Here is a 144179-nt window from a genome sequence, read left to right on the forward strand (position 1 = left end):
GCACCAACTAGCTGGCTGTTGATGGGAGCATCCTGCCCTCTGCTGGCTTTGGCAGGAAAAACAAATTTGCATTGCCTGTTAAAGAATTAATGAAGGTTGAGAGTTCAGGGTTTTATCTGAAACTAAATATTTGCTTGCGTGTTGATGAGGACTAATTAACCAAGGAATGCATCCCCTGAATGACATGTGGCTTCTTAGAAGACTTCCAATCATCAGGGAAAAAAAAAAAAAACCTTTGTGTAGCATATGCATACTTCTTGCTCAGTAAATAGGGGTACAATATTAGCATTTTTAAAGAAATGTGAAGAATCAACGCTGCATCTTTAATAATTTTTGAAGTATTCACATGGTTTATGATGGAAGAACCTTGGGAGTACTGTCACACTGCCTGGGTTTATGTATAAATTCTGCAAGTTAACTCAATCTATCTGAGATGAAGTCTCTTCATCTGTAAGGTACATACCCACCTAAAATGTTGCTGTGAGGATCAGATGAACTAATAAGGAATGAGAAAGCACTTCACTGTGTCCATTGAAAGTGTGACATCTTAAATACATATGCTATTCACAGATTCACACCAGAATATGCACACACAGAATACGCACACACAGAATACACCCACACACACACACACACACACACACACACAAAGTGATGTGGAGGAGGCCAACCTCAGTGATATTTCAGGTTCGGATACAAATCACTGCAGTAATGCAAGTATCACAATAAGCTGAGTCAAATAAACTTTTGGTTTTCCAGTGCATATAAAAATTATGTTTACACTATAGTCTATGAAATGTGCAATAGCATTATGTCTTTAAAAAACAACGTATATCCCTAAATTATAAATTATGCTAAAAAACTGCTAATCATGTCTCAGCCTTCAGCAAGGCTGGTGGAGGTTCTTGCCTTGAGGATGATGGCTGTTGACTGATCAGGGTGGTGGTTGCTGAGGCTTGAATGGCTGTGGCATCTTCTTAAAATAGGATAGCAGTTAGCTTACTTCCTTGGTTGACTCTTCCTTTCATGAATGATTTCTCTGCAGTCTGCAATGCTGTTTAATAACATTTTATCCAAAGTAGAACTTATTTCAAAATTAGAATCAATCCTCTGAAACCTTGTTGCTGCTTTATCAACTAACTTTACATAAGACAGACCATACAAGAGTTCACACTAATGTACAAATCCACATTGTTCAGTTATTGAATTCCTGAAATTTATTTGCACAAAACTAGAAAACAGATCATCAATATTTAAAATCCAGAGAATGAAAAGAAAGGATATCCTGTAAATAATTTTTATAAGAACCCCTAGAGACAAAACGGCTTGTTTACTAAGCAGTATTTATCTTCAACTGACTGTCACTATGTTCTTTCTGTACAACCTATAAGAACATCTATTTTTCTCACTTTAATAAAGAGAAAAATGGCAAAAGTGAATCTGAAGGATAATTTTTGACAGCAATACAGCCTCCATTTTCTTCTTTCCTCTTTTTTTCTGGGCCCTTCCTATCCCTCGCTTCTTTTCTCCAGTTTCATTTGAAACCGGAAATAAATAGCTTCAGCTAGTATTGTCACTGCTTCAGTGGTTAGCTTTCTCGTCCTCTGTAGCAATTCCGTAAGCATACCATTTTCTCTTCAGTGTAATTATTATAATAGGAATAGAATATGGTCTTGGCTCATTTAAAGGGTAAAAAGCTGAATGGCAATGATGTTGATATTATTGCAGTAGGTTTTTAACAAAAATAGTATATTTTTAACATAATAATTTATTTAACTTATATTATTCTCTTTATTAGCAGCTCTGCATAATAAAGGGTTTTTAGACATCCCATTTGTGCTTTTACCTGCAGAGTAAACCCATGTTTAATTCGTCACCTTGCCAGCTTCAGGAAGTGTTATATTGATGTTTTGTAGGAAATTCAGCTTCTACAAAGTTGTAGTACTAGTTATTGAACATACAAAGGAATCTCTCTCTATAGGAAGTTTGCAAGCTTAACTACATACTTATATAAATAGATACGTAACAAGCTAATGGTGTGAAAATTGGGGAAGAAGTAACTAGAAGTATCCGATCTTAAAAAATGAACAATTTTCCAGGTGGGCAGAGTTCATTACACATGTATTGGAGGGAGTGGGGAGCAGTCTTCAAGGCCGTGCTCCAGGTAAGTATGATATAGTGAAAATTATGAATGTCTATGCTGCAGTGAGAATAATAGGGAGATGAGCCTGAGGCCGGACTAGTAGTTTGGGGCCCAGTGTAGAGGCTATTTAGTTAATAAGATAAGGAGTTTGAATTTCATGGGGTATGTGTATTAAATAATACACTTGGTAACAGATCAATATTATTTCTCTGTTACATTCTTTTTTAAAATATTTATGTATCTGTTTGGCTGTGCTGGGTGTTAGTTGTGGCTTGTGGACTCAGTCACAGCAAGTAAACTCTTGGTTGTGGCATGTGGGATCTTGTTCCCCAACCAGAGATTGAACCTGGGCCCCCTGCACTGGCAGTGTAGAGTCTTAGCTACTGAACCACCAGGGAAGTCCATCCTCTGTTGTATTCCGTTTAGTCAGAGAAATGTTTATGGGGGAGGGAAGTTGAGTTTTAAGTGGTATTATAATTCCCTCTGACTTTCAACATATGTATAAGTTGCTGAATAAGGACTGCAGTGGTTTCTAAGTTCCATCCAAACTGGGTTAGAGACTTCCAGAACAGACAAGAATTGTTATCTTGCATTTTAAAAACACAACAGCTTAAATCCCTTTTGATTCATCAGAAAGTCACACATTTTTAAAAAACAGCCTCTTCGGTCCAGTTAGTCATAGATAACCATATAACTTAAAATATCTAGTCTGCTAAGAAGAAATACTTAGAAATGGTATAAGTCACTTTCTATATCTGACCTGCTGTTTTGTCACATAAAACAAAAAAGAGGTCAGAAAAAGACTCATGGATAAAGCCTCTCCACTTTACCAAATATGCTTGCTCGGCTGATTAATCATTTTTTAAAGTCAAATTACTAATATAAACTGCTTGGAATAATATTACTGATCTTAACTCTTTTTGTCTGCCTATAGTAATTCCATAAACATTGCAAGAGACAGGACTACTCACAATAAAGCTTTGCTTATGGCTTCTTAAAATAAAGCACTTTGAACTGATACTCCCCAACTCTGATCATCGTAATGAGATTTACAGGTAATCTTTCTTTTCTGTGTTTCCTCAGCACTTAGCACATTATAGGCATTCTGAAGGATGGAGCACATCCCATTAAACAATTTGGGCAAAAATAAAGTGTAAATAAGTGTAATAAGAGTGTAGCCAGGTGCTTTGTACCCTGACTGGGCAAACAAAGGCTGGGGACTAGCATTAGAGCCTGGAGGAGCACAGATCTTGGCCGTCTTGCTTGTTTCTGTACCTTCAGGGCCTCACACATAGTAGGTACTCAATAAATATCTGAGGTCCTAGTGAAACAACGAATAGACTCCCTTTGCTCATGACTTTGCTTGCGGTGGTTACTTTAAGGGCATAATAGATTAATAATTTCTGCGTGACTACTTGGGCTCCTGAGTTAATGTTTGCAAAGCTCTTTGAACTTCTTGGGAAAAAGAATGGTGTTTTTTTTGGCACCCTTTCACATTTGCAGTGGCACACGAATTCCTCCTCCTCTCCTTCCTCCGGCTTTGCCTTCCCCGGCTCTGTGCCCGGCCAGGATCTCCCAGAAGGCAGCCACACTGCTCTCGCTGCCTTTTCCCTGCCACCTCCAGCCCTGCAGCACAGGTAGGGGCAGAGCACATGCCAGAAAGATTTAAGACTTCGCAAGAGACTCTGGTAAAATGGAATTTGGGTTGATCCTAATAACACTTAGAGCAACTGGTGTATAGAAGGGTGCAGATTCTTCATCAGCCATGGAAGAAACTATTGGGACAGGCAGGTTGATCTGTGAGGATACCTTGATTTAGATCCTGAAGGGAGATAGAGGGTGTCGTAGAGGCAATTGGGAGCACACGCCGAAGCAGCTGGTTTCTAAAGTGTGTATGATTTTAGACACACAATACAAAACCTTGATAGTAACTGGTAGAAAATACTATAGTTTTATAAGAAGGAACTCAATAAGAGAAGATGTGTTTCTTTTACATGGGTAGAAACTTCAACTTTTATGATTACTTTCCCTACAAGTTTTTTTTTATATTTGATGATGAAAAAGAGAGATTCTATCTCACAATAGATAATCATAGGCTGCAATGTTTTCCAAGGTGTTTATTGCTATAAATATTGTCTTGATATTTAGAAAGTCAGTAATTAAACAGTTCAAATGTGATTTGGGAAACAAAACTGTTTTCTATTAAGAATAGCTGTCCTTTATGAACAAATTCAAGAAAAAGAATTTTTTTTTCTTTTTGAGGTTACAATATATGAGCTTGCAATTGATCACACACCATGATTATCTCAAGGTAATTCAGGGAAAGCTGGTTACAGGCACAGAATAACTAAAATGACTGTCAGCGGCAGATCTTGCCTTAAAGAAAGGAACAGATCCTATTTTCCACAACTTTTAAAATGACTTGTTTTCCAAACCAAATCATGATGTTTTCTCTGTGTGTGGAAAATTTTTCATGATGCATATTTATATGCTACTTGCTGTATGTGTGGCAAATTTGCTCTCTCTAGAAATTGTTTCTAGGGACTGGAAATGAATATTATGTGGATAAAAAACTAACATGGTTTTCTGTTGAAAGGACAGACCACATGGATGGTGTCTGCTTTGCTTTAAAGGGAAAACTCAGGTAAGTCTGACTTTAGTTGAACAGCATGAAGTAAACCAAAGGTCTTAAATTTTGTTTAGAACAAATTTGGAAGGGCCTTCCAATTAAACTGAACACATTAATCTGAAAACAAAAGAAAGGGGAATAAAATTTGGGGTTAGTTTATAGTAAGTAGCATTTGAAACTCTGAAAACTAAAGTGTCCCCAGAAAATCCACATGTGAAACATTTAGATAGGAGTGACTTCTGATAAGAAATGGTTTTTTTCTCCACTTAATTCAGTATAGAATGAAGAGCCTTGATTTTCCGTTTGTACAGGGCTCAAGGATCAGTAGGCATTACTGAATTTTTGTTGTTTGTTTTTGTGAGGTATTTGATACTAAACAGTTTTCCCATGTCCTGAAATAAATAGATGGGAACCCCCTTCAGGAAGAAGGAGAAGGGCAGCACGAATTAGGGTGAGATTGAATTTCCTTTTCGGAATGTCAGTGTCTTGTTGCATTGCAGGGGGCTGTAAATTCATTTAGAGCAGACCAGATTATACCTTACAGCTCTGGTGTGGGAACCAGGAGGGATCTCTGGCTGAGGTTTACCAGCTAAACTTCTATGGTAAGTTCGACTTTGAAATCTGTGCTTGATTCTCATTATGTTCTTGTCTTTGATGTGGGGGAGGGGAGGAAATGAACAAATTCTAATGAAGTGTTTTATAATAAGATAAATAAAATATGGACAGAATTATTGTTGAGAATTCTTTATTCAAAGTGTTTAATGAGCTGCTTGGTTCTTTCTGGTTTAGTTCCTAAATATTTTCAGCTTCTACTTGTTTACTGGGTCTCTTTTTGGTTGATATGCTTGCTACTATGTCTCTTCTACTTTCTCTGATAGCATATGGTCAGTAGATTTGATCACAGGGATGTCTTCTTTCAGGCAAATGTTGAATTTGTGACATTCAGACAATTTTGGGCAACAGTTATAAAGGTCCAGTAAAAATAGGAGTATGATGTTACTGCAAGAAAGGAAAAATACCAATAAAATAGGCTGATTTAGAAAGTTGAAGGTTCTTGTTAAGAGAAAAGGCAAGAGGAAATTGGTGAGAAGCCAAATTTAAATGGACTGAGCACTAGAGTTCAAATATGATATGCTAATGACGAAGACAGGATAAGGCAGCTAATGGAAATTTACCGTGTCTGTGTGTGTGTGTGTAAGAAAAAAGGTAGAGAAGACTTATTATTTTCTTATCTATATCCACATTAGCCTTTCTGAGGACAGGGACTGTGTTCTTAGCTCTGTACAATCTGCAAAGAATAGACAATCAAAAAAACTTACTGATCAAAAAAATTTCTTTTTGTAGCTGCTATGAAAAAAGATCACCAAACTAGGTGCTTTATGTACTTTCTGTGAGACCAGCCTGAATAAGGTAATCAGAGCTCAGGCAGAGGCAGCTGGAACTTACTCAAAAAGTTGCAGCCAGAAGGTGAGCTGTGAGCAGATTACAGTGTTCCCTCAAATGCTCATCAAGGCGGTCACACTTTTGGTTCAACCACCAGAGGTCAGGACATTTTCTCCAAGAAAACTTTATTAAAGGACAGTTTTGGTGTCAAAGAGAAAAGACAGAGCAGTGGATCTCAAACTTTTAGGATGGAAAAATGTTCTAGGACTAGTTCTGGAACTTCTGGAGATTGTTGTTACTTCTAGTGATTCTGATTCAGGAAGTCAGCAGTTGGGGTTGGGAATATGTATCCCTGGGAGTCTTTACTTTGTAAAAGAGGTAGGTGTGGGAGGACATTACTCTTGAGAAAGAATGTATAGAGTTTCTCTAGCTTGTTGATCTCATCAGAGGACTGTTGGTTCAGAAGCCACCAGCCACCTGGTGCTGAGAGGGACTGAGCAGCCCAGATGAAGAAGCAGTGCCTGTGGCACCCAGACCTGGGTTCAAATACCCTTGTGGCTTTTTCGGAAAGTGCTTTTCTTTCTGAAATTCATGTTCTTTTTTGAAAGAGGAGAACCTTGTTGTCTACCTCATGAATTTAAAGAAACAATACAAATCACCTAGCAGAGTGACTGGCATATAATAAAGTAATTAGTAAACATTTACTCTTGTGGTGGGGAGAGAAGGAAATGTCAATGATAATTCCTCTGAAGCCAGGAAGATAGTTTGCAGCAGATACAAAGCAGGATCAACCAGGAGGCTAGCTCCTGGATCCTGAGGGTCCAGGTGCAGCGTCTGAAGATAGATCCTAGACCAGAAGATGAATAAACACGAGCTTGGGAGACACAGTTTCTCACCATCGTGAATGTTTCCCGAGAATAGTAATGAACAACACAGATGGCATAGTTAATTGGAATTATAATTGATCCCCAAATAGTATTTAAATCAATACTTGAATGGATTTTCCTTGGGAAAACCATTATAAGAACGTCTAAAATGGAACAAAGTGAAATGCATCAAATTCAGTGATTTGTTCATCTCTGCCACCCACCCTACATCAAAGGAATAATGAATGAAGAGAGAAACAGTCAAAGGGAGGAAGGAAACAGGACCCACAAATCAAATAGACTGTCATTAAATGAAATCGTTTTCTGGTAATTCAGTGTGATGTCAGGTTGTACTGAACTGGCTGGCTGGCTTGCGGATGGCTGCTGCCAGTTTCTCTCCCAAGATGATGAGAAGAGGAAATGGGACTGATTCCCTAGTTAGGTGCCTTTAAAAAAAAAAAAAAAAACAACTTATTTCTTTGGCTACACCAGGTCTTAGTTGCAGCATGAGAACTCTTAGTTGCAGTATGTGGGATCCAGTTCCCTGACCAGGGATCGAACCCAGGACCCCTGAATTAGGAGCATGGAGTCTCAGCCACTGGACCACCAGGGAAGTCCCAGTTTGGTGCCTTTCTTAAAAGACAAAGATGACATTTATCAGCACTTGAATGTAAGCTATGGCTGAACCAGCCAACAAGTTAATAGATGAGGGATATGAACAGGAAAGGGTTCAGTTCAGTTCAGTTCAGTCGCTCAGTCGTGTCTGACTCTTTACGACCCCATGAATCCCAGCACATCAGGCCTCCCTGTCCATCACCAACTCCTGGAGTTCACTCAGACTCATGTCCATTGAGTTGGTGATGCCATCCAGCCATTTCATCCTCTGTCGTCCCCTTTTCCTCCTGCCCCCAATCCCTCCCAGCATCAGAGTCTTTTCCAATGAGTCAACTCTTCACATGAGGTGGCCAAAGTATTGGAGTTTCAGCTTCCACATCAGTCCTTCCAGTGAACACCCAGGACCGATCTCCTTTAGAATGGACTGGTTGGATGTCCTTGCAGTCCAAGGGTTGTTGCTGCTGCTGCTAAGTCGCTTCGGTCGTGTCCGACTTTGTGCGACCCCACAGACGGCGGCCCAGGAGGCTCCGCCATCCCTGGGATTCTCCAGGCAAGAACACTGGAGTGGGTTGCCATTTCCTTCTCCAATGCATGAAAATGAAAAGTGAAAGTGAAGTCGCTCAGTCATGTCCAACTCGTCGTGACCCTATGGACTGCAGCCTAACAGGCTCCTCCATCCATGGGATTTTCCAGGCAAGAGTACTGGAGTCCAAGGGTTAGGTAGGCTCAAAGTATCTGCAGGCAAGTAATTTAGCTTCTTTGGGCCTTACTCTCCTCTCTAAACTTCCCTGGTGGCTCAGTGAAGCATCTGCCTGTAATGTGGGAGACCCGGGTTTGATCCCTGGGTTGGGAAGATCCCCTGGAGAGAGAAATGGCAACCCACTCACTACTCTTGCCTCGAAAATTCCATGGACTGAGGAGCCTGGTAGGCTACAGTCCATGGGGTCGCAAAGAGTCGGACACGACTGAGCGACTTCACTTTCACTTTCTCCTCTCTAAATGTCCTTCTAGGCCTGATACATGGTGATAAGGCGTAGATGGTGGGCCAAATCCCAACACTTTAAACATTTCATTTTATATTTCTCTCATCTGGAAAGTAGTCCCTAACTATAGTACCTAAGTTGTCACCAGATGAGAGCTATTTTCAGGAATTTTGTTTACCCTGAACTATGAAATTTTTTGGCAACCCACTCCAGTGTTCTTGCCTAATGAATCCTGTGGACGGAGCAGCCTGGTGGGCTGCTGTCCATAGGGTTGCGCAGAGTCGGACACGACTGCAGCGACTTAGCATGCATGCATGCATTGGAGAAGGAAATGGCAACCGACTCCAGTATTCTTGCCTGGAGAATCCCAGGGACAGAGGAGCCTGGTGGGCTACTGTCTATGGGGTCGCACAGAGTCAGACACGACTGAAGCGACTTAGCATCAGCAGCAGCAGCATGAAATTTTTAGTGTTTTCCCCGCACAAATTCAAATTTCAACTTAAATATGTTTTTAACCAAAGCTGTTAGTTCTCTGGATAAACAACTGTGAAATTGACAGTAATGATAAATAGTGAAGGAAACAGTGATAACAGAAGCCATTATTTTTTTTGAATACCTATCAGCTGACAGGTATTATGGGCTTCCCTTGTGGCTTAGCTGGTAAAGAATCCACCTGCAATGTGAGAGACCTGGACTTCATCCCTGGGTTAGGAAGATCCCCTGGAGAAGGGAAAGGCTACCCACTCCAATCATCACATTTCATCTTTCATCCTTATACTAACCTTGTTAAGGTTAACGAGGTTAACCTTGTGACCATTTTCCAGGAGGATTATGAGAGGTCACAGAGACAGCAAACAGCACAGTCAGGATTTGAACCTAGGTCTTCCTAATTCCAAAACCCATGTTTATACTCCTTTTGGGTCATTATGCCAAGTCCCTTCAGCCATGTCCGACTCTTTTGCAATCTCAGAGACTGTAGCCCACCAGGTTCCCCTGTCCATGGTATTCTCCAGGCAAGAATACTGGAGTGGATTGCTTTGCCTTTCTCCAGGGGATCTTCCCAACCTAGGGATCGAACCTGAATCTCTTAAATCTTTTGCATTGGCAGGCAGGTTCTTTACCACTAGCACCACCTGGGAAGCCCTTCTACTCTAATATACCTTACATCTGCTGTACAACTGCATTCATAATAATCCTGTATTGTTTCTCTTTGTTTCCTAATTTTTATTCATAAATATAATGCAAAGTATATTAGTGTCCTGTTTGTTCATTTTCCACTTATGATCATTTTAATGGAGCACTTCTATTCTTAATGGTAATATTATATTATTTTTTTTACTTTGAGTAATGAGTTTACTGAGAAGTCTGAACTGGCCTAGGGCATATGCGTGAAAGTCACAATTTTTTTCTTCTCTAATTACTGAAGCTTTGTCAAATCTCCCTTTTCTTTGAGCAGATACCATGATGGCTTGGTCAGTTTTCTTTTTCTGTAAAACAAAAACAAAACCAATTCTGTGCTGTAAAAACTCAATCTCACCCAATTGAAAATGGTGCCCTCCAATATCACAGGACAGAAGTAAGGTTTGGAGATCAGAAGGACACAGCTGTGTTATATCTCTGAGATACCATACCCTCTCACATTTCTAGGCTACTAGAGTTTCATGATATTTGGGGCAGGGAGGAAGGAGAAGAAAAGAGGACAAGTCTTTCACATTTAATAGTGTACCTGTAGTTCTTCTGTGTAAGTTTTTGGCTCTTTTTCTGCTTTATGTGCACTGGCCAGCTCTCTGGATGGTAAGCATCCATAGAAGGGTTATCAGTGGACAGTCAGTGATATAGGAAACCCTGCCACAGGAAGGCCTGCGAGCCACTCAGCCTCCTGCTGCTGAGGTCTGCTCCTTCAGCAGCCAGCCCTCATGCATGGAACGTGGTGAGAGAGCACAAACCTGGCTATTTCCCCTGAGTTCACTTGGCACATGGACACATGCTCCAGGATTGTGCCTTGTCTCTTCTCTACATCTCAATTTTTCCTTCTGTTCAAACAGGTACAGGGTGGGGGGTGGGGTGGGTGGATTAACAAGGCCACCACCTATACAGATGTCAAAGCTAGACATGAAATGGCAGCACTCCCTTACTGTAGGCACTGCTCTCTGGTTTTAAGAATGGCTCTCTTGGCAGCTGCTACACTTGTTCAGTGGTGAGAGGTGTAGATGAAGAACTTCAAACATCACTCCCTTCCCACCCTTACTAAGGCTGCCTCACAGCTTTGACGATTTTCTGCTTCTCTTTTCCATTTCAGTTTTCCTTTTAGACTCAACCGGGGAAGGAGAGGGCACAGTATGAATGACAGTGGAGAGCATCAGAGTTTTTCACCTGTGCCTTAGTGCAGGAGACACCAGTTTGATTCCTGGGATGGGAGGATCCGTTGGAGAAGGGATAGGCTACCCACTCCAGTATTCTTGAGCTTCCCTGGTGGCTCAGCTGGTAAAGAATCTCCCTGCAATGCGGGGGACCTGGGTTCGATCCCTGGGTTGGGAAGATCCCCTGGAGAAGGGAATGGCTACCCACTCCAGTATTCCAACCTGGAGAATTCCATGGACTGTATAGTCCATGGGGTCAGAAAGAGTTGGGCATGACTAAGCGATTTTCACTTTCACTTTAGTGAGCCTTGAAGGAGATGGTGGCTTTAGTCGCTAGTTATCCATCTTCTTTATCTCACTACTGAGGCTCTGCAGGTCACATCTGGGATAGAAGGAAAACTTGCCCTCCATAGCCTGTTACATTGTGCACCCTTGGGGGGCAAAAATTAATTGATATAAGTTATATAACTTACCTGTGAAAGATACTGTCAAGAAAATGAAATGGCCAGACATACTGGGAGAAGATACTTATAAAAGACATACCTGATAAAAGACAGCTATCCAAAATATACAAAGAAACTTGAAACTAAACGATAAAAAACCAAGCTGATTAATAAATGTACAAAAGATCCAAAATGGACACTTCTTCAAAGAAGATATACAAATAGCAGATAAACATTTATAAAGATGCCCAGCATCATCTCATTACAGAATTGCAAACTGAAATGACAGTAAGATACCAGTACACACCTATTTGAATGGTGAAAATATAGAACACGGACAACACTAAATGCTAGTCAAGATGGGGAGCAACAGAAACGCTTATTAATTGCTAGTGGGAATTAGAAATGATACAGTCACTCTGGAAGACAGTTTGATAGTTTCTTATAAAACTGAGCATGTACTTACCACAGAATCTAGCAACTGCAATCCTTAGTTATTTACCCAAATGAGCTGAAAAATTACATCTACATTATTGCCTGCGCCTGAATGCCCAAACTAGAAAGCAACCAAAATGTTCTTTAGTAGGTAAATAAACTGTGTATGCCCAGACCATGGAATATTATTCAGTACTAAAAAATGAGCTAGCTATCAAGCCATGAAAGAACATGGAAGAATCTTAAATACATAGTACTAAGTGAAAGAAGACTACCTGAAAAGGCTACAAAATGTTTGATTCCAAATTTCAGCTATGTGATATCCAGGAAAAGGCAAAACTTGCAGACAGTGAAAACATCACTGATTGCTAGGGAGTGGGGGTACAGAGAGATGAGCCAGTGGAGAACAAAGGATTTTAGAGCAGTGAGATTTGTCTGTATGATACCACAATGGTGGATACATGTCCTTAGATACTTACCCAAACCCACAGAATGTACAACACACGAAGTGAACCCTAATATGAACTCTGGACTATGCGTGATAATAATACATTAGTGTAGGTTCATTAGTGGTAACAAATCCCCTGGAGTGGAATGTTGATGGTGGGCGTGGCTGTGTGTGTATGAGGACAAGGGGCATATGAGAACTCTGTACTTTCTATTCCATTTTGCTGTGATCCTAAAACTACTCTAAAAGATAGTCTACTTAAAGTTAATTTATATTGAAATATTATTATATTATTATAAACAGTCAAAATAGAGAAATCTGTTTTCTAAATAGATAATAGATTTTCCACTTTTGTATGGGACTGAATGATGTTTTATGACTCCCCTTTGACAGTGAATGTCTACCAAATGATAGTTGCACTGTCTTCTGCCTCCTCTGTATTTTATAATCACTGATACTGATCCTGAGATGACTAGGCAGCAGCACAGGTGTATAAGTAGAGACACCTCTTCCTGGAAGCCTTCTCTTTGATAGTACAGTCAGCTCAAGGCCACAGAAAACTCTACACCACAGTTACTGTTCTGAATGATGTAAGTCTACTGTGACTCATTATTACCTGAAAAAACCAAGCACTCCCCAAAAGCTGGGATCTGTTTTCCTAGAACATTCTTTTGTGTTCACAATTTTTGTTGGTCTTTAAACCAGGTTAAAAGAAGCAGAGAAAGACAAAATTGAAGCTGGTAAATTCAATGTAGGATGGTTCTGAGAAATGTAGCCCCTTGGGCAAAGCTTGCATTTGCTTATTATGTTACTCTTTCACATTTAGCTGTAGATGCCCATTCTTTGTGTGCCTTGGACTCTCAACCTTCTATCAGAATAAGAGGTTGTACCCAATGAATAAAGAGTCAATATTTGAAAATTTCCTAGCTAAGTATTAAGAACATGTATTTTGGGTGGTGGGTGTTAAGTGATTTAAAGTTATATTTATACATTTTCTGAAAAATGTTCTTATAGTGGACATATATTTTTTATTATCAGAAAATTAAAAGAAATCTATTTTCATTTGAAAATAAAGGTTATTAAAAAAAGACAGATAAAGGAGGTATGAAAAATTTGAAAGATCAGGGTTGCAAAAAAGATTTGCCTTGCTAACACAGAATGGCAACAGTAATAGCCAACACTGTGGTGCTTTCTATGTGCCAAACATTGTTCTAAGTTCTTTATTTTATTAATCAATGTTCTCTTCATGACAGTGTCATGATGGGAATAATACTGATATGCCTATTTTACAGGTAAGGAAACTGAGTCACAGAGGCCATAATTAGTCTACTGCTAGATAACTAGTAAGGGGTAGAGTTGAAATCTGAGAACAAGAACCAGTACTAGCTAAAGATCACAGCTATTAATTTAATGAAAATAAATAGGATAGAATAACAGAAAAGCTTAATAGGATAAATTAAGTACCATAAATCAGTGAGACAGGGGATGGGTAATTTAAAATGCTATTTTGGGGAAATAGAGTATTTAGATTAAAAAAATTCAGTTTAGTGAATCCCCATAAAAATACCCATTTTATTCCAAATAGATTAAAAAGCTAAGTGTAAATACTTAAACCAAAATAATTTGGAAGAAATATATTTGAATATTTATATGATCTTTAGATGGAAAAATATTTTCTAAACTTAAAAGCAATTAAGGAAATGACAGAGGAAACGATTGATGAACAAAAAATTAAAAGAATTTTCTGTATGTTATAAGCCAAATGAAAAGATAAACAGCTATTAACACAAGGAAATTGTGATTTTTCATACATATCTATAAGCAAATCATAAAGGAGGAAACAGAATGATTAATAAAATATGAAAAATCCTAACCTTCTCTTGTATTAAAAGAAGGGCACATTTTCAAAAATTCAAATTAAAACAAAAATTTGGTAGCAGTTTTCACAGAGCACCTTTTAGCAAAGATTTTTGGTAGCAGTTTTCATTTTAGCAAAGATTTTTAACTGATAATAATCAAGTTTGTCAGGAATTCTGCAGGAGGGATGAATGATTTAATGTGCAAGTTTTCTGCCATTAATTTAGCAATATCCATCATGAGCCTGGGCTTCCCTCATAGCTCAGTTGGTAAAGAGTCTTCCTGCAATGCTGGAGACCTGGGTTCGATTCCTGGGTCGGGAAGATCCCCTGGAGAAGGAAGTGGCAATCCACTCCAGTATTCTTGCCTGGAGAATCCCATGGACAGAGGAGCCTGCCGGGCTAAAGTCCATGGGTCGCAAGAGTCGGACACGACTTAGCAACTAAACCACCACCATCAAGAGCCTTAAAACCAGCCATATTTTTCAAACCTATATTTTCTCATATAAGGATTTTGTTCTACAAAAATGACTGTGTGGACAAAGATTTATGTTCACATTTTCATAGCAATCATTATTTCTAATAGTGAATTATTAGAAATAACATTTAATAAAATTGAATTAATTAGTAATAAGTGGAAACTGTGGTATAGCTGGAGAAGGAAATGGCAACCCACTCCAGTATTCTTGCCTGGAAAATCCCAGGGACGGAGGAGCCTGGTGGGCTGCCATCTGAGGGGTCGCACAGAGTCAGACACGACTGAAACCACTTAGCAGCAGCAGCAGCAACAGTGCTATAGCTATAGGATGAACCATCACACCAAATTAAGATCATTTTGTGAGTAATTCTTAGTGAGGAAAGAAAACAGTTATTAGATAGTGCTCTAAGTGTAATAAAAGCAGATATATATATATAATTATTTATGTATAACTGTTTAATCTAGTTAAATTAATACCAATAAAAAGGACTAGAAAAGTCATGACAAATGTTCACAGTGATAATTGGTGGTGGAATGGATTTTTATATTTTACAAACTGCCTAAAACAGACATAATAATGGGGAAAATTATTTTAAATAAGAAAAAAGAAAGAAACACAGGGTGCAATACAGAGACAAAGAAAAAAAGGTAGTTCTTTGAAAATGGTGAAAGGCACATAAATATGATCTCAAATCTGAGACTGTGGCAGAGCTGGAATGGAGTGTAGAGCAAATAAAGATACTGGAACAATGAATGCTTTTGGCTAACACCTTCAGAGCATTGGGATCGATAGAGCAACTGCAAGGACTGACCTGGGCTTCTCACTCAGCCATTGGGAAGCCAACCTATCCCTTGGGATATGTTGATGAAAGTGTTTTCCTAAAACAAACCAGTTTGCTGCCCAAACTCATGTTTTTACAGATGCCACATAGATTTTCAGTTACCTTTAAAATGTCTAGTTAAGGTGTTTTTAAAGAAATGAATGTTGGAATTCAGTCTCTAGCATTTTCTCTATATTTGATTTAAGTCCATGAATATGCTTTCCAATTCATTGCTATATTATAAATTTTGAGAGTTTAGGAAGCAGCAGCAAATATAGACATAATTTGTCTATTAACTATTGCTTTAACTTCTCTATAGTTTAAAAATACAGAAGTTTCCAGTTTTTCCTATCTTTACTTCAGTTGGCCTCATCTGTCTTGGAGGTATATGAAGGCCTATTTTCTTCAAACACTTTTCTCCCCTGAAGTTGGATGTGCTAATCTCCTGGCTGTAGGCTTGGTTCCATAGCCAATAGAATTTATTTCCCTGAATTTTCAGTTCTCAACTGGACCTCTTAGCTATAATCAAACCCTTCCAGAGATAGGCCCTTATGTGCTTGCTCTCAGCATACTGGATCCCTGATCCACACACTCAAGTCTATAGGTTCAGCTTCTGTCTCACATTACTCTGGGGGTCTCATCCCATCTTCCCTTGCACTAGCCTGTCCACCATATTCCAACGGTGAGTGACCACTTAGGTGGGCATGACAGAAAAGAATGCTATTTTTTTAAATTCCTTTTCAGAAGATATCAGTGGTTTTTAGTTAAACTATGAACATAATTATTCATGTCTGAAGATCTTGAATAAAGTGTACTTAAAGCTGTATTTTTCCATTGAGTCATCGCTGAACTCTATTATGTAGAGAGGAGCATTTTCCTTATCCTCAGACTCAGTAAGATTCCACAGGGTTCTCCATCAGCCCAGGATGTGACTTTCTGGTTGCCGAATCTCCGAAGAGTGATGTCACTGAGTCCCATGGCATTAGTTATCGTAGCATATGCGTTGTTTTGATGCTTTGCTCTGCTGAGCCAAGGCGATGCCTGTGAATTCATACTCCTCAGCGCTCACTTTCTTTCATTTCCCATCTCCTCTTTCTCTCTGAAGGCAGTTTTGCCTGTCACCAAATACTGTACCCCAAATGCCACTTTTTTAAATGCAAGTGGTGTTGTGCCTATTTACAGGAACATTTCTTCACTTGAGCCAGTTCACCTTTCAGTGGGTACGCACCTACTGGTAGGACAGCTATTGATTTTGGCTGCTCCTTTGTAAATGTAAAAGTCACAACCAGAATTGTAAATTTTAAGTTGGAACGTCTATAGGTAGGCTCAAATGCATCTGCGGTCACCAAGTTTCTTTAGAAGTGTGCAGGTGTATCAGCCTGCAGTTCTACTCCATGTCACGTAAGTCCCTGTGTTCCTTCTTGGAATCCTCGTTGCTCTTAACCTCTGATGTGAACCCTTCTCCACCGTTGCTTCACAGTCAGTCATTCTTTTAGCAAATACAGAGAGAGCACCAACAATTGCCAGGCACTTAGCTGTGTGACAGAGATACAAGTGAAGAAAAGGAAAGTGACCTTGCCTCGAGAGAGCTTAAATCCTTCAGAAATTCTAGAAAACAGAGAGCTGGTTACAGGATGTTGTGTTAAGAAAGATCCCACGTACTGCGGCAGAACACGGTGCATAAGACAGACACTCACATGGGTCCTTGGAGAGGCTAATCATGGAAACTGTCCTGGAGAAGGAAGCTAAAACCTGAAGGAGCGAGGCTGTGTGGGTCTGATGCTTCCAAGTCCCTCCTCATGGGAGACACATGTGTGAAGCATGTGACACAAACTTACCCTGGGGCTCCAGAAGCACCAGAATGACAGAGTAGTAAATCATCCAAACCAAGCTTGGCCAGACTCTGACAAGAGATAGGGAAGTGGAAATCATTGTTTTTCGTGGTGCTATGGTTTGTTAAAACTTTGGGGTGTTTTCTCAGTATTACTTAATTCACGTCACAAAGAAATTACATAAGCAGTGATATTGTGAACAGAAATCCTGAATGTGCCTTTCTGGATTGAAGGGTTCTTCTGGTGTCCTACTGCAGATCCAACTTGCCTGGAGGTTTGTTCAAATCTCATCAAGTGACCTCCTAGAATGGACCCTTCTTGTGAATAGCCTCATTAGAGAAGATCTATGTAGCCAAAGCTGAAGTGATGCGGTCATTTTCCCAGGATGTTTTCTGTAGATTCTTCCTTGTTCTGCTTAGAAGCAGACTTCACTGACTCAAATTTCTTATGCCTGGCATGATGGCTCTTGAACATGCTTAGCCTACAATGTCATGGGTCGTTATCTCTCCCTTATCATTCTTTCAGTAGTATTCCAGTGTCTTTACTAATGTTATTACTACTACCTTACGACTACTACTACTTTACGACTACTACTACCTTACGACTACTACTACCTTACGACTATTGCAACAACCACTATGACTATTTCTATTACCACTTTTCCTTCTCCTCTTACCACTACTACTAAGACTTTGAGATTTTCGTTTTATACTGGAGTATAATTGATTCACAATGTTCTGTTAGTTTTAGCTGTACCGTGATTTAGTTATACATACTCATATATCTAATCTTCAGATTCTTTTCCCGTTATAGGTTATTACGGAGTATTGAGTAGAGTTCCCTGTGCTATCCAATAGGTCTTTGTTGATCATCTGTTTACATATAGTAGCGTGCATATGCCAATCCCAACCTCCCAATTCATCCCTTTCCTCACCTTTCCCCTTTGGCAACCACAAGCCTGTGTCCTCTGTCTGTGAGTCTGCTTCTGTTTTGTAAACAAAAAACCTGTTTCATTGTTTTAGATTCCACTTATGAGTGGTATTATATGACATTTGTCTTTCTCTGTGTGACTAACTTCATTTAGTATGATAATCTCTAGGTTTATGTTGCTGCAAATGGCATTATTTCGTTCTTTTTTATGGGTGAGTAATATTCCACTGTGTTGTATATACCACATCCTCTTTATCCATTTCTCTGTTGATGGACATTTATGTTGCTTCCATGTCTTAGCTGTCATAAATAGTGCTGCAATGAGCATTGACATGTATATATCTTTTTGAATTACTATCTTCTCCCGACTATGCCCAGAAGGTAGATTGCTGGATCAAATGGTAGCTCTGTTTTTGGGTTTTTTAAGAATCTCAATACTGTTCTCCATAGTATTAAGCCATTTTAAATTTTGAGTTACTATATTTCAAGCCCTGCCCTAGGCATTTTTTCATCTCTCAGTACAACCCTGCAAAAACAAATATATTATCTTCATTTTGCAGGTGAGGTTACTGAGGTTCAGAGAATTTGAGAAGCTTTGGTTTACTGAATATTATCCTCAGTTTATGGAATAGATTCAAATAATATACAATATTTAACAGTAAATGGTGCTTGAGCTCCATTCACAATTTACTTGATCCCCAAAGCCTGTGCATCCCAGCAGTGCTTCCTGCTAGGGGACACTCTGGCAACAACACGACCAAATAGCCAGGTAGACTTTGTGGACTGTACATTTATCACAGGTTTCAATGTGAGTTAATCTCAGGCTGCTATAAAAACACCATTGACTGGATGGTTTAAACAACAAATCTTTATTTCTCACACTTCTGGAGTTTGGGAAGTCTAAGATCACAGGGCTAGAATGGTCAGATTCTGCCAAGAGTCAACTTTCTTTTTGCTGTGTCCTCATGTGGTAGAGAGAGCATAGACAGAGGCAAGCTTTCTTGTCTTTTTCTGATAAGGGCACTAATCGTGTCATTAGAGCTCCACTCCTAAGACCTAATTACCTTCTGAAGGCCTCATCTCCAAATACCATCACATTGGGCATTAGGGTTTCAATATATGAATTTGGGGCATGCATGTGCATGCTAAGTTGCTTCAGTTGTGTCTGACTTTTTGTGACCCTGGACTGTAGCCCACCAGGCTCCTCTGTCCATGAGATTCTCCAGGAAAGAATACTGGAGTTGGTTGCCATGCCCTCCTTCAGGAGATCTTCCTGACCCAGCAATCAAACCTGCGTTGGCAGGTGAGTTCTTTACTGCTACCACTACCTGGGAAGCCCATGAATTTGGTGGGGGAGGGGTGGTGGTGAACATAAACATGCAGTGCAAAACACAAGACAGACAAAGGGTCTTCTCGAGGGCAGGTGGGCCCCAGTGATGGAGAAACACTGTCAGACTGAGTCAGCACTCAGTGGGGAGGCCTGAACACTCCATCCTGGGGCAGAGGTTTTATTCGGCACTAACGTTCTGTTTTGTTTTTTGTTTTTGTTCATACTATCTGCTTAGTGTTGGTTGTTATGGGCTTGGCCTTGTTAATTCTTGGTCATAAAAAATGATCTGAAGTATTTTAGTTGAAACCACTCCACGCGGGGACAGGAAGACACCAGGTGCTTGGATTATCAGATTAAAACTATTTATATCAGCAATTGTTATGTAATGTGAAAATATATTGATGCTTTGGCATGCTATAAAAACTTTTTCAGTAAAAAACATTATAAGAATATTTTTTACTTATTGTAAGAATACATAAAATAAGGGAGAATGCAAAAACAAATTTAAATTTTTACTCTCTGTTCTAGGCAAGGGGCTTATGAGCATGTATGTCCTTTAAATTTAGATGTATTTTTAAAAAGTATAGAAATACCTTATTTTGAAGGGATGAAGTTAGAGCAGGTGTCAAATTGATTTTAATCAGATCATTGAAGAGGCACTTCTAGTGATGGAGTAAGAGGTATGACCTGGAAGGCTAAGAATAGAAGGTGTATTTAGCTGTAGGTCATGGGTTAGTGGGGCTCTATTTCTTATTTAGAAGTACTGTCTACCTCAATAGACTTCTTTTTTTTTTTTTTACCTCCAGCTTTACTGAGATATAATGGACAAAACTGTAAGATATTTAATGTGTATGGCATGATGATCTAATGTATGTATACATATGAAAGGATCACCCAGACTGAGTTAGTTAACCTATCCATCATATCACAAGTTTACCTTTTTTTTTTTTTTTTTTTTTAGTGAGAACATTTAAATTCTATATTTGTACAAATTTCAATTATACAATACAGTGTTACCAACTATCATATCATGTTATACATTAGACTCTCAAACCTTATTTGTCTTATAATGAGTAGCCTTCCTATTGAAGCAACATGAATGCTAAAGGCTTGCGATAGAAGAGTACTTAAAAGAAAATCAATGCCCATTGTTATTTTAACATGACTTTACACTTTTTCAGAATATTGCCATAGGCAGAGACATGAAATGGAGGGGAAAATGGCCTGGAAAAGGGCTGACTGTTGTATCACATAAATCCTTTAAAACTTTTTTTTTTTTTGATGGTTGCTAGGACCAACTTTCAGAAGTCCCAGCTAAATGTTGTCACAATCTTTGTAGGTAAATTTTTCCCTTTAAAAAAACTTCACACAGAGCTAATCAGGGATACTTTGTACCTATATTCCATTCCACCTGATGTATCAACAAGTTTGGAATATGCAGTTTGTCTGGTCTATTCTCCATGTTCATTACAATTCACATACATACATTTGTCCTTATTCACTGCACAGTGGTGGAATCAGCCAAATTGTGTTAGTCAATCTCTTGGCTTGTTTGATCTCATCCCTGTTAATACTAAAAGGGATTTAAAGTGGCTAAATTTTATTAAAATGCAATCAGTTGGCTCTTGACAACCTTTAGCATCATTTCTCTTTTCTTTGGAGAGTTTTTACTCTTCTTTTTTTGGTTTAATTCATTGTGAGTATAGAGAGTTTTCTTACAGTTCAGAAGTTGGAATCATCTCTAAGTTAAAGAAACAAAAATGGAGATAAAAAATTTTCCTGAGATGCCAGAAATTTGCAAGAGGTAAAACACCTAGTTCATAATAAAAAAAAAAAATTAAGTCCAGCCATCTTTAAGGAGCTGAAATAATATTTTATCTGTTTCTAAGGTACTTGGGTAAGTTAAACCAAACAGGAAGAAATAGAGGTTCTTGAGTCAGAGAGGAACTGCTCATTACTCATTTGACTTAGCAAGCAGGGTGATGATGCCATTACCCTGAAATCTACAAAACTTTAGACAACTCATTGTCAATTATGAAATACTATGGTTGTGCTCTCACACCATGTAATCTCATGAACAACTTCATCTTCTCCATTTCCTTTAGATAACTCCAGCCCTTCAGAGCTAGGTTATATTTTCATAAACTTTTTAGAACATGGTATATATTGGGGAAGAAGAAAACTTACAACACTCCATCTTTTGGGTGACCTACTCCATCCTATATAATTTGAATGGGAAAATTATACATGAGAACAAGTGGAAGGATTGGTGTTGCTTTGACATAGCTGAGATAATACTAGATTTCTCTAAATACAAGGAGAAGCTAAATGTTAGATGCAAAATTATCGTAAACCACCTAATCTCCTTGATCTCCTACGGCTGGCAGTCATCTGTAACATGCAGACAGCTCATCATCCCCAGTGAAAACTCTGAAGGGGAAGCAGAATGGGGAAGTGGGTGGAAAAATTTTAATTTAGTGGTCTTTTAACATTCTGGAAAATGTAAGTCAATGTAGCGTTTGCAGAAGTTCTCAAATTGTTATCGAAGCCATCATATATTCTATCTTGTAATTACACCTAAAAATGCTGGTTCCTTTATATCCTTTAAGGAGGAAAGAGATTGTCTTTCCTCTTAAAGCAACTGTCTGATTCTGTGTCTACATGCTGTGCCAGTTCTCAGCCACTCAGGATAGCTTAGATATTTGTTTTGTTTTTTAATTGGAAGATAATTGCTTTACAATGTTGTGTTGGTTTTTGCTGTACAGCAATGTGAATCAGTCATAACTATATATATATCCTCTCCTTCTTGAGCCTTCCTTCCTCCTCCCATTTCACTACTCCAGGTCATCACAAAAGGCCCTAGGTTATATAGAAGCTTCCCACTAACTATCTATTTTAAACATGCATAGTGTATATATGTCAATGCTACTTTCTCAATTCATTCTACCATCTCCTTCCCTGCTGTATTCATAAGTCCATTCTCTATGTCTGTGTCTCCATTCCTTCCCTGCAAATAGGTTCATCAGTACTGTTTTTCTAGATTCCATATATGTGTTAATATTTGAGAATATCTTTAGTTCAGTTCAATTGCTCAGTCATGTTCGACTCTTTGAGACCCCATGGACTGCAGCACTTCAGGCTTACCTGTCCTTCACTAACCCCCAGAGCTTTCTCAGACTCATGGCCATCAAGTCGGTGATGCCATACAACCGCCTCATCCTCTATCGTCCCCTTCTCCTCCAGCCTTTGATCTTTCCCAGGGTCTTTTCTAATGAGTCAGTTCTTCACACCAGGTGGCCAAAGTATTGGAGTTTCAGCTTCTGCATCAGTACTTCCAGTGAATATTCAGGACTGATTTCCTTTAGGACTAACAGGTTTGAACTCCTTGCAGTCCAAGGAAATCTCAAGAGTCTTTTCCAATACCATAGTTCAAAAACATCAGTTCTTTGGGGCTCAGCTTTCTTTATAGTCCAACTCTCACATCCATACTTGACTACTGGAAAAACCATAGCTTTGACTGTATGGACCTTTGTCAGCAAAGTACACTTTTAATACACTTTCTAGGTTTGTCATAGCTTTTCTTCCAAGGAGAAAGTGTCTTTTAGTTTCAGGCTGCAGTCACCTTCTGCAGTGATTTTGGAGCCCAAGAAAATAAAGTCTCTCACTGTTTCCATTGTTTCCCCATTTTTTTTGCCATGAAATGATGGGACCAGATGCCATGATCTTTGTTTTTTGAATATTGGGTTTTAAGCCAGCTTTTTTACTCTCCTCTTTCACTTTCACCAAGAGACTCTTTAGTTCCTCTTTGCTTTCTGCCATAAGGGTGGTGTCATCTGTGTATCTGAGGTTATTGATGTTTCTCCTGGTAATCTTGATTCCTGCTTGTGCTTCATCCAGCCTGGCATTTCACATGATGTACTCTGCATTTAAATTAATTAAGCAGGGTGACAATATACAGCCTTGATGTACTCCTTTCTCACCTTGGAACCATTCCATTGTTCCATGTCTGGTTCTAACTGTTGCTTCCTGACCTGCATACAGATTTCTCAAGAGGCAGGTCAGGTGGTCTGGTATTCCCATCTTTTGAAGAATTTTCCACTTTTTGTTGTGATCCACACAGTCAAAGGCTTTAGTGTAGTCAGTGAAGCAGAAGTAGATGTTTTTCTGGAACTCTTGATTTTCAATGATCCAACAGATGTTGGCAATTTGATCTCTGGTTCCTCTGCCTTTGCTAAATCCAGCTTGAATATCTGGAAGTTCTTGGTTCACGTATTGTTGAAGCATGGCTTGGAGAATTTTGAGCATTACTTTAATAGTGTGTGAGATGAATGCAATTGTGCAGTAGTTTGAACATCATTTGGCATTGCCTTTCTTTGTGATTGGAATGAAAACTGACCTTTTCCAGTCCTGTGGCCACTGCTGAGATTTCCAAATTTTCTGTCATATTGAGTGCAGCACTTTCACAGCATCATCTTTTAGGATTTGAAATGATTCAACTGGAGTTCCGTCACCTCCACTAGCTTTGTTTATAGACGTGCTTCCTAATGCCCACTTGACTTTGTAGTCCAGGATGTCTGGCTCTAGGTGAATGATCACATCATCATGGTTATCTGGGTCATTAAGATTTTTTGGATAGTTCTGTGTATTCTTGCCAGCTCTTTTTAATATCTTCCGTTAGGTCCATACCATTTCTGTCTTTATTGTACCCATCTTTGCATGAAATGTTCCCTTGGTATCTCTAATTTTCTTGAAGAGATCTCTAGTCTTTCCCATTCTTTTGTTTTCTTCTATTTCTTTGTATTGATCACTTAGGAAGGCTTACGTATCTCTTCTTCCTATTCTTTGAAACTCTGTGTTCAAATGGGTATATCTTTCCTTTTCTCCTTTGCTTTTAGCTTCTCTTATTTTCTCAGCTATTTGTAAGGTCTCCTCATACAACCATTTTGCCTCTTTTTGCATTTTTTCTTCTTGGGGATGATTTTGATCACCACCTCCTATACAATGTTACAAACCTCTCTCCATAGTTCTTTAGGCATTCTGTCTATCAGATCTAGTCCCTTGAATCTATTTGTCACTTTCATTGTATAATCGTAAGGGATTTGTTTTAGGTCATACCTGAATGGTCTAGTGGTTTTCCTTACTTTCTTCATTTAAGTCTGAATTTGGCAATAAGGGGTTTATGATCTGAGCCACAGTCAGCTCCTGGTCTTGTTTTTGCTGATTGTGTAGAGCTTCTGTATAGATATTTTTATTATGTTTATTGAGTGCTTGGTATTGTGTCAGGAACTTCTACAGCACTTCAGTTCTCACAAATACTGTATGAGGTTGCTACTCTATTTGTATAGATGTCAAAACTGAGGCACACACGGAGAGAAAATTCAGTGATTCCCAGCTGCTTGGTTGCATCCTGTCCTCATGGGGTCTGTAGTACAGTCCTCATGGGGTACTCAGCATCACTTGTTTAGCTCTTTCCCACTTTATTTTGTTTTTATTTTAGGAATTAAACTATTTTTGAAGCTACAGAAGTAAGTGCATGTATAACATAAGGACTAAAACATACAAAGAGATGGGCAAACATAAAGACTTCCATTCCTTACCCCTAAGCAGTACTTTACAGTGGTAACATATTAATTTTTTTAATGTATTTCAGAATTGTCTATGCATAAATCAGGATATACACACATGTATAAATATTCATTTTAGTTTATGGATCTCTTAAGATACTTGTGTCATAAATTGATGTATTATAGGTATTTGTGAACATGCTTCCCCATTGGCTCAGCAGGTAAAGAATCCACCTGCAATGCAGGAGACACAGGTGATGGAGGTTCAATCCCTGGGTCAAGAAGATCCCCTGTAGGAGGATATGGCAACCTGCACCAGTATTCTTGCCTGGAAAATCCCACGGACAGAGAAGCCTGGCGGGCTACAGTCCATGGGGTTGCAAAGAGTCAGATATGCCTGAGAGACTGAACACACCACCTGTTGTGAGGTTGAACAGAGGTCTCAGGCGGGAGGGTGGCCACTACCTAGTGGACACGTTTATTTCCCTGAATTGACTATGAGGTCTCTGAGATTATGCTGTATGCGCTGTCCTGGTTATCTATTGTTAAGTAACAAATAATCCCAAGATTTAGTGGCTTTAAATAGGACAACATTTATTTTGCTCATAGATCTTCCATTTAGGCAGAGCTCAGGGGAAGAGCTCATCTTTGCTGTAAGATCAGCTGGGGTGGCTCAGAGCCCGGGGACTAGAATTACCTGGAGTTCCCGTTGTTCACATGTGCCGTGTTTGGCGCTGGCTCTCTATGGGACTTTGGATGAGATGGTGGCTGGGTCTCTTGTACATACTTTTCCATGTAGCCACTTGGCTTCCTCAGATTGTGGTGGCTGGATTTTAAGCCTACTGAGAGGACCATGCAGAAGCTGTATCTTCTTTTATAACTTACTCTTGGGTCACATAACATCAGTTCTGCAGGAGCAATAGACTTACCCAGACTCAAGGGGAAAGAATGTATATCTTGAGTAGTATTCCATTGTATATATGTACCATGTCTTCTTTATCCATTCATATGTCTTTGGGCATTTATTACTCAGCCATAAAATGGAATGATATTGGTTCCTTCATAGAGATGTGGATGGACTTAAGTCTGTCATACAGAGTGAAGTCAGAAAGAGAAAAACATATATTGTATATTAACGCATACATGTGGAATCTAGAAAAATGGTGCAGATGCATCTATTTTCAGGGCAGGAATACAGATGCAGATGGAGAGAATGGACATGTGAATCCAGGACCTGGGGGAAGGGGTGCGATGAGTTGGGAGACTGGGACTAACGTTTGTGCACTGCTGAGTGTAAAACAGATAGCTGATGGGAACCTGCTGTATAGCTCAGGGAGCTCAGTTCATTGCTTTGTGGTGACCTAGATTAGTGGGATGGGGAAGGGAGCACCAAGAAGGATGGGATATGTGTAAATATATATTTAATTCACTTTGTTGTACAGCAAAAACTAACACAACTTTGAAAGCAACTGTTTTTGTGTGTGCGTGTGCATGCTCAGTTAAGATCCCTCAATTAAAAAACAGAATGCAAATCTTCCCTCTCAATAATCACATTGCAAGTAGATTGCATGGGATAGGCTATATGGTTGAGGCCACCTTTGGAAAATTCAACTGTTGCAAGTATCTTTTTATTGTAGACATATCCCTCTATTGTCCAGACCTTTATTTTCTATACTTGTATACAGTAGGTGCTCAGTTACACTCCAGGAAATTGAATTGTGAACCCAGGTTGGGAGGAGGCAGCTCTTTACACTGCTCTGGGCCAACAAGGGAGGGGAGGTAGTGGTTCATGCTTGTGAAGATGCTGTCGTTATCTCAAACGACAAACGACAAATGTTATCTCAAACGATTTTACACCAGGCACAATTGCTAGGGGTTCCTAGAAAAGGTGTTTATGAAATGATTCCCTTGGGGGTAACTAGCAGATGCCTTTGAGCTATCTTCTTTGTCCAGGAGGCTTCTGAGAAGTGCCGTTGTGACTGTGAAGGGGAAACAGAGCCAGTGTGAGGCTGAGTTTCTTGTAAGCAGGTGCACTGAAACCTTGCATCCTCTAGGAACCATAGTCAGCATGTAAAGCCCTGCTCACCTGAATTGCTCAAAAATTTTGCATATTTGGTAGTGGTTAAATTAGTATGACGGAGAAGGCAATGGCACCCCACTCCAGTACTCTTGCCTGGAAAATCCCATGGGCGGAGGAGCCTGGTAGGCTGCAGTCCTTGGGGTCGCAAAGAGTCGAACACAACTGAGCAACTTCACTTTCACTTTTCGCTTTCATGCATTGGAGAAGGAAATGGCAACCCACTCCAGTGTTCTTGCCTGGAGAATCCCAGGGACGGGGAGCCTGGTGGGCTGCCGTCTATGGGGTCGCACAGAGTCGGACATGACTGAAGTGACTTAGCAGCAGCAGCAGCAGCAGCAAATTAGTATGAAGGTGAAACTCTGATCAGGAAAGATGAGGGCCAAATATGTCTTCTTTGCTCTTACATTTGGGGGGATGAATATTATAGGTGCCAATCAGAGCACTGACAGAAAGTATGTTGGCCTTCTGGTATTGAGACTAGTCTGTAACTCCAGCTGAGGTCTGGTTTTTGAAGAACATATCTCTTGGCCAAGCCAAGCAAAGTAAGCTGTGCAAAACAGAAACATGAACAGGATGGAAGGTCTTTTTCACAGAATTTGTTTCTGAACCCATTTCTGATATGTCTTATTTTGTCTTTTTTGTTTTTCTGTCTTCTTCTCTGTACTGCTGTCTCACACTTGGTTTCCTCAGTCCGCTCTCAACTCCTCTGCTCACAGGAAATTGACATATTTGTTCTCTCTTGATGTCAGTTGAACTGATAACCCTGAATCAGACCAGTCTGGCTACTAGGAATAATCTTTGGCCCTCCACCACAAGAACAGGTCCAACTTCAATGCACATAATCGTGGTCTTCCCTCAGAGGGGTCTTAAGTGGGGCAGTCAAGCTTCAAGGGCTCTGTTCTTCTTCCCATTTTGACTTTGATAGAGTTATAGCAAACAATCATTAAGATTCAGTGATGATGAACGGGCTTAGAACCAGAGACACAATGTGAAAAGAGTTTGTTGTACTCATAAGTGTATTTGGAAAACTTCTGTCAGAGTCAGTGTCTTTGGCTAAATATGTCTGGCTACATGTAGAAGCTTTCTGTTATGTTGCCTACTGAATTCTCCACCCAAGTGGATATCCTTAGTATTGTTTGACTCCATCCTCCCTTTTATTTAGTGCTAACAAGGAACATGAGGTAGTGGCTTATGCTTTATTATTATTTTTAATATTCAAGCTACTTGGAAACCATTACTTTTTAATAGATCATTGAAGGCCAACCTCTAAATGTCACTGTCCACGTTCTTCCCCTATTGATGAAATTCACTAGTAGAGTATAACTTCAGGGTAACCATTTGGGGGTGCTTGATATAGGAAGAAAAAGCAACTAAAATGTGAATCTCATGACAGCCTTTTGATACTCAAGTCATTGGACACTGGTCTAAAGGAATGGTCAGACATTCAATTATCTAGCCCAATTCAAGGTGCACATTTAGTATGACTGTCAGAATTATTGTTTTTGGAAAGCGACAGCATCTTTATACTTTTTAACCTGCCAATGAAAATGATTTCTGTAGAGTCAGATAAAGAGAGAATTAGATTTCCCAGTTCAGTTCAGTTGCTCACTCATGTCTGGCTCTTTGTGACCCCATGGGCTGCAGCACGCCAGGCCTCCCTGTCCATCACCAGCTCCTGGAGTTTACTCAAACTCATGTCCATTGAGTTGGTGATGCCAACCAACCATCTCATCCTCTATCATCCCCTTCTTCTCCTGTCTTCAATCTTTCCCAGCATCAGGGTCTTTTCTAATCAGTCAGTTCTTCGCATCAGGTGGCCAAAGTATTGGAGTTTCAGCTTCAACATCAGTCCTTCCAATGAACACTCAGGACAGATTTCCTTTAGGATGGATTGGTTGGATCTCCTTGCAGTCCAAGGGACTCTCAAGAGTCTTCTCCAACACCACAGTTCAAAAGGATCAATTCTTTGGCACTCCGCTTTCTTCTCTTTGGAGAAGGAAATGGCACCCCACTCCAGTACTCTTGCCTGCAAAATCCCATGGACATAGGAACGTGGTAGGCTACAGTCCATGGGGTTGCAAAGAGTTGGACACGACTGAGCGACTTCACTTTCTTTATAGTCCAACTCTCATATCCATACATGACTACTGGAAAAACCATGGCCTTGACTAGACAGACCTTTGTTGCCAAAGTAATGTCTGCTTTTTAATACGCTGTCCAGGTTCGTCATAAATTTTCTTCCAAGGAGCTAGTGTCTTTTAATTTCATGGCTGCAGTTACCATCTGCAGTGATTTTGGAGTCCCCCAAAATAAAGTCTGTCACTGTTTCCACTGTTTCCCCATCTATTTGCCATGAAGTGATGGCACCAGATGCCATGATCTTAGTTTTCTGAATGTTGAGTTTTAAGCCAATATTTTTACTCTCCTCTTTCACTTTCATCAAGAGGCTCTTTAGTTCTTCTTCACTTTCTGCCATAAGAGTGGTGTCATCTGCATACCTGAGGTTATTGATATTTCTCCTGGCAATCTTGATTCCAGCTTGTGCTCCATCCAGCCCAGCGTTTCTCATGATGTACTCTGCATAAAAGTTAAATAAGCAGGGTGACAATATACAGCCTTGACGTACTCCTTTCCCTATTTTGAGCCAGTCTGTTCCATGTCCAGTTCTAACTGTTGCTTCCTGACCTGCACATAGGTTTCTCAAGAGGCAAGTCAGGTGGTCTGGTATTCCCATCTCTTTCAGAATTTTCCACAGTTTATTGTGATCCACACAAAGGCTTTGGCGTAGTCAATAAAGCAGAAGTAGATATTTTTCTGAAACTCTCTTGCTTTTTTGATGATCCAATGGATGTTGGCAATTTGATCTCTGGTTCCTCTGCCTCTTTTGATCCAGCTTGACCATCTGGAATTTCACAGTTCATGTACCGTTGAAGCCTGGCTTGGAGAATTTTGAGCATTACTTTGGTAGCGTGTGAGATGAGTGCAATTGTGCAGTAGTTTGAGCATTCTTTGGCATTGCCTTTCTTTGGGAATGAAAACTGACGTTTTCCAATCTTGTGGCCACTGCTGACTTTTCCAAATTTTCTGGCCTATTGAGTGCAGCACTTTCACAGCATCATCTTTTAGGATTTGAAATGACTCGACTGGAGTTCCATCACCTCCACTCGCTTTGTTTGTAGTGATGATTTAGATTTCTCAATGTGATTTTAATTTATGGAACTCAGAGTTTGAGCCTTGTTTGTTGGATCTTTGGCACTCCAAAAAATTAATGTATTTGAACTGTGGTGTTGGAGAAGACTCTTGAGAGTCCCTTGGTCTGCAAGGAGATCAAACCAGTCATTCCTGAAGGAAATCAGTCCTGAATATTCACTGGAAGCACTGATGCTGAAGCTGAAACTCCAATACTTTGGCTACCTGATGCGAAGAACTGACTGACTGGAAAAGACCCTGATGCTGGGAAAGATTGAAGGCAGGAGGAAAAGGGGATGACAGAGGATGAGATGGCTGAATGGCATTACCGACTGGATGAACACGTTTGAGCAAGGTCTGGGCGTTGGTGATGGACAGGGAAGCCTGGCGTGCTGCAGCTCATGGGATTGTAAAGAGTTGGACACAACTGAGCGACTGAACTGAACTGTTGGATCTTGACTGGAGTGGTGGCAATGAAATTAGGGTCAAACAGTGGAGCAGTATCCTTGCTATCACTGTCCATCATCCTTCCTATTCCTCAGGATAGTTGAGTTATCTCCCTCATCCATTCTTCTTATATGGAGGAGGCACAAAGTCCCATTACTTATTTCTTTCCAGTGCTTCTGGCTTCTATTTTTTCCTTCTTTTCCTCCACTGATACTCATCTAGTTCAAACCTTTGTCACCTGTTTATAAGATTATGACATTAACTGAACTGGTCTTAAGCTTTTTCCCTTCAGTTCCTAATCTAATTCCAAGTCATTTTCCTAAAATTCCTAGTTAGTTAACTTATACCTCTCCTCAAAAAAGGGATGATTCCCTGGGGATTTCTCTGGAGGTCCAGTGGTTAGGACTCAGTACTTTCTTTGTTGTGGCCCCGGATTCAGTCCCTGGTTGGGGAACGAAGGTCCTGTAAGCCTTGTGGCACAGCCAAAAAAGAAAAAGAGTCATTCCCCTTTGATTGTTGAATGAAGTTCAAATTATTTGGCATAGTAGACATCCAGCCCTAATAAGATGCATGGTAATTACCCCTTGCTAAGCATTTTTTTATATTCCCTTTTTACTATTCTGGAACACCAGTCTCCTCACCAGTCTCTGATCAGTTCTCTCTCTGTGTTTTCCTTAATGATTCTCCTTCACATGGAATAGCTCATTCACATGGGAAATGTTAGTTCTTCCCTGGCCACCACCTCTAACTATCAGAATTATACTGATTCTCTAAATTTCTCTTCCTCCTTCAAAGGCAACTCCTACCCATCTCAAGAAAAATTAATCTCTCTGTTCAGTCTTCTTGAAGTGCCTTTTACCATTTTCTGTTTTGTATGCTATGGAAATGGGTAAGTTGATTTTTACCAGACTGTAGGCTCGTGCAGGACAGAGATGAGGTTTTAATAACTTCAACATTGTTTTAGACCTTTGATAAAAGTTGTTGCTAATTGAATTTTCACCGATTCTCTCTGGGTAAAGTTTCATCTAATTCAGACCATTAACTCCAGTTTTTCTGTATGTTAAGAGTGTGAAGCAAGTGGTGACAATGTATGATTGGTTTTGGTGTCTAATTACTATGATGATATTTTGAAAACCAAAAGTTTTTCATGTGATTTATTAAAGGATATCAAAGAGATATAATTGCCCAAGAACTGTTTCCTCAAAAATTGGTGTACGGTGATTATTCTTATGTGTTAAACCTTATCAACTCTGATAACTCTTGTAGACACTAAGTCCACATATTGCCAATGGTTGTTTACGCAATATGCTGATATGGGATGTCTTTAAGTATTTTGATATATATGCCTTATGCTTTTATTTTCTTGATTTCCTTTTAGAGGTGAGCTCTTTTGTGTGGTAGGTTTATGAAAAGAGAGAACCTCCAATGTGTCTTTCCATCTTCAACTATACTAACATGAGCTAACTGATGCATAGGCCAGGATGAGCTTTAGGGTCACATAAAATTGCAATTAAGGTTTGAAAACTGCTATTTTTAAAGAAAACTCTTTCTTGTGATTTGTTGTTTCAAATCTTTTTTCTCTTATATTAAACGTTACAGTGTTCAGAATTGGTTCTCTTTGTACCTCTTAAGAATATTTAGCTATCCTGTTTTCAATTTTGAAGTGTGTCATTTTTCCATCATACCTTTAGGTAATACATATATGTATATTTTGGTAATTTTATTCATAATGTATCTGATTTTTCAGCCCCCACCACACATTCACCTATTTCTTTTGGGCACAGAGCTTCCTTTGAGGCCAGTCAGAGCTTTGTTGATAGCTGAACTGCGTGGCAGGAAGGGGGATGTTTCCCACCTTTCTTTCTCTCTGACTCTTTCATCATATGTAACAATGTTTTCCATTCCTCTGTAGATAAGAATCTTTTGTGAATTTTCTATATTTAACACCAACACTAAATGCTGTTAAGCACATCAGCCATTCTCACCACATCCACTCAGATTAAAAGTGAGTCAAAGACAATTAGGTTACTCTGGTAGGAACTGTGACCCCACAAACTGATAATTTTTGATAGTATCTTTCAGTCTTTGTCGATGCAAACACCGTGGTGTTCTGTTGTGTAAATGCTAGGAGACGGACTAAGGCAATTTCCTTCTTACCTCCTTTTTTTTTGCTTTTGAGGATAGGATATATTTTCTTTTCCCCACATTATTGGTCTTCTGCTTGACTTGTTAGGGCTAGATAAGTACTTGATAACACTCAATTCTTACGTGCCCAGTTTTATTCATTTATTTATTTTGATCATGCCCCATGACATGCAGGATCTTAGTTCCCCAACCAGTGACTGAACTTGGACCATGGCAGTGAAAGCACCGAATACTAACCAGGGAAATCCCACATACTCAGTTCTTATATGCAGTCACTGGGTTTCATCCAACCTTCTTCCCCAGATGTCCTGCCTTTGTAGAACTTCAGAAAAGACACTTCACAAATCCCCTTGACAGTACATGCTAATGTTGAAGGTCTTCCTTTCTGGAAAGTACCACGTCAAGTAATCATCTGAAGAGGAATAACCAGATTGTTCTTATTTGGACAGCTGAGGATGTCAGTCATGTCCTCTGATAGATAATCAAAAGATTGATATCAAGTCATTTATGCTTTATCCAAACCCTATCATTAGAGTTTTAGTTTCTTCCTGTTTACTTCTCTGAATCATCTCCCATATATCCACAACCTATGAAATGCTAAAATTGGGGCTTTCTTTCCTCTGAAATTATTAATATTTTCCATATTTAAGTTTCTTCTATGTGAAATAAATTCAGTGAAGGAAGTCTACTTTTTACCAACTAGTTCAACTCCAATTCTTCTAGTTAAAAGCCTCAAAAACCAAGAAGATATACTCCTGTGAAAACTTTTAAGAAAAAGTTATTCTTAGTCCTCCAACTTAAGTGTCTTCATATGCATGGGATTGAACACTTGAGGACAAACAATGTATGTTTCCTAAATATTCAGTTATAGGTTTTTGATAAGCTGATCTAAAGGGCCATCTGACCACCTCCTGCCCAGAGTAATTTTGTTTGGAATCATTTTCTAAATTTTTTTCTTGAAACTTTATATTTTGTATTGGAGTATAGCCAATTTATAATGTTGTGATGGTTTCAGGTGGCCAGTAAGGGGACTCGGCTATACATATACACATATCCATTCTCTCCTGAATTCCCTTCCCACTCAGGCGGCCACGTAACACTGAATAGAGTTCCCTGTACTATACAGTAGGTCTTTGTTGGTCATCCATTTAAAATATATCAGTGTCTTCTAACTTATTTAAAACAATTTTCTATGTGTTCTTGGGCAAACTAAAGGCTGTGTTTCTAAGTTTCTTTGTCTGTAAATGAAGCACAGGAGAGGGATTATCTCAAGGATGTTTTATATTCCAATCATACTATTTGATTTTGAGATTCTAGATGAAGTTCAGTGTGGATAGAAAGGTAATGTGAAGGGAGAGTTGGACAGAAAGACATGAATTATGAAGTTAAAGAGGAGAAAACTTAAGAGTTAAATAGGACCATCTTTCTCCTGCTGAGTCTTCACCATAACTCAGGAAAACTCCACAACTTTCTCCTCCCGCTGCTGATTTTCTTCTTCTCCTTTTATCCCCTTATTTTCCTCCTCTTTCTCCCATGCCCTTCTTTCTACTTCTTTCTTTCTGTTTTATTCTTCTAGAGGAAAACACACACTTTTTTTAGGTGGCACACTTAGGATATTTTACAATGATTACTCCAAATTCTTATTTTTATATAGACTGATATTGAACAAAAAGTGTCAATATCCATGTGTGTGTGTGTTTTTTTTTTAAACTTTACAAAATTGTATTAGTTTTGCCAAATATCAAAATGAATCCGCCACAGGTATACATCTTAAATTAACTTTCATTTCCCTAGCTTTCCACCTGAGACGGCAAAGGCTCAGTGGAGAGAATATTTATTAGAGTGTGAGATTCCATACTCCATGATATTTTTCCTTTCTATATAAAAAGGTCATACTAATTCAATGTGCATATTTTGGTAAAATGGATTTTTTTTTGCTTTAATATATTAGTTTTATTTTCTAATGAAATTCCAGTTATTCTGATTGTATCTATATTTGATTTCTTTTCCTTTATACCTCAAATAATCAAGGGCAAAAATATCTTAGATTTACTTAATTTAAAATAACAAGTAAAAAGAAAAGCAGTTTCATTTAGAGTTGATTTATCTCGGACTTTTTCCAGGTGTTTTTTTGTTTTTGCTGTCTTATAATTATGTTTTAGTATTGAGGGTTTTTTTTTTTTTTTTTGTCAAAGTATATTTCTAGCAATTTGGTATAATGTTGTAAATCAGTCAGAGTCTTTAAAAAATTTGTCCTGCCAAGACTGTGAAATGCATTCCTACATATTCATTTTTGAATTGATGGACGGATGACAGGCAGTAGGCAGCAGGATTGAGTACTAAACGATTCTTGTGTCAGGCTTCAGAAATCTTAGCAATCTGATCTGTAGCACATGAAAAGGAGTAGAACAAAAAGCAAAACCAGAAATATGTATGAGAATTTGGTCTAAAGTCAGAAAATAGAAGCAAAGAATTATTTTTACTAGGAGGAAGAGAATGATAGTAAGGTTAGAGAGCTGGAACGTTTGATACCAATATGAAAAAAGGACCTGATTATTTTACATTTTATTGAAAGTTTATTGTTACCTAACTGCATGTTGAAATTTTACAGATTAGTTGAAAGGTTGTAAAAATGATTGAACATTTAAAAGGTTAGATTTATGAAGGTGAGAAAACAGCAAAGTGGGTTCTAATGATGATCCTCCAGTAAAAGGTAGGGCGATTTGGGCTTCCTTGATAACTCAGTTGGTAAAGAACCCACCTGCAATGCAGGAGACCCTGATTCAATTCCTGGGTCGGGAAGATCTGCTGGAAAAGGGATAGACTACTCACTCCAATATTCTTGGGCTTCCCTCTGTAGCTCAGCTGATAAAGAATCTGCCCTCAATGCAGGAGACATAGGTTCGATCCCTGGGTTGGGAAGATCCCCTGGAGAAGGGAAAGGCTACCCACTCTAGTATTCTGGCCTGGAGAATTCCATGGACTGTATGGTCGCAAAGAGTCAGACACAACTGAGCGACTTTCACTTTGGCAGGAAGAGCATGGCTCTGGGAACTAGAAGTCCTTTGCCTTTTTCTGTAGCTACTCCCAATGACCCAATCTCTCCAGACAAGTTGCTTTACCTCGTTGTATCAAATTGTCTGCATTGGATACTGAGGACATTGGTTGATTTTTAAGGTCTCCACAGCTCAGAATTTATAATGGCTTCTCATCTACCTGCAATATGGAATGAGAAGAAACGTGCAGTGTGTGGAGTTAACCATGGAAGAAAAAAAAATACAGCATTCTTAAAGCTAATGATGAAACATTCATAAAATTAGGAGAAATTTTATTTAATCTATGATGTGGAAATTTGGGTTCAATGCTTATCTTCCTTCCTTCCCTCTACAAAGCCCATTGTCCTGCTAATTCTTAGCAGTGTTCAAATACCAGCTGTAAAAATACCTGTGGCGGATTCATGTTAATATATGGCAAAACCAATACAATATTGTAAAGTTAAAAAATAAAATAAAATAAATTAAAAAAAATAAATAATGGAAAAAAAAGAATATAAATAAAATTAATGCCAAGTACAATTTCTTCTGTGAAGTCTACTGGTTTTACCCAGCCTGCCCTACTTTTTTTCAAACCTGGTTTGCATGCCAATTTTGTGTGTCTCTTTGCAAACCATGTTACAAAAAAAAAAAAAAAAAGGTTAAAAAAAGGAAATAAAAAGAAAGACAACCACAAAACTAAATATTATAAATATTATAAAACTAACAAACTTTCAGTACTTAAAAGCAAAATAACAGAATTTCATTTTTCTCTGTACCTAAAACTTTCACAAGCCCAAGGAACTGAGAAAATAATGAACTACTATTCCCTAGGAGAATGGCAAAAGGGCTTCAAGTTTTATTGAGCAAGGACTAGCCAATTTTTAAAGTCCCATGCAGTCCAAAGTGTCCCTGACATGATTCCTGCCTCTGAGGAAATCGAATTCCAAAAGTGAAGGAAAAGGGAAGTTACCCTAAGGAAGGTGGTGCCCTTGAAAATGATGAAGGCTATTTTACTTCCTAGGGTGTCCCTTCTGCCCCCTACCCCGTGCCCCATACTGTTTTTCCTGGAGAGTTCACCAGTTTAGGGGGTTTTAGTTTTCCAGTTGCTTAAAAGAGAGCCGTGTTTCAAAAGTCAAACCATTAAGAAAAGGATAGCAAACAGCAAACAAGGGATCCTGTGAAGAAGGACTAATTGGCAATGGATGCTCTTACGAGCTCTTTACTATTTAGGGGTATTATTACCCTTTGAAAAAAATAAAGTCATCAGTTAGCAGTAGTTGGAAAACAAGTCAGTTAAGTGTAGTGAACACCATTGCTCATGTTATCCCTGCGTTTTAGTTATTCTTTATTTTGAATCTCTTTATTTTACTTATTTTGGACATGCCCGTGTGGCATGTGGGATCTTAATTCCCTGACCAAGGACTGAATCAGTGCTCCCTGCATCTTAACCACTGGACTTCCAGGGAAGTACCTATCTTTGCATTTTAGAAAGAATGTTTCAAAAACATCTATTTTGAAAAACCTACATAAAAAGCCAGTTAGTAAACTGACTCTCAAAGCCAGGGAAAGAGGGGAGTCAGAAGCCTGGCAAAAAACACACCTTGCAACCCTTGGTTCTGGGAGTGAAATCTTGGGTCTGTTTTCTGGAGTCAAGAGGGAAAGAAACATTCCCTATTTGATTCTGTATTGGTGTGTAATACATACAGAATTTTTGCAGATGAGTGAGTGAGACAAAATATGTGACACAAACACACTTGGCCTTGCTGATAGCTATTATTTGGGAAGAGGAAATGCAGCAGTGTGTAAAAGATCTGGACTATTAATAATCTCCTTACCAATGGTAGAGCTGAATATCATATCACGGATAGGAGTGACAGATCGATACAATCTGGCTTTTCCTTCATTCAGATTTTTAGCTCGTGGCTGGAAGCCAGGGTTATATTTTCCTGTCTTTGTTCCTCCCTCCACACGTGCTCTGAGAAGCGGTTGTTATGCTTTCCTTCCGTTACTCAGCCATGTTCAGTGTGCTTCTTTGAGGCCCTAGTGAGAATTTTAATCAGTCCTGGCCGGTAATTACTGTCTCTCTCCAGATGAATCTCTTACACAGACTTCATTTTTATTCTTCACCAGTCTTAAGAAGAAGGGTGTTGCTGAAATTCTCTGTGTTTCAGAGCTGATCTGCTGAAGTTGTACCACTAGCAAGAAAGACATAAAGTGCTTCCTTTTCTCTTCTTGTAAAATGGCATTATTTTTCCTTGCTTCTCTCTTGCCTGTAAAATGGTGATGATACATTTTTCTTGACACTACTAATGCAAAATACTGGTGTTTTGTGGATTACCTATACCCTGGTTTTCCCCCTCCTTGACTCTGAGAATATGTATCACTTTATAATTTATACTTTGCACATATTCTGTTTGGTCTAAGAAAAACAAATCGGTTAGGGACAATGGCTATTTCACCTTCTAGTACATTCTTAACTTCCCCAGTGTTCCTCTGCCATGCTTCTGAATGTTGCACTGAATGAATGTCTGATATAGCTTGAAATAAAATTCTTAATTTCAGTAATTTTTATTTGGTCTGACTCTCTCCATGGCACCTCAGACACCTCCTTGTGACATCCAATCACCTAAATTATCTGTTCCAAAAACTTATTTATTTAATATATGTTCATCCAACTTTTACTAAACCAAAATGCTGAAGCCTATGAGGGTTGCAAATAAATATTAATGTAAATTGGGGTTCCTACACTAGTATGAGAATAGCTATGTAAATAAATAGCTATATTATATGATGATGTGCCAAGGGCTATGTGAATGGGGCAGATAGTAAATTTTATAGAAGTTCAGTACTGGTATTGAAACATTCTGGCTGCTGTCATCAGGGTATGCTTCACAGGGGAGGTGGCTTTTAAGCTCAGCTCTTAATAGTAGAGGGAATTTCAAATGAGTGGAAGGGAATTTTAGGAAGAGGGAATATTTTTAAAAAGATGCAGAGGTATAACAATGATAGGCCTCTACTCAGGAGGAAGGCTATTATATCTTGGAGCCTCTAAAATAATTTCTTTATTTACGGCTGCACCACATGTCATGGGGGATTTTAGTTACTCAACCAAAGATCAAGACCATGCCCCTTTCAGTGGAAGTGCAGAGTTTTAACTACTGGCCCACCAGGGAAGTCTCTAAACCAAATTATTTAGATTAAAAATTAATACTGGAAAATTAGCTAAGTGTTAGATTGTGGGTAACTTAATAAAAGGCTAAGAAATCTAAACCTAATTCAGTAGGCATAGGGTAGGACATGATTAGACAGGTTTGGGAGAGTCTATACTGGGAGACCCTTTGCCTGCTCTATTGTGTTAAGGACTGAATCCAAGACCCGAGCTTGGAAGAAGCACGTGGCCATGGAAGTGGGGAGACAGATGTTAGACATTTTAGAGGCAGAAGTCACAAAATGTGAGGTCCAAGCAAATAGAAGTAAAGAAACCTGAGACAAATGAGAAGTGAGGCTGCGTTCTGCCCTGCAGGACTGGCTGGGTGAATCTAGTTTAACAGGTATGCATCCTGGGGTCCGGTGGAGGCCGCAAGAGGGGTCTATGTTGGGAGAAAAGAGCCCCAACTGTACTTCTTCATTTCTGATGCACAACTTCTTCACATTTTACATTTCTGAAATTAGGATGCTTCTTACCATCTCTGGGTACATTAAATGTGGAAGTTTTCCTTGAAAAGAAGTTGGTAAATCGATGGTGAATATTGCAATTGATGGCACTTTATCATCATAGAAATAAAGTATAAAATATATATTATTACTGTATTAGATTTTCCTTTCAAACTATCAAATTATTTCACACTCATTGTTATTAAGCCAAACACCCAGTAAACATAAATTACATTTAAGTATTAAGCACACAGTAAATATTATTCATCAAACTCCTACATTGCCCAAAGGAAAGAATCACTGGGAGAATAAATCAACTGCCAGAGCTTTGAGGAGATTATGGATGTATCCATCAAATGTGTACCACACAGCTCTTATAAGAAAGTCACTCTTTTAAGGGCTGGAGGGATACAAAGATGAACGAGAAAGAAACTCCCTTGGGGTAGGACTGGGGGAGGTGAGCTTACAAGTTATTACAAAAGAAAGGCAGGTGCACAGAATTTTAATGGAACAAAGTATGATTTATCATAGAGAGATCCTTCAGACATGTTTCAAGTGCTCTGGGGAGGGGATGCTCATATCTGCTTGGGGATACCAGGCAAGGTTTCATGAAGGAGGTAGCATTTAATTTGGGCCAGGGAGAATGGGTAGGATTTCCACAGATAGAGGTGAAGAAGGTAAATGTGGGCTTCCCTGGTGGCTCAGTGGTAAAGAAGCTGCCTGTGATGCAGGAGATATGGGTTCAATCCCTGGATCAGAAAGATCCCTGGATAAGAAACTGGCAACCCACTCCAGTATTCTTGCCTGGGAAATCCCATGGACAGAGGAACCTGGCAGAAATAGTCCATGGGGCTGCAAGAGAGTCAGACATGACTCAGCAACTAAACCACCACCATACAATCACAAGTAAATCCAAGTGAACTACGTGTTGTGGACAAGATGACGTTTGAAAAACCATGCATATTCAGGGAACACAACAGCCCCAGATAGTTGCAGGGCAAACTACAAATCATAATAATAATAACAAGAAACATTTATTGAGCAAACACTATGTACTGGGTCCTACTGTATTTTACTGGGTAATACGTAGAATGATTGATCCCATTTTAAAGCTGAGGACAGTGAGCCCAGGTCAGTTAATTTACCCAGGGGCCTAAGAGCTCAAGCTGAACCAGTTGGCAGTATTCCTTTCAGAAGTCGTATGCACATAAGTGCACACAAAAAAATATTCAGTAGTGAAAGAACGCGGGACTCAGGTTAGGGAAGGTTCTACAAATTATGTGATGGAGTCTGACGTTGACCCTGTAGCTGATGTGAAGGCAGTCTCTGCATTTGAAACACTTGGCCACCTGCCTTTTGGTGTGTGTGTAATAGAATCCATGTGTGCAGTGGTCTTCATTTTATTTATTTATTCATTTGGCTGTGCTGGGTCTTTGTTGCTGTGAGGAGGCTTTCTCTAGCTGCGGCGAGCAGGTGCTCCTCTAGTTATGGTGTGCCGGCTTCTCATTGTGTGGCTCCTCCTGTGGCACAGCACGGGCTCCAGGGCACCTGGCCTTCAGTAGTTGTGACACAAAGGCTGAGTTTTGGCTCAAGGCATTAGAGTGCAGGCTCAGTAGTTGTGGTACACAGCTTAGTTGTCCCTTATCATGTGGGCTCTTCTTGGACCAGGGATTGAACCAGTGTTCCCTTGCAATTTGCATTGCAGGGCAGATTCTTAACCATTGGAACACCAGGGAGGCCCTATTAATAATTTTTAGGAATATGGCATCAGAGGAGTATAGGCTGTGTGCCAAATTCTAGCAGCCTCTAGGGAACTTTTAAAACTCTTACATTTTTATAGGACTTTACATTATCAAAAAACCTTTTCCTTTTCCTATGTCATTTATTTGAATTCTTAGATCAATGTGGCATGTCTCCCTGCATTGAGTATATGGGGAAATGTACCCCTCACTGGCACTAACTTCGCCTAAACAAGCCCCAGGGCTGACAGATGGTAGAGCTAGAGAAGGAAACAAGATCTTCTGGAGCTTAAATCATTGCTACTGCCTTTTTCTCAAGCCTTTTTTTCCTTTCACTGGTTTTACATCAACAATGCCCTCATTACATTCAAAGGTGTAAATGGGTCTACATACAGTAACTGATGGGTTTTCTCAACACCAGAAATCAGTTCTCCTAAGGAGAAAATATTATCTGTGCCCAACAAGAGAGAACAGATTAGTTTCTGGTTAACGGCAGCAGGCCAGACTGGTCAGGGGCTTGTTCAAGAGGCAGTAGCTTCTGTACTTTTCCATTGGTGAGGAGAGAGCCGTCCTTACTGCTCCCTCTTGAAACGGTGTCCGGACTTCATGGCAATTTCCCCAGACTTCTCTTTTGGGAACTGGGTCAGCTGTCCAACTATCTTACATTAAATCATTCATCTCACAACCTTTCTAATTTCCTCCTCCCCACCTGCAGCTTATTAGTGAAATAGAATGCTCACAGTGCTTGGCTGAAGTGTCCCTATTTCCAAATTCAGCACAATTCTTTGTCATATATTTGAATATTAAATTTCAACACTCGTTATTTCAAAGACCGTCCCCTGTGTTTTGAGTTAATATCCTGGCCAATGAGGTGCTGAACAATCACCTGTTCTTGAGATTGACAGCACATTGTGCTTTTAATAGTGTCATAATATCTCTAAATGTAAGGGAGAAGAATGTATGAGTTTTCTAGTTGCCATGACAAATTATCACAAATTTTAGTGCCTTCAAACAACAGAATTTTTCCCTCACAGTTGCAGAGGCTGCAAAAGCTGTCATAGGGCCAGGCGCCCTCTAGGACACTGGGTAGAGTCCTTCCTCGCCTCTTCACAGCTCCTGGTGCAGGCCGTTGGTACAGCTGCTGCTTGCTTTACAACCGCAAAGCTGACGATCCAAACTCTGCCTTTGTCATCACGCTGTGTTCTTCCTGAGTGTCTGTTTGGAACATGGCATTTTCCTCCTCTTACAAGGACTTATGCCGGTCATATTGAATTGTTGTTTAGTCCCTAAGTCCTGTCTGACTCTTTTGCGACCCCGTGGACTGTAGCCCACCAGGCTCCTCTGTCCATGGGATTTCCCAGGCAAGAATACTAGAGTGGGTTGCCATTTCCTACTCCAGGAGATCTTCCTGACCCAGAGATCGACCCTTTGTCTCCTGCTTTTTGATAGGGGGATTCTTTACCATTGAGCCACTTGGGAAGCACCATGTTTGATTGGGGATACCCTAAGACCTCATCTTAAATGTAAAGACCCTATTTCTAAAATGAATCATACAGATACCGAGAGTTAGAGGATTTCAACATATCTTTTGGAGAGATATAGTTTAACCCATAATGTAGTAACCAGTAATTGGTACTTTTCCTTTCATTATGGTTAATGATATACAGACATGGATTGTAAACTTCTCAAAGCTATGAGTTGAACTATAGTAGAGGAAATACTATTTTGTCCTTCTATGGTAAATTCATAGTGGTTGTTAGAACCACTATTTTAATTGCTTCACAATGAGACATTATTTTTTCTCTGTCTTTTCTACCAGATATGAACTCCATGAGGGTAAGGGTCATACCTCATTCATCTTTATATCCAGACAATGTTAGCATAATTTGGGAAGGCAGTATTGCACAGCGGTAACCCTGTCATTGGAAATGGATGCTGTGAATTCTAATCCTGGCTGTGCTAGGTATTAGCTGTGTAATATTAGGCAGTGTGTTAGCCTCAGAATCTTCACCTGGAAAAGAATGAGAACTATATTACTATTCTCATTGTTTTATGAGATTAAACTCTTTAGCCCATTGCCTAGCTGTTACTATGACTATATTCTCAGTAAATATTTGTAGAATTGAGTTGAAGGAGATCGAGTGATCCAGTAATTGTTCTACCATTAAATTACTCTGACACTGGCAAAACCTAAATTTTCTAGGCCTTATTTTTTTTAATCTGAAAATTAAGGGAGTTAGATGAGATGGCTCTAAGTTTCCTTCCAGTCTAATATTCTGTAACTTAAGCTGATATCTTCTGATGACTCGTAGTTCTATGTATAGTTGATTCTGTTCTCTTCTAACAAACATGGATTTACCAAAGAAGGATGTATTATTATTGGTTTATCTTCCATACTTACTATTTTGTGCTGCATTTGTTTGGTTTTATTATTTTAACTAAACAAAGTTAAGAAATATTTACAGATGTCCATTGTTAATCAGGTTCTGTGCTAGGTTATGGACACATACAGATGATTACTATACTGTTCTTCCTTGTACTATATTTGAATCTCAAAGAAATTGAGATTTCCTATCTTTTTTTGAAATTGTAATTAGACAGTGATAGAAAATAAAGGATTCTGGTGTTCTAAAGCCACCTTATTCCTCTTTTGTACTTCCTTCTGGTGCACACACATCCCTCCCCCAACCCACCTTTCTAGACTCAAAACAAAAACCGAGAAGGTGTGGAGCATTTCCTTAAGTTGCTTCCTGCTGGCCCTTCTCTGTTGATTCTTACTATTGTCAAAGGCAAGTCTCCTACAGGTAGCAGGGCCAATCCAGGCAGCTCTGGGTAGTGAGGGGATTGTAGGAGTGTCTGCTTAGAGACTCCAAAGTGATAGATCTTCTTGGAGCCATTCCATTTGGACGTGGCCTGTTTAACACCTTTCTCCATTCAGTTGGGAATATTTAGGGCTTCTCTGCTGCTGCTGCTAAGTCACTTCAGTCGTGTCCAACTCTGTGTGACCCCATAGACGGCAGCCCACTAGGCTCCTCTGTCCCTGGGATTCTCCAGGCAAGAATACTGGAGTGGGTTTTGCCATTTCCCTCTCCAATGCCTGAAAGTGAAAAGTGAAAGTAAAGTTGCTTAGTCGTGCCCAACTCTTAGCGACCCCATGGACTGCAGCCTACCAGGCTCCTCCATCCATGAGATCTTCCAGGCAAGAGTACTGGAGTGGGGTGCCATTGCCTTCTCTGTAGATAGTATTTGAGCTGAGATTTGAAGGTGTGTATACATGCACATATATATGGAGAGAGAGAGAGGAAACAAGACAAATGAAGGCTGGTGGGGGAACAGTGATTCGGGCAGAAGGAAGTGTGAGTGCGAAAGTCCTGAGGAGAAGCTGCATCTCTCAGAGGGTTAGAAGGAAGGCCAGTGTGACCAGAATATGGTTTGATATGACGTCATAGGATCTGCTGGAGCATATACAACCTCAAACTACGGGCTAAAACTTTTGGATTTTACTCAAAAGCCAGGGGGAAGATTCATTTTGATATACGGAAAAACCAATACAATATTGTAAAGTTAAATAAAATAAAATTAAGAGGAAAAAAAAAAAAAAGCCAGGGGGAAATTATCTGCATGTCAAGTAAGTATTTTATTGTTTCAAGTATTACACAAAATTCCAGTCTCAGACAGGTTTATTGTTTCTAAGAAGTTACTTTCTAAAGCCCTGAAGTCCTTCCTGGTTCTATGAGGTGACTCTGTCCACACCTATTGAGCAAGTGAAGTAAAACTTGAACCCGAAGGGTGACACATGGTGTTAGTTAAGGGAAGAGGAAGCAACATCGCCACTTGTTTACCTTGAATTTTGATAAAAGATTTGGATTTTGAAATGGAACTGTGTGCATTAGTGGGGGAGGTGGAGATACTAAATGACTAATGAGAACTGAATTAGGCAATTGGTAACTGTCAACTTGAGAACGGTGGCTTGTGATAGGACCCACCAATGCTCTTTGCTCGCATAAAATGTAGAGGCCCATGATTGCATTACTTTCCTTTATGATTCTAGTTTATGAAAATTTTATCAGTCCTTTTTGAGGAGGAATTTTACTTGGTTGGAAGAAAATGATTAAGAAATATGAAAGAATTACCTAAAAATCCCATTAAGCAAAATAAAACCTTAGCCTATAAACAAATACCAAACCTTCAGTTAATAAAACAATAATTCTCATCACTAGCATAAACAATATGAGGACCTAGAAAATCATAAGATATCACTATCATCAATATGTGCTTGGTTTTTAAAAAATTCTCTGTGAGTTATTAATATTTTAAAAGTTGACCAACTAAAATAAGAATGCATACTTGTTTTTTAAAAAAGGTGCAAACCATATATAGAATAAAAATTGAAAGTCTTCCTTCATAACCTTCCATATTCTTCCCTGGTGATTCATATGTTAAAGAATCTGCCTGAAATGCCGGAGACCTGGGTTTGATCTCTGGGTCAGGAAGATCCCCTGGAGAAGGGAATAGCAACCCACTCCAGTATTCTTGCCTGGAGGACTCCATGGAGAGAGGAGTCTTACAGTGCAGGGGGTTGCCAAGAGTTAGGTATGACTGAGTGGCTAACACTTTCACGTTAACTCTTCCCTCAACTCCTCCAGAGGTAACCACTGTTAACAGATTAGTATATGCAGATCTTCCTCTCCATGCAATGAGGTTATGTCCTAATAGACCTACTGTAAACTGAAAATATTGTTAGTTGATACATTTGATACATCTAATCTACCGAACAGCATAGCTGAGCCCAGCTGAATTTAAATGTTCTCAGAAAAATTTATTTACCTATAGTTGGGCAAAATCATTTAACATAAAGTCTATGTTATGTTGAATATTTCATGTAATTTGTTGAGTACTATACTGAAAGTGAGAAATAGAATGGTTGTAGATGTATTGATTGTTTATCCTCATGATGACATGGCTGACTGGGAGCCGTGGGTTGTTGCCTTGCCCAGCATCACAAGTATTATTTCCTATGTCACTAGCCTGAAAATCAAATTTCATAATTCAAAGTATCAGTCAGTTCAGCTGCTCAGTCATGTCGGACTATTTGTGACCCCATGGAATGCAGTACGTAAGGCCTCCCCGTCCATCACCAACTCCCAGAGATTACTCAAACTCATGTCCATTGAGTCAGTGATGCCATCCAACCATCTCATCCTCTGTCATCCACTTCTCTGCCCACCTTCAATCTTCCCCAGCATCAGGGTCTTTTCAAATGAGTCAGTTCTTCACATTCTTCACAAAATCAGATGACCAAAGTATTGGGGTTTCAGCTTCAGTATCAGTCTTTCCAAAGAATATTCAGGACTGATTTCCTTTAGGATTGACTGATTGGATCTCCTTGTGGTCCAAAGGGCTCTCAAGAGTCTTGGTTTCTTTTGAATGCCACTTTCACATCAATGTAAAGTTGAAAAATTCTAAGTCAGACCATTTTAAGTGGCGGACAATCCAGATTGTGTAATCTTTTTTATGTTTATACATGTCACTGTATGTGGCTCAGTGTTAAAAGAATCTGCCTGCAATGCAGGAGACACAGGAGAAAAGGGTGAGATCCCTGGGTTGGAAAGATCCCCTGGAGGAGGAAATGGCAACCTACTTCAGTATTCTTGCAAGGAGGATCCCATGGACAGAGGAGCCTGACAGGCTACAGTCCATGGGGTAGCAAAGAGTTGGACATGACTGAGTGACTGAGTACATATAGATACGTGATCTTTCTTTAAGAAAAAAGAATAAATGGGATCATATTGTGCCCATGGTTCTCCTTTCCCCCTACTTTATTTGTCTTAAAAATGTTTTTACACATAATTGTCTATACTTTTCAATGAGTGCCTAGTATTTCACTGAATTAAATTATCATAAGTTATTAGCTATTTCTCAATTGATATTCATTAAAACATCAATTTTTCACAATTACAAACAACGTCACAAGAAACATACTTGTTTTCTGCACATGTAAGAGTACTTTTGTAGAATAAATTCTTAAAAGTAGAATTGTTGGAACGCATTTAAAAATTTTGACACTGTTTAATTGTGTGCCTGCAGTTGAATTGTGTGCCTGCCTGCTAAGTCAACACAATGCTGTTGAATTGTGTGCTGGCGTGCTTCAGTCGTATTTGACTCTTTGAGACCCTGTGGACCGAAGGCCTCCAGGCTCCTCTGTCCATAGGATTATCCAGGCAAGATTACTGGAGAGGGTTGCCATGCCCTCCTCCATGGGATCTTACCAACCCAGGGATTGAACCTGGTCTCCTGCCTTGGCAGGCGGGTTCTTTGAAAACTAGTGTCGTTTGGGAAACCCACTGTCAAATTGCTCCACTAATAAAATTTTATTGATTTATATTCCTACAAAGTTCTAAGAGCCCATTTGATTGTAACTTCACCAGTACTAGATACCACCAGTTTTAATTTTTTGTTCAGTTTTTGGTGGGCAACAGTTAGTCTCTAACTGTTTTTTCAAGTTTTACTTTCCTGATTACTTGTATGTTTGAACATCCTTTAATAAGTATATTATTGATTTGAGCTTTCTCTGTAAGTTATCTCTTCAGAGTCTTTACTCATTTATAAATACTTTTCTTCAAAGAATAATTTAAATATTCCTTATGTATTATGGCCTTTAACCAATTATGTATAACAAATAATTTCTTGTTGTCATTTAGCATTAGCCTAGGTATATTATAGCTTCCACTGAATAGAAGTTTTTAACATTTATGTTACTAATGCTCTCTGAACTTTCTAATCTACTCTTACTGAAATACTCTATATTTTTCTGTTATTACTTTGAATATTTTAAGTTATTTTTAGGGACTTTCTTGGGTGTCCAGTGGTTAAGAGTTAGCCTTCCAATGCAGAGGGAGTCGATCCCTGATTGGGGAGCTAAGATCCCACATGCCTTATGGCCAAAAACATAAAGCAGAAGCAATATTGTAACAAATTCAGTAAAGACTTTATAAAATATCTACATCAAAAAATTATTTTTACATTTAGCTCCTTAAGTCATCTGGAATTATTTTTATAACTTAATAAAAGACTATAAATTAATTGTTTCCATACAGGTACCAATCCCATTTATTGGAAGGGCTATTCTTTTCCTAACGAATTCAAGTAGGTTAATGATATAATACATTTATGAATATGCATGGATATGTTTTGGGATTTTCTATTTATTGACAATATTTGATTTTTCAGTATTCTTTTCATTTACCTATCCTATCTGACCACACAATCCTCTTTTAACGTTTTCTATACCCAAAATATCAATAACCTCAGATATGCAGATGACACCACCCTTATGGAAGAAAGCGAAGAGGCACTAAAAAGCCTCTTGATGAAAGTGAAAGAGGAGAGTAAAAAAAGTTGGCTTAAAGCCCAACATTCAGAAAACTAAGATCATGGCATCTGGTCCCATCACTTCATGGCAAATCGATGGGGAAACAGTGGCTGACTTTATTTTTCTGGGCTCCAAAATCACTGCAGATGGTGACTGCAGCCATGACATTAAAAGACGCTTACTCCTTGGAAGGAAAGTTATGACCAACCTAGACAGCATGTTAAAAAGCAGAGACATTACTTTGTCAACAAAGTTCTGTCTAGTCAAGGCTATGGTTTTTCCAGTGGTCATGTATGGATGTGAGAGTTGGACTGTGAAGAAAGCTGAGCACAGAAGAATTGATGCTTTTGAACTGTGGTGTTGGAGAAGACTCTTGAGAGTCCCTTGGACTGCAAGGAGATCCAACCAGTCCATTCTAAAGGAGGTCAGTCCTGGGTGTTGATTGGAAGGGTTGATGCTGAAGCTGAAACTCCAATACTCTGGCCACCTCATGCGAAGAGTTGACTCATTGGAAAAGACTCTGATGCTGGGAGGAATTGGGGGCAGGAGGAGAAGGGGACGACAGAGGATGAGATGGTTGTATGGCATCACCGACTCGATGGACATGAGTTTGAGTGAACTCCGGGAGTTGGTGATGGACAGGGAAGCCTGGCATGCTGCGATTCATGGGGTCGCAAAGAGTCGGACGCAACCGTGCGACTGAACTGAACTGAACTGATACCCAAGTAGGGTACTTTTCTCAATGTTCACCTTACCTCTATCCCCTATCATTATTTTCAAATTCTTCTTAGTCTTGTGCACTTTCTCTTTCAGATGGGTGTAAGAATATGTGTCAAATTTTATAAACTAGCAAGCTAACAAAACCTATGTAGATTTTGAATTCAGTATATTGAATATTTTAGAAAATTTGAAGATAATAGACATCTTTACAAGAAGGACTTTCTCATACGGGAACATGGTATTTTTTTCCCTTACTCTTGACTTGATAATGTTTTTCATAAAATATTAAAAATGCTTGCTAAGTTCATTCCTGTTTTATGAAATTTTGGCTATTTTGTTAGTGTTCCTTTCCTCTGTTATTACAAGTTCATATCATCCCCTGCTGCTATATGAGAAATTTATTTCTCTTTATATACCCTTTGAATCTTACATTTAGGAAAATTATCTTACTAAGTCTGTTCTTCAGTGGATTGTCTTGGATATTCTAGTTATGCAGCCATGTCACAAGCAAATCTTATGGTTTAGTTTCTTTCTTTACAAATTCTATACCTCCTATTTGTGATATGAAGTACAGCAGTGATCATTGGTGAGGGTTATTGTCATCTCTTCTTTTCTTCTCACTGTATTAGAAATAATTTCAACACTTTGGTGGGTGTTCCTGACAGATACTTTTCATTATGTTAAGAAAGTTTTCCTTCTATTCCCAACTTACTTAGGATGTTTCAAAGCAAAGAAATCATACCAGTCTTGGTGTCTATTGCACTGAATTTTTTCTTTCATCCGGAGATTTAGTGATTTATGTTAATATTTTGTATCCTAATGTTGAAGTATCTTTATATTCCTGGGCTACATCCTACTGTGTTGAGAAGTATTATTTTTAATACAGTATTTGGCTCAATTTGATATTTTTATTAGGACATTTGTATCAGAATTAATAAGTGAGATTAGCTTAATTTTCTCTCTCCTTTCTTTTCCTCCTTCCTTCACTTATGCCTTCTATGTATAGTTTGTGTATGCATGCTAAGTCTCTTCAGTCGTGTCTGACTCTGTGATCCTATGAACTATAGCTGGCCAGTCTCCTCTGTCCATGGGATTCTCAGGCAGGATCAGATGAATTAGCTTTAGAGAATGCATCTTGTTTTATGCTCTTGGACAATTAATATAAGATTTGTATTTATCTTGAAAATTTAGTATAGCACTGGTAAAATAAACTGGATCTCATCTTAAGACTTTTGACTAGTTTGAATACTGTAAAAAATTCTGTCCACATCTTTCAGATCACTGTTTATAGAAAATTATAGAACTTTGGAATATGGGTTAATAGCACAAAATTTTCTGCCAGTTTAGTTTTTCGTCTTTGATGCTTTAGAACAATGTTGTTGAATTAATTTTGTTAAATATCTTCTCCTCTACCCTTTTATTTCTATTAACAAACATTTACTGAACACCTGGATATAGGTGTTCATATAGAACATGAAGTTAGAGGAAATTAGTGTAGAAACAGACTTGTGTACAATTAGCTTTATCAGTTCAGTTCAGTTCAGTCGCTCAGTTGTGTCTGACTCTGTGACCCCATGAACTGCAGCACACCAGGCCTCCCTGTCCATCACCAACTCCCGGAGTTCACTCAAACCCATGTCCTTTGAGTCAGTGATGCCATCCAGCCATCTCATCCTCTGTCATCCCCTTCTCCTCCTGCCCTCAATCTTTTCCAGCATCAGGGTCTTTTCCAATGAGTCAGCTCTTCGCATGAGGTGGCCAAAATATTGGAGTTTCAGCTTCAGCATCAACTCTTCCAATGAACACCCAGGACTGACCTCCTTTAGAATGGACTGGTTGGATCTCCTTGCAGTCCAAGGGACTCTCAAGAGTCTTCTCCAACACCACAGTTCAAAAGCATCAGTTCTTCTGTGCTCAGCTTTCTTTATAGTCCAACTCTTACATCCATACATGACCACTGGAAAAACCATAGCCTTGACTAGATGGACCTTTGTTGACAAAGTAATGTCTCTGCTTTTGAATATGCTATCTAGGTTGCTCATTACTTTCCTTTCCAGAAGTACGCATCTTTTAATTTCATGGCTGCAATCACCATCTGCAGTGATTTTGGAGCCCAGAAGAATAAAGTCAGCATTGACTTTATAAACTATTTCCACTGTTTCCCCATTGATTTGCCATGAAGGGATGGGACTGGATGCCATGGTCGTAGTTTTCTGAATGTTGAGCTTTAAGCCAACTTTTTTACTCTCCTCTTTCACTTTCATGAAGAAGCTCTTTAGTTCTTCTTCACTTTCTTCCATAAGGGTGGTGTCATCTGCATATCTGAGGTTATTGATATTTCTCCCAGCAATCTTGATTCCAGGTTGTGCTTCCTCCAGCCCAGCATTTCTCATGATGTACTCTGCATATAAGTTAAATTATCTTTATAATCTAACTGTAAAATGTTAAGTCTTAAAAGAATGATCTGAAAAAAGTGATATGAGAATGTTAGATATAGAACATGAGATGGTTAGAGGAAATTAGTGTAGAAACAGACTCGTGTACAATTAGCTTTATAATCTAACTGTAAAATATTAAATCTTAAAAGAATGATCTGAAAAAGTGATATGAGAATGAAGGCAGTCACTGTGTCTTGCCTTCTGTCGGCAGCACACAGTGTCACTCCAGGACCTTGCTTCAGAGGTGTAAGACCTGCCATCCATAAACTACTGATGTATCTTAAAAAGTATATGACATTTCAGAGATGAAGTTAGATAAGAACTTGGAATCTTTTATTTGTTTTATAGACAATGAGGTACTCCTGAATTTTTCTGAGTAGGTAGATAACTTGATCTGGTTTCATTTTATTTTGAAATAAAGGGGATGATGAAGGGGAAGATGGTTTCAGGGTATTATAATTATCTTAGTGGCAATTTTATAGAAAATGAAGTAAATAGTAGAAAATCTTTGTAAATCAAGATTTGAAGGTTGAAATCACATTTGTATGGAAACATTAGTTTTCCCCCACATTTATCACAAAGGATGCTTTTGATCAGGGTAGTTATTAAAATAAAAAATTTCTAACTGTGGTGCTGGAGAAGACTCTTGAGAGTCCCTTGGACAGCAAGGAGATCAAACCAGTCAATCTTAATGGAAATCAATCCTGAATATTTACTGGAAGGATTGATGCTGAAGCTGAAACTCCAATACTTTGGCCATCTGATATGAAGAGCCTACTCATTGGAAAAGACCCTGATACTGGGAAAGATTGAGGGCTGGAGGATAAGAGGGCAACAGAAGATGAGATAGTTGGATGGCATCATTGACTCCGTAGACATGAGTTTGAGCAAACTCAGGGAGATTGTGAAGGACAGGGAAGCCTGACATGCAGCAGTCCATGGGGTCACAAAGAATTCGACACAACTGAGAGACTGAAAAATGAAGTTATTGAAATATTTACTAATTAGTGTGATACATGTCCTGATAATCAGAACAGGGAACTGATCTATTTTGATCAAAATAGACAAAGTCATAAACATGTGAAAGGTTGTTGCTGAATCACGAAAAGACACCAGGATTCTTGGCCCCCGGAGGAGATGAATTCAATCCGGGGCCAGAGACGAGGCTTGATCGCTCAGAGCTTTTGTGTAATAAAGTTTTATTAAAGTATAAAGGAGATAGAGAAAGCTTCTGACATAGGCATCAGAAGAGGGCAGAAGGTACCCCTCTGCTAGTCTTCAGCTGGATGTTATATAGTCACTAGCAGTCTGTTAATGAAAGAAAGGAATGTCTTAAAATTCAGAATGGCACCAGGCCCCTCACCCATAAGATGCATTTTGGGATAATCTTGGCACCAAATGGTTTATCCTGGGCCATAAAATGATTAACTTGAATCTTGAAGAAGGGCAGACCACCATACAAATATTTTCATTTACATAGATTAGGGGAACAATATCTGAGTATAACATACTGGTTTGTCAAGTAGGTTCTGAGCCAAGAGGCGGAACCGACTTGAAGACAGAGTCTGGGGGTAAATGCATAGTACATTAGCATAGCTTAAGACAGACATTTCCATAAGAGAAATGCATTGGTTAACTTCAGGTGAAACCAGGTGTCATTATGGCAACACAGTATTTTAAGAGAAACCTCCTTTTAAATTTGTATAGAGAAGGAAAAAAATATTGCTAGTTTGTTTCCTCCTGCCGCTTAAGAGAGATAAAAATGTCTGACACTTGCAGTCTTATTTCCTCCATTTGGAGACCCCTGGCCTTCCTGCCTGTTACCCTCTCACATGTAATTAACAAGGGTGACCTTACTGGTATGTACTGGCTGAATGTCAAATTTGCCCTTGACTCTGATTTTACAGCCATGGATCTCATGATCTAAAATATTCTACTAGTTAAACACATTTCATAAATCTAGTAAAATTTTTATTTTCCAATTTCTGAATTTAATATATTTCTCTAGAATCTATTCTTTCAATAGATTTCTATAATTTATACTAGCTTAAGATTAGTATCACACAACTTGATTCAATTTTAACATCTGTCTGTAAAACCTGATTGTTGGTTGGCTTAGTGTCTTTATATCAGACAAACATGTCATTTATATTTGGTATCTTGAAATATTAAAATATTTACCTAATTTTATAAAATTCCCAGAAGACGGGTGGACTGCTGTCCTCAAGTAATAGTGTTAATTTACTTCATGTACCTTATAGTAACCTGGAGATACTTTAAAACTCAATCTCTCTCTCTTCTCTCTCTCTCTCTCTCACACACACACACACCCCATAAATGTCTTTATAACTGACGATATTCATTAGTTGCCAAAGTCTCTACCACTCCCTTTTGTATTACACATTTATATTATTTTATCCAACTGAACCTTGAAGGCATATGTGTTTGTCATCCCTGATTTAGATCTTTATAGGGCTTCCCTGGTGGCTCAGACCGTAAAGAATCGCCTGCATTGTGGGAGACTTGGGTTCGATTCCTGGATTAGGAAGATCCCCTGGAGAAGGGAATGGCTACCCACTCCAGTATTCTGACTTGGAAAATCCCCATGGACAGAAGAGCCTGGCAGGCTACAGTCCGTAGGGAAGCAAAGAGTCAGACATGACTGAATGACTTTCCTTCATTCATTCAGGTCTTTGGAGACATCATTTTGTTCGTGTCATTATCTAGTTCCAATCGTAATGAGTCATGCTGTGATAGGGTTTTAAAATTTTCTGAGGTGACTCCATCTCTTAAGCACCATTAACTCTGAAGATTTTATGATTTACATTCGGCAGATTTTGCTTGAGCTGAATTTGCTTTGACTTCCATTTTAAAGACTTTTGACTCTTTAATATTCTACTATTGAACTTCCCAATGATTTTGAAAATGACAATCCACTTTTTATACTATACAAAACTTCTCATTTTGATTTTATTTTGAATCTTCTATTTATGTCTCCTGCTCCTCCTCTGAAACTAATTTCCTTAAAACTGCATTTCTCCAACTTCCACCAATAAAAGCATCAGTGAAAGAGAGTAATTCACGTTGTTGCCCTTGGTGCATATGCATTGGCAGGGACCAAATGGAAATGTTCTTGTGCGTGTTTGGTTTGCCTGTTACTTTTATGCCCTCTCCATTCCTCCCTTGGACCACTTGCTGATGTTGTAACTAAGTCTAGTCTAAGACATGGCCAACTTTGTGCTCTAAATGTGCTTCCCCTCCCATTGCTTTTTGTAGACATGATGGATAATTTTAGTGAGGATGAACTAGTGGAAGTACAACCAGAGGAATGCTGAATGGTCACAGCCCAAGTGGCAGATATAATGTTTTTTCATGAACATTAATGAGCTAAGATGTACTTTGGCGAAAGTACATTACAAGGACTTCGTGAGAGGACATTGTGACTGGACCCTGTAGGTCTTGCTTATACCCATGAGAAATCAGTATCCGCACATCCTGACCTTTACACTACACTGGACCATGTTAAGTAGGAGAGTGGATGTCAAACTAATGGCAGAATTTGGGGAAATTTTTTTTTTCTTTTACAAAAAAGGTAGACGATGTTTTGAACACAACTTGCCATAGAACGTGAAAGCGTAAGAGTTCTGGCTGTTTGGAGAGAAAAAATATATAAATCTATTTATTTTAATGCTAAAAACTAGCCTTCTCTCAGGGGCCTAAAGAAAAAAACACTGAGAAATGGGAGTGAACTGCAAAATAGTGTTTGTGTAACAAGTAACCTCAAACCACAGAAGTCACATGGGCTCTTTCTGCTTTGCTACTTTTGATTACTTGTCAGAGGGTTATACTTTTAGCTTCCCCCACCCTGCAAGGCCACTCAACCATGTGCTAGCTGGAGTTATCTTTACTCACAATGTCTTTACAAAAGCTCAGGAAACAGAACAGCAATGGCAATTTCATGGAGTACTGCGCTGGTCCAGGGCATAGCTCTTACTCCACACTCACAGGCAGTTTCACCGTGGATGATGATAATAGAAGGCTTCAAATGCTGGCAGATACTGTGGCTACTTTGCCTCGGGGAAGAAAGCAGGTATGAGTGCTATTTTTTACCTTTTACAGTGTTCTTGTTCTCTTGAGAGCAGAGTGATATGTTTGTCTGACTGCATGTTAAAAATGTTATTTCAGATCCTTTGAAATTAGTGGCTCAGAGTATGGGTAAAGAGAGAGGCAAGGAGCCCAGAGAACTCACACTCTAGTCATTAAGTCTTAAGATTTAAGACCATAAGAAAACATTTTTAAGCAAAACCTGAAAGAAGATTATTTTCTCACTACAAGAGGTATTCTGATGAATTAAAAATCATTAAGCATATCAACTTGAAGATGGTGTGTATTGTAGGCACAACCAGTTTGAGAATTATTGTTCCTTTTTCTTGTATGTCTCCCATTGAGTCCTTCCCTCCCAGACTCTCTCCCAGTCTCTAATAGTCATGTCAATTCATAATCCAAGGCGAACACATTATTTTTTAGTGTAAGTTTTGTTGACAAAATTATCTTTAGTTCTGAGCACTGGCATGTACCTCACACTATTGGGAATTAAGACTTTTATTGGATAAATGAGTGCAAGATCTGCCACTTAGTAGCTGTGGAACCTTGAGTAAGTCATTTTCTTCTCTAAGATTCAGTTTGCTTTTTTTCTGAAATGAAGATAGTAATAGAACCATCCTGCGGAGCTCTTCTGTGGTGTAAGTGAAGAAATGCACAGTGTTTAACAGAATGACTGATATGTAGTATGTGCTAAATAACTCAGTAATTATGTTATTATTTTAATTGTGATTGCAAAGTATTTCCCTAGAGAGGAAAACTCATTTGGGAAAATCCATGTCCAACTGGATTTATTGCAAGTTTTTTTCAATTTCCAACTTGTAAAAAAGAATTAAACCAAAAAATCTCTTTAGATTTTGGTTAGTTAGCTTGCTATAATGCTCCACGTACACATCTGAATACAAAAATATTTAGAATTTTTTTAAAGCATGAAGTTTTCCCTTAAATCTTGCATGCACATTGTATGTTCCTCTTAAGCCTTCTAATTTCAGGATTACAGAGTTATAGCATAGTGGAAGAGTCATGATCTTTTTTCAGGGATGCACATAGCTGATTCTTTGGTATGTTTCAAAAGAGATAAGGGAATAATTTGTTCTGGTTTGGATGATTGATCTTTTTCAATTCCAAAGTGCCTTTATGACATTAAGTTTAATAAAAAACATTCCTATCGAGTTACTGTCTGAAAATAAAGCCCCTGTGGGAAGTACCAAAACCTTTATTCACTTTTCAGGTGTATAGCAGTGTTGGGTGTATAAAGATGAGAAGGAAAATTTCCTGGCCTTATAGGGTTTACGATTGAGTAGACAGAACAAGTAGGTGTTATACAATATAAAGTAACATACATGCTCTAACCCAAGTACATGTCTGAATACAACCTTCAAGGATAGATATACTGGATATTGATGGGTATTCCAGAGCAAAGGAATAATTAAAATGCTGAGGTACAGATCTTGGGGCCCTTAGGGCAGTTTAAGTGACAGTACATCACTGTGTTAGGTGGACCCGATAAGTGTCTGTGTGGGAGAGGAGGGGAGACTTCAGAGCTGGGCTGCTTTTCATAAGACTTGGACACTTACCCCGAGGAAGTAGTAATCTGACCAGCACACAGGGAACCAACTGAGCATGACTGAATACAAGGTTTTCAGTCTAAGGTTCAGTCCAGAACCTTACTGTGGAAACTTGCTTGTCGGTAAGTGGGTAGAGACTAGTGGTGCGGGAGCAATTTTTGCAGTAGTTGGAGAAAGAGGAACTGAAGGAATGGAGAAGAGACACAAAGACTTGGCTGTGAAAAGCAGTGAAGAAGAGGGAGCCACATTTGGTTTTAAGTCTGAGTAAAGAAAGCATGAACTGCAAAGAAGCAATCAGGGAGGTTATGGGAGAAGATGAGAACGATTTAGGTATATGAGATACAGATGTGGTGTGTGTGTGTGTGTGTAATCTGAATATCTATGTACACATACACACACACTTCCTCACCAATGATTTTATTTATATGTTCACATCTTTTGTAGGTCCTTTCTTCTCCCTTTCCTCTTATTCTTTCCTGCGGTGAGACTCCTCCTATTTAGATGGCTTTTTGTTACCATTGTGAAATTTACTTAAGGAAAATAAAAAGCAAAACAAAGCATTTGTATATGATATATTTAATTCTGTACAATTATCATCAATGAGACTTGATGCAAGTTTATTCCAACCGTTTAGAATTTTCCAAATGGATGTTCATTTCCTTTGGTCTTTAGAGAATAACTCTTCATTTGGCACTGACTGCACTGCAGGCAACGAGATCCCTGTGAAGCAATCCCACAGCAGGTGTTTTCTGCCCACTGTTATTTTCAACCCTTTCAGTGTTGACGTCAACAATTCATACTTCTTGTTATCGTTGGCTCTGGTTTCTGCAAAGCTGTATCTGGTTAGCCTGTAGTTTCAGATTAATCTTCAGAATCATTGGGGTGTTTGCACTCAACATTATTTAAAAATAGATTTCTCTGTGTTTATATTATCTCAATACCTGTATTTGTAGGAGGTGACATACTCCCAGTGCGGTCTCCTACTTTTGAACACAGTTTTAGGGAAAAAAAATCCCTGCAATGGAAAATGCTGTAGGAAGGAGATAGTATGAAGTAAGGTTATCCTGATGAATGTTGTGATACTAAGAGAGTAGCCATAGGCCTTACACCCATTTCCTCAAGGGCAGTAGGTCACCCTTGGAAAGCAGTTTTCACTGAATGTTATAGAGAAAAACTGACAAACAGAGGGGAAGACTGAATCTGCATTCGTGGAACCACAAACTGCTTCTCTTTGTTTGCTTTTCTTTGGTTATCAAATTATTACTAAATGGACAACTTCTGGAAGGGTGATTTCAGTTATAAGTCAGATATAGAATATTGTGCTGACTTTGTATGTATTTTTGAGATGGGTTCTGCCCTTCAGGAGCTTTTATTTTATTTCTGGCCACACACTCATCTGTCACCAAAATTCCTAAGTGTTCTTGATGACAACAAGATATTTTGATCATTTAATGAATACTTTTAGTAGAAAACTGTTAACTTCATTACAAAAGAATTTGATAAGTATTCTCTAATCCATATTGTAGTGCGCTTAGAGAATATATCCAAAAATTTTTCTTGAAAGAGATTCATGAGCCCACAATAAGATTTGCTTGAGAAGCTGCAAAGTTGTACAGTATTTACATTCCGCAAGAGCAGTTACAGTTAAGAAATTGAGTTCAGCTCCATTATTTTGTTAGTCTTAAAATATTTCTGCAGAGCCATGTTATTCTAAGCTTCCTGACTCGAAAAGGGGAAAAACCTGTATTCATGGAAGAATTGGGAGAATGAGGTAGGGTACTGGAAAGGGAGCAGAACACATAATTTGTGGACTTTTGAAACAAACAACAAAAATATCTCATCTGTGAATAGGTATCTGCCCCTTCCCCCACTCATGACACTTTCAGGAAATGAGTACACAGTGGGGAGAGGAAGTAGCAGGCTGTTACTTAGCAGCAGAAGTATCTACAGTATGAAACTACAAGCTCCTCTACAGGGCTGAATATCTGGCTCTGCTACAGAGTATTCCTATTTTTTGCAAACTGACTGTTGAAATATTTGGTATTTGTTTCCCACTAAAGAGGGACATTGTGAATCATCTCATAGCAGCAAAAACTACGTTACGTTTTTTGCTAAGCTTTTAAATCACCTGACTAAAAACCCAAGAGTTGGGATCCTCAGCCCAAACCCCAGGCATCTTTATATTAGAAGCTGAAAAAAAGTGAAAGCGTTAGTTGCTCAGTCATGTCCGACTATTTGTGACCCCATGGACTGTAGCCCACCAGGCTCCTCTGTCCATGAAATTCTCCAGGCAAGAATACTGGAGTGGGTAGCCATTCCCTTCTCCAGAGGATCTTCCCACCCCAGGGATCAGAAGCTAGCAAGGGGTTAAGGAGCTTTGTCTTCTCAGGAGACATAATTGAATGTGTAGTTTGCAGCCCTGCCAAATTGCTAAACCTAGATTTCTCATATTAGATAATGTGTAATAAAAGACAGCTGTTGCCAGCATATGCTGTTTGTTGCATACCAGTTCCTCATTCAAGAGTTTTGGTGTCATCCCTCCAGCCCCGAGAAAAGACTCCGGTTGGGAGGGCGGTCTAGGGAGCAGAGACTCCACTGGTCAGATTCTAAAAGAAGGCTGCTCACTCCAGGGAGAGGGCTGCAGACAAAACTTGTTCTAAAATGTAAAATCTTTGATAAGACTTCAGACATACTTCTTTTCACTTAGACAGATAGTTTGGTTGAACCCTAAGAACATTCTTTTGGTTGAACCCTAAGAACATTCCACATTGCCTGAGTCTGAGAGTTCAGATCAAAAACAAGTAGGTACTGTGTCTGGATGTGGCATGTGTCAGAGAATTTGATGGTTTTAATTTAAATGTTAGGTGCCTATGACAGGCTCATTGCTGATCCAGAGTGGAAACTAATTTATAATTTGATTTAGTTTGAGTTTTTTCTTTTTCTCACTGAACCCAAGTCAGTCCACAAGAACTGAGTTTCTGCTCTGCATCTCATGCTGTGCTAGGTAGAAATTTCCATTTTAATCTAATTAGCTAGAGTAGAAAGGTTAGCCCAAGAGAGGTGGGGAAATTTCCTTTTCTACAGAGGTCTTGGATTTGTCTTGTGGACTTAATTTTGTATTTGAATCTATCTAGAATGATTTTTTTGATTTAGAAGGCAGGTTAATGGAGGATGAGATGAAATCTTGAGATTCTCATCAATGCTATGATTATTTGCTTAGCAAAGGTGTATTTAAAATTGGTGAGGAAAAAGTCTCAAAACTTTAAGAATTCATTAATTCCTGCTAAATGAATGAAAATGAACTATTCATTCATTTAGCAGTTGTGTATTTAATGTTAAGTGCCTATGACAGGCTCACTGCTGATCCAGAGTGGGAACTAATTCATAATTTGATTTAGTCTGACTTTTTTCTTTGTTTCACTGATGACCCAAGTCAGTCCGCAAGAGCTGAGTATCTGCTCTGCATATCATATTATTTTAGGCAGATATTTCCATGTTAATCAGGTCAATTAGCTAGAGTTTGACTGACTTTGTTTTCTATTAGTTCTTTTGCTATGGTTCTTGCTGTTTTAGAATTAAGGTGGTTTTTTTTTTTTTTTAATCCTTGTTTGTTTTCTTCCATTTTAAATTTCATTTTATATTTTTAAAAGTCTACCCTTGAGCTTTTCCTATGAATATTTAATTTAATGGACAGAGTTGAAGACTCTTTTATAAAACTTTGCATCTCCCACTACCACTTACTTGATTGTATTGTTATCTAGTGGTTTACTTCTGTTTTTCTGTTTAGCTGTTTATATGGTTGCATTCTATTCCAAACCCTGTGCTAGGTGTTGGGGTAGAAATAAAATGAATACATCCCCTAAAAGGCCCAAAGGCTACAAGTAATTCTGAACAGAAGTGAGGTATTTAATCCCATCTGCCCTTCATATAAGTATACATATATGCTTCCACATATATAAATATGAGACATAATCTGATGAGTATTGATAGCAAGAATAATGTTTTTAAATATAAACACATTATGATTTACAGATAGCATGATATGACCTACCTAAGTACTTTACATCTGAAATAAGGATAAAAGCCAAGCAAATGGAGATAATGAAAATAAATTAAGAAAATATGAGTACAGTATAGTTGAGAGGTTGAGAATGCTTGAGCATATCAAGTTTATTGTTCTCTTCCACGAGAAGGCAGCCCACTGCATAGCTGAATGGTCCCCACCCTTGTTAATGGTACTTATCAGGACAAAATCAGGCTGAAACAGACCATACAAACTGTAATAGGCCTTCCACAGTTAGTCCTTATAAATTAAAAATAGATTGTTGTTCACTCGCTGTCGTGTCTGATTCTTTGTGACCCCATGGATGCAGCACGCCAGGCTTCCTGTCCTTCACTGTCTCCTGGAGTTTGCTCCGATTCATGTCCATTGAATCAGTGTTGCTATCTAACCGTATCATCCTCTGCTGCCCTCTTTTCCTTTCGCCTTCAATCTTTCCCACCACTAGGGTTTTTTTTTTAAGCAAATATAGAGAAATGTTTTTTTTTTTTCCCCCCGGTTCTGAGCCTTCTCTTGTTGTAGTCTTCAAGATGATATAAATGATTTCAGTCCAGAACTAATAAAAGAGGAAAGTATAATAAACTTATTATTATTGTAGGAAGATGTCAGTTTTTTCACGGGGTTAACAATACTGACCAGTGGCCAAATTCTGAACACTGAACCATTCAAGAAAATTTGTGAGAATGCTGGCATTTTATACTTGGTAATTCAAATTCCTTACAGTGATGTAGCTTCTCTAACAAATGCCTTAATGAAGATTTCATTTGTGCATTAATTTCTTCTGCACACTTTTCTCAATTTGGCTGTTAGCTTCTATTTTACCTTTATTTGTTTGGACTCCTGCATTATCTCCTGATATTTTCTGTAGTCACTGATATATAAGAAACATAATAGGTTGCCACTTAAATAAACACCTTGGACTAACCAGTAGCATGAACTTCTGTTTTGGAACCCTGGACCAACACTTGAGAAAGAGCTGATTAACATTTGTTAATGCCTAAGCAAAGAACCAACACAAAACACACAAAACTCACTATAATTACCTTAAAAAAAAGATGATACCTTTCAGCAACTTTTCCTTTATTTATAATGATAGACTGTATCCCGGAAGCTTATCTTTAAATGATCTCTTCCCAAAACATGCAGAGGAGTAAAGTGAAAGTGTTAGTTGCTCAGTCCTGTCTGACTCTTTGTGACCCCATGGACTATAGCCTGCCAGGCTCATCTGTCAATGGGATTCTCCAGGCAAGAATACCAGAGTGGGTAGCCATTCTCATCTCCAGGGGATCTTCCTGACCCAGGGATCAAACCCAGGTCTCCCACATTGCAGGCAGATTCTTTACTGTCTGAGCTACCAGGGAAGCAAAAGTTTATGCCATTTACAATGTTTATACCATTCTGAAGTTCCTTTCCTTTCTTGGATAGAAATCTTACTGTACTCTTTTAAAATGATTGCAAAAATAAATCATAATAATTGAGATTTTGAGTCCCTCATTTTACCCAAATTATGCTTCTAGTTATTAGATGATTTTATCCTTCTAAAAACAGTAACATATTGAACTATTACAATAAACAGTCATTTCATCAGCATCTCCCCAAACTATCAACTATTTGGTTTTATATGTCATTCTATGGGTGTTATTTTTCCTTTGGATTTCAGTGTGATTATAAACTGCTGCGGTTAAACTTTCAGAGGCTATTTTAGATACAGATTAGATATGAAGTTCTTTTTGGAAGCTTTGGAATTTTGCAGCATTACATTAACTCTTTTGCCATAGGGTGTTATTATCAAAGCCTGTTTTAATCTTTCAAATGGAATACCTGAATGGTTCCTTTCCCAGCTGTCCTTTGCTATCACTAGAGAATGGAAATTACTGCCTTTCTGTAACAATTTCCCAGGAGTGGGGCCAAAGAAGAGTCCTTTGTGATTTAGAACATTTTACAGTTGTGTCTTAAGGATCTTTCAATAACTGTGTACTTTTATTTTTCAGCTTGCTCTGACAAGGTCAAGTTCTGTAGGTGACTTTTCCTGGTCTCAAAGGTAAAGAATTTCATTTATTTTTTGGTGTCTCACCAAGATGTTTAGGAACACAGCTTTCCAGGATGTTGATATCTCACACACACACACACACACACACACACACACACACACAGTCATACATACTACAATTTATACAAACATCAGCTATTTTTTATTGACAGTTATTTTTAATGATAGATATGTGCCAAATGTGACACTTTATCTTCATTCCTAGCTTTTTTTTTTTTTTTTTACAGAAAGCTTGTTATTGTGGAAAAACAAGATAATGGAACATTTGGATTTGAAATTCAGGTGGGCAGTTTTCAAATTTTCCAGACTTTTAATTAAGAAAAGTGGCACCGGCAATGTCATGATATTTACAAAGAAAGAATGAAGTCAAGCTTAGGGATTGATAGAGGCTGTGACTTGTGTTCTATGTGTGGCTGTTTTTGGTAGTTTTTCGGTTTGTTGGGTACCATCAAGGAAAGAAAACATTCAAGCAGATAAAATAATCACCCTGAGATTTACTCAAATTCTTGTTTCTCTTTGCTTTATTATTCTTGTCGGTCTGAGACTGATCAGAAATTCTTGCTATCAGTCAGCTCATAAATAAGAGAATGACATACTCTTTATAAGTGAATCTTATATATTTGCATTAGTGATGGGTTTTGCCTAATAATTTCTTATAGTGTGCATCAGATTTTGCCTACACTTCAGTATTCAGAGATAGTTGAAGGAAATATATTTGTGTATATGGACTGTATTCATTTATAGTTACTATTACATTTGAAAATACTAAAGTTTTCATATTGGACTCTATGAGAAGTTTGTACTCTTTTCCTTAGTGATAATATTTTATAACTATTATTTGAAAATACTTAATATTTGGCTCTATGCATGTATTGCCTCATGCTGTAGGAAATTTTAAGTCTTTATGGATTTCTATTTAAAAGCCTAAGAATTTAATTTCTTATTTGCTGTCTGCTTTTTCACGGCTATATTTGTAAATATGATGCATTAGGTCAAACAAAGTCTTGTCTAATTAAGCACAACAGAGTAGTTTAAGTATTACTGTGTTCTTTTTCCAGTATACTTTTGTATTTCTTTTAGAAGCCGTCTGCATAATCATATCCTCATACAAAATATCAGTTTTTATATCTTAACTTTGGTGCTGGCTTCAGAAAACTTTTGTGACTAATTATCAGCACAACAATTGGAAACTCAGTGTGTTTTAAGATTAGGAACAAGAGGCTGCTCTGTAAGATGCATTTTAAGAATAAACAAAATGGAACTTTAGCTGCAATGAGCAGGGAGAAGGCTCTCAGAGAAAAGAAGAGACCTTCTCCTTTCTGAATTCTACTTTTGAATTTGGTGAAATCTCTTTCTTTCATTGGGCTTTAGAAGCATAGTACTTTCTCTTATTACTCATTCACATGAAACACTCCCTATTCTGTATTGTAGAGACACTGTGCTTTTTGTGACCACTTCTTTTCAAATGAGAATTATGCCCAAGGATGTGCAGTGATTGCTACTGAAAACAGGAGCAGAGACTACTCATTTATCCTTACTTAATGTGACCAAGGAGAATCTCTTCTCATCTTTCTATAGACATACCACTGCTTCTCCCACATTTCTCCTTCATACCATAAACACTACATGGAGCAAGAATCAAAACTTTCATTAGTAGACAGCAGGTTATAGCGGCCTGAACCTTTGTGGATTCACGTGAATGATGGCTTCACCTCTGGACTGTAGCATATTATTTTAGTGATGCAAGGGTCCATTCCTCCGCAAATTCCCTATGGGTGTATGCTTTCCATTACTAGCTCTATGCATTACCTATTTCCTAGTACTCACAAGGTTTATAGCGATTGTCAAATAGGGGGCATGCTCTGAGAACATTTTAAAGGCCAAGTAGAAACTCATATACCCTTATTGAGCCTCCATTCATTAACACGTGTTTGGGTCTTGGTCAGTGGGGCACAGGGCATGCTGGGAGAGAACAAGTCGACCTCCTCTGGTTTCCATGGATGCTAGTGTTTTGCTGATATGGAGAGTAATGTAGCAAGACCAGAACACAGACCTTAGATTCATTTACAACTGAATTTGTATTCTTTCAGTGCTACTTTAGTAGGTTCTTAGGCATTTTAAATGAGATAACATATGTGAAGTACTTAGTAATGTGCCTGATTTCAGTAGAAGGTAAGCAAATGACAAGTGTTAGAATGAAGGCATGAGAAAGTAGTGTACTTTTGTGTCTCTAGGAAATGACTGAGCAAAAGAAAAATATCCAACTGATTAGTTCTTTCCAAAGCTTTGGGACCTCTGCCTATCTCTAACCACAAATTTTACACCTGTGGCAAACATATACGTAAGTGCATGCTACATCAATTAACGTTTCCCCTTCACGGTACTTACTTTGCTTCCTGGACATGGAGCATAAATTCTCACTGCTAATGAGAATCATTATAACAGTGGTTTCCCAAAGGAAGGTCTCTCATAGCTTTGGTCCATGTGTTGTGTGAACCAGACCATGCTTCATTTCTGGAAGGGCCTGGGCAGTGGCAAGAAGATTCCCTGGCCAAAAAAAAAAAAAAAATCTGTTAAAGGAATCTGTGATATTGATGGAAAGTAAATTCAGTTCAGTTCAGTTCAGTTCTGTTCAGTTTGCCAGTCATGTACGACTCTTTGCGACTCCATAGACTGCAGCATGCCGGGCTTCCCTGTCCATCACCAACTCCTGGAGCTTGCTCAAACTCATGTCCATTGAGTCAGTGACACCATCCAACCATCTCATCCTCTGTTATCTCCTTCTCCTCCTGCCTTCAATCTTTCCTAGCATCAGGGTCTTGAAAGTAGATTATATGATCTCTAAAAGTCTCATCTGCCTTTAAGATAGGGGGACTCTAAATGCCTTTCAGAGTGAATCGAAATCCCTTCAAGGTTAACAAAGTCAAGTTTCTAGAAGTTTCTTGCATTGATTGACTTCTGGTTCTGCTGGTTCTGGAAACTGTATGTCTAAAATATAAAGGAATGGACATTGAACATTAGTTTTTCCACAAGGAAGCAGTGCTGGGATGTGGTTTAATTTTAGGAAACATATTAGGAAGACTTACTCAGAATGCTGATTTTGATTCTAAATGGAACTAGACCTCATAACTTCAATATGTGAAAAAGAAGAATATAGATCACTGGGCCACTCTATTCATCAAACACTGGTGGTGTGTTCTTGGTACAAATCGAAAGGAAAAACAAAACCAAGTTGCTTTTGCCAAATTGAGGCAAGAGGCGAAGCATAACTTTTTATCTTTTAGTCGAGTGGCTAATAAATTGGTGAGTATTCAGGGCAGGTGTACCAACGAGCGTTCAGGAATGAAGATAATTGAGTCAATTATAATACTTTTGAATTAATGAAGGGCAGATTGTCATTATTTGCAGAACTCTGATTTAAAATAATTAATGTTGGCATATCTCCCTTGCTGGATGTGTAATGTTTCCTACGCTCCTGTAATAAGTACTTTAGCTTGGAAGAACCACATAGAGATTTTTCTCTCTGCTCTTGCCTACTGCTGTTTTATCCTACTGGGGAAATAGAAACTGAATTTTTCTTGTTAAATACACAATAGCATCAGGTAGTCTCTTAGGCATGAAAGTCTTACATCTTAAACCAGTCTTACACTGCTTTCTTTCTTAAGAGAGATGAGTTTTTTTTTAACATTTATTCATTACTTTTTGGTTGTGCTGGTTCTTTGTTGCTGTGTTGCTTTTCTCTGGTTGTAGAGAGTGGGGACTACTCTCTAGTCTCAGTGAGTGGGCTTCTCATTGCAGTGGCTTCTCTTTTTGCAAAGCACAGGCTCTAGAGCATGTGGGCTTCGGTAGTTGCGACTTGCAGGCCCTAGAGCACAGGCTCAGTAGTTGTGGCACATGGGCTTAGTTGCCCCCTGGCATGCGGGATAATACCGGACCAGGGATCCAACTTGTGTCTCCTGCATTGGCAGGCAGGTTCTTTACCACTGAGCCACCAGGGAAGCCCCAGAGGTGTTTTTTTATGAATGGGGTCAGCTACACAATGTGTGGGAGAAGTGTCAGATTGGTCCTTATATTCAATTTATACTCAGAAAAGCTTCCCGAATTGTTCTTTGTACTTATGTATCATCATGTTATGTAAGGTAATTGATAATGCTTAATTTTTTTTTGACAAATAGATTTTGAGTTTTTTAATAGTAATTATGTATCTTTCTCATTTTACAGACTTACAGGCTCCCAAACCAGAATACCTGCTCCGCAGATATGTGCACCCTGATCTGCAAAATCCAGGAGGACAGCCCAGCACACTGCGCTGGTCTGCAAGCTGGTAAGTCAGAACTATGCTTATGTTTGGAATTATTTAAATAGCAAGAAAAAAATTTTTTTTTGATGGTGAAGGTCAGGATGTGATTGTTGCTTTGAATTTCCTCAGCTCCTTTATGTTGCCAAGGTTTGGGGCTTGTGTGTTTTGTTTAATATGTGGGTCAGGAAAGATTATTTAACCAACCATTTTAACGCTCATTTTTCTTGGCGTCTCCCAGGTGATGTCCTTGCAAAAATCAATGGTGTGAGCACAGAAGGCTTTACCCACAAACAAGTTGTTGACCTGATCAGATCTTCAGGAAACCTGTTAACGTAACTATCTGGTTGCTTCCCATGGGGCTTAAAAAATTGTTACGGTCTCTCATAATGCCTGTTGAGTGAATGAATAGGTTTTTTGTTTGGGATCACAAGGGAGGCAGCGCACCATAGCTTGGGGATATTGGTTACAGACGTTTCTATCAGTTCGTTTTGTTTCTCAAGGTTTCCTCAAACTTGAACGTGTTGTCAACATCTGAAGTCAGAAGACATCAGTAGCCCTATGTCTGAGTGGGAAGGATAGCATTTTAAAAATTTTATTTTTGATTCACAGTCAATTAAACTGGCCCACATTCTCTTTAGACAGAGAGGAATGAATCCAGTTTCCGTGGCTGACATAATCCTGTGGTTAGAGCAAACGAAAGTTCAGAAGGGCTGAGCTTTTTCTTCTTAGACCACCAGCCAGTTGTTTTTCCCTCCTAGTGTTCTGTCTGAAAGAGCAGTCTGCTCAGCCCTCCTGCCCTGCAACATGCACACTGACACCTGCTGCTATTCCCAGTTTACTAATGGGAGGCTTGCTTCCCCAGTAGAGATTCAACTGACGTTTTCACCCTTAGAATTTAATAAGACAAAGATGGAATTCAGCCATTCATTAAAATAACATTTATTGAGCAAATACTATATTTCCAGCTCTGTGATAGGCTCGGGGAGACAAAGACACTTCTATTGCTTTATTAGTTATGGAAAGAGATAGGTAAGAAAAGCCTGCAAAAATAAGATATTTTGGTATTTAAATTATGATAACTATTATGGAGAAAATAGAAAAAGGGATGGGATAAAACACTGAGTGAGAGGGCTGCATTTTTAGCTTAAGTGTTAAAAGTGGTCCTTTCTGAGAAGGTGAATTTTGAGCTGAGAGTGAAATGATGAGAAGGGATGGTTCGATGAACTCCTGGTGAGAACATTTCAGGTAAAAGAGAGGTTTGAGTTATCAAAGTAGGCTTGGCATGTTCAAGGGATAGAGAGATAGCCAGAATAATTAATTGGTGGCTGGTGAATTAAGAAGAGTAGAGTAAGAAATGAAGACAGAGCGTTCTCCAGTAAGCAGAGCAAGGGTCTCACCAGTTAGGTTTAATAGTTTATAATTTATTCTGATTATCTCATTTATTCTTTACAGTCATCTTGTGAAGTTGATTTTATTCCTATTTATAAACGAAGTGACTCAGGCTGAAATGAGGTTTAGTTAAAACCAACCACCTAGTAAGTGCCTGAGCTGGGATCTGACCATCTGCTCTGGATGCCAGGATCCTTTCTCCAGCTATCCCACAGCTGTTCCTTGCAAGCTGCCAATAAAAAATTCCCTGGACACTCTTTTGTGGTTCTAGTCTAAAACTTCAAAGGATGTTTTTTTTTTTTGCGGGGTGGGGGAGGTTGTGTGAGAGTAATTTTGAAAGATGACTGGTGGTGGAAGAGGCCTGTGTCAAACTCTATGGTTGCTATGAGTTCAGGATAAAGGATGGGGACCACTCTAGCTCCAGAGAAATTTCAGTCCATGAGGTAGGAACATGTTCAAGGGAACGTGCTGGTGGTTAGAATCAGAAACCTGTATTCCAAGTGGGTTAAGTGGGCAGACCGCAGGTGTATAATTAGAGTAGTGGGTGGAGACAGGTGGAAATCCAGAGGTCAGGGAAATGAGAGACAGTTTGTACAAATACTGAAGACAGCGGCCAATCTATGCCTACAGTTCTGCCCACAGATATCTGTTGCTTGGGTAGGTCGGATCAACAGGAAGGTACCAAACAGATTCACATGGATCCTCCCTAACATCTAGAGTCAAGAGCCCGTAATGAGAAAGCTGATGTGTTGGCTTGCTATCATCTCATTGTCTTGGGTATAATGCTATTGGAAACAGCATTATACCCAATAGATTGCATTTAATATTATTATTTTACCAGGCCTTGACAAATTTCTTGCATCTTTATAGAGTTACAGCTTATTTATCAAAATGACTTTGAACCAATACTTAAAAAGATGCTTAGTTTTGTAACTCATACGTCATATTTATCTTATTCAGAATGATGGTTTAGTAGTCAAAATAAAGTCTTCTAACTTGAGCCCACAAAACAAATAAATCACTCAGGATAGAACAAGTCTCTTTATTTTTAGAAAGGCATTTGGTACAGGGAAAAAGAACATCATTAAATTGATAATTCAAGGATTAAAAGTTGTACACTTAAAAGTTTTGAGATGAGTCATTTGAAAGTTAATATCTCAGTAGTGTTGATCCTATTTGTTCTAGTTCTAAATTTCGGGCAATTTACAAAAGTAAAATTTTCTAGACTCTTAAGGTAGAACAGATTTTCCCATTTCAATACGTAGTTTTTTGATTTCATTGTTTGAAAGGCCCTAGTGCGGGTTTTCAATTGCTGTATTCCTCATGCTTAGCATGATGTCTAGAGTCTGGCTCATAGTAGATGCCCAATGAATACTCACCAAATGAAAGAGGTGGTTCAGCCAGACCACACAATACGTTCTAGTAGAGAACAACCATCATTGCCCTAGAGTGGCTTCTATAAAATGAGCTACAGTTTACAAATAAACCAGGGCCTTTTCTTCTAGTCACCCTCTCAAAAGGTGTGTGTGGTTTTTTTTTTTTTTTTTTTGCCATTTTCATTCTTTGAATGTTGTCAGAAGGTTTGGCTTACATCCAGATACTTGAAGTGCCATGAGAATGGTAACATTTATGTTGCTTTTTGAGGATAGTCTGTGCTCAGAGTGTAGTACTCCATAAGGGATGGTGCTTGTTTGAGAATCACTCATGTTATTTCCCACCCCCCTCCTTTTTTTTCTTAAAACAGGATAGAGACTCTTAATGGAACAATGATTCTCAAAAGAACAGAGCTTGAGGCAAAGCTGCAAGTTTTAAAGGTAATTTAATTTAATACAGTGAGACAAATTTTTCATCCTTGAATGTGTGAGTGGAAGAATAAAGATCTATTTGAAGAACTGAGATAGCCCTTGAAGATGAAATGTCGTGATGAGTCTAAACTGCTGAATTATCAAGAGCCGTACAATTACCTTTGCAGGAATATTAAATTTACAAACCAGGGCAAATCACTTCCTTCCTTCCTGCTTCTGTGTGTCTATGGGGCTCAGAAAGGCAACAGGAAAGCACATCTCCTGAAGAAGTTTTCATTAATGCACCTGTGACCTCTTTTGATTTACATTCTGTGTGGGAAAAAGCAAAGATGGAGGAGCTGTCATTTTCCCAAGTGCTGTATATGTGTGGGGAAGGCCTGGGATTTTTGTTTTCTGTTGTTCTCCCATTTCGCCTCCTTCTTACTACAAAGATCAAGTTCCTCTACTCCTGTGGATATCTTTGAATCTACTTTTGCTGGCAAATACACTGTCAACTCTGGAGGAGAAATTGAAGTTTTCAGGAGATACTGCACAATGCAGGATGCTCAGTGAATATTCTTTGGGCTCTTTGAGGGTCTTAAAAATCTGTTTCCTAGAGTGAGGAAGTTCTGGCAGGCCATGAAATCTAGGACCTCACTATGTGCATCTTAATTATTGAGCCCAAGAGGGTAGAGTTACCATATTTCTGTATTATCTTGTATTCCTCCCTTTTCCCACATCTAATTTATCAACAAGCCCTGTTTTCTTCTTTCTCAACATTAGTTTTATATTCTTATCATTTTGCTTATTCCTCTGATCTTTTGAATCAATTTAGAAAATTCTTAAAAAAAATATCCTCTGTTAGATGGTGATAAGAATTGAATTGTCTTTATAGAATAAATGAGATCAATGAACATTTTTATGATTTTTGCTTTCCTTACTTCAAACACAGGGTCTGTGTCTTTCCATTCAAGTTGTTTATGTACTTCAAAAACATTCTGTATTTTCTTCATCCATTTTATATTTACACTGATTATACATTATATATTATATAATGTATATTACATATGCACTGATAGATTTATTCCTATATAATAAATAAATTTAAATTGTATTTTTAATTAATAAATATAATTATTTCTAAATTTTTCTTGCTGTAATTAATGTGGTCTTTTAATTTTTCAATTGCTTATTGCTATTGATATTTATATAAAGTTTTAAATCCAAGAGTCTTGCTGAACTCCCTTTATTCTGGCTATATGTTTGCAGACTCCCTTGGATTTTTTATATAAACATATTATCTGCACATAATAAAAGTTTGCCCCTTTACTCCCAATTATTCAACTAGTTTATTTTTTTCTTCTCTTATAATATTGGTTAGGACCTTCAGGATATTGCAAATAGTGAGTGTTAGTTTTCAAGTTAAAAAAAAGTCTCTAACATTTTATCATTGAAGTTTTGTAAGGAGTAAATAGCTCATCATATTATCTTTAGGTTTTTTAAAACTGTCAAAAGCTAATTTGTTTCTGCAGAAGAGAGTCTTAGTGAAAATCTTTTTTGAAAAAGTAAAACTGGCTGTTTCAGCCTTTTGTAAGAAAAAAAGGAAAGAAATGTAGAATATAAGCTAGCAATGTTATTTAAAACATAAGTGAAAAATAGGTTTATGTTTCATGGAATAAAGAACTCTCTTGCACAACACATATTTGCATGTTTATAAGCATTTTCTGTGCTTTGAACATTTTCTCTTAAAGTTTTAATATACATACTTCATTGTTTTTCTAACCTAGAAAATTTTCAACACCTCCATCCTCTCCCAGAATATCACAAATCTTAACATCTTTAAACATCCATTTAAGACTCCATCTTCCTTATTATTGCTTACTTTAGAAAATTCTATCAATTTTCAAAATAAAAAAGACAGGTTTTTATTCCTAACTGCTGGTAATGAGCAAGTATACCAGCCTGTGAAGTGATGGGCTTGCCCAGTTTCTCATATTCTGTTCTTTACTTTTGGGTTCACTTTCCTTCTTGCCATAGTGTTTCTTTCAGTGAGAGTGGGTGGGTCTTTATTGAAAAATATTTATTTCACTGCTGCTATTGAAAGAGTTTTATAAGTAATTGGATTATTCTAAGGTGATGTTTTGTCTCCTTAGCACTTTGATTCTATTGTTCTTTGATATTTTGTTTGTGAGGGATCTCCTAACTGTTTATCTTTTGTAGGTAATTTGCATTTTCTATATTTTCTTCTAAAAGTTTAAAGTGTTATTTTTTACTATTGAAGTCTTTAATTCACTTAGAATTAATTTTTTATGTAGTATAAGTTAGGATTCCAACTTTATTTTATTTTTTCTCTTTGGAAACTCAGTTCTCCCAGTACCATTTATTTTATACAGTCTTTCTTTTTCCCCAGTGGATCTGAAATGAAACTTCTGTTTTTACACTAGTTCCATATATGAATGGGTCTTACAGGCTTCTAATTCTGATTCATTGATTAACTTGTTTCCCTTAGATTCAGCTATTCTACCTTTGTAATAAATATTGATGTCTGATTGGGCAAGATTTTTAGGTTATTCTTGGCTCTTTAATTGTCTGTGCACATTTTAGAATCAGATTGTCAAATTCTATAACTAATTTTGGAGTTTTGATAGGTAGCATCCTTTTATATAGATCAATTTGAGGAAAGCTGATATCTGTATGCTATTGAGCTTTCTTACTGACAGACTATCTCACTAGATAATTTTAAATTATTTTTTGTATTTCAATAAGGTCCTATATTTTATGTAGATAGATCTTATGAATCTTTTATTAGATTTATTCCTTTGTAAAATGATTTTTATTGTTATATAGCTACTTTATTAAAAATATTGTTTTGAGGTTTATGCATAGCTGTGTGAAATAAATTTTTCTATGCTGTTATTATACTCAAACACTTTGCCAGACTATATAATTTCTAATTATCTATAGATTATTTTGAGTTTCTCATGAAGATAGTAACTATCTATTAGGAATGATATTCAGCCCTTATTTTGCTATATTGGGTAAGGTCTATAATACAATGATGAATAGAAACTAAACTAGTAGGCATCCTTGCTTTGCTCTTGATCATAAAGGGAGTTCTTTTGACTCTTTCTTATCTCTAGGGATATATTTTTCATGTTAAGAAGGCTCCCTTCTATACCAAGTTTGCTGGTTTTTTTTACTTGTGTAAAAAAGTGCTTGCATATTATCTTGTATCAGATACATTTTTTTTCTGTAAGTGTTGAGATGGTCTTATTTATTTTTAAAAATCTGTCAGTTTGATGAATAACATTTAAAGATTTTTTAATGTAAAAACACCCTTGCATTTCTATAATAAATCCATAATTTACATAAGTATAATAAGTATAACATAATTATGTAAATTATGGTCATAATTTATATTTGTTATATACTTGTAGATTTGGCCTGCTGACATTTTCTTTAGAATTGTTGAGGGTAACTTCATTTTACAGGTAGAATGGCCTGTAATTTTCTTCTCTCAGACTATCTTTTTTTTAATCTTCTTTTTTAGTTTTGGTATCGAATTTACTAGGCTCTTAGCATGAGCTAAGGAATCTCTTCCCCTTTTTGTCCTCTGGTAGAATTCTTGTAACACTATCTGAATCACCTGGCCTTGGGGTTCTTTTTGATATGAATACTTCTAAACTTGGTTTTGGTTTCTTTATAAGACTGCTCGAGGTTTCTGCTTTTGTTTGTTTGCTTGAGCCAGCTTTATTGAATGATGTTTTTGCTAGTAAAGTTTTGAAATTTTCAAATTTATTGCACAAAGTTGATAATAAACATTCTATTTTCATCTTTTTCTTTTCTAACAAGCTGTGCTTATGTCCCCATTTTTATTTGTACTACTTTTTATGTCTTTTTTTTTTTTTCCCCCTTGGTAATTCTCTCTAGAGGATTTCCCATTTGGGGATCTTTTCAAAACCCAGTATTTCAATTTTGGTCAATTATCCATCTTTTTCCTGATTGCTTTTAAGGAGTTTTTTGTCTTTCCTGATCTACAGCTTCACTACAGTCTCATTAGGCTTGGATTCATTTCTAAATTTATCCTGCTGGGAACTTGCAGTGTTCTCAGTTTTTGTGACTTTCTTCCGTTTGGGGTAATTATCAGCTTGACCTCTGTGAATATACCTTCCTCATCATTCCCTGGATAATCTTCTGAAACTCCTGCTAGGCGCATTTCAGAATCTTTTGATTTACCTTCCATGCTTCTTAACCACCCTTTCAGATTTTGTATCACATTATGTTTTTGTTTAATTTTTTAACTGAAGTATAATTGATTTGCAATCAGTTTTGTTAGTTTCAGGTGTATAGCAAAGTGATTCACTTATACATATATATGTGTATGTATCTACTATATCTGCATTCTTTTTTCAGTTCTTTTCATTGTTATGTTATTTTTTAATTCCTTTGTAATATCTTCAGTAATGTTGTCTGTGTTCTGTATAGAATGTGTTCTTTCTATTGAGTTTTAAATATTAATTTTTTATTTTCAAATAATTCTTTTTCATGCCTATCTTTTCTTTTCTTCCTTTGTTTAAAATTTCTTGTTCTTAGGAACATCACATTTCTCTTTCAGGATTGCAAATACTCTTTATTTTAAAGTCTTTGAACACTTTTCTGTTTTTTGTTTGGAGAGAATTCATGTACTGATTATCAGTTTTGTTGTCTTTCTTATCATTAAACTTCTGTGGAGTTCTGGAGAGTGTGGATTGCCTGCTTCCCTTGGCCTCTCTGTGCCACTCAGTGTGAGTTGGGCAGTGGCTTCTGCTCTGCAACTCAAGACTTCCAGTACAGAGCTAGGTCTGGCAGCTTGGATGCCTTCCCTGGGGGCCAGCATGCAGCTTGGGTCGTGAGGCTGCGTTCATGCGCTCCTGGCCCTGTGGGTACATGCTTTCCATGAGCTATAGTCACCCTTAGCAGCTTTGTTCAGCCTCTTTTTCATGGTGGTAGAGCTTAACCAAGGTTCTTCTCTCAAGCGGGAAACCTGTCTTTGTCTCTGCCTCACATAGGGTCTAATTTTCTCCTGACTTCTTTCTTTTTCTCCAGGTCTAGTAGAACTTTGGGTTCATTCCTGTTCATCATCTTTCATTTCTGTTGCCTTTCTAATCTTGTAATTGTGAGGTTTCCAGCTCATCACTTGGGCTAGAAATGTCTGGATCTGACCTATTAACCAGAGTCAGGTTGGCTTCCCCTTCACGCAGTGACATTTAGTTTGTGCATCCTGCTGCGTCAGTGGCATCGTGTCTCACAAAGGTTCCTTGTGTGGCCACGACCTCTTCTTCAGAAACAATGGTCCCTTTTGAGCTAAATTTTCAGGGATTCCCTTTCTTGTGACCTATGAGTCAAATGTTTGACATGAAAACAGCACATCTAGTGGGCTAACTGAGGGAGCTATTATCTGATATTTACTGAGTTTGTAGCCCTTGGGAACCATTTTGCTACACTGAACCTTTATTTTTTAATCTGGAACTTTTAGGACCATTATTTATGAAAACATGATAAAAGTAGTAAGTGTTAGTTGCTCAGTCATGTCTTACCCTTTGTGACCCCACAGACCATAGCCCATCAGGCTCCTCTGGCCATGGAATTCTCCAGGCAAAAATACTGGAGTGGGTAGCCATTCCATTCTCCAGGGGATCTTCCTGACCCAGGGTTCAAACCCAGGGTCTCCTGCATTGCATTGCAGGCAGACTGTTTTCTGTCTGAGCTACCAGGTAAGCCCAGGTGGCATATAAGTAGTAAAGTGCCATGGAAATGTTTATCTAAAGTCTCATGGAGAATGAAAACATTGGAGACATATTCAACCAAATATCCAGTCTGTGACAGCTGAGTGTTGCTTCAGGAAGACACCCTTTCATTTATTCAACATTTAAGGAGCAGCTTCAGTATGATAGGCACTGACCTAGGCACAGTGAGCTGAGCTGATGTGGCCAAGTAGGGTTAGATCTCACCTATGCTTCAATTTTCTTCTAATAATGAGAGGTTGCTGCTGCTGCTGCTAAGTCGCTTCAGTCGTGTCCGACTCTGTGCGACCCCATAGATGGCAGCCCACCAGGCTCCCCCGTCCCTGGGATTCTCCAGGCAAGAACACAGGAGTGGGTTGCCATTTCCTTCTCCAATGCATGAAAGTGAAAAGTGAAGGTGAAGTCGCGAAGTCATGTCCGACTCTTCGCGACCCCATGGACGGCAGCCTACCAGGCTCCTCCATCCATGGGATTTTCCAGGCAAGAGTACTGGAGTGGGGTGCCATTGCCTTCTCTGAATGAGAGGTTAGATTTGTCCAAATACACCACTGTGATGTTAATAATAGACCGAAACAGACTTTGAGCAAAATAAGGAAGCTTCAGTACAGACTAAAAGCTCTTAGTCACTTTGACACAGCTGCTCTTTACACTGGTATTTTCTTGGTTTAAGTGACGACATACTGAGATGACTGGGACAAATCAACAGATTTGATACTTAAAAACCTTTATTTTCACAGAAACTATTTGGCAAGTCCTGACTTTGTATTTATAGGTAGTAAGTACAGAAATACAACTTCCTCTTCTGCCTATAATTAGTTTTGAGTATTGGTCTATCCTTATGCTCCCCAATTGGACTCTATTCTCTTGTAAGAGATAAACCTCTTTAAGAAAGAAAAAAGGGCTTATATGCCAGATCCCTGCTGGTTCTGTACTTCCTGGTTTCCTGACTCTGACCTTCACATGACCTCAGGTTTATAAGAGCTATAAATTCAGGTAGCCCAGCAGTCTTAGAGCCAGGTAGACTATGTTATAGTATAGAAAGGACAAGGAATTAACTGAGTGAGGTATTTTATGTCTTTGATTTATTGATTACATATTATACTGACAGGCATAAGGAATGTTGCTATATGTTACTGTTATCAAGGCTGAGAAAGTCCTGCCCAGTGATTGTTCATTCCCTGAACAGCCAGAGTCCCCCTTAAACATCTAATGGCATTCTTGTAATATTTTCTTTTCCTTTAGTCTTCCTCTTCCAATTGTACTTTTCCCCCACTCTCCCATTTTAGCCTTCGTCTACCCCTTCCAGACTGATCTGTACAAAGGATCATTTGTTTCTTCTTAGGCTGCCTTTCCTTCCTGATAAATGTCCACAGGCAAATCTGAGTGGTGGGGTACCTAAATCTGGGGGCTTGCTGTGGACCTGAAGTGGCAAAGAAGGGGTGGAGTGAAAAGCAGAGTGAAGGGAAAAGGAGCCTTTTGCCTCGTCAGGTACCTTCTCCTTTGTTGACATTCGACTCCCATCCGCAGCCTGGCTGTGGGCTAGGCCAGGCCTCATGTGCAGTCGTGACCATTACAGCAGCCCCTTCATCCCTCCCTGGGCCACTGTTCTCATGCACGGAGCAGCCAAGGAAGGAAGCAGTTAAGAAGTCAAGAACTGTTAAGAAATGTTCTAAGTTTAGCCCTCCAAGGATATCTTTTAGAGCTGGTCAGCTTCCCTTGGCGAGGGAGGGAGGAGAGAGGAGGGTTCAGGATGGGGAACACATGTATACCTGTGGCGGATTCATTTTGATGTATGGCAAAACCAATACAATATTGTAAAGTTAAAAAATAAAATAAAATTAAATTAAATTAAAAAAAAAAAAAGAAATAGATATCCAGCAGAAAAAATACTGTTAGTGACCCAGGCTTATAGAATGATGGTGGTATTTTTTTTTAATCGAAATACAGTTGATTTACAATATTGTGTTAGTTTTGGATGTACAGCAAAGTGATCCAGTTATACATATATATATTTTTCAGATTTCTTTCTATTACATGTTACTATAAGCTACTGAATGTAGTTCTCTGTGGTGTACGATAAATTCTTGTTGTTCATCTATTTTATGTATAATAGTGTGTATGTCTTAATCCTATACTCCTAATTTATCCCTCTCCTGCCCCATTTCCCCTTTGATAAGCATGTTTGTTTTCTGTCTGTGAATCTGTTTCTGTTTTATAAATAAGCTTATTGGTATCATTTTTTTTAGGTTCCACATATAAGTGATATCATATAGTATTTGTCTTTCTCTTTCTGACTTGCTTTTTGCTTAGTGTGAAAATCTCTAGGCCCATCCATGTTGCTGCAAATGCCATTATTTCATTCTTTTTCATAGCTGAGTAATATTTCATTGTATATATGTACCACATCTGTGTCCATTCAAAATGATCATGGCATTTTTGAACATTTACTAAGCTGTATCCACCATTCCACCCATTTTCATCTACTAATGCTTATAATCCTCATGAAAATCCAAGGGTTTAGGTTCTGTTGTCCTCATGTTATAAATGAGAGAAGCCTAGAGTTTAAAGTCTTGCTGAATCAGCTAGTAAATGGACACAAACCCAAGCAATCTGCTTTTCCAATAATTTAAAATAAAAAAACGTAAATGTCATTGTTTCTATTTTCTGTCATCTCTATTGAAACAATGTTATTGTTTCAATTCGTTGGTGCTACTAGACTATTTCTTGAGAAATTGGTGTTCCCTATATTCCCCTATTATACAGAAAAAAAAAATCTTTCAAATGAATGAGAGGGATTGTTGGTGCTAGAAAGAAATGAAAAAAAAATGAATTGACAAATCTGAGCCCCTGAAAGTACATTGCTGTCTTCTCTGGGGTTTCCTAATAATTAGCACTTTTTTTCTTCTTTCTCAGCAAACCTTAAAGAAGAAATGGGTGGAGTTCAGATCTCTGCAGTTACAGGAACAGCGCCTGCTTCATGGTAAATGTGATTTCCGGTTCAGAAACCACACTTACATTTCATTCTTTCAGTACTTCTGTGTCTAAATTGTTTTAAGATTGTCATCATTACAAGGAAAAAATTGTCTAGCATGGGTCAAAAATAGTCTGTATTCCTTTGGCTTGGCTTTTGGAGTGACCAGTGTATTTGGAGGAGGGGTAAGTCAGATGACGCCCCCTCTTCCACACACATAACACATGCACACGAAAACATGGACACACATGCACGCACACACTCGCAAGAAGCACCTGGGGATTTTAGAAGAGCAATATGAATGGTGGCCTCATTTTCTTATTACTTTGGCAGATGAATTAAATTCCTGAGAATACCTTTGGCTCAGGGGCTGCATAGTTCTGAGAAACTCTTGAAACTGGAAAGGTAGCATGCTTCTTGGGTGGAGCTTGTATTATTTGCTCAAATTGTGTAAGTTAGAATAATGCAGAGGTATTCTCCTTCATGGCCCTCAAACCCAGGAAATGTGAAGGATCTTTAAAACAGTAAATGCATGCTTCTTGCCATTGTATGCATTCTGAGAAGAAGGGTTGAGTTTAAAATTCGTTGACTTGGCACTTGCTGTGTGACTGGTATAACCTGAGGAATGAACTTACGTGTGCAAATAATGCACTGAAACTACTAGCTATGTGGGTGTGAAATACAGCTTATATCTTTGTTAGATAAGTCTGACCTAAAGTCTCTATTTATAACCTTACACTATCTGTTTGTTTTAGTGATCATCTGTTTATAGAAAAAAGATATATTTAATTCTTAATTCGGCACTAATTTATGACAGAAGTTGGTGTTCAAGTTCTTTCTTTTCAGAAAATGAAACACATATGAGTTACTTCTCTATTTGTGTTTACAAAGTAATATTCTTAAAAATGTATAACAGGGTTTTTTTGAGGGATCTAAAATTTGCTAACAAGTCAGAGGCACAAATATATGGCTACTTCCTGGATTTCTGTAGACTTCACGGTGTTTGGGGTATCTTTGCCTCTACTTGCAGAGGAGCATCCTAAAGGGGAGATGGGGTTTGATCCAATAAGTGTAGGCAGTTTTGTGGTTCTGTGGGCATGGCTTTGTATAGACAAGGTCCTTTGTTCAGGATCAAGGAGATTGGCTCCTCATAAGGCCATTGTCTATATTTTTTGAGAGATTAAAAGAGTTCTTTAGTTTACTTTTTATAGACCTAGAATAAATATCCAGGGCATAAGATTCTACATGCCAAATGCTCTCCAATCAAAAGACATTCATCAACTTGTTGTCAAATGAAATAAAGTAGGTTTTGTTAACAAAAAAGAACGCATTATAACTGGTCACCATAGGGCTGACCCTACTCAACCTTGCAGATCAAATGGAAAAATAAACAAACAGTCTCTTTTAATATTGTCAACCAAGGGCAAAGGAGAGCAGCAGTAGAGACAATCAGCATGAGGTTAAAAAAACACATTTCTGAGTGTGTAATGTCCTATTACTTTTCCTGAAGCAAAGTCACCTTCAAATGATTTTTTTTTCTGGCTAGCATTACAAATAATCTCCTTTCTTTTAGCAGCATACCAAACAACTCAGATAGTACAGAAGCAAGTGGGATATGAACAGGCTGTTGGTGTGAGATTAAAATTTGAGTTTGGAGAGCCCAGATGTAGGTTATAAAAGGTTGATGAAGAAATTCAGCTAAGCAGATAACATTCAATTTTTTCAAATGATTATTTATTTTAGGACAGGGATGTTTTCTGGTACACTACCATTTCAAAGAATATAAGTATTAAAGTATTCTAAGAATAAACTGGGAATATCGAGGCGCTAAGATATCCTTTCTGTTCTAAGCATCTTTGAATTCTCTAATAATCAGTCCGTAAGGTGCAGGTTTTATAACTGTGATTTCCATACACTTCAAGTGATGTTGTAATAATTTTACAATTATTAAAAAATGCAGTAACTAAAAACTGGAGGAACTAAAATAGAGAAAATCCATAAGAGGGCATTTCTCCAAGTATATTCTTTGGAACCCATTTCTATGATGATTTTAATAAAAAGTGGCAGGGCCACTTTAATGTGAGAAATGATTCTTTTGGAAATTCAAAAGTTGCACTGGAATACTGTTAGATGAGTTGAACTATTCTAATGTGAAGATTTTGTTTCAATTTATTTAATCTAGACCATTTTTTGTGACCATGGAATCCTTTACATGAAACTAATCCATAAACAAGGTTTTCCCAGGTGGCAGAGTGCTAAAGAATCTGCTCACCAGTGCAGGAGATGCAAGAGATGGAGGTTTGGTCCCTGGGTCAGGAAGATTCCTGGAATAGAAATGGCAACCCAGTCTAGTATTCTTGTCTGGAAAACTCCATAGACAGAAGAGCCTGGCAGCCTAGAGTCACAGGGTCACAAAGAGTCAAACACAACCAAGTAACTGAGCACCCACAGTCTATGGACAAATAGCTTGAAAAATCATACTCTTAACCTTATCAAATGATCTCATAGACAGTCACTTATTTGTGCAAGCTTGGTGAAAAGAACTATTTACCCTTACTCTTTCTTGTGCCTTTCAAAGAGAAATTTTGATGTATTTACTTGTAAGGAGTGATGCTTAGATCTATTTCACAGGAGGCTTTCTTTTCTGCACTGTAGGTGATGCGACTAACTGCCCAAGCTTGGAAAATATGGACATAGATGAATTCACACTGCTTGGACCCCTGCCTGGCGCGGCCCTCCGGGACCGGAATCGATTATCCAGTGCCAGCAGCTGTAAGAGCTGGCTGAGCTCCATGACGATAGACAGTGAGGATGGGTACCAGACCGGTGTGTCTGAAGACTCCAGTCGGGACGCCTTCAGCCGCCAGACAAGCACAGATGACGAGTGCTTTGTCCTGAAGGAAGGAGACGATTTTCTGAAGAGGTCTTCTTCGAGGAGGAATCGGAGCATTAGTTCTGCCAGCAGTGGGTCCATGTCTCCCTTGTGTGAGGGTAACTTCTCAGGCATGTATGGGACCCTGCCCAGGAAAAGCAGAAGGGGAAGCGTCCGGAAACAGCTCTTGAAATTCATCCCAGGCCTTCACCACGCTGTGGAAGAGGAAGAGAGTCGCTTTTAATGGGTTGCCCTGCCCTTTCCTATTAGCTTATTTTGTAAATATCTTCAGATTCCTTTAGATCAGCTCCACCCAGTTTAGCGGGAAAGTGCAGATGGATTGCAAAACTGACATCTCATTTCATGGCTGTAGTGAACTTTATTTAAACTTTTGTACTACTATGTATCTTTTGCAATCTTTTTTTAACCAGAACGGTTCAAGTTCTAAGCAGGCAGTAGGAAAATTAAATAATAGTAAATTACAAAATATAACAAATTAACTCAAGTGCCTGCTCATTTTAATGCTGCCTGTGAAAGCAAGGGTAATATTTATTTTCTAGATTAGTCATGTGAAAAGTTGAGAACTTTTTAGAATCAAGTATAAATAAGAATGTGACAGAATGTAATTATTTGGAATACCTTCTGTAGATTAACTGGTGGGTTACAAAACTTATATTTGCTTGAGCTCAGTAGACTATGGGGAGGCTTATTAATAGGCGTTTTGAATGTTTCTGTTCAAATTTATGAAAGATTAGAAGCGAAGATGATCATCAGCCCTTTTTTTAATATCCACAGTGATAATAAAGCAGGAAGTAGATTTAATAAGAGGATTTAAGCTTTATAAAATCCATTGAAAGATGTTTTCTAAGATGGGTACTAAAGAAGACTATAATAAGGTCTTTTTTACTGGTGGCCTAAACAAAATGGATGAGGATGTCTTTCTTACCTGATTCAACTTTTGCTCTTCCTAAACATTGATGACAAGTCTGTAACTCTCAAGATCCTACAGCCTTGTGATGTTTTTTGAACAAATATCTAAAGTTTGAAAAATTAGAGTTAGGAAAAAGATTTTCCTCCTGTGGAATTTTTTCACATTACTCCTCACTTTATATTATATATTCTTAGTAGTTATTGCTGCAGCACTCTCTTGTCTATTAGTTATGTTGGTATCACTTTTACTCCTCATCTTTCAATCACATTTTTATTCAATGCCAATTAAAGTTCATGATTTCTCTGTTCTGGCGATACAGCTGCTCATTACCTGTATTCTAGGGTAGATAATCTGGACAATGTAATATACAGTCCCTACTGATTGTGAACGCTGTATGTGCATGTGTGTGTGTGTATGTGTGAGAGATAGATGACTTTGAGTGTAACTGATACACTTAAATAAACTGAATAAAGAGTGACTCATTTTGAGGAAAAAAGAGATGAGGGCAAGGAAGCTTGTAGGGTAAGAAATAAGTGATAAAATAAAATAGGAAAATATTTCTAATGGGACATACTTTCTATTAATTCTTTGAATTCAGGAGTATCCAGTGGGCTCTGCATAAGAATCATTCATGTGAAGAGTAGAGCTTTCACAGGAACAACGGCAATCTTGTCTGTCATTTACTGAATGCATAATAGGTGAAAGATGTTGTCCATGTGATCCCAGAAATAAACCTGTAGAGAGACATTAGGCATATAGATAAGGAAGCAGGTATTCAGAGAAGCCCCCATGGTCACTGGGAGGGCTAATATTGGAAGCCAGTTTTTCCCAGCTCTAGCTTACCTGCTTAGTCTCTCTGGATGTTGTTCACCTCTTTGCTGGTTCTGTGTGGTTACCACCACAGGACTACCATTTGCCCCAACCCCAATATTTAAAATGTACAATTGTAGATATTGCATGAATAAGGATATTGTAAATAGGAGAAAAGACCCTATTTGGTAAATAGAAAGGCAAACATATAAGGTGACTCTTCTCAGGTCTACAAGCAAGTTTTCAGATATAAGCACATAACTTATAATAACTACATGGTTAGCAATACATTTATTTTCAACAGGGGCTTGCAAATCAATTGTGATTTGACAGATATTGCTTATTTCTCACCACAGACTAGAATTGTCATGTTAAAGATCTGCTTACATGTGTGTAGCATTATCTGTTTGTCCTCTTTCACCAAGTCCAGGGGCAAAAATACTATATTTATTTTAGGAAAGATGATTTTAAAGTATTCTATGTGAACAATGTTTTAAGAGCTACCGCAGTTCATCTGGAAAAGCAGACAACATGTCATTTGCCTTTCTGTGGTTTTAAGTGTTAAATATAGTATGATACCATCTTACAGTAAACATCAAACCCAAAATGGTAGAGGGAAGAAGCACAGCATGCTGCACTGTCGCCTGCAATAAGAAGCATGAGAGCCGAGTTAGACATGTTCTGGAAAAAAAGTTAAGCATTTTTTAACCAAAGTACAGGAAGGAAGGGTATCGCATGTTTTGTGTGTTCACAAGTTGTAAGAAACCTGTTGTTGAGTGGAAATGTGGGTAAATTTCTCATAGCATAGTTTTTCAACCTGAATCTGACCTCAATGAGGCTTTAGAAGATGTCATTTCTCTAATTTTCTGGTGTGCAATGACCACAGTGACTTACTTTGATATAATTTACTGGGAAAAGAAAAGTGAAGAGTTTTTTTTTAACCCCAAAGTTGTCAAATATGTAATATTGGTGAATTTACTAATTGAAAATTTGTTATGAAAATGCATTTTTCTAATATGGCTTTGATTGATAAATCAAATTTGAATCAAACCTATTAGGAGTCACTCTTGTCATGTGACTATAGGAACACCACCATGTCAAACAGGTTGGAACTATATTTTTTGAAATGACTTTTATTTATCATTTCTTTTTAATGCTTTTCCATCTTAGTGCATGATACAAACAATACTAAAAATCCTAGTCTGAAGTGAAGATCAAACTTGGAAACAGCTTGTGTATACTAATCATAAAGTATAAGTATTGGTGGATGTATACAGTCTAAGCATAGTATATAACACATAACAACTATACTATACTTTGGATCACAAAATTATTGGTGCTTTATATCCAATTCCTTACACAACTATGGGCAATAAAATAAAATTTTGACACCTTTCTGAAATAAAGAATGCTACTCTTCAATGACAGAACTTTCTGCTATCTCTCTCTGTCTTTACTTACTTTAAATGAGATGGAATTTAAAAAATCTAGAGTGACCTATTAACACCTATCTCTTTGAGGTTCTTAAAACATATTACCTATTTAATTGAGGCTTTGCACTTGTATTAGCTTTCTGTTGTTGTTTGACAAACTGCTGCAAACATAGAGGTTTAAAACATAATATCTCAAAAGTTTGTGCGTCAGGAGGATGGGCAATGTTTAGCTGGGTCTCCTTGAAACGAAGCAGGACCCTGTGGTCCTTGACCCCAAACCCTGCAACATCCTCTGCCTGCTTTTGTCTGTGGAAAACTTCAGTCAAAGAATAAGTTTAATCAGAGAAATGAAAATGTAGAAACAAAGGAAAACAGTCAAAGAAGATCAAATAATAATAACGTAGTCATTAAACAGAGTTAAGGACCTTTGTTTCCTTCTCAAGGACTACAGATAATATTCTGAACCATATCCCAGGTGCTGTCTTATAAAAAAATAAACTACATGATGACCAGGCTATACCCATGACATAAGATGCCACAATTATAAGAATTGGCCTCAAAAAATGGGAGGAAACAGACCCTGGAACTGAAAATTAACTGTACCTACAACAACCAACTGTACCTAAAACAATCAATGTCAACAACCAAGTTGACATTGATTAGACCACCGATGACCAATTTGAAGATGACTGTCAAAGATGACTGTGCTGTTTCTGTATATAACCTCATTTCTGTCTCTAAAAGCTCTTGCCCCTTTGGTTGTGTGTGTGTGGGGGCATCTGCCAGTTGTCGGGGGGTACAGCCTTTGGACAGATGTCTGCCCACCACCCCCCTAGTTGCTGAAATCTGAAATAAAGCAAGCTTTCCTTTCTACCAAACTGGCCTGTTTATTGGCTTTTGAACTGTGGGCAGCCAGACCCCACAATCTTTTAACATCCTCAGAGTTTCACAGAGCAGCAATCATGATGTCACCCAGGACTGAGTTCTTATCTACAGGCTTGACTGGGGAAGGATTTCCTATCACAATTCCTCAGGGTTGTTGTCAGAAGCATTCCTTATAGCCATAGGTTTCATGGCAACTTGCTTATCAAAACCCAACAATAGAGAGAAAGAGATACTATAACCATTAGTTGCTCAATCATGTCCAACTCTTTGTGACCCCATGGACTGTAGCCTGCCAGGCTCTTCTGTCTGTCAAATTCTCCAGGCAAGATACTGGAGGGGGTAGCCATTTCCTTCTCCGGAAGATTTTCCCCAACTCAGGGATTGAACCTGAGTCTCCCACATTGCAGGCAGATTCTTTACCATCTGAGCCACCAGGGAAGTGAGACAGAGCCCTAAATAATGCAGTGTAACCAGACTGACATCCCAGTACCTTTGCCATAGAACAGAACATAATCACAAGAGTGATATCCCATCAATTGTGCCATCTATTTGTTAGATACAAGTCACAGGACCCACCCACACTCACAGAGCTGGGCTTACACAAAGGCATGAACAGGAGGAGGGGACTGGGAGCTACCTTAGAAGCTATTCACAACACTATTCAAGGAGTTCACAAATTGATAGTTTAAGATACTGAGTCTTCTCTAAACTTCTTTGAGCAAAAAAAAGTGTGAATGTCACCGTTTTTAATTTTTACATAGAGCAATGTTAAGATTAACGACTTTTTAATTTAAAGAAATTGGCCAAGATTGTATAACCAGCCAAAAAGCTGAGGAGGAAACTATATCCAGCTCTGTTACAGACCTTCCAGCTTTGTCCCCCAGGTGCATGAAATGACAGAAGATTTTAAAAGAATGTTAAAGAGTGAACCAGTTACTTGCTTCTAAATTCTGCTCAGGGAATCTGAATGTATTTAAGTGAATTCACTGATTGATATACTGGACTTTATCAAGTCTATGTGGGTACATCTTAGTGAGCAGATGAAAGGAATTCCACAGAGAAATAAAACTTTCATGATCAAAACTATAAAACACAAAATTATATGATTAATTATGAGCAAATTGTCAGGTGATCTTGCAAATAGCACATTTATTAGAACTTGGGAAAATAAGACAGTTTGAAGAATAGAAAGCATGTATATCTTAGGAGTAGAGGATAAGCCCTACAACTTGATAAAGAACATCTATAAAAACCCTACAGCTAGCTAATATTATGACATGAGAAACTGGATGCTTTCCCCCTAAGATAAGGTACAAACAAAAGATATCCCCTCACCACTTCTATTTACCACTATACTGAAAATCCTAGTTAGTTCACTAAGACAAGGAAAGGAAATAAAAGATACAAATTGGGAAGGAAGACATGAAATTTCCTTTGTTTTCAGATAATATGATTGTCAATGTGAAAAATCCCCCCAAATCAACAACAAACATTCTGAAACTAGTAAGTGAGTATAGCACGGTTATAGGACACAAATCACTATACACAAATATGGTAATTGGTTTCCTGTATACAAGAAATGGACAACTAAGATTTTAAACTCAACCATCAATACTGTTCACAATAGTACCAAAAAAATGAAACACTTAGGTATAAACTTGACAAAATATGTACAGATCTATACAGATCTATTTATATCTCAATGCTGATGAAATAAATCCAAGAAAATCTAAATAGATATTCTGTGTTCATGGGTTGAAAGACTCAATAGTGTTGGTACTAGTTCTTCCTAACTTAATCTATAGATTCACTGACATCCCAATCAACATTCCTGCAAGCTATTTTGTAATCATTGAGAAACAGATTCTAAAATTCCTATGAAAAAGCAAAAGATAGAATAGCCAATGTAACACCAAAGAAGTATAAGAACGAGGAGGAGGAAGAGAAGAAGATAAAAATTAGAGGAATCATAATGCACAATTTCTAGATGACCTATAAATCTATAATGATTGAGACAACATGGTTTTGGCAAAAGAATAGACTTGTAGATCAATGAAACAGATTAAAGTACCCAGATATAGACCTGCACAAATATAGTCACTGATCTTTGACAAAGAAGTAAATGTAGTTTCATGGAGAAAGGACAGTATTTTCAAAAATGGTTCTTGAACAATTGGACATCCATATGCAAGACTTTACACATTTCATGAAATTAACTTAAATGAATCATAGACCTAGATGCAGAACATAAAAGTGTAACATTTCTGGATGATGACATAGGAGAACATCTAGGTAACCTTGGATTTGATGATAACTTTTTACATACACCAAAAAGGTGATTTGTAAAAGCAAAAACAGATATATTGGATTTTATTAAAATTAAATACTTCCACTTTAGGAAAGATACTGTTAAAAGAATCAAAAGAAAAATCTTACACTGGGAGAAAATATTTGCAAAACACATATTTGAAAAAGAACTTGCATCCAAAATATAAAAAGAACTTTTAAAATTCAAAAATAAGAATGCAAACAACCCAATTAAAGCATGCTCAAAAGATGTGAGCAAGCACATCTCCAAAGATGGTATGTAGGTGGCAAATAAGTGCATTAAAAGAGCTCAATATCATTTGTCACTTGGGATTTACAAATTAAATTTAATTTACAAATTAAATCCCAAGTAGTAACAAGATACTACTCCATGGATGTCAGGATGACTAAAATCCAGATAAATGACAATACAAATTGCTGGCAAGAATTCGGACTAACAGGAATATTCCTTCATTGCTGATGGGAATGCAAACTAGTATAGTGCTTTGGGAGACAGTTTGGCGGTATTTTTACAAAGCTAAACATAATTTTACCGTATGAGCTAGCATTTGCACTTTTAGGAACAGACATACCTTGCTTAATTGCACTATATTTTGTTACACTTCACCGATACTGTTTTTTTTGTGTGTGTGTTTTTTTTTTGCCTTTTTTACAAATTGAAGGTTTTAAAAAAATTGAAGGCAACTCCACATTAAGCAAGTCTATCAGCAAACTGCATTTGCTCACTTCATGTCTCGGTGTCACATTTTGCAAATTCTTGCAATATTTATTTTTTTTCTTTACTATTGTATTTTATATTTGTTATGAGGATCTGTGATCAGTGATCTTTGATGTTATTACTGTAGTTGTTTTGAGCTGCCACAAACTGTGTTCATATAAGATGGCAAATTTAATTGATAAATGTTATGTGTATTCTGACTGTTCCACCAACCAACTGTTCCCGGTCTCTCCCCATTGCCTCAGGCCTCCCTATTCTCTGAGATACACAATATTGAAATTAGGCCAGTGAATAACTCTGCAATGGGCCTCTAAATGTTCAAATGAAAGGAAGAGTCACACACCTTCTCCTTTAAATCAAAAGCTAGAAATGATAGAGCTTAGTGAGGAAGCCATACTGAAAGCTGAGATAGGTCAAAAGTTAGGACCTTTTCCTGAATAGTTAGCCAAGTTGTGAATGCAAAGGAAAAAAAAATACTGAAGAAAATTAAAGGTCCTATGAGAATGACACATGAATAAGAGAGTGAAACAGTGTTATTGATAATACAGGAAAAGTTTGAGTGGTCTGGATAGAAGCTCAAACTAGGCACAATATTTCATTAAGCCAAAGCTTAATCCAGAGCATTCATTAATTCTATGAAGGCCGAGATGTGAGAAAGCTACAGAAGAAACGTTCGAAGGTAGTAGAAGTTGGTTTCTGAAGTTTTAGGAAAGAAGGCATCTCCGTAACATCAAAGCGTAAGGTGAAGAAGCAATGCTGATGCAGAAGCTACAGCAAGTTATTCAGAGAATCTAGCTAAGATCATTAATGAAGGTGATTACACTAACCAATAGATTTTCCATATAGATGATCAGCTTTATTGGAAGAAGATTCCATCTAGGACTTTCATAGCTAGAGAGGAGAAGTCAATGCCTGGCTTCAGAGCCTCAAACGACAGACTGACACTCTTGTTGGAGGCTTATGCATCAACTGTCTTTAAGTTGAAACCATTCCGAAAATCCTAGAGCCCTTCCGAAGTATGTTAAACTACTTTGCCTGTGCTCTATCAATGGAAAAATACAGAGCTTACATGGCAGAACATCTGCTTACAACATGGTTTGCTAACTATTTTAAACTCACTGTTAAGACCTATTGTTCAGGAAAAAAAAGATTTCTTTCAGAACATTACTGCTCACTGACAATGTGTGTGATAACCCAAGAGCTCTGTTGGAGATATCCAATGAGATTCATGCTGTTTTCATGCCTGCTAACACAACCTTCATTGTGCAGCTCATGGATCAAGGAATAATTTTGAATTCTAAGTATTATTACTTAAGAAATACATTTTGTAAGGTTGTAGCTGCCCTAGATAGTGATTCTTCTAATGGACCTGGGCAAAGAAACTTGAGGAAAACATTTGCCATTCTATATGCCATTAAGAACAACTGTGATACATGGGAAGAGGCCAAAATATGAACATTAGCAAGAGTTTGGAAGAAGGTAATTCCACCCCCTGTATGTGATTTTGAGGGGCTCAAAACTTCAGTGGAGGAGATAGCTGCAGATTAGGTGGAAATAGCAGGAAAATCTGAAGTAGAAATGGAGCCTGAAGATGTGCCTGTAATGCTGCAATCTCATGATAAAATTTTAATTGACGAGGAGTTACTTCTTAGAGATGAGCAAAGAAAGTGATTTATTGAGGTGGAATCTACTCCTGATCATGATGCTGTGAAGATTGTTGAAATGATCACAAAGAATTTATTATATAAACTTATTTGATAAAGCAGCTGTAGGGTTCGAAAGGACTGACTCCAATTATGAAAGAAGTTCTACAATCGGTAGAATGCTATCAGATAGCATTGCATGTTATAGAGAAATCATTCAAAAAAAGGAAGAGCCAATCGATGTGGTAAACTTTATTTTTGTCTTATTTTTAAAAATTCCACAGCTATCCTAACTTTCAACAGTCACCACCATGATCAGTCAGTAGCCATCAACGAAGCAAGACACCCCACCTACAGAAGCATTACAACATACTGAAGGTACAGATGATGGTTAGCATTTGTTAGCAATAAAGTATTTTTAAATTAAGGTATATACATTGGTGGGTATTTTTTTTTTTTTTTGGTGGGTATTTTTAATCCTATTCTTTTTTTTCTTTTTTTTACTAATTAGCTTATTTATTTATTTTTGGTTGCACTGGGCCTCTGTTGCTGCATGCCGGCTTTCTCTAGTTGAGGTGATCTGGGGCTAGCCTTCATTGCAGTGCATGGGCTTCTCATTATGGTGACTTCTCTTATTGCAGAGCATGGGCTCTAAGTGCGTGGGCTTTAGGGATTACAGCATGTGGACTCAGTTCTGCTGCATGTAAAATCTTCCCTGACCAGGGAATCAAGGCTGTGTCCCCTGCATTGGCAGGCATATTCTTCTCCACTGTACCACCAGGGAAGTCCCATTGGCCATTGTTTTAAATAATGTTATTGCACAATTAATAGACAGCATATAGTTTAAATATAACTTTTATATGGACTGGGAAACCAAAAATTCATGTAACTCTATTTATTGTGCTGTTTACTTTATTAGGGCTTCCCAAATGGTGCTAGTGGTAAAGAACATGCCTATCAATGCTGGAGACTTAAGAGTCACAGGTTCAATCCCTGGGTCGGGAAGATCCCCTGGAGAAGGAAATGGCTACCCACTCCAGTATTCTTGCCAGAGAATCCCATGGATGGAGAAGCCTGCCAGGCTTCAGTCCATAGGGTTGCAAAGAGTCGGACACAACTGAAGTGACTTAGCATGCACACATTTACTTTATTTCAGAGTCTGGAACTGAACCTGTAGTATCTCCTAAGTATGCCTATATTTGGGGCTTCTAGAGAAGGCAATGGCACCCCACTCCAGTACTCTTGCCTGGAAAATCCCATGGACAGAGGAGCCTGGTAGGCTGCAGACCACGGGGTTGCGAAGAGTCGGACACGACTAAGTGACTTCACTTTCACTTTTCCCTTTCATGCATTGGAGAAGGAAATGGCAACCCACTCCAGTGTTCTTGCCTGGAGAATCCCAGGGACGGGGAGCCTGGTGGGCCACCGTCTATGGGGTTGCACAGAGTCAGACATGACTGAATCGACTTAGCAGCAGCAGCAGCAGCAGCATGGTACTCAGACTGGAGAAGGAAATGACAACCCACTCCATTATTCTTGCCTGGAGAATCCCAGGGACGGGGCAGCCTGGTGGGCTGCCATCTGTGGGGTCGCACAGAGTCAGATACGACTGAAGTGATGCAGCAGCAGCAGCAGCATGGTACTCAGACAGTAAGAATCTGCCTGCAGAGCAGCAGACCCAGGTTCAATCCCTGGGTCAGGAAGATCCCCTGGAGAAGGCAACCTGCCCCTGTTTTCTTGCCTGGTAGAGGAGCCTGGCAGGCTACAGTCCATGAAGTCGTAAACAGTTGGACACGACTGAGCGACTAACACTTTCACTTTTTTCATGCTTATGTTTACCTGATTGACTTGAAAACATGTCCTCACAAAAACAAAAACAAAAACAAATATTTGTGGCAGTTTTATTCTCAATCACAGAAAGAAGTGGAATGATCTGAAATGCCCTTTAATAGGTTAATGTAAAACAAACAGAATATTATTCAACTATTGTAAAAATGACCTATCAAGCCAAGAAAAGTCTTGATGAACCTTAAATACATGTAGATTAGTGAAAGAAGCTAGTCTGAAAGGGTTACATAGTATAGTTCCACTTACATGACATTCTGAAAGAGACAATACTGTAGTGATTGTGAAAAGATCAGTGGTTTGCAGGGGTTTGGAGGGGTGGTGTGGGGTGTTTGGGTATGTGGAGAAGGTTGAATAGATGGAACACTCATGAGTTTTATAGAATTCTCTTAGTCTACCTGGGCTATCAAAATAAAATACCACAGACTAGGTGGTGAAACAACAGATATCTATTTTTTATCTATTATTTCCCAGATATCTATTTTTTTCTCATAGTTCTGGAGGCTGACTGCCTAGCGGAGCCTTGGGGTAGGGAAGCTGTCTGATGACAAAATCACTTGCAAGCCAAGAAAAGAGCTCTAACCAAAAACTGAACCCTCCCCAAATTGATCTTGGGCTAGATCTGGAACCAGCATTGAGAACAAAGAGAAAAATTTCTGTTGCATATGCTACCTAGTCTGTGGAATTTTGTTGTGGGAGCTGAGCAGACTAAGAACAGCAAACAACTCTGTATGACATTATAATTATGAATATATGACACTATGCATTTGTCAATACACATAGATTTTCAGCACAAAGAATGACTCAATGTATGCAAATTATTAAAACCCACTTAGAAGGTTGGGGGATCCCAGAATTTGCAGAATGTGACAAGTCAATATAACTGTGTTAATAATGTATGAAACAACTTAAGAAAGTGGAAGGAAAAGAAGCTGACCTAAGTAACTTTGGAAATGACTTGTCTATAATATTAAAGGCAAAAAAAGAATGACATATAAACATGTACTCTAACTGAAACATTGTTTCCCATGGGAGTGATAGTTAAACATTCTGACACTGGTATACATGTATATTGTAATTAAACTATTAATAAATAAATAGCTGATTATGGGAACCAGGCTTTTCACTGTTAGAGTGAAAATTTACAGAGAAGCAACAGAAGAGCCTAGAATGATTCATATGGAAAAGGTAACTAGAGTTGGAGACATCAGAATTTACCTACTATAATATCAATATAGATAAAGATGATTATACAGAGAAATACTTATAGATATGTTATATACATGGGTTAATATACACACATATAGTAATTTGCTCTGTCAGCTGAGAGGGCCCAGAAACAAAGATATCTTAGTAGCAATGAGCACACCTAAGATCTTGGTTTCTAATACTATCCTCCAATAAAAGAAAACAGCATTCCCTGGGAAAATAAGTGATTCTAGGATTGGCACAAGAAATGCACAAAAAGATCCTCAAGTGTTTTATGGTGCTAGAAAATAAGGAAGTATTAAAGAAAAAGAAAAAAACCTCACAGTGATGGGAATATATCGGAGACACAGAAACCAATTGAATAAGCTTCCAGTGGCCAAATATGGAACACTTTGAGCCACAAAATAAAAGAATAGTAGATTGTAGCCCCAAATACAAAATAAATATCCTTGCATGAGTCCATCCATACTGATATAAATAGATGACTGAATAAACAATAAATGGGGTAAAAGAGACAAACCTCCTGTGTGAAAGGATTCCCATGTAATTAATGCACTCAAAGCCCCTTGATAAAAGTGAAAGAGGAGAGTGAAAAAGTTGGCTTAAAGCTCAACATTCAGAAAACGAAGATCATGGCATCTGGTCCCATCACTTCATGGGAAATAGATGGGGAAACAGTGGAAACAGTGGCTAACTTTTTATTTTTTTAGGCTCCAAAATCACTGCAGATGGTGACTGCAGCCATGAAATTAAAAGACGCTTACTCCTTGGAAGAAAAGTGATGACCAACCTAGATAGCATATTCAAAAGCAGAGACATTACTTTGCCAACAAAGGTCCGTCTAGTCAAGGCTATGGTTTTTCCAGTGGTCATGTATGGATGTGAGAGTTGGACTGTGAAGAAGGCTGAGCGCCGAAGAATTGATGCTTTTCAACTGTGGTGTTGGAGAAGACTCTTGAGAGTCCCTTGGACTGCAAGGAGGTCGAACAAGTCTCTCCTAAAGGAGATCAGCCCTGGGATTTCTTTGGAAGGAATGATGCTGAAGCTGAAACTCCAGTAGTTTGGCCACTTCATGCAAAGAGTTGGCTCATTGGAAAAGACTCTGATGCTGGGAGGGATTGGGGGCAGGAGGAGAAGGGGACGACAGAGGATGAGATGGCTGGATGGCATCACCGACTCAATGGACGTGAGTCTGGGTGAACTCTGGGAGTTGGTGATGGACAGGGAGGCCTGGTGTGCTGCGATTCATGGGGTCGCAAAGAGTCGGACATGACTGAGTGACTGAACTGAACTTTCAAGGAAACGGAGCAGAAGTCCTATTTCTTAAGCATGGTGACTTTCTTCCAGAGTAGAATGTAGAAAGGGGAGGAAAAAAAGTAACTCTACAATAGAGATACTCGATAAACACTATTTCAGTCAGATGCTCAAGATCAGCATCAGTAATAACAGGGCATTTTGATAATATGTATATTTGATATGACATAGTGCAAATGGCACTTTATCTCTTTGTTCTTCCTCCCCTAAATCTTTACCCTGAGTCTAACAACAAAAAAAAACATAGAAAAAAAAATCGTAGTTAAAAGACATTCTACAAAATGCCAACTGGTACTTCTTAAAACTGTTAAGGTTTTCAAAACCAGTAAAGGCTGAGAAACTGTCATAGCCAAGAGTAGCCTATGTAGATATGATGAATAAATATAATGTGATACCCAAATAGCATCCTGAAACAGAAAAGGACATTAGGTAAAAGAAATTCTGAATTAAGTATGGACATTAGTTAATGTCCACTAAATCCCATTTATGTAGCTAATATAATAATATATTAATATTGGCTTATTAAATATAAGAAATGTACCATACTAATGTATGATGTCAGTAAGAGGGGAAACTGGGTGCAAGGTATACAGGAACTCTGTGTACAATCTTCACAACTTTTCTGTAGATATAAAACTGTTCTAAAAATAAAGTTTATTAAATATAAGAATTTTGAAATTGATTAAAGAAAATAAAAAGAATAAAAATCATTTTGGAATAGTAATAGCAACATTAATTGGGAAGATATAAATAAATAATATCCAATATACATCTAATGGATATTTGGAAAGACGAAATAGAGAAAATGAGAGGAGGGCAATATTTGAAGATCTGACTGAGAATTTAGCAGAATTGGTAAACACCCAAGAACAACTCGAGGGGAGTAAATAAAAATAAACCCACTCTCACACATTAGAGTAGAATCATGGAACACTTAAGCCAATGAGAAAAAATTTAAAAGCAACCAAAGAGAAAAGACAAATCACAAGAAACAATACTGATGCTGACACAATCAAATTTCTCCATCTCTAACAGGGAGGAGACCTACCTACAAATTCTGATGATAAAGAATGCCACTTCATGACATCTTCTGTGAGATTTTCCACTAGCCTTTCCTAGGTGCACAACTTAACTTACAAGGATGGCATGTATACTTCCTTTTTTCTTATATTTCTGCAGGTACTAGACGAAGAAAATATTTATTAAAGAGACAAGACTTTGGGTAGAGTTCTGTTAGAAGACACATATTTATATCATAGAATGATACTTTTTTTTTTTTTTTCACCCCACCATGTGGCATGCGGGATCTTTGTTCTCCAACCAGGGAAGTGTGGAGCCCCCAGCCGTGAAAGTGTGGAGTTCCAGCCAGTGGACTACCAGAGAATTCCTCATGATAAATTCTAAGGTAAAGATATGTAATGTATTTTAAGAACTTATACTAGAGCCACTAAACTCAGACTGGAGTTAGAAATATGATTATTATTTTTCACAAATCCTTCAGAAGAGGAGAACAAAGAATTTCACTTATGACGTTAAGTCAGATGGATTTCCCAGGCGGCAGTAGTGGTAAAGAACCCGCCTGCCAACCCAGGAGATATGGGGGATGTGGATTTGATCCCTGTGTCAGGAAGATTCCCCTGGAGGAGGGCATGGCAACCTACTCTACTATCCTTGCCTGGAGAATCCCATGGACAGAGGACCCTGGAGGGCTACAGTCCATAGGGTTGCAAAGAGTTGGACATAACTGAAGCCATTCAGCATGCATGAAAGTCAGACATAGGAGAAAGGAAACTACGAAGTTTTTCATGTAAGCAAATCACTTGAATTTGAAGTGAGCTTTCCTTTCCTTCACAACAGTGTCAGTTTGGTAATGGTGACATGAGAACATTCTGCCCAGATCAGAAATTCATTACTGATGAAAGTGTCTGTGCTCAGACTGAAGAGAAGAGAAGGTGGAATGGTACCCACCTTTCTTCTCAATGGCCAACACAAAGTGTCTTCCATTTTTGCTACACTTGTTTCCTACTTGAATCTCTAAGTACCAATGAACCAGTTAAACCAGAGAGGAAATGAGCAGAGGAATAGTGTTTGCACTGTTTGGAGAGTAAAATTCTGTAATTGTCCCCAAATGCCCAGAATTAAGTAACTAAGTTGATACATCTTCAAATCTAATTGACTAAACAATACAGGTTACTATTATAACTATGCTTCAATATTGTAATCCTACCATTCTTGACCATCCGTAAATAAGTGGATTTTAAACTATTTTTTAAAACTAAAAAATAACAAAATCATAGAAGATGAGCTTGGGTTTGAGTCTGATCCTAGCTAGCTGCACTTGAAGGCACAGTTGCCATTTCCTCACCACAATGTGTGACACTTTTATTTCAGTTTTAAAACTGTAGACATAGCCACTGATTAAAAACAGGATGTGGGTGAATAGTCATGCATAGGACTTGCTGGACTAGACATGAGCTAAGATAGTGGTTCTGAAACAGCATCATCAGACCAGTGCTGGCTTGCTGCGCAAGAATCACCTGAGAAACTTGTTAGGATGCAGATTCCCAGGCACCAGATCCCAGATAATCTGTCAGGTCTGTGCGGGGTACAGAAATCTTCCTTTTAAACAAGCTCCCCAAGAGATTCTCAGACAGATAGTCAAGAAACACTGTTCTAGAAACTTACTATTTGTTTGCCAGCTCTGGATGTGTAAAAGGGTTGGATTTTGAGTTATAAGAAGAGAAGTATACTAAAAATTATGAGAAATACAAAGATTATTAAAAATGTCTTTAGAAAAAAGCTGAATTTCTCCTATGAATTTCCTGTTTGATTTCCCATCATGGCTGAGTGAAATCTTTACACTTTCCAGCCTCTGTTTCTCCTCTTTTTTCGTGTGTAACCCTAACCCTTAATTCACTGCAGTGGAAGTCACCTGGAAGGAGTTTCTTTAATTCCCTTCTTCCAACGACTTCTCTCTCTCTTTTCCTTTGCCCCTGGTTCAGAGATAAGGTACTGACAGAAGTGAAACCATGTTTTTCCCATCTTCCACATCTTTTTAACTTAACCATTGATGTCTTCCATCAGGCCTGTACATGTTTTGTTTTTATTTTTAAATTTTTTTTTATTCTGATTTTGACCAGTTAGACCTGCTTTTCCAGCATGAAATTAAATAAAATCGTATCTCTTCAATATTTAATTTTATGAATCCACAGTCTGCTCAGCTTTGAAGGAGCAGACTTTGATTCATGGGTCCTGTTTCACCTTCATTTCTAAATTCCCTGAGAATAATGGGACCTTCCTTACTTGATAGAGCTTCCAAATTTCCTGAAAAAAGAAGTGGAGAATTTGAAATGCCACTAGTGGGTCCAGGTTCTGTTACTTGCTTTTGCTACGGTCACAAAACATCATTACTGAAATCCTGCCCTGTAGCGCGGTATGGGGAGCCAGGAGGGAGGAGGGTTCAGGATGGGGAGCACATGTATACCTGTGGCGGATTCATTTCGATATATGGCAAAACCAATACAATAAAGTAAAAAAAAAAAAAAAAAGACTGACATCATCTCTTGTCCTGAGACTTCAGGATCTTGGTGTTTTTTGGAAAGAGGCCGGTCTAGGTAATTAATGCAGCCAAAAGAATGTGAGTTTCTAAGATTTCAGTTCTCTTAATTTTCATTCATATGTTGTATCTGTTTTTAAACTAGATATACACGTTTTTAATTAAAAATATAATTTAAAAATTTAAATTAATTAAATAATTTAAAATTTTCATCTTTTGTCTTCAAGACACCTTTCTTAATTGGATGGCTGAATTGGAAGGAGCTGTGGTCTAATTTTGCACACTAGAGCAACCCCTGTCTGCATACCCAGCAAGGTTCTGGTATTAAGCAAAACCCACCAGCTGAGACTGCTCCTTTCCCTGTGGTGAAATCTCTTTATGATCTTTTCCTGTTAGTGGACTTCATTAAGGACAATTTCAATTCCTGAAAGGTCTTAAAGAGCTGACTTTAGAGTCTAGAGAGAGGGAACCAGTGTTTCTTTTCTGACTTATTGATTCTCCTCCAATGATATCCAACTTCACATACCAAAGATGCTCGTTGTTTGCTGATGAAAGGTCCTGTTTTTTCACACATGGTAGGACAAGGCACTGGCACCCCACTCCAGTACTCTTGCCTGGAAAATCCCATGGATGGAGGAGCCTGGTGGGCTGCAGTCCAGGGGGTCGCTAAGAGTTGGACACGACTGAACGACTTCACTTTCACTTTTCACTTTCATGCACTGAAGAAGGAAATGGCAACCCACTCCAATGTTCTTGCCTGGAGAATCCCAGGGACAGCAGAGCCTGCTGGGCTTCCGTCTATGGGGTCGCACCGAGTTGGACACGACTAAAGTGACTTAGCAGCAGCAGGGTAGGTTGTGACTTGTGTTAGAACTAGTTCGTTAAAGAGCCAAGCTAGTGATTCTTCCCTTATTAACAAAATCATGTTCCAAGATTACTTGCTGTCTCCACTTCCAAACTTAGAGAAATTTGTCATATTTCCCTTAAATATATGTGTATATATACAGATACATGTATATATCTGTGTGTATATATGTATATATACATACATACATATGTATACATCTGTATATATACATCTTCTCTTGACTGATTTCTTCTTGCATCTGTTGCTGTATCTTTTCCCTTCTGTTAACAGCTAATCTTGGAAAAGTGTCATTGACAACCTTCTAAAGAACAAGGCTATGGTTCTTTCAATTAAACTGTATCTTCCTTAACCACTTTGTAACATTTGATACCTGCAGTCAGACTCTTTCCTTTATGAAACACTACTGCCTTCTTGATTATTCCTTTTCTGATTTCTCTTTCAGCCACCTACGTGAGAGATTCCTTAGGTTCTCCACTCTCTATATTCTTTTCTTGGGGTTCTCATCTTCTGTTATAATTTCACATACCACTGATGTGTACCTCAGCAGTTTTCCCAGACATAATTTCTTGCTTTTAATCTAACTGTCTGACCCTATCTTTCCCTGTTTATCCTACATATCCTGTATTTCAGGTATACTGAATGAACAGTGATTTTCTATGATTACAGAGATTAGGGAGAATATATAAATGAGTGATATGGGCTGGATCACAAATAATTTTGAAGAGACACTCTCTCTCAGTGTCAGAACAGAGGGAAAGGTAGGTGAGACCCAGGAGGTCATGGCCAGGAACTTAGCTGCTGCTCAGCCCTGCTGAATTGTTTTTCAGACTTCCCTCCCTCCTTCCCTCTTTCTTTCTTTTCATCCTTCCTTCCTCCCTTCCTCTTTTTCTTTCTTTCTACATGATCCCCTGGTTTCTAAATGTTCAAAACTAAATTTTAAAAGACACATGGCAAACCAACCATAATATATTTGCCAGCTGTTTGTAGCCTGATGAAAAGCAGTTTGCAACTTCTGGCCTCAACCTAGATTATTGACAAAACTCCCTGCACAATCCATGCTCTAACTCAAGTCTCTGCCTATTTCACTCACCTTACAAAGTTGCTAGATCTGTCTTCCAAAGGTTGAAGTGAACTGCAAGTCATTTTCCAGTAAAACATTCTGTTGTTGGTCAAACCAATCAGAAAATCTTAGCAGAACTCTAAATGTTCTTCTCAACATGGTCACAATTTTCCTGTCCAGCCTTATTTTCCCTGCTTCTCTGCCTGTGTCTCTGCCTTAGTGACTTTCTCAGCAGACATCTGCTTAACTGCCCTACCAGAGTGACTCAAGCTCTCTGTTCCTACTTTCATCCACCTTTGGTATGCTCACGCACCTCTGCCCCTGCTAGTGGGGATATGCTATTCTAGGTTTCTTTGTTTTTATTCTCAGCTGGGCTTGTAATTTTAAAACTGTTGTTGAAAATTGCCTGGACAATATAAAACGTTAGAAGAAAATAGCAAAAATCCAAAATTTTGCAATTAGATTTCTTCACAAGGGTCTTCTAATTTTCCTTTCATTTTAAAGAAGCTAAGACTGAATATTTTGGATAATGCTTTTATAAGAAGGATAACGTTAGAGTGCCAGTTAGTGGATCTATACTGAAAGAAGAGTATATGGCCTTAGGTCAAAATGGCGATGAGTGACTCTATACCTGTATGCATGCATACAAAGTCACTTCAGTCATGTCTGACTCTGTAACCCTAGGGACTGTAACCCACCAGGTTCCTCTGTCCATGGGATTCTCCAGGCAAGAATACTAGAGTGGGTAGCCATTCCTTTGTCCAGCGCATCTTTTGGACCTTGGGACTGAAACTGGATATCTTATTTCTTCTGCATTGGCAGATGGGTTCTTTACCACTAGTGCATTCTGGGAAGCCCCTGTACATGTATACTTTAGGTTAAAATAAATGTATGTCATTTCATGATTATCTGCTTTAATAGACTTTTTAGATTGACCAACTATGTGTCAAAAGTACCTCAGATTGTATTTGGTAGTCTGCAACCTCCCTCCCTCTGAAAGGAGAGTGAAAAAGCTGGTTTAAAACTCAACATTCAAAACACAAAGATTGTGGCATCTGGTCCCGATAGGGACACAATGGAAAGAGTGACAGAATTTATTTTCTTGAGCTCCAAAATCACTGCAGATTGTGACTGTAGCTATGAAATTAAAAGACGCTTGCTCCTGGGAAGAAAAGCTATGACTAAGCTACACAGCATATTAAAAAGAAGAGACATTACTTTGCTGACAAAGGTCCATCTAGTCTAAGCTATGTTTTTTTCCAGTAGTCATGTATGGATGTGAGAGCTGTACCATAAAGAAAGCTGAGTGCCAAAGAATTGATGCTTTTGAACTGTGGTGTTGGAGAAGACTCTTGAGAGTCCCTTGGACTTCAAGGCAATCAAACTATTCAATTCTAAAGGAAAATAGTCCTGAGTATTCATTGGAAGGACTGATGCTGAAGCTGAAGCTCAAATACTTTGGCAACCTGATACAAAGAACTAACTCATTGGAAAAGACCAGAATGCTGGGAAAGATTGAAGGCAGGAGGAGAAGGGGATGACAGAGGATAAGGTTGAATGGCATCACTGACTCGATGGCCATGAGTCTGAGCAAGCTCCAGGAGATGATGATGGACAGGGAAGGCTGACGTGCTGCAGTCTATGTGGTCCCAAAGAGTCGGACACAACTGAGTGACTGAACTGAACTGAATTGAACTTCCCTTCATCCAAATTCCCTTGACATTATTGTTTTATTTATTCTGCTCCTTCAGGCTATAGGTCCCCCTCTTCATGTCTGATTTTCTGAAATTCATTATTTATAAATTGGCAAAATTCATTATTTATAAATTGGCTCAAATGTCACACTCATCACTCTGCTGCTGCTGCTGCTAAGTCGCTTCAGTCCTGTCCGACTCTGTGCGACCCCATAGACGGAAGCCCACCAGGCTCCCCTGCCCCTGGGATTCTCCAGGCAAGAACACTGGAGTGGGTTGCCATTTCCTTCTCCAATGCATGAAAGTGAAACGTGAAAGGGAAGTCACTCAGTCGTGTCTGACTCCTAGCGACCCCATGGACTATAGCCCACCAGGCTCCTCCATCCATGGGATTCTCCAGGCAAGAGTACTGGAGTGGGGTGCCATTGCCTTCTCCGCTCATCACTCTACATGTGTGCAAATATACATATGCATGCACACTCATACCACACCCACAATTTTCCATTTGAGTTTTCTTCTTGATATGAACTCTCTATCCTTTACCTATCTTTGGTCTTTTTGCTTCTCTTTCCTGATATTAATAGTACTGATTCTCTTCTTTGTTATACTGAATAGTGACTTGTATTTTTATCTTATGCCTTATTATTTGAAGGCAGATTTATTTATGTATTCATTCCTATGTTTCCCACTGTACCAACAATTGTATATACACATGGGAAGTATCTAGACCGGTTTGGTTTCTTACGCCCCCAAACTCCTCTCGCTCCTTTTACTTAAGATCAAAGGATGTTGGCTGTCAGCTTCGTCTGGACCTCTAATAGGTGCTCAAATCTGTTGAACGATTGTATTTAAATACCCAAGAGACTAAAATCTGTCACAGAATTGGCAGGCCAGTAATAATGAATTTCTTCCCTTTCTCTGTCATCAGAGTTGACAAACTTGGGGAAAAAGATACACTGAGTTTAGAAATGGTATATTGCCAGGCCAATACTGAGTTGATATTCACTGTTTTTAGCAAAATCTTTGGATTTAATGCATGTTCATGTTTGCAGTATGTATGTTGATTTTATAATTTGAGATTGTATGTAAATCCACATGCTTTATTTCTGTGCAATTGGAGATTTTTGATTGTCGCTATTTCAAGGGGAAGAATTTTACATTCAAAATGGTCCAAAAGATATTATTGATGTTTTTGCCTTAAAAACAAACAACAACAACAACAAAAAATATTGTGTATGACTCGCTAGCCATGGAACAGATTAAAAACTTGGCAGTCATTTTAAACTGATAACAACAGATACTATACTTTATCTTAGCCAAAAGGCCGAGAAGTGATGAGAATCATTTTGGAAAGGCAATAGAAATATGTGTGCCCACTGGGCTTATTTTGGAAACAAAAAAGAATTTGAAAATGTCAAGTTTACAAGAGCAGAATCCCTTTGTAAGGTGCCAGAACATGGAACATGCTTAACAAGAATCAAGCATGGATTATTGACATTCCTCAAATTGTTAGTGGAAGCACACTGACTGAAACCGCCCACCCTGGCCAGGCACCATAGTAACCATTTGCATGAGCTGTTTTACGACAGGAGATAAAACAACTGAAAAGGTGGAACATGGAACTACTAAACCACCACCACCCGGGAGAGTTCAGGAAAGGTCAAAATATGACACCACGTGTCCAACCATCTCCCAGAATCCTTCTCATGGCATCCGTCTTGGCTGAACGAGGCGTGCACCAGCAGGAAGGACTCTGAGTTAGAACGATAGGCTGAAGGCAACCTAGAAACTAATCCCATCACCATAAAACCTGAGACTGCAAGCCATGTGGCCGAGCAGTTCTCCTGGGTTCCTTTACCCTATTCTATTGCTCTCTGCCCAGGCAGCCCTTCCCAATAAAATCTCTTGCTTTGTCAACACATGTGTCTCCACAGATGATTCATTTCTGAGTGTTAGACGAGAGCCCACTTTCAGGCCCTGGAAGGGGTCCCCCCTCCTGCAACAAAATGAGAGTGTTCATGAGCATATTTGCCTGGCAGTGAGAAAAAACTTTGTGTTTTTATTAAATCATATTAAAAATATTCAGTTAACTCCTACTCACTTGCTCAGAGGAGTTTTTGTCAACACTTTAGTGAGATTTCTTGGCTCAGGCCTTTGTCTGGTCATTGATATATTAAATTGTGGCTTAAAAAAATATATGTATATATATATGTGTGTGTGTATGTGTATATACACATAATTGTAGTTTTTTTTTTTTTTTAATTTTTTTTTTTAATTGTAGTTTTTAATATCCCCCAAACCAAAAACATTTAATATATTTATATGAATGAGTTATACCATATATAATGCTCAATAAATTGATGTTTTAAATTTCATCAGTCTACTTATTTTTATAAAATTTAGAATCAAGTTTTTAATATCTAAGCCTTTTAAAATTTATTTCACCTTGAAATTTCTTATTAAGTTTAAAAAATTTTTTCCTTCTCATTAGCATTTTAACTATTTTAATGAATCCCTTTCTTAAGCTAATGATTTCTTGATTTTCTTCTTTCATGTGTATGTTGGTTACAGATGTCCAATCACCCCACTCCCACGCCATCCTCCTTATACTAGTTGAAGTTTGCTGTTATTGTTCAGTCCCTGAGTGGTGTCCTGACTCTTTGTGACCCCGTGGACTGTAGTATGTAGCACACCAGTCTTCCCTGTCTTTCACTATCTCCCAGAGTTTGCTCAAATTCACGTCCATTGAGTTGGTGATGCTATCTAACCATTTCATCTTCTGCCGCCCCCTTTTTGTGCCTTCAGTCTTTCCCAGCATCAGGGTCTTTTCCGATGAGGTGGCTTTTCGCATCAGGTGGACAAAGTACTGGAGCTTCAGCTTCAGCATAAGTGCTTCCAATGAATATTCAGGATTGATTTCCTTGAGGATTGACTGGTTTGATTTCCTCCCTTTTTAAGGGACTCTCAAGCATCTTCTCCAGCCCCACAATTCGAAAGCATCAATTCTATGGTGCTCTTTATGGTCCAACTGTCAACATCAGTAGCATCTTCCCAAGTGGCACAGTGGTAACAAAACTGCCTGCCATCGCAGGAAGTGCAAAGAGATACAGGTTCAATTCTTGGGTCGGGGAGATGCTTTGGAGTAGGAAATGGCAAACCACTCCAGTATTCTTACCTGGAAAATTCTATGGACAGAGGAGCCTGGTGGGCTAGAGTCCATGGGGCCACAAAGAGTTAGACACGACTGAGGGAATGCCCACACACATTGTCACATCCCTACATGACTACTGGAAAAGCCATAGCTTTGACTATAGGGATCTTTGTTGACAAAGTCATGTCTTTGCTTTTTAATACACTGTCTAGGTTTGTCATAGCTTTCCTTCCAAGGAGCAAACATCTTTTAATTTCATGGCTGTAGTCACCTTCCACATTGATTTTTGGAAAGTTTTTCACTTTCTGCCTTTACAGTGGTGTCATCTGCATATCTGAGGCTGTTGATATGCTTTGTTTATGATCCAACGAATATTTGAGGTTTAAGATTATACAAAACTTTCTAGTACTGATTCTTTACTGCATCATTTTCCTCATTGTGGCCCTGTGGACTATCAAGGTAATTCTAGAGTTAGCAAGAACTGAGCAATGTCTGTCTTTTTCTGTTCTCCGAGAGAGTTTCTGAAAGGCTGGCATAGTCTGGTCCTCAAAGGATTGATAGAACTCAACTTTAAAATCACCTAGGTCTACTATTTACTTTGCAGAAAATCTTTAAAAATTTGTTTTGATTTTTCTCAACTATTTTTAGGATTATTCAAGAACTGTTTCTTCTTGAGAACTTTTTAATAATTTATTTCTAGAACTCTTCATTTTGTATCACTTTTCAAAGTCTTTAACATAGTATTTTTCACAGTATCATTTTATTTTCTTTCTACCTTTTTGGTTGTGCATATGTGTGTGCCAAGTCACTTCAGTTGTTTGACTCTTTGTGACTCCATGGACTGTAGCCTGCCAGGATCTTCTGTCGATGGGATTCTCCAGGCAAGAATACTGAAGTGGGTTGCCATGCCCTTCTCCAGGGAATCTTCCTGGCCCAGGGATCGAACCCAGATCTCTTATTTCTCCTGCATTAGCAGGCAGATTCTTTACCACTGGCACCATCTGGGAAGCTCACCTTTTTTATTGGTTACATTACCTTTAAAATAAAATCAAAATATTGTTTATCTGTCTCTTTTCATTTTCCTCCTTCAATCTTGGTAGAAGCTCGGCTATTTTATTAGTCTTTAAGAATAAACTTTTATCTTTGTTGAATTTATTGTATTTTTGTTTGATTGTGGGGCTTACCAGGTGATGCTAGTGATAAAGAATCCATCTGCCAACTCAAGAGATTCAGGTTTGATCCTTGGGTTGGGAAGATTCCCTGGAGTAGAAAATAGCAACCCACTCCAGTATACTTGCCTGGAAAATTCCACAGGCAACAGAGACTGGGGCCGCAAAGAGGTGGACACGACTGAGCATACAGCACATTAATTTTAGCTCTTCTAAAATTTTCTTCTTCCTACTACTTTCTTCAGACTTAGCCTACTGTTATATTTCTAATTTCTTATTATGGATTTATATTTTCTAAAGTAATAATTTAAGATCATAGATTTCTTTCTTTTTTTTTTTTTGATTTCTTTCTAATGATTAGTTTGGGTGCATCCCATAGGTTTTGTCCCATATTTGATCTTTGTATTTTTTATTGTTTAGTACTAAATATTTTAACTTTGCATTACTACTTATTTTATAATTATAGAATTGTGTTTTATATCTCCAAATGTATGGGATACTTTATTTAACTTTTTGTTATTTATTTCTTAATTAAAGTGAAAGTCACTCAGTCGTGTCCAACTCTTTTCGACCCCATGGACTATACAGGCCATGGAATTCTCCAGGCCAGAATAATGGAGTAGGTAGCCTTACCCTTCTCCAGGGGATCTTCCCAACCCAGAGATCAAACCCAGATCTCCCGCATTGCAACCAGATTCTTTACCAGCTGAGCCAGAAGGGAAGCCCATTTCTTAATTAACTACACTGCAAATAAAATGGTTTGCATCATGTATTTTGTTTAATATTAACAGATTTTTTTATCTTGTTACAGATCAAGATTTTCTTGTTCCTCATGTACTGGAGCAGATGTATATTCTCTAATTTCTGGCTACAAAATTATATATAATTCACCTTTCTGTGCTTGGTCAATGAGACATGTATTTGAAAATATTCCACTTTGCTTTATGTATTCTGAAGTTATCTTATTAGATGTATAAAAGTGTAGAATTAATACATCTTTCTGATGACTGGCAACATTCATCACTTTGTAGAGATGTCTTTGTCCCCAGAGTAATTTTTATATTAAAGTCCATATTTCTGATGTTAATATAGGCACTTCAGGATTTTTAATTTGATATTTGCCTGGTGTGTCATTTTCCATGCTTTCAATGTTTTTGGATCTTTAACTTTTAGATGTCTCTTATAAACAGAATGTAGCTCAATTTTAAAAGAAGCTTATCCTTAAAAAGTCTACTTTTTTTGTTGTAATATATAGTTTCATTTTACTTATTTTGATAAGTGAATTTTTTGTCCTAGTATTTTATATGGTGCTGGAGCTATTGATTTGTTTTTTATATGCTTCTGAAAATGCTCCTTTTTATGTGAATGGATTTTCTTTTTGTGTTTCCATCTATTGGGTTGAATTTAAAATTATTTTAACTTCTATTTTAACTCTATTTTAACTTATTTTAACTTCTATTTTAACTCTTTTAACAGGCACCCTTAAACTCGTACCTTGTGCACTTAATAACCTAGCAAAGTCTGAAGTTCGTAAAAACAGTTAACCTCCTCTTTTGATGAAAGCTAGTGCACTGGGACGACCCAGAGGGATGGTATGGGGAGGGAGGAGGGAGGAGGGTTCAGGATGGGGAACACATGTATACCTGTAGCGGATTCATTTTGATATTTGGCAAAACTAATACAATTATGTAAAGTTTAAAAATAAAATAAAATTAAAAAAAATTATACAAAATATTATCCATTAACTTTGATCATCCTCCTCTTGACTTTCATTCTATTATTTTCCAGTATTTCAATTCTGTCTAATTATACAAATTAAATATAACAACTATTATTTGTAAAGATACTCTTTATTACCCTTATCTTGATTAATTTTTACTATTTCTTGAATCTCAGGCAGCCTGAGATCATTTTCTCTTTTCCAAATATTGATCCAGAAAAAGATCTTTTAGTAAAAATCTAGTGGTGAATCCTCTTTTTTTTTAATATAAAAGCAATCTTCATTTCACATTTTTCAGAATAAAGATTTTTTATAGATTCATAATTTTAGGCATGTAGCATATTCTCTCAACACACTGAAGAGTTTATTTTACAGCTTTATTAAATTTTTGCCATTCAGAGATCTGTATCAGTTTATTTTCCTTTCTAGTTTTTTTTCCTAAGTGAATAATTTTGGTATCTTCTTGTCTATTCTTATCTACCCTTTTTACTGCTATATGTCTAGATGTTGATTTCTTTTGTTTATCTTGACTGGTATATATTTTGCTTTCTATATCTAGGACTTGTTTTTTTTTATCAGCTCTGGAAATTTTTCAGCTATATCTCTTGAATATCTCCTTGCCTCCATTTAATTTTTCTTCTTCTGCATATTTAATTAGATGTGTGTTAGATAATGCCATTCTGTGCTTCTGTGTTTTACCTCTATTTTGCATTTTCCATCTCTTCGTTTCACTATGTTTCCATCTTGATTTCTTCACATTTAACTAATTCTGGATCATTTCTTCAGACTATTCTTTCATCTGGATCTAAATTCCTGTTTAATCCATCCACTGATTGTTTAATTTCAGTGGTTATGTTCTCTAAATGTTCTACTTGGTTCTTTTTAAAATTTTCATCATTACTTAGTACTCTTTTGTCCCTTGCTCATTTAAAAAAGCAATATTTTTATTTTTATAGTACATATCTATTTTTTATTCTGTACCTAATAGTTTCAACTGAAGACTTTGATGATACAATCTATTGTTTCTGGTTACTCTTAACCAGGGTGATTTATTTCTTTGATGTGTTCTTGATCACTGTAGCTCTTCATTGAGTCCCTTTTCAGAGTTCATAATCCTTTTAATTTTATAAGAGTGTAGGGTAGTAGAGCTTAAATTTTTTCCATTTCATAGGGTACTCTTAGTTTTTTTGCTGTTCTTATCTTTTTATTCTTTAAAAAAGAAATTGTGGCTTTTGGTTGAGGTTCCCACGTTGGAATCTTTAAGTTTCTTATTCCTCTTCCTGAATGAGGAAGTTAATGTTCACTGTGCCTTAATTAAGAGTGGTGTGGAACATGCACCCCAGGTCTGAGCTGGAGTCATGGACAGCTTCAGATCAGGAATGTTGCCTCACAAGTCCTCATCAATTCAACATAGTTTTCTGACTTGATAGCATGTTTCTTTTCAAGGCGAGCAGGTGAACTAGGCAGAGACCATATTGGGTTTCAGTAGAGCGTATTGGTTTACCATGGTCTTGAAAGTGATCATTCTGGATTTATTTCTGCTCAGTTGCATTCATCCTTAACTGCAAATCTGGTTTTTGTTCCTCTTTTATCCTTCTCCTCATGTTACTTCCAGATGGTAGTTAGAGGTCAGATATCCCAGCCTTCATGGCAGTTTCTCCTGTTCTATTTGCATGGTGTTGGCTTTGACTTTCTTAGGACTGTACCATGAGTCTTCTTCAGAAGCCATGCCCTTAATCCTCCTTATGTTATATAAAATGCCATTGCAAGAGTCTTTGAGTGATCCTTTGGCTTACTTCAAGATGCTTAAGTTTATATCTTACTCCCTCATTTTTGGCTACATTTTACCAAACCGAACTCAGTAGCTTTTGTGTGATTGTTCCCCTTGATTTTTTTTTAAGCGTTTATTTACTAGCTGTTTTCTGAACTTGTGAGTGTAATGTCCCCCCCCCCCCCACCCCCATTAAAACTTTTTGGGCAGTTTTGGTAGATTTCAAGGAAAACTAAAGAATAAATGTAACTTTGACATATTTTCCTGAAATGCCAAACCAAATGATTTTAGAAAGATGGGGTTAAAATTCAAGGCCTGCTTCTTTTTCAGTGTAAGCCTGCAGGATGGTCCTTTGCTGTGGTTTGATACGAGATACCATCTAAGGAGGCAAGCCCAAACAACAAAGCAAGAGGAAGGGTTTAAACACTATGAACTTCTTCCCAGAAAAACGTTTTAGGGGACTGTCTTTCCTCCATGTTACTTTGATCATAGAGAGCGACACCTTGCATTTCCGTTTTTTCCCATCAGGGTCTTACAGATATTTTGGGTCACAAAAATACTGTGGGAGCTTTTACTTATAGCCTCACCTCTCCTTAGGACTTGGACAGTAGCTCATATGAGAGTGAGGTTTGAGCCAAAAGACAAGTCCAAGCAAGATTAACCAACACCAACAGTAGCATTTTAACAGTACATAATTAGATAGAAGTCTTTCCAGGAAGCTTCTCTGTCCTGCCATTATTGAAACTTGGTGTTCATAAAATCTGAGATACACCCAAACATATTTGTATAGTGTTTATCATTTCTATTAAAAAACACTGCTGGGTAGAATTAAAATTTTAGTTTGTGTTTATTTAATACTTACTACATATGTTCTAGTACTCTTTAAGCTACCACACATACATTATCTCATATTTCCTGGTCATAATCTAAGAGCTAGTTATTAGGTTGGCCAAAAAGTTCATTTGGATTTTTCATAACATATTACAGAAAGCCTGAGAAAACTTTTTGGCCAATCCAATATATCATCATTCCCATTTTTCATATGAGGAGATTGTGAGTCATTACGGTTTTGTCTTATCCAAGGTACACTCAGCTAATGAAAAGTGACATTAGCCCAACTTTATAATGACTAAAAGTTTGAACTTGTAGTCCCATAGCTCTGGAATCACACCCTATCTCTTTCTGCAAGCTTTATAATGTTGGACAAGACACTTAACTTTTCTGAGTCTCAGTTTCTTCAGACATAACACAGAGATAATAGCAACATATATCTACAGAGGTTTGTGAGGATCAAATTGAGTAAGTTATGCATAGAGCTTAGCACTGTGCCTGACACATACTTAGACTCAATAAATGCTGCCTATAAAAAGAAATAATTTATATCTTCATTGAAAGCAAGAGATTACATAAGAAGAGGGGATTCCTGCAAATCAACCTAATAAATCAGAGTTTCCTGAAATTCATACCTACTGATACTTGCAAGAGGAAAGGAAAATGGAATTTTTAAAAATGAATTCACTTGGGAAAAAACATAAGCTCAATCTGGAGACTTTCACAAGCTTCTGAAGAAAATGAACACAAATTGTCAGACTGTGTCCAATATTATACTGCTCATTTTGAAGACTTTGATCCTGTAAGTTATGGATAAACATCAGGAGGCTTTTATTGGTAAGTGGAAATGTTTGAGCAGAAGCTCATGAGATCTACTGGTGTTGTTAAAGAGCATAGTGAAAGGGTTGAATGCTTGGACTTTGGAATCAGATGCTAGTGTTTGTGTCTCATAATTTTTTGATCTCGGCCTATTCTTTATGCTTAAAATCAAGGTCAAAATTTATTACACAGATCACAAAGCTATTGGGTGATGAAATGAGATTGTTAATGTAAGCTCTCAGTTTAGTGCCTGGTCTATAAGGAAGATTCACTAAGCATTAATTATGTTTAAAAACTGCCACACTTTGGCTTTTATCTCCCCAACTCTTTTAAAAGTGTGAAAGTTGGAAAATTCTTTATTGATCCTAGAATTTCTCTTTATTTATAAATAACCTTACTTGAGTATTTATAACTTAGACCATTACTTTCCAAATATGTTCACCTTAAATAAGCCCACACTTCGTGCTCTTCTCTAGATACTCTCTTTTAAAATGCCTTTGAGACAGAAGAAATCATCTATTCTTGTAGCCTTTTACTTTCACTTATTCCATTTATCCCTAAGTCTATTAAAAAAGGCAAGTTTCTCACTATCCTTTGTCCTGAGCTTCTAAGCTAAAAAGATGTGTATTTGTGTAAAGAGATGGTTAATTCATAGCTAAGGACTGAGCATGCACAACTCATTGCTAATAATAAAGTGCCTCAGTATAATTATAGAGTAGCATTCAGTACTTTAAGGGAAAATAAAATTATGGGACTCATTTAATTTTCTTATTTCTCGAATAGGTGCTGTTCTCCTGTACATAGAAATTGATATAGTCTTGCCAACTATAATAGTGATGATGCAGTGAATTAGATGTAAAGGTATTCTAGGCATAATGTGTGTGTGTGTTAGTTGCTCAGTTGTGTCTGATTCTTTGCGACCCCTTGGGCTACAGAGTAGCCCACCAGGCTCCTCTGTCCAAGGGATTCTCCAGGCAAGAATACTGGAGTAGCCAGTAGCCATTCCCTTCTCCAGGAGATCTTCCCGACCCAGGGATCGAACCTAGGTCTACTGCCTTGCAGGTAGGTTCTTTACCACCTGAGCCACCAGGGAAGCCCCGAAGCATTACATATCATGAGTCAAATGCTTCCAAGGTGATGTCTCATTTACATCTTTGAGCAACTCCAATGAGGTTAATTTCTGAGTCTTAATTTTACAGTTCAGGACACTGGGGCTCAGAAAAGTAAAGCAACTGGCCTGAGATGACCTGGCTGGTTAGTGATGGAGCATGGAGACAAACATGTCTTTCTTACTATATACTCTGTGCTCTTTTTGCAGTAGGGCATGCCCCCCAATAAAGTAGCTTGTGCTTGCATGCTAAGTCACGTCAGTTGTGTCTGACGCTTTGCAACCCCATGGACTATAGCGTGCTAGGCTCCTCTGTCCATGCGGATTCTCCAGGCAAGAATACTGGAGTGTGTTGCCATTTCCTCCTCCAGGGGATCTTCCCAGGGATCGAACCCACATCTCTTACATCTCCTGCCTTGGTAGATAGGTTATTTACCACTAGCGTCACCTGGGAAGCCCCCAGATGTTTAAGCAGCTTAAACATGTGAATTAACCTTTAGATTTTGACATTTTTTTCTCCAGGGTTACTTTAACCATCCAGATATACTAGTTATTTTTCCCCCATTGATGGAAGAATTTTTTTTCCAGAGGGGCACACTGGTATTTGCTGATGACCAATAAAAAGGAAAATTTGTTCTCTCTTTTAATGTCACTACTTTTATATTTTATATAAAAATAATGTGTATCTCTCCAACTGACCCCACTATCCCATTTACCTTGGCCATTTCACTATGAAAAATTCTATATAAATATTCCATTTTAACTCAAGTACCACTTTATTTTATTTACTTATGTTGACAAAATATTTTCTGTAGCTGTTTGAAAAACTGGGTTAGAAGAGTTTAGAGCTTTCCTCTTTATCTATGGTTAAAAGGAGCTGACTGTTTCCCAGATTAATGAGGTGGTAAAATCAGATGCTTACAATTACCTTGAGACTTAAAGAAGTAAAGCTTTGTAATGTTTTCTACAATCCGTCTGCTTTCAAGAGATTCTTACTAAAATTTCCCTGCAGCATTTGTAAGGCTGCGAAACTTGGTTTACCAAAATACCAAGGTCTAAGCAGATCTTCCATGGGAAGTCTTGTGCAATCATATTTGTGTTAATACTTCAAGGACATGGCCTGAGATCCTGGGCTATTCTTCCTCTAGCACAAAGGGTTCTGGGCATTATCCTTGTAGAGCAAATACAGATTGCAGACTCGTTCTCCTGGTTTTTATTGTTCACCTCCACAAATACAAGATTTGATAGACATAAGTGATTTTTTTCAAATGTCTATCACAAATCATTCAGACCTTTGTATTGCCTATAAGCCTGATGCGTAGTTTCTAGATTAGCCAACAAAGAGGATGAAAAAAAAAAAAAATAGAAAGGCCTGAAGTACAATGGTTTGGAGTCTCAACTCTCTGTAGACGTTTTCTTTCAGTATTTTGTAAAATTTGTTTCACTAGACTCTTCCTTCAATAAGAAAACTAACTTATGAACCAAATGTTAGGTTCTTTTTTTTTTTCTTTTTTTTTTGCTGAGAAGCTCATTAGAGGACTTCTAAATTTGCCTCCCTCAAGTAGACTCATTTAAAATTTTTCTATTAACAAAGACATGTTATCAGTCTTGGCCACCTTTTTAGCTCACTCAGCTCAGAACTTCCTCGGTTCAAGAGTACACAAGAGCTGATGATTAGAAATGAATTTGCTTTGTAATTTCCAGGCATGTTTCAGGCTTTCCCCCTCTATTTCTTTCATCCCCTTTGCCTTTACATATTTTTTTTACTTTCATTTTGTTTTAGCTTTTCTTTGTCCATATCTATGCTGACAAAATTTTATCAAAATTATATAATAAGGTGGTAGCACTTAATGAAACATTGTGAAAAATGTATTATCCTGTTTAAAATATAGAAACTGAGGTAGAATAAATAGAGGAAAGACATGGAAAATCCCACAAATGCAGAAGCCCTGGTCTTTTTACCGTGATCACAGAATTAGAGACAGCCTTTACTTACTTTTATTTCTATACTGGTCTCACAATGCATTCTTCTATAATTCTCTAATATCAAGTAGACCCTTCCTCATTTTCAAACCTTCTCTTACTTGGATACTTTATGTTTGTTATCAACTTTGAACTCCTACCACGCAGTGCAGAGACTGGTAGAAAATAGGCTGAAGAATAAAGTACAAAAATTGTTGCCTCAATTTCTCGTTTTGATTTCACACATCACATCAATCAAAAAACCCATTGACTTTACTTCCAAAATATATCCTGACTCTGACCACCTCTTACAGTCACCATTTCTTCTCTGGACCCACTTTCAATGATAGTCCAAGCCATCAACTATTTTTTGTCTGTATTACTGAATGTTTCGAAAGACTAAATAACTTCCCTATTTCCATTCCTATGTGCTAAATAACCAGAGTCAGCTCTTAACAATGTAAATTAGATCCTCCTGGTCCATTGCTAGAAACTCTCCAGTTGCTTGTTCACTGAAGTGAAGTGAAGTGAAGTCGCTCAGTCGTGTCCGACTCTTTGCGACCCCATGGACTGTAGCCTACCAGGCTCCTCGGTCCATGTGATTTTCCGGGCAAGAGTACTGAAGGGGTTGCCATTTCCTTCTCCAGGGGATCTTCCCGACCCAGGTATTGAACCCAGGTCTCCCGCAATGTAGGCAGACGCTTTTACCATCTGAGGTACCAGGGAAGCCCCTTAGGTTAAACACAAACTCATTCTCAAGGTTTCCACAACCTTGCAGAATCTGGCTCTTGTTCATCACACTGACCGCATCTTCAACCACATTCTGATTTTTGTGCTTTTGCCATAGTGGCCTCTCTTCCCTAAACATGTCATGCTTACCATTGTGGTTCCCTCTACTTTCACCATTTTTCTTCCCAGTGTTCAAGTGGGAGGCTTCTCATCACTCAGTTCTTCACTTCTCAGAGTCTGCTGTGAGAGTAGAAATAACCTCTTCTGTGTCCCGATCTCTGTTGTTTTTCCTTATTCTGTTACTCAGCTTCTTTTCTTTATAACACTTATCTCTGGAATTATCTATTCATTTACTTCATTGTTCAGTGTCTGCCTTCCTAAATTAGAATTGTGAGAACAGGATACTCATCTGTCTTTTTGACTGCAGTATCCTTAGCCTTGGGAACCTGGTACATTGTAGATGCTCAATCTCTTTGATATTTCCCCTAGGATTTATTATCTGAGTGGCAAATCAATGTGATTTGCAAAAACTAATGAGAAATATAGAATTAGTTGTTGTATACATATGAGTTGTGAAGGGCAATCAAATGGGAAAAGTATGGAGAAGGGAACGGGGAAAATCAAGGCTGAACAATTGGCTAGTGGTGATTTCGTAATCTAGAAAAGTGCCTGAAATTCAAATGCCCAATTTTCTTCTGAGCACCAAACAAGTACTCTACAGTTGCTTGAAAGAATGTACTTTGATAATTGGAAGGAATTTAATTGTGGAGCAGATCAAAGTTGCTGAAGTAGCAAAGAGGAGAAGCCCAGTCAAAAGCAAAGCCAATCACTGGAGTTGCTGTGTTGGGTCAACAAAGCAGTTCTTTGATAGCTAAAGATGTTTGAATTCTGGACATCAGTATATAATCTATTTCTTCTTTAAACACAGCTATGGGATTTCTGGGATTTCACTAGTGGATCAGTGGTAAAGAATCTGCCCGCCAATGCAAGAGATGTGTGTTTGACTCCTAGGTGAGGAAGATCCCCTGGAGTAGGAAATGATAATCCATTCCAGTATTCTTATCTGGGAACATACATTGATAACTGGAGACTTCCTTTTTCACTAATGAATTTCCAGAGTGAACCTCTATTGAATGAAGTAACTGAAAAATGCCTCTAGTCTTTGGTAACCCCCACTCCAGTACTCTTGCCTGGAAAATCCCATGGATGGAGGAGCCTGGTGGGCTGCAGTCCATGGGGTCGCTAAGAGTCAGACACGACTGAGTGATTTCACTTTCACTTTTCACTTTCATGCATTGGAGAAGGAAATGGCAACCCACTCCAGTGTTCTTGCCTGGAGAATTCCAGGGACGAGGAAGCCTGGTGGGCTGCCGTCTACGGGGCTGCACAGAGTCGGACAGGACTGAAGCGACTTAGCAGCAGCAGCAGCAGCAAGAGACTATATAAGAAGTCTAATCATTCACCGACCCATATTTTTTCTCAGATATCTTAGTGAATCATTTTATCATGTATAATAATAAACTTAATCCCTTGTCACTATAGTTTGTTAGTCCTTGTTCATCACTCTAGAAAAACATCAATTAAGTCTACACCATTATCTTTATGACAATCTATTAACTATGAAAGATAACTACCTCCCCTCAGCAGCCCCAAGCCTCTAACCAAATATCATTTAAAACATTCTCAGATTCCCCAGTAATGTCATGTGACATTGTTCCCAGAACTTTGAACATTGTCAATGTCTGATTCTTCTTTAATTTGTAAACATTCTATTTCAAGGTTTTATCCAGGGTCAGACATGCCTCACTGGATATTGGCATTATACTCTTATTAATATAGCCTGAGATTTCATTGACTTTCAGCTTTGTTATCATCTTTTGACTCATGATAGCTCTGCTCCTGAGCATTTTAAATGACTGTTGCCCTGAACTTTGTTCCTGCATAATCAGACTTTAAAAACATCCAATTTCTTCTTTAAACAGAGCTATGGAGATTCTGAGACTATCCAATGCCAGATTTAAGTTGCCCTCTATTAAATTCCATTTTATTGGCTTAGCTCCATTATAGCTTTTGATATCTTTTCCAAAATGCTTCCCATAGAACATTCGTGTGCTCACAAAGGTAGCAAGAACACACAAACATACACACACACAAACACACACACATTTCCCATCATGTTATAAGTTTGAGAAATTTTGGGTTTAAGGGAGGCTGAAAAGATTTATCTCTGCACAAACTCTCAGAGCTTAATCTGAAGAGAGAAATGTGATAAGCTTTTTTCAAAAATTATTTACCATGAAATCCTTTTTTGTAAAATACCTACCAATAGTTGCAGAAACAAAAATATCTGTGTGACCTCAAGCACATTATGAATCTTCTAGAATCATGGCCTCCTAATTTAAAAAATAAAAATAATAATATTTGTCATATAAAGTTATCACACATATTAAAGGAAGTGATATATTTGACCTCAAGAAAGAGTTCAATGTTTTCTCTTTTTAATTCTCCTTTGTTAAGATTTTTAGTTCAGTTTATGACTTTTATTGACATATGATTATATTTAGTTTTCTAAGTCCAGCAAAATGTTTATGTTTGTCTTTAATTTTTCAATGAAATTATCAGACTCTTCTATTATTCTTTCTCTATTCTCCTATTCTAGAATTATTTCAGCCTTCTATTCAAATATCACATTGATATTCTACTTTATTAGCTAGTTTTAATTAAGTTCAATTCAAGCTGTTTCTTGAGCTTTCTCACCAAGCTTGTTGACCTCAGCCTTCTTAGCCATGCATTATGAATCCTCTTTCCTCCTCTCCATTCCCCTCTCCTGGGAATACCCTGGCAGTCCAGTGGTTAGGACTTCTTGCTTTCATGGCCAAGGGCCCAAGGTTCAATCCTCAGTCAGGAAACTAAGATCTTGCAAGCTGAATGTTGTGGCCAAAAAAAATTGCCCTTTCCCACTTCTTAGGGTGCAATCACATTGAATCTAAGGTTTTTCCGACTCTTTTGACTGTCTCAGGATAACCTCTAAATCAGACATTCAGCTCTTGCCTACTGAGACGAATGTTTGTTTACAATAAGGTATTTTGAAAGCGCAATCTTTAAGTGTTCTTGGCTGATATTTGCAAAACTTTTTCAAGTTTTTTTGTCTTTTAAACTTTTTTCTGTGGAATAAATTGAAAGAAGAATTAAAGAAACACCCAAAAATAAGACAGGGGTTAGAACCATACTTGCAATTTCTCTGTTTTGATGACTCTTCTCTTCATGCAGAAATGACAGCAACCCCTCTGTCTCCCTACCCAGATGTCTGGGGCTACCCTAAAGAAGGCCCCAGATGCCTCTTTCAGCTGTGATATGCAGGACCCAGAAAGGGGCAAGGTAGAGAAGAGAAGGGAGCCAGTGTGAAGAAAAGAGCGAGCACATTTGCTTTTAAAAATAACTCCATTTGGGAATTTTAGAATCCATTTTACTTCCTCAGTGTCTCTCCTGATAATATTAATTTGTCCACAGAAAATTCTCTGTTAGGAACTTACGTGTATTGAAATTACTCTGAGTTTATCTTTTCTCCCCCTTTGGGAATCTGTAGTTCCCACCCTGAATGGCAGTGCTCTGGAGAATTTACATGAGCAAGTCACCCACCACTCTTCACCTGCCAGACAGTGGGTGCAGATGATCAGTGTCCTACTCAGGCACAGAAGGGAAATCAGCATCCCCACTTTTTTATACCTCAGTTTCCTTCACTATTCAAAACAGACTTGTTTCTTCAATCCTAAAGAAGGAAGCCATGTTAGACTCATAATTTTATTCCCACAAACAGACTTGGCTTTGATAAAGAACTGATGTGTGTGTGTGTGTGTGTGTGAATTATGTTGGCACAATTTCAAAGGACAGCATTAATCTTAATACCTCCTTTTACTCTTAATTTCCTTCAAAAAGGGCAGCATCTTTAGGATTTCTCCTCCCTTTCTTAGCAAGACCCGAACCTATTCCTCTCTTGTATCCGGTCCCCAGATTCTTTCTTCCTTTGTAGTAATATGAAAGTGAATGTGTTAATCAAGTAAAATAATTTCTGTATGTAGCTCAGAAGATTTGTACCCGTGTTATGGCAATGGCACATTCTCTCTGGGTGATTCTGGAAAGTCTCAATAATTCTGGACCTCAGTTTTCTCATCTGTAAAAAGAGACACTGAACTAGAATGACATCTAAGTTGCCCTTAGTACTAAGTGAAATTTTAGTTAGCCATGGGTAGTGTATATATGTCCAAGATGGTGAAAATTTCCTTACCGTCATAAGTGTGCCATTTATTTATTTGTAGAAAGAGCACAGGGCTAATGGTCAGATAGCCTAGGTTCTTAATCTCACTTTTTATTAAATTATGTCATATCAATCAGAGTTTAACTGGGAAAATAGAAACCACTGTGAGGACATAATGGGCTGCCTATGACCTAGAACCCACTGCTTACTCTTCAAAGAGACACGTGCATCCGATCTCTGTGGAACTAAAGAGTGGTGGTGATGAGCAGTTCCATTAAATGATAGTAGTGGGCTTCCCTTATGATTTTGTTTGTATTTCAGAAAACTCTGGTCCAAGGGCTTCTAAAACTTCATAGAAACACTCTTGGTGTAGAAATCCTGTTGGGGTCTCTTTTAACAATTGGTTTATTAGAATAATTCAGGGAAGGGCAGTAGAATTGTAGAAGGAGGACATATTTTGGAAATAATAAACAGAAAGAGTTTTGACCTAAAGTTATGGCGAAGGAAGGAAACACTATTTAGGAAAATGAAGATATATATATATATATATATATATATATATAAAATTTGTATACTACCAGCAGCCTCCAGATGCAATAAGCAGATGCCAACATGCATTACTAGTCAGAAAATTTGGGAATCACAGACTTCCATATGGAAGTGTTCAGTAGGCAGCCAACCGTTCCAAGCTTTGTTTTTCTCTAGATGAAAGCATGTCTTTTTTGAGAAAGTGGAAAGGGTCATAGAATATTTCCCCAAGGCTTGGTTATATATACATGGGAGGAGTGGGACTCCCCTGATGGTCCAGTGTTTAAAATTCTGCTCTTCCACGGCAGGGGGAACAGTTTCAATTCCTGGTTGGGGAATATACCATGCCGTGAGGTATGGCCAAAAAAAATTTTTTAAAGAAAGAAAGAAAAAAATATTAAAAAATTAAGAGTGGGAGGAGTATTATTTTCAGATTTCTCAAGCTTATTACATTTCCAAGTGCTGTTGGTCTGTAGGAAATACTGTTAAAGAGGTTCAGAAGGAAGATTTTCTTGAATATGATAAAACAGCAACAGCAAAAATTATTAGTGGTAAAGAAAAAAATCAATAATGTAAATAGAAAAACAGAATTTAAACAGAAGCTTAGGAGTGTGAGCAATGGACTAAATTATAAGCATTAGCAAGATGTGAAAGTTGACTTATTTTCTGTATTTCCTGCAGAAAGGACAGAGCATAGCAGACATCTTTGACTATGATCACATGTACATGAAATAACTGTAATAACAATTGAACAGAAGAGCTGTTTTACTATCACAAGTTTGACAGAGGGAATATGAAATGTCTGTTGAGACTGAATTTTCTTATTGAACGGATGGAGAAAAGTAGTTGCTTCTTAAGGGAAAGTGAAAGTGAAGTCGCTCAGTTGTGTCCAACTTTTTTCGACCCCATGGGCTGTAGCCTACCAGGCTCCTCTGTCCATGGGATTTTCCAGGCAATAGTCCTGGAGTGGATTGCCATTTCCTTCTCCAGGGGATCTTCCCAACCCAGGGACAGAACCCAGGTCTCCTGCATTGTAGACCGACACTTTACCGTCTGAGACACCAGGGAAGTCTCTTAAGGGAAGTGATAAGCTAATATTGGATGCAAGTCAATTGAAATACTTCTTTAAATATTGTAAAACACTCTTAAGATTGACATTATGAATAACACTGTTTTGGAACTGGCTAGTGACCATAGCATATTGAAAAGCAGAGACATTACTTTGCCAACAAAGGTCCGTCTAGTCAAGGCTGAGGTTTTCCAGTGGTCATGTACAGATGTGAGAGTTGGACTGTGAAGAAGGCTGAGTGCAGAAGAGTTGATGCTTTTGAACTGTGGTGTTGGAGAAGACTCTTGAGAGTCCCTTGGACTGCAAGGGGATCCAACCAGTCCATTCTAAAGGAGATCAGCCCTGGGAGTTCATTGGAAGGAATGATGCTAAAGCTGAAACTCCAGTACTTTGGCCACCTCATGCAAAGAGTTGACTCATTGGGAAAGATTCTGTGCTGGGAGGGATTGGGGGCAGGAGGAGAAGGGGACAACAGAGGATGAGATGGCTGGATGGCATCATCGACTCGATGGACGTGAGTTTGAGTGAACTCTGGGAGTTGGTGATGGACAGGGAGGCCTGGCGTGCTGCAATTCATGGAGTCGCAAAGAGTCAGACACAACTGAGCGACTGAACTGAACTGAACCGAGTGCCTGGAAAATCCCATGGACAGAGAAGCCTGGTAGGCTGCAGTCCATGGGGTCGCTAAGAGTTGGACACGACTGAGCGACTTCACTTTCACCTTTCACTTTCATGCATTGGAGAAGGAAATGGCAACCCACTCCAGTGTTCTTGCCTGGAGAATCCCAGGGATGGGGGAGCCTGGTGGGCTGCCCGTCTATGGGGTCACACAGAGTCGGACACGACTGAAGCGACGTAGCATGCATGCATGCATTGGAGAAGGAAATGGCAACCCACTCCATTATTCTTGCCTGGAGAATCCCATGGACAGAGGAGGCTGGTGGTCTGCGGTCTATGGGGTCGCACAGAGTCGGACACGACTGAAGCGACTTAGCAGCAACAGCAGCAGCAGTGTAACAGACAGAAAAGGACTTCTGTAGTCGGACAGACCTGGGTTTTAACTTGCTGCTTTTTCACAAGATCCATGACCTTGAATAGCTTACTTAGCTTTCAAAGCTCAGGTTTCCTTCTCCCTATAATGCAAATAGTAAAAGTTTCTCATTGAGTAGTTGGGAGGATGATGGGAGAAATCACAGAAAAAGGGCAAAATGTAACTTGATCTTTCACGAGTGGTCACAACAGATTCCTTCTTGAGGGCAGGTGAAATACTGGGAAAGTGTTTGTTGTCAGCCAGCAGCCAACCTGCCCAACATTCAGAAGGTTCAGAAATCTAGGCACTGTTGAACAGCCTAGCATAGAAGACATATGTCAGAGTTTGGAATTCTAGTCAATTGTGTTATTTTGGCAGTCAGCCATGTCATTTTTGTTGTTGTTGTTATTGTCAAGGGCCTTAAGAGTAAGAGTCAGAAATAAAGGGAAAGCACAGTACTGTACTAGTTGAGAGGATTACACAGGCTTAAAGAAGAACCTAATCAAATGGAAGTGGTGTGAGCTCTATTAACACAGCTTCAAGGGCAGAGAATTTTAAATCTGCCTTTAGCTGGCCTTCATCTGCAGGCTTTAGTTTTCCTTTTCAGATATTTTAATGGTCAATAATGCTTCTCATGAATATTGAAATAGCTTCCAAGATGAAGTTCCTGGAAATATTTTTCATTCCTTTTTGGCTTAGGATTTTGAGCAACCTTCTTTGTGATTAGAATGTAAAGACATTATTTTCTTTTTCCTGTTGGTTATAAAGGATTTATATATTTCAGACATTAGAAAGTCAGGATCCCACATGAATAGAATATGAATGTGGATGAGATCCCTGAAGAGAAAAGTCAAAAAGTCTCACCTTATGACTGCTGATAAAGACTCTCTTTGCAGGATATGTGTTGTCATGGTGATGGGGAACAGGGACTGAATTGGGACGGGGTTAGATAAGACATTATAATTATACTTAATGATATATAACTGTAATTGTAGTATATATAAACTCTGCAGAAAAGCACACTTCCTTGCTCTAGTCTTGGGCATCACACAGCCTGCTTACAGGGTACGGACAGACATCATGCTAGACAGTGAAATGTTCTGGGAGTCAGACTGGTTTCCCTCATCTCTGCCTTACCTGAGCTCTAACCTCAAAGTCGAGAGTGGGAGTTGGGTGTGGAGGTTGTCCTGCTAGTTAACATCAGGAGACACCTTGAGAAGAGTTGGGGAGGTACTGATATCTTAAATCAGAAACTTTCTTGATATCCCTAAATGTCAGTTTAACACATTGAAATATTTACTTAGCAATACTTGTGCACTCAGTACTCTGACAGTTATCGTAGGACACACAGAAGAGTTAGGATGGTATCCGTAATTTAAAGGAGATAAAAGTCAAATGCAACTTGCATTTTTATTATTTATTGATGAATTCTTTTAAAATTCTGTGTAAAAGCATTGGGAATCTGGTGTAGGAATGGGTACCAAATGCCGATTTTTCAAAGAATCATTTTTAGTAATAAATAACAAGAGTATAATTTCATTGATGATACCAGTATAATACATGAAAACGTATACACTGAATTATGGGCTATTTCCTTAATTCTTTTTATACTAACTTCATGATTTATTCCAAACCTTAAACCATCTGTACTGTCAATTTTCTTTTTATTTCAATTCATTTATTTGAAAAAGAAATGGAGTTTGGAAACAAATATAGCTGAAATCAGATTGATTATATTCTTTTCAGCTGAAGATGGAGAAGCTCTATACAGTCAGCAAAAACAAGACCGGGAGCTGACTGTGGCTCAGATCATGAACTACTTATTGCAAAATTCAGACTTAAATTGAAGAAAGTAGGGAAAACCACTAGATCATTTAGATATGACCTAAATCAAATCCCTTATGATTATACAGTGGAAGTGAGAAATGGGTTTAAGGTACTAGATCTGATAGACAGAGTGCCTGATGAACTATGGACAGAGGTTCGTGACATTGTACAGGAGACAGGGATCAAGACCATGGAAAAGAGATGCAAAAAGGCAAGATGGTTGTCTGAGGAGGCCTTACAAATAGCTGTGAAAAGAAGGGAAGTAGAAGGCAAAGGAAAAAAAAGGAAAGCTATACCCATATGAATGCAGAGTTTCAAAAAATAGTAAGGAGAGATAAGAAAGCCTTCCTCAGTGATCAATGCAAAGAAATAGAGGAAAAAAATAGGATGGGAAATACTAGAGATCTCTTCAAGAAAATGAGAGATACCAAGGGAACATTTCATGCGAAGATGGGCACAATAAAGGACAGAAACAGTATGGACCTAACAGCAGAAGATATTAAGAAAAGGTGGCAAGAATACACAGAAGAACTATACAAAAAAAGATGTTAATGACCCACATAACCATGATGGTGTGGCCACTCACCTAGAGCCAGACATCCTGGAATGTGAAGTCAAGTGGGCCTTAGGAAACACCATTATGAACAAAGCTAGTGGAGATGATGGAATTCCAGCTGAACTATTTCAAGTCCTAAAAGATGATGCTGTGAAAGTGCTGCACTCAATATGCCAGCAAATTTGGAAAACTCAGCAGTGGCCACAAGACTGGAAAAGGTCAGTTTTCATTCCAATCCCAAAGAAAGGCAATGCCAAAGAATGCTCAAACTACCGCACAATTGCACTCATCTTGCAGCTGGGTCGCTTTAGTCCTGTCTGACTCTGCGTGACCCCATAGACGGCAGCCCACCAGGCTCCCTCGTCCCTAGGATTCTCCAGGCAAGAACACTGGAGTGGGTTGCCATTTCCTTCTCCAGTGCATGAAAGTGAAAAGTGAAAGTGAAGTTGCTCAGTTGTGTCCGACTCAGCAACCCCATGGACTGCAGCCTACCAGGCTCCTCTGTCCATGGGATTTTCCAGGCAAGAGTACTAGAGTGGGTCGCCATTGCCTTCTCAGCTGGTAAAGAATCTGCCTGCAATGCATGAGACCTGGGTTCAATCCCTGGGTTGGGAATTTCCCCTGGAGAAGGGAAAGGCTACCCACTCCAGTATTCTGGGCTGGAGAATTCCAAGGACTTTACAGTCCATGGGGTTGCAGAGTCGGACACGACTGAGCAACTTTCACAACTATGCACTCATCTTACACACTAGCAAAGTAATGCTTGAAATTCTCCAAGCCAGGCTGCAACAGTACAGCAGCCGAGAACTTCCAGATATCCAAGCTTGATTTAGAAAAGGCAGAGGAACTAGAGTTTGCCATCAAACTCTGTTTGCCAACATCCATTGGATGATAGAAAAAGCAAGAGAGTTCCAGAAAAACATCTACTTCTGCTTTATTGACTATGCCAAAGCCTTTGACTGGATCAATTACAACAAAATGTGGAAAATTCTTAAAGAGATGGGAACTCGAGACCACCTTACCTGCCTCCTGAGAAATCTGTATGCAGGTCAAGAAGCAATAATCAGAAGCAGACAAGGAACAATGGACTGGTTCTGAATTGGCAAAGGAGTACATCAAGGCTGTATGTTGTCACCCTGCTTATTTAAATTATATGCAGAGGACATCATGCGAAATGCTGGGCTAGATGAAGCACAAGCCAGGATCAAGATTGCTAGGAGAAATATCAATAACCTCAGATATGCAGATAACACCATGCTTATGGCAGAAAGCAAAGAGGAACTGAAGAGCCTCTTGATGCATGTGAAAGAGGAGAGTGAAAAACCTGGCTTAAAACTCAACATTAAAAAAAAACTAAGATCATGGCCTCCAGTCCCATCACTTCATGGCAAATAGATGGAGAAACAATGGAAACAGTGAGAGACTTTATTTTCTTGGGCTCCAAAATCACTGCAGACGGTGACTGCAGCCCTGAAATTAAAAGATGCTCCCTGAAAGAAAAGCTATGACCAACCTAGACAGCATATTAAAAAGCAGAGACATTACTTTGCTGACAAAGGTCCGTCTAGTCAAAGCTTTGGTTTTTCCAGTAGTCATGTATGGATGTGAGAGCTGGATCATACAAAAAGCTGAGTGCTGAAGAATTAATGTTTTTCAATTTTGGTGTTGGAGAAGATTCTTGAGAGTCCCTTGGACTGCAAGGAGATGAAACCAGTCAGTCCTAAGGGAAATCAGTCCTGAATATTCATTGTAAGGACTGAAGCTGAAGCTGAAGCTCCTATACTTTGGCCACCTGATGTGAAGAGCTGACTCATTGGAAAAGATCCTGATGCTGGGAAAGATTGAAGGCAGGAAGAGAAGGGGATGACAGAGGATGACATGGTTGGATGGCATCACTGACTAGATGGACATGAGTTTGACCAAGCTCCAGGAGTTGGTGATGGACAGGGAGGCCTGGTGTGCTGCAGTCCATGGGTTCGCTAAGAGTCAGACATGACTAAGCAACTGACCTAAACTGGACTACAAAAATGAGTATAATTAAAACAAAACAATATAATTAAATTCTAGATAAATATTGTCTGCTGAAGGGTGGACTGTGATCTACTTCCCCTTTGTTTACAAAAGAGAAGTTCTAGTGAAGTGTGAAATGATACTAGCACCAGAGTTTTCTTTACATAATTTAAAAAAATTAAAGTTGTTTTCTTACTGTGTGCTTTAATGTTACTTAGTACATGTCCAGTAGCCATAAAACATCATATTTTATGTCCCATACTTTGAATTCACTGCCTGGAGGCTTTCAAGGTTAAGACCATATACTTTATTTCATTTACCCTTACAAGAACCTTATGAGGTTGGAATTAGCAATGTGTTCATTTATTAGGCCAACTCTAGAGATGTGGAAACAAAGATTAAAGAGGTTAAAAGACCACCCCTGTCCTTGTGTTTAGTCAGTGTTAGATATAGACAGGACCCCAGAGTTTTTAGAAGCAAAACGTTTTCCAACTATACAGTCATTGTATTATATTATTATGTTATGCACTATTATTGTGTTATACATTATACAACTGTTTCAAACATTTTGTTCCTTTTTTCTTCCCAACTTAATGAGATATAAATATGTAGACAACAAGTTTGAAGTTTACAATCTGTTGATTTGATACACTTAACTGTTATAAAATGATCACCACCCTAGGGTTAGCTAACACCAGCATCATATCACATCACATAATCATTGTTTCTTTTTAGTAATGAAAGCATTTAGGATTTAGTCTCTTAGCAACTTTGAAGAATATAATATAGTATCATTAATTATAATCGCCATGCTGTGTCAATAGATCCCCAGAATTTACTTGTCTTACAGCTGGAAGTTTGTATTCTTTGATCAATACCTCCCGCGTTATTTTACACTCCGCTGCTGCTGCTGCTAAGTTGCTTCAGTCGTGTCCGACTCTGTGCGACCCCACAGACGGAAGCCCACCAGGCTCCCCTGTCCCTGGGATTTTCCAGGCAAGAACACTGGAGTGGGTTGCTATTTCCTTCTCCAATGCATGAAAGTGAAAGGTGAAAGTGAAGTCGCTCAGTCATGTCCGACTCTTAGCGACGCCATGGACTGTAGCCCACTAAGCTCCTCCATCCATGGGATTTTCCAGGCAAGAGTACTGGAGTGGGGTGCCATTGCCTTCTCCGATTTTACACTCTAGCCCCTGGTAACCACCATTTCTAATCCCTGTTTCTGTGTCCAGTTTTTAAAAATTCTACATAAAAGTGAAATCATACAGTATTTGTTTGCTCTGTCTGACTTATTTCACTAAGCTCTTTTATAATTAAATATCTCAAATAAGTAAAAGTAGAAATTATCAAAAAAAAATTATCAAGATACAGGGAACTGATTTTCTTAATTTCAATACACTGATGTACACATTTTATTAACTGGCATTCAGCCTGTGCTTGTGATTTATTTTAAGAGGAATATAGGTTAGTAAGTGGATTTCATTCATCTGCATTTATATATAGTGTAATAGATGTACAGAGAAGGAAGAGATTTGGCCTGATTTGCCACATAGAATATGTACCACACTCTTCAATGACCTCAGATTTAGATCAGTAAAAGTAAGGGCTCCTGATTTTGAAAAAATTTAAGGTAATAGCAAAGAGGGAAGCAAAGATCTGAAGATCAGTTTTAAATAAGATCATCAAGAGAACAGACTCAGGAACAGGGAGTTTTTTGCGATAAGGGTATAAAGTGGCTGGCTGAAATAGGAGGGTAGACCTTTTAAATTCCTAATTGTCCTTTCTGTGAGATAGACTGACTTTTATATTAAACTGTACAAAATAAACACTGGTAAGGCAGAATAGGAGATAAAAATGAGATAAACTATCTAAGATAATTCTGCTACTAAAAATGAGTTCAAGTTTCCTGCTGTGGCAATCAGAAGTACAATTTCCTAGGGTGCAAACGAGGAGAATGCTTTGTGAAGGGATTTGAAGGATAAAGGAAAAGTTGAAGAGAGGAAAATGCATATGTAGATTCAAATTTTAAAAAGAGGAATAAAAAGAGCATGCTCTGCCATTCTGGATTAGGGAGCTTTAAATTAATGTTGGGCAAGGTTCCAGAATGAATTATTAAAGAGATGATTCAGAGAACCTAGAAGATCCATCAAAAGTTCACTGGGATCAGTTCATGACAGAATAACATCATTTCCTCTTTTAGCAAGAAATATTGCTTGTTGTATGAGTGTATCTGATCTTCCACAGGCATGTTGGAAGTTCCTTTATAAAGTTTCTGGGGAAAGGATGAGAAAGAATAGATTTAATGCAATGATAAATATCCTGTTGGAAAATGTGTCTGAAGGGCTGCTTAACAGAATGGTGTCATCCAAAGAGGAAGTTCTAAATGCTACTTCCCAGGACTCTTTCACACTTAACATTTCTTGCAGGATAGGTCTGCTGGTGATGAATTCCCTCAGTTTCTGTTTGTCTGAGAAAAGTATTTGTTGTTTGTTTTCAAAGGATGATTTCACAGGATGTGGAATTCTAGGTGAGTGGATTTTTTTCTTTAAATACTCTTTAAGTGTTTCACTCTTGTCTTACTTGCACGGTTTCTGATGAGAAGTCTGCAGCTATTTTTATTCTTTCTCCTCTACGTATTTGGTAAAAAAATCATCCTTTGATTTTTTTGGGGGGGTTCAATTTTCTGTATATCTTTGAATAAGATATGGTTAAATTTTTGCTTTGTTTTTCTTATTTATTCTGCTTGGTATTCTCTGATCTTCTTGGTTTGGCGTCTGATATTAATTTTGCAAAGTTTTTGGTCATTATACTCTAAATATTTCTTCTTCATTCTCTCTGTCTTTTTTTTTTTTTTTGTACTAGTACGCCAATTACATACTATACCTTTTGAAACTGTCCCTTGCTTCTTAAATGTTCTGTTAATTTTTCTTATTATTTTTTCGTTACATTTGAATTTTTGGAGGTTGCTATTGAGTTATTTTTTTTAATTGAAATATAGTTGGTTTACAATGTTGCATTAGTTTCAATTGTACAGCAAAGTGATTCATATATATATGTATATACATATATACATATGTATACATAGGCTGTATATTGTCACCCTGTTTATTTAACTTATATGCAGAGTACATCATGAGAAACGCTGGACTGGAAAAAACACAAGCTGGAATCAAGATTGCTGGGAGAAATATTAATAACCTCAGATATGCAGATGACACCACCCTTATGGCAGAAAGTGAACAGGAACTCAAAAGCCTCTTGATGAAAGTGAAAGTGGAGAGTGAAAAAGTTGGCTGAAAGCTCAACATTCAGAAAATGAACATCATGGCATCTGGTCCCACCACTTCATGGGAAATAGATGGGGAAACAGTGGAAACAGTGTCAGACTTTATTTTTCTGGGCTCCAAAATCGCTACAGATGGTGACTTCAGCCATGACATTAAAAGACGCTTACTGCTTGGAAGAAAAGTTATGACCAACCTAGACAGCATATTCCAAAGCAGAGACATTACTTTGTCAACAAAGGTCTGTCTAGACAAGGCTATGGTTTTTCCAGTAGTCATGTATGGATGTGAGAGTTGGACTGTGAAGAAGGCTGAGCACCGAAGAATTGATGCTTTTCAACTGTGGTGTTGGAGAAGACTCTTGTGAGTCCCTTGGACTGCAAGGAGGTCGAACAAGTCTCTCCTAAAGGAGATCAGCCCTGGGATTTCTTTGGAAGGAATGATGCTGAAGCTGAAACTCCAGTAGTTTGGCCACTTCATGCAAAGAATCACGTGCTGTGATTCATGGGGTTGCAAAGAGTCGGACACGACTGAGTGACTGAACTGAACTGAACTGAGTGTGTAAATGTTAATTTCAACTCTTTATTTATCTCCCCCTCCCCCCTTTGGTAGCCATATGTTTGTTTTTGAAGTCTGTGGATCTATTTCTGTTTTGTTTATAAATTCATTTGTATTTTTTTTAGATTTCACATTCATGCTATATCATATATTTGTCTTTCTCTGCCTAGCTTATTTCACTTAGTAAGATAATCTCTAGGTCCATCCAAGTTGCTGCAAGTGGCATTATTTCCTTCTATTTTATGGCTGAGTTGTAGTCCATTGTGTATATATATACCACATCTTTATCCATTCATCTGTTGTTGCTTAGGTTGCTTCCATGTCTTGGTTTTTATGTATAGAGCTACAGTGAACACGGGAGAATATATCTTTTTAAATTAGCGTTTTCTCTGGATATATGCTCAGTAGTGGAATTGAATGGCAGCTCTATTTTCAGAATTTTAAGGTACTGTTCTCCATAAATTAGAGTGGTTTTTTTTTTTATTTGGAACATTTTCTTGTAATTATTTTTTAGGATTTTCATCTCTCTTTTAATTATTTTTAAAAACTTTCATCTCTGCTTGCATCATTTATCTGATCTTGAATGTTATCTACTTTTTAAAATTAAAGCCCTTAATACATTAATCATAGTTGTTATTTTGTAAAATACCAGTTTGACCTGTCATACCTGAGTCTGGTTCTGATTGATTTTTCTCTTCAGGGTATGTTTTTTGCTTTCCTTTTGACATGCTTAGTAACATTTCGGTTGAAAATTAGTCATATAAATAGGTAATAGGCTTTTAGTAAAAGGATTTATATTAATCTGGCTAGTAGTTGGTCTGTGTTTAGTGTTCACTATAGTATTACAGTGCCAGAGATGTCCAAATCCTCCTTACTTTTGTCTCTCATCTTGCCTTTTGGCTTCCCTGTGTAGTTTTCCTCAGAAAGAATCTGTGTCTTGAAGATCCTTCATTGGCAACCCACTATTATACTGGAGCTTCATTGCTGTGCTGGAGATAAGGGGAGCAGAAACATTCAATAATTTTCTGATTAAATCTCAGTCCTTTTGGGAGCAGTGTCTCTGGGCTGTCACCTTCACAAGTGTTTCTGCAGTAGCATAGCTTTATAATTTCTCCCCTAGGTAAAACAGGACAGCTAGAGGGGACTGGAGAGACAGGAATACCCTCCTTAGTGAGAATAAACCTCAGGGAAAGTCTTTCCCCAGGAGGGTAGGCCTTCGTTATGAAGAAGACTCTGGGGCATATTTCACTATTATTTTTCTTCCCTTTTTTTTCTGCCAGAATCAGTAGATGATCTTTCTCAGACCTTTACCCTGAGAATCTGGGTGGATTTGTGAAGGTAAAGCCCATAAATGTGTAAGGGCACCTCTGAGACTGTACCCACCAGAAATTTCTCCTCTCATACTAATCTTCATTCAGCTTCTAGTAATTTGTCAAAGTTATCATGTGAGTGTTCCTAACAATTTATGGCTCCAGTACCTTCTGCTCTAAGCAGATAACAACTGTGCCTCTCTGGATGAACTTTTCTCTCCAGATTTGAGGGTCAGGTTTTTGTCAGTTCTTTGATAGGTCTAAGAAAAGTCAGTGGTTTTTTTTAGGTTATCTAAGATTTTTAATCACAAGGATGGAGGTAATGACTTCTGATCTCATTAAATGTTAGAGTTGAAAGTCCTCAATTCTTCTACGTTTAACATTTATAGTTCTGAGTCTAAATGTAGAGAATGTGATCAGCCAGTGTAAGGATGAATTAAACAAGAGGAATAGTGACTACGTAAGATGGCAATTCATGATACTGACAAGTTGGAAGAAGTTATGAATTTAACTAAAGGTAACATAAAAGAGGTGAACTTTAGTTTCTGCCCTTGGGTTCAAAACACTTTTTTCAAGGGTAGGAAAAGAGAGCTGATCTTTAACAATGCTATCCATGGAGCTTTAGTCATCATTTAGATTACTGTGAATCAACAGAGAGGATCAGCTTCCAAAGTAATTAAAGCACTGATTCATATAACTTTAATAAGGTTTAAAACTTTATTAAAAGTTTACATAAGAATAAAACTTCAAATACATTGGGTTAAACTACTTTCTTTTTTAAAAAATAATTTTTACTATCTGTTTATTTTGGGTTATGCTGAGTCTGTTGCTGGGCCTGGGCCTTTCTCTAGTTGTGATAAGAGAGGGCTACTCTCTACTTGGGGTGTGAAGGCTTCTTATTGAGGTGGCTTTTCTTCTTGTGGAAGACAGGTTCTAGGGCTCATGGACTTCAGTAGTTTCAGTTCTCGAGCTCTAGAGAACAGGCTCAGTAGCTGTGGTGCAGGGGACTTAGCTCCTCTGTGGCATGTGGGATATTCCTGGGCCAGGGATCGAACTGGTGTCTTGCAGGTAGATTCTTTACTGCTGAACCACCAGGGAAATGCCCAAAACTGCTTTCATTACTAAAAAACTTTTTAGAATCTTTAATGTACTCAAGTTCATCATGATTTTCCATGAGGATAAAGAACCTGTAGCATTTGCCAAATTTATTTGACCATTAATCTGTTTTTGAATTCTGGCCCTGGCATTGAATAGTTGTAAAATGCTGAATAAGACACTTCACCTCTAAGGATCTTAGTATTTTTACTTCTAGAATAAGAATAATGATGATTATTGCACAGTTGATGCTATGAAATTTAGATGATAATAATCCCAAAGAAAGGCAAGGCCAAAGAATGCTCAAACTACCACACAATTGAACTAATCTCACACGCTAGTAAAGTAGTGCTCAAAATTCTCCAAGCCAGGCTTCAGCAATATGTGAACCGTGAACTTCCAGATGTTCAAGCTGGTTTTAGAAAAGGCAGAGGAACCAGAGATGAAATTGCCAACATCTACTGGATCACGGAAAAAGCAAGAGAGTTCCAGAAAAACATCTATTTCTGCTTTATTGACTATGCCAAAGCCTTTGACTGTGTGGATCACAATAAACTCTGGAAAATTCTGAAAGAGATGGGAATACCAGACCACCTGACCTGCCTCTTGAAAAATCTATACGCAAGTCAGGAAGCAACAGTTAGAACTGGACATGGAACAACAGACTGGTTCCAAATAGGAAAAGGAGTATGTCAAGGCTGTATACTGTCACCCTGCTTATTTAACTTCTGTGCAGAGTACGTTATGAGAAACGCTGGGCTGAAAGAAACACAAGCTGGAATCAAGATTGCCGGGAGAAATGTCAATAACCTCAGATATGCAGATGATACCACCCTTATGGCAGAAAGTGAAGAGTAACTAAAAAGCCTCTTGATGAAAGTGAAAGAGGAGAGTGAAAAAGTTGGCTTAAAGCTCAACATTCAGAAAACGAAGATCATGGCATCCGGTCCCATCACTTCATGGGAAATAGATGGGGAAACAGTGGAAACAGTGTCAGACTTTATTTTCTTGGGCTCCAAAATCGCTGCAGGTGGTGACTGCAGCCATGAAATTAAAAGATGCTTACTCCTTGGAAGAAAAGTTATGACCAACCTAGATAGCATATTCAAAAGCAGAGACATTACTTTGCCAACAAAGGTCTGTCTAGTCAAGGCTATGGTTTTTCCAGTGGTCATGTATGGATGTGAGAGTTGGACTGTGAAGAGAGCTGAGCACCGAAGAGTTGATGCTTTTGAACTGTGGTGTTGGAGAAGACTCTTGAGAGTCCCTTGGACTACAAGGAGATCCAACCAGTTCATTCTAAAGGAGCTCACCCCTGGGATTTCTTTGGAAGGAATGATGCTAAAGGTGAAACTCCAGTACTTTGGCCACCTCATGGGAAGAGTTGACTCATTGGAAAAGGCTCTGATGCTGGGAGGGATTGGGGCAGGAGGAGAAGGGGACAACAGAAGATGAGATGGCTCGATGGCATCACCGACTCAATGGACGTGAGTTTGAGTGAACTCTGGGAGTTGGTGATGGACAGGGAGGCCTGGCGTGCTGCGATTCATGGGGCTGCAAAGAGTCAGACACGACTGAGCAACTGAACTGAACTGAACTGACTGAATGTTTGAAAATGCTTGCCATTATTGCTGAGCACATAAGAAGTTCTTAATAAACATTGGAAGTTTCTTTGTGTGTGCTCAGTCATGTCCAACTCTGTGCAACACCATGGACTATATCCTGCCAGACTCCTCTGTCCATGGGATTGTCCAGGCAAGAATACTGGAGTGTGCTCCTATTTCCTCCTCTAGAAGACCTTCCTGACCCAGGGATTGAACCTGAGTCTCCTGCATTGGCAGGTGGATTCTTTACCACTGAGACACCTGTGAAGTCCTTTAAGTTTCCTTTAAGTTACTTTTTTTTTTAATTTGGCCATTACCTTGAAAAAGACACTTAGAAATAGGTCATATGTAGAACATCTAGCAACTGATATGATTTAGTCATTTACTAACCAACACATTGCTCTAGGAACAGCCCTTGGATATTGGTCATGCCAGTATCAGGAGGGAGCCAGGTGATGTGCGGTGGTGAATACTAAGGGAGAGATTTAGAACAATGGCTTTTTATTGATTATAATGAAACTATTTTAATATTTTAGTTGACAGTGTATCTGTACTAGTTGTATCTGACCCTTGTCAGCCCTGTACATAGCATACAGCAGTATGTTCAGGGAAGAATGTTTGACCATGTAAAGCTGCTCAGTACAAGGTTACATGATGAACAGCCAAAGGAACCAGAGAAGTTTATTCCAGAAAAGGGAAGACTTAGGTGATGGGGGCGGGCATGAAAGCTGTCTTCAAATATCTGAAAGGTTGTCAGGTGGAAGACAGACTAGACTTTTCTGGGTGGCTCCAAAGAGTTCAATCAAGCACAATTGATGTGTGAAAGCTTTAGGGCATGAAAGTTCATCTCCACACAGGGATATGTTTTCAGAACTCAGATCAGTTTAAGCATGGCTGCCTTCATGAAGTGCTGAATTCTCCATGATTTAAAGATATTCATAAATAGAATAGTCAAGTGATTTGAGTGGGTGCTGTAAAAGGAAATTCAACTATTGGACAGTCAGTGTTAAAGGTTCAACTCAAGGATTCCTTCGTCCCTGAGTCACTTTGATTCTCTGACCAAGAGGCAGGAGTGTCAGTGGTAATTCTTCCATTTCTGTGAATTACTTACATACATTATGTCAAGTTTATTCCCCTCTTTAACCCCCAAATAAAATGAGAGCAGAGAACTGCATAGCTTAACTAGTGAGATAAGCTGCTGCTAAGTTTGACTACAAGTTGAAAACTTCTTTACTCCTGAAGGCTACTAACCAAAGAGAGACAAATAAAAACAGAGGTGTACCATCATCAAGGTATACACAGCAACTCAAACCTAACTGAGTTCAGCTTATTTTTAAGAAGCTTGTCTAAAGCTTGGCTACTTGCCTGGCTCTTTTGCCTCTCTTTATGTCCTAACTTCTGCTTCATGAAGCTGTCCACTTCTAGGAGCTTTGAGCTTTTCCTCTATAAATGGAATGGGTTGGGTAAGATACTCTGTTTTTTCATTTTACTAGCATTTATGACGTAGGTCCTTGGTGGCAGGCATTGCACTAGTTTTTTTGTAATGCAAAGGGACAATCCTGGCTCACTCTCAGGTGCTCGGAGCCCACATCAAGAGAGCGACAAGACACCTACGGTCCTGGACTGCCAACACTGTCTTTAAAAAGCTCCTCACTGGGCTCGGCCTGAAATGATTTGGTTCATTCATATCAAATGAATGATTGTAGAAGACTGTGAACACTGGAACTCTCTATCTATACACATACTTTTATTATCCAAAAGCCTGTGTGCAGAGACTGAGTGATTAGACAGAAAGAAAACAAATCACTGTTGAATGTCTTCCAGTTTCCCCTTAAGGATAACTATGAGTTCTGAGTCCTGTCATTTTCTTACTCAATTTTTATTTCTCTCTCAGGATTTGGGATGGGAAAAGTGGTAAGTTCCTTCTTAAAATTGGTTGCAAAAGCCAGCCTCAGGCATGAATTTTATTCTCAGCCATAGTCTCCTGAGAAGATAGCCTGGGAGACATTCCCCATTAGATTATGTCTCTTACTGTAGATAGTAAAATCTTTAGGCTTTTAAGTTTACATTAGCTCTTTCCCTCAAAACCTGCCTTCTATAGAGGTTGCTAGAACTTTTCCACCCCTTTAGTCTTTCTGAACCTTGACTTTTAGTGAGGATGTATTGGTTTTATTAGACAGTTCATTTTTTTTTTTTCATTAAAAAGGCAGACAAGTATAAAGATTGTTGCAAGTCTACCCATGAACGCCAGGCTGAAAAATGTTAATAATGGGAATTCAACATTGGGATATTGTAAAGTGAAAGAAGTAAAGCCTTTTTTTTTTTTTCTCCCTTAATCACAGCAATAGGTCTGTTTTGAGAGCATGTATTAGATACTAGTCACTGAGATCTCTGGATAGGATCTTATTAAACCCTTGCACGAGGCCTCTGAGAGCACATTCTATCACGATCTTAGTTTTTCAGATCAGAATTGTGACTGTCATGGGTTAAATGATTTTCCCAAGAGCTACTGGTGAGGAGGCACACTGAGGGATGGGGTGGGGGTCTGTCTACTTGGCTAGAATCTAGGGTTCCTAAAAAGTTCAAACCAGTCACATCCTGTCTAATTACATGCTCTTCCTTTGTTGATGCTTTCTGCTCTGGGATATCTGACCCAAAATATTTACCCACAAACTAGTCAGAGCTGACCTATAAAACTCTCTATGTGAAGACTATATTAGCCAATGTGTATTTTACTGAGAGGTTCTGTCCAGTGAACAGCCAGGAGCGTGAAGACCAGAACGCTTAGGAAACAGTTTTTTGTGGCACCATTGAGCTTTTCATTTTCACTTGAACTCTGCCTGTTTGCCAGTAGGTGGCATCTTCTAAAGCAACACTTCAATCTGACACTAGAAAACCAGACTCAGAAAACCCAGCTCCTGCATCCCTAATTGTTGTTATTTAGTCGTTAAGTCGTGTCAACTCTTTTGCAACCCTATGGACTGTAGCCCGCCAGACTCCTCTGTCCATGGGATTTCCCAAGCAAGAATACTGGAGTGGGTTGCCATTTCCTCCTACAGGAGATCTTCCCAACTCAGGGATCAAACTCTTGTCTCCTGCACTGGTAGGCAGATTCTTTACCACTGAGCTACCTGGGAACCCCTAATACCTAATTTAAATAGATAAAAAAAGATTTATAAAATAAAGACAAAAAGGGGATCAGAGATATATTAAAATGAATTTTTACTGTGACATTCTAATGCCAGAAACTTCTATTGCCAACTCAAATCTTGTGTATATAACATAGACCACGAACCAGGTGGTGCTCAAGGATCTGACAACTTATTATTAATAAGTAGCATTGTTGCTATTATTCAGCTCTCACTGTATGTCAAGCACTGTACTGGGTGATCCACATGTATTTTGTTACATGATTTAATCTTCTCAAAAATTCCATGAGATAGGCATTCTGCAGATGTTCTGAAGTTCTAAAAGTTCCAGGCATGGGGGAAAGAATAAGCTAAGAATGGAAATGGGAATCACATTTGGTAACATGGAATACTTTTCTTTCGCAAGTGTAGGAAAAAAAAAGGGACAATCTGGGTGGGACTTCCCTGGTGGCTCTGTGGTAAAGAATCCACCAGTCAATGCAGGACACGCGGGTTTGATCCCTGGGTCGGTAAGATCCCTTGGAGAAGGAAATGGCAACCCACTCCAGTGTTCTTGTCTGGGAAATTCCACGGACAGAAGACCTTGGCAGGTAGAGTCTATGGTCTTTCGAAGAGTTGGACATGACTTAGCAACTAAACAACAACAATCTGGGGTGGTTAATCCGAAAAGTTGTGGTGTTATTTTACAAGGAACCGGTACTGCATATGACATGCACTGCAACAATGAGCAAAAGCTGAGTTTCCCTGTTCGTGATTATGGAAAAGAGAAAATCATTTAAATCATGTTTTTATTGAACCTCTACTATGAACCAGATAATGTACTTGGGATTTACTGTATTATCATTTGGAGGTGGGAGACAGGATTGAAAACTGGAGTTGGGGACCAGTTAGAAGACAATTACAATGGCCCACAACACTTGGTTGTGTAGATCCTGTAGAGTGAGTGTCTGTTCTCCCATGTATGGTTCCTGAAGTGCATTTCCCTTTTGACTTCAAGTTTTAGGGGGTAAATGTACTAATCACTAAATAGAGCTTTCAAATTATTGTTCTCCTCACCTAAAGGTCAGGAGAATCTTCACAGCTGTCTGATGATCCTCATCTGGATTCAGCACAAGGCTTTACAAGAAATTCTAATCTCTCTGCAGACGTATTTCACTCATTGAGAGTGTGTGAATTTTTCCTGCTTACCCTGAGATAGAGTCTTCTGAGCTAAATGACCAGTGGCATTTTAGGAGAAATTATATTTTTTCGTGGTCACATCATAGCACCTTGGTACAAAAAACAGAGATGACTTGTTTTTCTTTTTCCTGAAGAAAAAATGTGCTTAATTATTTTGTTGCCTTTCTTCTCTGAAAAAACAAAAAAACAAAAAAAAAACCGACATGCTGCCTTAAAGTCCTAGTGACATTCAAAATAGTTCAGGAGGGATGCTGCTGACAGTAATATGAGCTTCATACAGCTTTGCTTCCCCAGGAGGATGATAAAATGATTTCCAACTACCAAAGAATGTGTGTGCCTCTACAGTTAAAGTTCTCTTTCTGTGGTTTTATACACACCTGCACAAATTACTTTTCTATCCCTCTAACATATATGGAGTATATATAAATAGAGAAATTGAATAGAGAAACCATTCTTTCCATTAAAGTGCATAAAAAATCCCATTGTAAGTAAGACAGTATTATAGTTGCCTGGCTAAAAGCTCTCAAGAGCCCAGCTCACTGGGGACACTTCTTCATTATCTAGGAGAGAATACTCTTAGAACAGGCCAGTAGAGTGAAATGATTTCATTTCATGGGGCTTCCCCTTCATCACCTTGTGTGATTGCTCTCCAAGTCTCAAACATAATTCATTTTCTAGTGCAAGGACAGGTGTGAGAGAGAGAGATCTCGGGATCAAGGTTTTCATAGTCACCTAGTATTTCATACACTTTAGGGCCAGTTTTCACCAAGTCAGTGTGCTGGGGTATTTGTATTGGCAATAGTGGCTCACACACTAACCCCAATTTAAGGCAGAAAGGATGAAGCCATGGTACTCATACAGGTGTGTATTATTATGTGGAACAGAAACCACTACTGTTTGAAATGACCCCTCCCCCTGGCCCCCAACAAGTCATTTTAAAGGGTGTTGATGGCTGAAGCTTTCCCAGGGACTACAGGAAGGGACAGGACTGAAGCTACATTAGATCTAAATGGATGTATGTGTGGCAGCCTCAGGAGCAGCCCCTGCATTGCTTCCTGAGTGAAAAGGAGCCTTTCAATCACCTAATGGTACCTATCTCCAAAGTCAAATTTCAGAGTTTGGTTTGTAAAAACTCTGTGCATGTGTAGGTAAGATCGGCCTTCTTTCTCAGATAACAATAAAAATAGCATCTCCTCTTCATGATTCTCTCTCATGTGCCTGCCTTGTGCTAGGCACCTTGTACACATTAACTTGCTTTTTATTGCCATCTGACAAGGAATGTGTCATCAGTCCTATTAATACGAGGGAATAGGCTCAGGTATGTTAAGTGGCTTTTCCAAAGCTACAAGGTTAGCAGTCATAATAATAGCACATTAACTAACGGTAAAACAATAAAAAAAAATGAATGAATATCTACTATGCCACACTGTGCTAAACAGTTTCACTGAATTAACTTGTTTAGTTTTTACAATTCTAGGATGAACATTTTATTAGAATCTATCTTCTACTGATGAAAGATTGGAATCTCTTCAAAAGGTAGGCATCTGCTAGTGTCTGGCTTTTGTTTGTTCTATAGTCCTTCTCATTTTTACCAATTTTTCTGCTCAAGAGTGGACCCCTGACCCAGACATGGCCCATTGGAGGATTCTATCCCCAAGTTACAACAATTGGCTCAGGAATTAACCTATATCCCAAAGTAACCCAGTGAGGGCTATCCCAGGGACTTGAGCTGGAATTATGGGAAAGAAGTGCTCCCTTGTTTTACATGAATATTTATCTTGATAATGCAAGCTTATGGTGGCCAGGGAAATATTTGTTATGAAGGCTCAACATTCAGAAAACTAAGATCATGGCATCTGGTCCCATCACTTCATGGGAAATAGATGGGGAAACAGTGGAAACAGTGCCAGACTTTATTTTTTTTGGCTCCAAAATCACTACAGATTGTGATTGCAGCCATGAAATTAAAAGATGCTTACTCATTGGAAGGAAAATTATGACCAACCTATACAGCATATTAAAAAGAAGAGACATTACTTTGCCAACAAAGGTCCATCTAGTCAAGGCTATGGTCTTTCCAGTGGTCATGTATGGATGTGAGTGTTCACCTAAATACCTCCTAATAGTCACCCCTTCCTTGGAAAGGAGAGAGAAAAGTTACCTGTGACATTGTTTAAATCTTCAGACTGAAACAAGTATCAGTACAAAGCCAATTCTGGACTTTCTAATGAAATGGTCTGCTAAATTCACAAAGTTGAAGATTCTTTGAATTGAATTTCTGAAATCCGCAACCTGAACATGCATGATTTGTACACCTGCTCAGGATTACAAAACAGCAGAGCTAGGATTTCATTCCAGGTCATTTGATGCCCAGAGTCCATCTTCTTGATCACTACAGGGGTCGCTGATGATAATGCTCACTGGCCCTTTATTTGAGTGCTGTGCTGTGTATAGTCACTCAGTCATGTCTGACTGTTTGTGACCCCATGGACTGTAACCCACCAAGCTCTGCTGTCCATGGGGACTCTCCAGGCCAGAGTATTGAAGTGGGTTGCCATGCCCTCCTCCAGGGAATCTTCCTAACTCAGGGATTAAACCCAGGTATCCTGAGTTGCAGGTGGATTCTTTACCATCTGAGCCACCAAGGAAGCCTCCTTATTTATAATTCTTGGTTTGGGCTCTCCCTCCTCACCCCCACCCTGCCTGCCTTGGTCACAGGGATTTACTTTGTGGCTTCTTTGTTCAGGGATATACTCCTCTAATCCTCACCAAATTCCTAGCCTGTTTCTTCCGGTACTTAAAAAAAAATGATAAACAGTGACTCACTGGGAAAACCAGCCCCAGATTCTATGGCTGCAAAGATATGTATCTTTCCTGGGATATAAAAAAGACTTTGATAGTTAACCATCCCCTTCCAACTTGACCCACGACCAAGACTGGAAAACATGCTCTTAGACACAGTTGAATTTTCATATTTTGTTACTTTAAATTCTTAAATCTCAAGTATCACCCATGATTTCACTATTGGCTGCCTGGAAGGCACCATCCTTTACTATAAGACCTTCCGTTCAGTCGCTCAGTCGTGTCCAACTCTCTGCGACCCCATGAATCACAGCACGCCATGCCTCCCTGTCCGTCATCATCTCCTGGAGTTCACTCAGACTCATGTCCATTGAGTCAGTGATGCCATCCAGCCATCTCATCCTCTGTCGTCCCCTTCTCCTCCTGCCCCCAATCCCTCCCAGCATCAGAGTCTTTTCCAATTAATCAACTCTTCGTATAAGGCGGCCAAAGTACTGGAGTTTCAGCTTTAGCATCAGTCCTTCCAAAGAACACCCAGAACTGATCTCCTTTAGAATGGACTGGTTGGATCTCCTTGCAGTCCAAGGGACTCTCAAGAGTCTTCTCCAACACCACAGTTCAAAAGCATCAATTCTTCGGCACTCAGCTTTCTTCACAGTCCAACTCTCACATCCATACATGACCACTGGAAAAACCATAGCCTTGACTAGACAGACCTTTGTTGGCAAAGTAATGTCTCTGCTTTTCAAAATGCTATCTAGGTTGGTCATAACTTTTCTTCCAAGGAGTAAGCGTCTTTTAATTTCATGGCTGAAGTCACCATCTGCAGTGATTTTGGAGCCCAGAAAAATAAAGACTGACACTGTTTCCACTGTTTCCCCATCTATTTCCCATGAGTGATGGGACCAGATGCCATGATCTTTCTTTTCTGAATGTTGAGCTTTCAGCCAACTTTTTCACTCTCCTTTTGCACTTTCATCAAGAGGCTCTTTAGTTCCTCTTCACTTTCTGCCATAAGGGTGGTGTCATCTTCATATCTGAGGTTATTGATATTTCTCCTGGCAATCTTGACTCCAGCTTGCGCTTCTTCCAGCCCAGTGTTTCTCATGATGTGCTCTGCATATAAGTTAAATAAGCAGGGTGACAATATACAGCCTTGACATATTCCTTTTCCTATTTGGAACCAGTCTGTTGTTCCATGTCCAGTTCTAACTGTTGCTTCTTGATCTGCATATAGGTTTCTCAAGAGGCAGATCAGGTGGTCTGGTATTCCCATCTCTTAAAGAATTTTCCAGAGTTTATTGTGATCCACACAGTCAAAGGCTTTGGCATAGTCAATAAAGCTGAAATAGATGTTTTTTCTGGAACTCTCTTGCTTTTTCGATGATCCAGTGGATGCTGGCAATTTGATCTCTGGTTTCTCTGCCTTTTCTAAAACCAGCTTGAACATCAGGAAGTTCATGGTTCACATATTGCTGAAGCCTGGCTTGGAGAATTTTGAGCATTACTTTACTAGCATGTGAGATGAGTGCAATTGTGTGGTAGTTTGAGCATTC

The 144179-nt window shown here is 38.4% G+C and overlaps 1 protein-coding gene and 1 non-coding gene across 3 annotated transcripts; one reads left to right on the forward strand and one right to left on the reverse strand.

Moving 5' to 3' along the window:
* The first annotated feature begins 3655 nt into the window (after positions 1 to 3655).
* Positions 3656 to 85989, forward strand: CYTIP (cytohesin 1 interacting protein). Of its 2 annotated transcripts, XM_061437512.1 has the most exons (10): positions 3656 to 3780; positions 4740 to 4787; positions 5273 to 5374; positions 63656 to 63705; positions 63942 to 63996; positions 67936 to 68038; positions 68253 to 68346; positions 71148 to 71217; positions 79884 to 79950; positions 82597 to 85989. In XM_061437512.1, exons 3-10 carry the CDS (start codon positions 5372 to 5374, stop codon positions 83055 to 83057), a joined length of 903 nt encoding a protein of 300 aa, XP_061293496.1. In that variant the 5' UTR covers positions 3656 to 3780; positions 4740 to 4787; positions 5273 to 5371; the 3' UTR covers positions 83058 to 85989. The 2 variants fall into 2 exon arrangements, with proteins under 2 accessions (XP_061293496.1, XP_061293486.1); XM_061437502.1 differs by lacking the exons at positions 3656 to 3780; positions 4740 to 4787; positions 5273 to 5374 and adding an exon at positions 55773 to 56025.
* An 18265-nt stretch (positions 85990 to 104254) lies between these two features.
* Positions 104255 to 104443, reverse strand: LOC133236163 (U2 spliceosomal RNA). The gene has a single exon (XR_009732764.1). It is a non-coding gene; the product is annotated as a U2 spliceosomal RNA (small nuclear RNA).
* Between the last annotated feature and the right edge of the window lie 39736 nt (positions 104444 to 144179).

This window comes from Bos javanicus, chromosome 2 (assembly GCF_032452875.1).
Source record: "Bos javanicus breed banteng chromosome 2, ARS-OSU_banteng_1.0, whole genome shotgun sequence".
NCBI lineage: Eukaryota > Metazoa > Chordata > Mammalia > Artiodactyla > Bovidae > Bos > Bos javanicus.

Coding starts and splice junctions, on each gene's coding strand:
- CYTIP (XM_061437502.1), top strand. CDS start 55,849: ATGTCTTTACAAAAGCTCAGGAAACAGAACAGCAATGGCAATTTCATG. Junction 56,026..63,655: donor TGCCTCGGGGAAGAAAGCAG/GTATGAGTGCTA, acceptor TTTATTTTTCAG/CTTGCTCTGACAAGGTCAAG. Junction 63,706..63,941: donor GACTTTTCCTGGTCTCAAAG/GTAAAGAATTTC, acceptor TTTTTTTTACAG/AAAGCTTGTTATTGTGGAAA.